Source organism: Argiope bruennichi, chromosome 1 (assembly GCF_947563725.1).
Source record: "Argiope bruennichi chromosome 1, qqArgBrue1.1, whole genome shotgun sequence".
Lineage (NCBI taxonomy): Eukaryota > Metazoa > Arthropoda > Arachnida > Araneae > Araneidae > Argiope > Argiope bruennichi.
Window position 1 is genome coordinate 11064768 of NC_079151.1, and position 144179 is coordinate 11208946.

At 29.2% G+C, this 144179-nt stretch overlaps 2 protein-coding genes and 1 long non-coding RNA gene across 5 annotated transcripts; 2 read left to right on the forward strand and 1 right to left on the reverse strand.

The window, feature by feature from the left end:
• The first annotated feature begins 7158 nt into the window (after nt 1-7158).
• Nucleotides 7159-105459, forward strand: LOC129967021 (lysosomal alpha-mannosidase-like). Of its 3 annotated transcripts, none has more exons than XM_056081657.1 (26): nt 7159-7339; nt 66196-66332; nt 73421-73523; nt 75010-75159; nt 75505-75698; nt 75861-75966; nt 76438-76535; nt 78399-78452; nt 78553-78669; nt 81208-81411; nt 83972-84029; nt 84164-84203; nt 84796-84865; nt 86837-86953; nt 87254-87376; nt 88445-88571; nt 89798-89871; nt 91422-91634; nt 93850-93968; nt 95965-96066; nt 96315-96402; nt 97207-97293; nt 98969-99199; nt 100717-100860; nt 102351-102516; nt 105089-105459. In XM_056081657.1, exons 2-26 carry the CDS (start codon nt 66258-66260, stop codon nt 105214-105216), a joined length of 2988 nt encoding a protein of 995 aa, XP_055937632.1. In that variant the 5' UTR covers nt 7159-7339; nt 66196-66257; the 3' UTR covers nt 105217-105459. The 3 variants fall into 3 exon arrangements, with proteins under 3 accessions (XP_055937632.1, XP_055937648.1, XP_055937638.1); XM_056081673.1 differs by lacking the exon at nt 7159-7339 and adding an exon at nt 42636-42764; XM_056081663.1 differs by lacking the exon at nt 7159-7339 and adding an exon at nt 56793-56942.
• LOC129967042 (histone-lysine N-methyltransferase NSD2-like) lies at nt 68417-71293 on the forward strand. The gene has a single exon (XM_056081683.1). The coding sequence runs from the start codon at nt 68622-68624 to the stop codon at nt 70872-70874; it is 2253 nt and encodes a 750-aa protein (XP_055937658.1). The 5' UTR covers nt 68417-68621; the 3' UTR covers nt 70875-71293.
• LOC129967065 (uncharacterized) lies at nt 99692-118233 on the reverse strand. The gene is made up of 3 exons (XR_008784346.1): nt 118122-118233; nt 103532-103665; nt 99692-99790 (listed from the first exon to the last, which is right to left on the reverse strand). It is a non-coding gene; the product is annotated as an uncharacterized LOC129967065 (long non-coding RNA).
• Nucleotides 118234-144179: the final 25946 nt, after the last annotated feature.

Genomic DNA, 144179 nt, shown 5'->3' on the forward strand with positions numbered 1-144179 from the left:
ATTTTTATTATCATTAATATAATCCTTAATGTAGCTTTCTTACTGTCGAATCTTATCAGCAACGAGATTGAATGGTTTCCCCGAAGCTCTCCCAAATAAATGCGTTTCTATATTATTAATCGCAAATAGAGAGATAAATAAAAATGTGCCATGTGATTTCTTGGCGATTTTTTTTACAATTTATTTCTGGGAATCGGTTAGCAATAAAAAGACGAACATGTATTTTGGATGCCTTACTTAGACCGATTAAAAACAACCATTAGATACAAAACTGCAATTGTAATTTCAAAATCGCAAGCCAAATTTCATATATTTAAGACAATGACAAACATTTTGGAGTTGTCTGTTTATATATTTGTGAAAGAACAGATCGATAAATGTTCAATCCCTTGTTGAATCCACCTTAATAGATGTCTACAATATAGATGTGAAATCTGTGTACCGAATTGATATATCCTGCTTTTTTCGTTTTGTAGTTATCATGTTCAGACAACCGGACAGACATATTTCCCGCAAATATATTTTATTCAACATTTGACTGAAATCTACGAATCTGAAGTAGAGATCTTTTCCCAAATGTCAGCTGTGCGAAGCGTTTTGAGTTAATCACATTCACAGGCAGTAATAAACCCAAATTTGAGTAGAAGGTCTAAAGGCAGGTCTGAAGTGTGGAGATTCTTGTCTAGAGTTCGAATTTTTCAACGATCACGATACTTTCTATTTGCATACGAGAACGTAAGTTATGTAGTCAGCCTGAGTAGTTAATAACACCCATGTTTATTTTAGGCACCTGTAGCAACTTTTCGTGATGGAATGAATGATACTAGCTAGATTAAACTTTTCTTGTTTCTATCCAAACATTTCGTTAAGATAAACCACACAAATTTGTGTATAAAATTAATATTATTTAGTAAATAAAACCTTATCATACAGGAAAATTTTTAAGGATAAACAATTCATTTCTCAAAAAATATTGCATCAAAAACTGCTATTGATTTGTAAATCTTATCCCAAACAGTAAATGTGAAAAATAGAAGTTTTAACAATATTCGAAAGAGAAAGAAATTTTATGAATATGAATTTTTAAATCACGAAAAAAATTCTTTTACTGTTCAAGAGGGTTTAATAAAAATTGCATTCGTTTCAGAAACGTTTCAATAGGAAAAAAATAGTAATATGTGGATAGCAGCAAAAGATACCATCATTCACTCATTCATCGATATTTAAAAAATTATGATCGACTTATCTAAAACTACCTTTCTCTAAAGTTTGACTGAGAGTTTGGTTCCAGTGAAAGAAATAAAAATATCCATTATCAAAATGCGTTAGTTCAATGAAATTATGAAGGGAATTCTTTCATTTAGCATATTTATAAAATAATGTGGTTTGAAGACATGGATATTCATTTTAATTCATTTATGCCTTGTTTAATAAGCAATTAAAACAATAGATATTCATTTAACAAAATATATTTTAAAAGCAAGTTTAATTGGAGTGTTTTTTCAGAGTCCACCTCCCCTTCGTTACTTTTTATTTTATTTTATTTTTTCCCTTTTTTGTGTACGAAATATTGAGAAAGTATTATTATCCTCAAAAAATTCGAAATCTAGATTTTGATAAATCTCCACGCTTTCGTACCTCCATGTTCGAATAACATATTTTTAAAAATGCCCTTCTATCTATCTGTCTGTGACAAAGATAACCATAAAGTACTTTGAGATAAATGGATGAAATTTGCTATTTGATTTTTACATCAAATCTGCAGATTTCTATTAAATTTTGAGCAAAATGTATTCAGAGGAAATCTGTTTGTCCGAATGCTCGAATATAATAACACGATAACTACAAAGCAAAGAGAACTAGATATATAAAATTCGGTGCACAGATTTAACATCAATATTGTAGACACCTATCAAATTTTGAACCAAATCCTGCAAGTGGTTGACCATCTGTCGGTCTGCATCTTCAGAAGCATATAAACTCGATAACTTAAATGCATCAAATTTGGCATAAAATTTTGTGATTACAATTGTAGCTCTTTGTCAAAATTTTATTTCATTCGGTAGCGGAAAAAACGCGTCTGAATCACAAATTCTGTTTTCGGATACTTTTGATTGCATGCCAAGGATTAATCGCCAAAAAAAAAAAAAAAAACTCGCCAACGATCACACGATAAATTTAGTAAGAATGCTAAAATCCCAACAAAGGTTGATATTTCGCCACTAATGTACGCCAATTCATACAAGGGGCTCTTTGAGAAAACACTTTTATTACAAATTATTGAGAAAAGTTTAGGAGACTAATCCCGCTGATTTAAAAGTAAATATAATACCATATTTACCAAGTTCAGTGTATGGCACTAGAATACTTGATATTTTTTTACTTCCAATTCTAATGTGATAGTAAGGTTTTCAGTTATAGCAACCTTAGTTATAAAATTGCCTCATTCCATTTTTATATGTTATAAATAGAACGTGTTCTTCATCAAGAGAAGGAAATCTAAACATAGAGGGGCTTTCTTAAGGTTCGCGTATGTTAAATATCCCGTAATAAGATAACAAGAAAAGAGAATCATTGAATTACATAGGCACTGAATTAAGAAAGCTTCCCTTCATATCCTCAACAATTTATTTCATTTTTTTGCAAAACTAATATGGATAAACATTGTGCTTTCAATTGTTTTATTCTTTTCTTGATGTGCTTTAAAATTTAAGGAAAACGATTTTTCTATTTCATTTCTCTGCACATTTTTAATAAGATAATTTTTTTTTTTTTTTTTTCTCATTCGCATCTGGAGGCCAGTTGGTTCGCCAGGAAAATTGGTTATATTTGTTTTCAGATAAATCGTTTAGATATAATTTATTTTAATCGTCTTATTTTTCTGTTTATTGTGTACTGGAGCCTTTTTAATGGAGACGGTATCTTAGCATCATAGCGCTGTTAAACACGTAACTGTGCGGCGGTTCATCCATCTTCTAAATTTCGCGAAATTATAATGTTACTTTTTTTTATTTGTCTTCTAAACTACATAGATATTTAACAAGCCCTCTTTAGATTTCAATAATAAAAGAAAAAATCACGTACTTAAATATTTGATGAAACAATGAAAAATGCTTCAATTTCTCGGTAGTATTATTGGAAATTAGACAAAAAACGTTGTTATAAAAAATTGCCAAAATTCAACAAAAATTACAATAATATAATTAAAAAGACAATTTCAATATTTTAAAACGCATACGAATTCATTTTTGTACAGTTATATATTCGGAAAGTATTACGAATGGATGGCCATGTCATGACCTCAGTATACATTACAAAAGTTAGTTTAGTTACATTAACGTTCCGTTTTAAAGCAACATTAAGGCTATTTTGGGACGGATTTCGTCCTTTTGATCCGGGTTCAGAGAACGAGGACGGCACCTTAACTAGCAACCCCTCTCCAAACTTCCACACCACACCAGCGAGAGGGCGTTTGACCCCGATGCCTTTAACGTGCACCAGACTCGTTTATAAGACGGTTCTTCGGTGGAATCGGGTCGCTCATCTGAAATCTGGTTTCGAAGTCGAGAACCTTACAACCAGGCTACCGCGGTCTCTTTAAAAAGTTAGAAATATATTGGGTCTGTTTCCAATTGACGTGCTATTAAACGTTTTTAATTTTACGACTAGGGGGACTTAGGTAAGTAATCACAAATGTGACATTTTTTACAGATCATATATTGACATTTTTGAAAAAATAAAATGAAGTTCCATATTTATTAATGACATTTAACTCAATCTATACTTAAGGGGAAAGAATTGTCGATTTGTTTTGAATGCGGGTATCCCGAGAAATGAGATGATGGATCAATACGCCATATTCACTACAATGGAAGGAGACTTATGTGCGATTCCTGTCCTTTATTCGTATTTAAAGCAGCAATGAAAGACTTCAGTTTTGGATGAATGACGACGATATTGGATGGGTTCTAACAAAAGTGTCTTAGTCAGAGATTATATTTCTAGAATGGATTTTAGAAAATATATTGATAAATAACAAGTACTTATAATATTTTCTTCCCGAGCAAGGTCTTTTTCTCTTTTCATTAGTTTCTCGTATAAGAAGTAAAAAGAAAATATTGTCATCGCCAAAAAATTCCAAAACGATTTAGACGAATCTCGGTCATTCAGACCTTTCTGAGTTCGAAAAACACATTTTTTGAAAATGTATGTCTGGGACAAATATCACGCTCTTAGAGCTAGACAAATGAAATTTGGTACCGAATCTTTCTATCCATTTTGAGCATTCCGTTCAGAGGAAGTCTGTCTGCCCGTCTGTTCGAATACTTGTGAGCACTATAACTTCAAAACAAAGAGAGCAAGATGGATAAGATTTGGTATACAGATTTAAAATCTATAGTGTGAACATCTGTCAAACTTTGAACAAAATCCAAGAAACAGTTGAGCGTCTGTTGGTCTATACTTTCAGAGGCATATATATATGCGATAGTTAAAAAACGCAGCGACTTAAATATATCAAATTTGATATATGATTTTTGATTGCAATTGTAGTATTGTGTCAGAATTTGGTTCCATTTTGTTGGAAAAAAGCATTTGAAGCACAAATTCATGAATAAATGAACCGCATGCCAGTGTGAATGCCAAACAATTCGACAAGTACCACACGATAGGTTCAGTAAAGATGCTGTTAATATTCTGTAATTATTGTATGCCAGTGCCATGTAAGGCGTTCTCTGCATTTATCTAAGGTTCACAATTTTTTGTGAAAGGTAGACGATCATTCATCTATTTCAAGTCTTCTGATAGACACTTACCATTTCGTTTTCAAATGTATCTCATTCCTATCACCTAGAAGAATTTATTTCAACTTCATCTTCCCTAAGCGTACTCAGGAATGAGAAATTCCTGAATAAGGCAAGATAAATTTGTGAAATTTTATGAGGTAGTTATTTGTATAAAGAAATGCTGGGAAGTAAGTTCTTGTTTCGAAAGGTTTGCTTGTTTTGTCTGCAGCTTTCCTTTTTTTTCTGCTGTCTCGGCTTTGGATGGTCTTTTGTAAAGAGATTTAATGTTATTAAAGGGAACTGGCAGCTTTCGTAGTTTCAAAAAATTATGTTTCCATTTTAGTCTAACAAAACAGGGACATTTCCTGACTATAGAAATGTATCATTTGTATAGGGTCGAAGAGGCGAAAGTTTATAAATTATTTTTTAATAATGCGTTCCTATAATAGATAGTTTTTCCCTTTTTCTCGAAACAAACTTTCTTTCAAATTTCGGTACACACAGAATGTATTCTATTTATTACAATCATATGAAATTTTATACAACGATATTTACAAGATTATGAATCTATTAAACATATTTTTGTTTCTTTCTACGCAATAGTCTACGTATTAGTCTTTAGAATTTATTTATCATGTATAAAATGAAGTAATTTTTTAAAAATTTCAAATGACACGAAAATCATTATTTTTTTAAATTTTTTTATTATTAATATATTTAAGTAAAAGTAAGTTCACTATGATTATTAAATTTATGCTCATATATTCTGCTAATTTTGGAGCGATTTAAATCAGAGACTTTTTTCTGACCGTATAATTTTGTGGCTAGAAAATTATCGCATCACAACACTCATTTGCCAGTAAAACAACAAATAGTTTAAAAAGAAATTATTTGTCTGCTGTTTTATAACTAAAACAAATCATTCGTTCTAAAATATCCCAGTTCTCTTAAAATAATAATAATAATAATGTTTATTGCATTGGTTTCTTATTGTTCTGGATTTTGGTAATTTTTTTCTTCCTTATTCGCAAAGAAAAAGTTTTAAGTTAAATTTCTGTTATAATGGAATTTTAATGAATTTAACTGCTGCTATCTTAAGATCGGTTTTTGGTATGACTTTTGTTTATAAGTTAACTCTTAAATGTTAACGAAGTTTCATACAACTAGTATTGATGACTATCTGTTTTAGGGAGCTCATGCTGTCTTTTTTTCATTTTATTTATTTCGTTTTATTTGATTGCATTTACGTATCTATTGTTTCGGGTTTGGTATTGCTACATGATGCCATGTATTTTCCGCTCCATACAATGTTAAAATATGCTCTTGAGTTTGCATATATTTAATTCGGTTTAATCTAAAGTAAATTATGTTCCAAATTACATGAGTTATATTTCTTCAGCAAAAAAGACCATATCGTATGCTGATAATTATTACCTACATGAGCTGCAATGACATAAGTATTTTATTAAGGCAGCATTTCACCCAGGATATCCTTAACAAAAACTTTTCCATTTCCAAAATTTTCAAAATATAGTAAAAGCAAATGAATTTTTTTTTTGTAAAGATTTAAAATTTAAGGGAAAATTAATTCAAAGACGTAATAAAAATGACTCTTTTATGAAATATCCATCGAGATATAATAAAAGAAAAACAAACAATGAAAATTTAACATTTTCCATTTTTTCGCTCCAAAATCTTTAAAGGAAATCCATAAAAATTATCTGCTACATATCAGTCTAAAAGATACATAAAACAAAATACTATTAAAATATTATTTCTAAAATCTGATATATTCTTAAAATTATATACCTGCTTTGAAATATTTCCAAAATTTATAACTAAACTTTACTAGTTATATGTGAACTAGAATACAAATTTCAAAAATTTTCTTTCTGTGTAGAAGCTACATGTTAAGCAGATATTCCTTTGAAGAAACTTGCTTTGTGCAGAAAATAACCCAAACATATTTACGTTGCTAAATACAAATGTCGTTTTAAATCACTTTCCGACATTAAAAACCGTACCAGCCAGTTAAAACACGGTACGGTTGTTTTTCATGTTCCACATATTTCATGAAATATGTCCCTTTAATGTTTTTGCCATTGATGCAAACAATAGGAAATTATACCCATCCGTCAGTTGTTTGCTATTTAAAATTTCCTACGTTGGCTTTTTCCGAAAATGAGCGAACTTCGCCTTGTTTCTGGTCGTGGAATTCATCTCTCCTCCATGTTTTCCTGTTCCTTTTATGAAGAGGTGTTTTTCCTTAAATTTTTTATTGTGTCGTCCTTGGAGATTTATTCCGTGATCAATGACAGATGCGTGGCGCATGCGCGTTGCATCGCACAGTGTCGGACCATCAAATGAAGCGCACGCTTTTTCCTGACTTTTCCCGCTGCGGGTTGTGTTTTGTTTGGTTTCCGTTTGTTTGGTTGTTTGACTAAGAGGTGGAAATTCGGATAAGTTAAGTTCTCTTATAACTCGAGGCGAAAAGGGATATGTAACTGTTCTCTCGTGACTTTTTCATCAAGTTGATGCTGTTTCTTTTGTTCTGTGTAAGTTAGTTTGCTTTCCTTTTGTTATATAATTTAAGGTGAAAGGGTTAAATCTGTTTACATTATAAATATAGATTAAGTGCAAATATACATTTTCAAGTGAATTAATTTAAAAAAAAAACAAGCGTTAGGTGAAAAATTTCATACTGTGCATCTTGATATAAAAAAATTAAAAAAAAATCTAGTAGTTATAGCACAATGTTCTTTACCTGGTTTTACTGCTTTAATAATCTGCTTTCATTTATTTTTTCTTAAACCCGCAGTTAACTGACATCTGTTCAGTATCAGTTCCTGAAGCAACGCAGATGAAATATTTCTATTAAATAAGACTTTGATTATTTTGCTCAGTAATTAAGATCAATATATCTAAGAGAAAATTTTGAGTTGGAATGATTAAGGTAAAAAAAAAAAAAATACTTTGTATTTTCCTTGAAAAGAATATTTTGTATGTTTTTAATAATTTTATTTCAAAATTTTCTTTTTATTTTTAATTAATTATAAATTTTTAAACTGTTCTTGTGCATGATTTATGATTTCATGACAGATTATTGCTGTTGTCAAGTTATTCGTAAATTTTAGCTTTCGTAGTGGTATCAAGGCATTTAACCTCAGTGTTCCCATTTCTTTTTGACAACAAAGAAATTCTTATTTATTTTCAATGATATATGAAACTTCAGTTCAGCTTATATTTCTGGAAATATTTGTTATTTAGTTTCCTTACGGACTTGATTTGGATGATATTAAAACTAACGTAATAAGTAAACATAAGGACGCTGTTATCTGATTGCATATTGTTTTACGCCATGTCACTGCATAAGACGAGCAACAAATTTCCGAATTAAAATAGCTTTACAGATTTGAGTGGGTGTTGTTTCTTCACTGACACATTTCAGCACCTGGTAATTTACTATTTACGAAAAAGTAATTCCAGTTGCAAAAATTGCAAATACAGTTTTGTATAAGAAAATAATGATGAATTTTTAAGAACCCGTTTACATTGTGATAATAAACCAATATGTTTAACCCGGAAAACATGTACCTAAAATATAGACTATTAAAGAGAAGAGAAATTAAAATAAAAGGGCAGATTTATATAATAACAGCCACCATTGGAGACAAATTGGTTCAATGATTCCTAAAAATTAAGTGCTTCTCAGCATAATACTTTTTTAACTTAAAATTTTAATATTCATATAATTTACATTATTTCAAAAACCTTACATCTACCTGTTCATTGTTCTTTGAATTTCCCTAATTTTCTGTCTACATCTTTATGCAAATGATTATATCACAGGAAAAAGTAACATGATACTAAAATTAAGTAATTTTTAAGTTTTTTCCGCCTTTGCGTGATTTTGAAACCTTAAATTGAAGTACAACAAAATATCAAAAAAATTATTAAAAATATGCTCTAGTCAGGATACAATATTAATAACAACAATGCGAACAGTTTGAATTTCATTTCGACAATGAAATATATTGATATAAAATACTCATATGTAAAATACTCATATTGTAAAAATAATTTTTCTACTGCAATATTTTCGAAAGTTAGTGGCAAAAATGCCAAAATGTTGATTAATTTTTAATTAAAATTCTAAATAAAATTTCAAAACAATCGCTGAGACGTACACATTTTTACCTTCCAAAGTATATATCTGTCACTTTTAGTAGTTCTACATCAAACGGTCTGACCTGTAAAGCACCAACACGCACACGCTTTCATCTTTATTAATAGTAGAGATGAAGACAGAATCATTAGATCATATGAACCAAGGAATCATTCATTCTAAGTAAGCATCATTGAAGTTTTATATTCTAGAGAGTTTATATTCTATAAGGTTTTATATTCTATTTCAACCAAACATTTCCAAATTAAGCGAAACTTGGTGCTTGTACAAACAATGGCTTGATTTTGTCGTGTTTATTTCTATCCGGAAAAGAAATTCGCTCAGAAGGAACCGACAAAAAATCATAGCGAGATCTGTTTTACAGTTTCATTCTCAGTTTGAAAGCAAGAACTGGTTAGCCAAAGATCGTTTCTTTTTTTCAAATTCTTCATTTCTTCTTTCAAGTTCTATGATTATCTAGTATTTCTGGCTAGATTTAGCATTCGACGGTAGAATGTTATCTGAGATTTGCAATGTTGAACACGTTAACAAGCATTGTTTCCAGCCATGTTCAGTTCAGCACTTACAGCGGATCAATCACATTGTACAGGTAAAAATGAACTGGGATATTTTGATTGTCTTTTTTTTGTGTGTGTTTCTTTTCCACTCTTCTTTGAATTTAATAGACAGAAATAATAATATTTTAGCAATGAGAAAATTTGCCTTTTAGAAGCACTTCTTTTAAAAATTTAATTTGGTTTATTAGAAACTTGCATTTTAAAACAATACGCGATTTAAATATCAATACAGATTTGAGATTCTTTTTGATCTTTGTATGAACATCTCATAAAACAAATAATATTGTTCTTTGCATTTTTCGTTACAGAATAAATGGATACAGCAATGCAGTGGCGTAGGAACGGGGCTCAGTTGAGGTATAGATGCAAAGAGGGCCGGTCTTATCAGTCAAAATTTTAATGCGTTGGCGTATTTTTAAAAAAATTAAATACAACAATGGGGCAAAAAAAATACAACATTCTGGTCATCATTAACCATTGTTAATCCACTGAAGACGACAAACAGTGAAAAAATAATACTTTCTTCGTTATACTCTGGGAATCATACTCTTGCTTCGCCGCTGAAACAATATTTCAAAATTTAATCCTTTTCGCACAAATGTCATCTTTCCAGCGCCCTTCAAAATGGTGCATTATTTTGACCTTATCATTTATTTATTTTTTAAGAACATGAAAATTAATATATATATATATATATATATATATATATATATATATATATATATATATATATATATATATATATATATATATTATAATGATATTTTAAAATCTAATTTAAACTTAATTACTTTTCTAATTTCTTAGCTTAATTTAGTCCATATTCATTCTAAATATTCTCTTATTTTCTGATCCCATTCCACTTTTTCTATTTAGTTAATTCAACTGAAGCTCTGTAAAAATATTTAGGTCGGCGGTTTCCACACTCCGAGTGAAAGGATGAAAAACTGTCAGCCAAGCGAATTCTTTTTAAAAGATCTCTATGATTTTTTTTTTATCTAGGTCGATACGTGTAAAGAAATCCCTATCCAAATCTAATCTCACAGTATATAAGCACTGGGGAAAATATCCCCCCCCCCTCTTTTATGCTGTCTTTCGTTTTTATGCCACTCTGTGAGCGGACGTGTTTTGCCCGCGCTGCTTGAACATAAATCATGCTTCCCGGGATTGAATAAAACGAAGTAAATATATATATGTAATGATATTTTAAAATATAATTTAAACTTAATTACTTTCCTATTTTTTTTAGTTTAATTTCGCCCATATTAACTTCATTCTAATATATATATATATATATATATATATATATATATATATATATATATATATATATATATTCGGGGTAATAAACAAGTCTTTATATTAGGTGAATAATTATGCATTTAATTACTTATCCGAAGACACAGGGTGAATAAAAGGCTGTTACAAGCAGCATTTGCAAAACAAGTAATATGAAGTTCCGACAAATGAATGGATGAGACATGAGTTGTAGAGAAGAAGCCTTCAGTTGTGCAATCTTCTTCAGTAAAATTGGATTCTATTTTTGCTTTCACATATAAAAAATACAAAAAGAATCACGGTCGTGAAAAAAAAAATTTCCCTTTACGTTTTGAGTGAATTTTCAAGAATTATTTACTAGGATCTCGAAAATTTCACGTGTTTAAAGAAAATTTAATCCGTCTGTCTGTCTATCTGTGAATACGATACTTTGAACTTTTAGGTACTTGGCTAAAAAATTTGGTACTTCCTTCCTGGTACTTTACACCAAAATTGTAAATTTCTATAAATTTTTTAACGAAATAATGCAATATATAAATGAATAGGTCTCATACACGATTGATTAATAATTTATCTCCGATGATTCATGATTATTCATTTTCAAAACCTTATTTGAAATAATCTTCAATCGAAAACATTTTTTCGTGTATTCAAAACATAAAAAGTAAAATTCTTTTGGGGTCAATCGATTATCGAGATCAAAGCAAAATGAAACAATTTTTGGTTTAATTTTTGATTTTCCTCTCATTTTGCGAGACCATTCTTATTATTAACCCTGAAAATGAAACAATTAGCCCTAAAGGGATGAATTAAAATGTGAATCTCTGGATGGTGCAAACATGAAATCGTGTTGATGTGGTGACTTTCACCAGGAGTGTTGAGAGAATATTAGAGACAGATTGAATCCAGAATATGCTGAAAATGCAATTAAAATCCTTTTATTTATTTCCCTTCATTTATTTTAATATTATAATTTTCCTTTTCTCAGGTGCGAAATATAAAAATGGAAAGAAATAATCATTATAAAATTTCATCATTAAACATTGATGGATTTCCACATTTCAGACATCTCTAAACAATAATGCCTATAAATATTTGTCTGCCTATCTGTCTGTCTGTGAACCAGATAATTTAAAAAGCTGAAGAATTATCATGATGTTCTTCACTCTGCAGGTCTATATTTCTACAAATTCTTCAACGAAGTCTGTCTTCCATTCACGAGAAGGTGAAAGTTTGTGGTCAATAAAGAATGAAACATGTTGAAGAAAAATGAATTTAAAAAAAAAAATCCTTTGATGTTATAACTGAGTTTGTATCGAATTTTTGATGAAATCTTTATACTACGATATGATGCAACATAACTTACAATGAATTACTTATCCCCCATGTAATGTATCTGTATCGGAAGCTGGGCGCCAGAATACTTTTGTTAGTCTTTATTAGTGCTTCCCAATTGATAAATTGTTCCACAAGGTCAAATCAGATGGATATTACCATATTTTCCTGGATCAAATCAATTCCCAAATTCATCGTCAAATAAAAAAATTTTATAATTATACAAATATCTCTTACATGAGTACTTTCAACAAATTACAGTAAACCGATTTCATTCTTTTTTTAAATGAACAATACAAAGAGAAAGTATAGTAATCGTCAAAAAATTTGAAGACGAGATTTGGGCCATCTCGGCTTTAAAGACTTGCCTGAGCATGCAAAACAAATTTTTAGTTTTATATTCATCTGTTCGTTTTTTGAATGCGATTACTTAAAAACACTTTAGACCAGGTGGATGAAATTTGTTTTATGGGCTTTACGATACATATATAGATTTCTATCAAATTTTGAACGAGGTCTATTATTGGGAAATCTATGTCCCACAGTCTGAGTGCTGAAAACTAAAACTACAAAACGTAAAGAGGTAGACAGATAAAATTGGATGCACGGATTTAGCAGAATTAATGCAGATTTGTACTAGATTTTAAATCAAATCCGTCAAGGATTTGATTTAAAGTCCATCTGCATTTAATAAAGCAATGATTTCAATAATTGAAATTTAGTATGTCATCTTATGACTGCAGTCGTCATTCTATGTCAACTATTAGTTTTGGTTTAAATCGGTTGAAAAATATCCAAGATGCATATTTTAATTTCGGGTACTTGTGTATGAACCGCATGTCAAGGATCAATTGCCAGAATATTACACTCCAGAGTAAGTAAAAGTTCCAGATTCACTCCAAAGATTTATAATTCGTAGCTATTATTCACCAATGCCAAGCAAAGCTTTCTAAGTGGGGATACATTTATTAGAGAAAAGTTAGAGACCCTTCCTGCCGGTTTAATAAAGTAAATTCTTTTGTTAATGAAATCTTTTATTAAATCAAAACTAATTTTTTCCTTAGCACAACCATAATATCGGAAGTTTCGTGTTTAGTCTCGTAGTACAGCAATGCGAATCAAGAAAGCTCTTTAGGAACAAGTCGTATCCCGTTTCATATGCTTCAACTAAAACTCTATCCAAATCCACAATTTTAATGTGAGAACCGTATGACAATTTCATTTGTTGCGATTTTGAGCCATCGATTTCAGAAACATAAGAATAGGCAGGCCAACAAGAAGCCAAACTTATTACAAATTTGATCTAAAATTTGAACCAGTCTTGAATTCAACTGATGAAAGCCTATATCGATTTTCATCTCAATCATTGCGTTTTTACTTTTTCGTATACGAAGTGTGGAGAAAGTACTGTAATCGTCAAAAAATTCGAATGTTTTGACGAATCTCTACTTGTCAGACCTCCTTCATATCGAAAAAGCATTTTAAAAAATGTCTTTCGATCTCTGCAAAAAGGTACATAAACATGCTTTGAGATACATGGATAAACTTTGGTATAGAGCCTTTACACAAAATTTGTACATTTCTGTCAAATTTTGAGCAAAATTCGTACAGGGGAAACCTCTCTGTCCGTCTGTTAGAATATAAATTAATAGGATAACTACAAAACGAAAAGCTAGATAGATAAAATTTAGCAAGCGGATTTAATATGTTTACCTCTTATCAAATTTTGAGCCAAATCCAACAAGGGGTTAAACGTTTGTCGGTCTGTGCCTTCAGAAGCATTATTGTTAGTGTGTTCAAGAGTTCTATTATTGTTAGTGTGTTCAAGAAAATGCGGACCTTGTTTTTTACAGGATTTGGAAAATCCAAAACCTTAATGCTCCTAACATTTTTTGGTGATTGCAATACTTTCTTTTTACATATTTCGCATGCGAGAATGTGGAAATAATTCTCAATAGAACAGCTGCGATCAAAGGAAAAGCATTTAACTGTCCGCAAAGCTTTGAAAAAAAAACAACAAAAAAGCTGAATAGTTTTCGTATTTTGAAAAGATGTTAAAGCATCTGTTCCATGAAGCATGTTATTTCATAGCAATGACAGTCAACTAAAATTCCAGTGAATACCACTTATTTATCTATGAAACATCTGTGCATGTTTAATGACTTCGTGTGCGTCTTTCAATTGCCTGCAGATTCTGAAAGGACTAAAAGAGCATTAGAATGCAATACACAGAAGACAAAATTAAATTTTAGTGAAATTCTGTAGTAAAGCATACTCTGTAGATACCTCGGGATGTGTTATCATTTCGTAATTAATAACAAACTTGTTCTAATTAAAAGTGATAATTAGTAACAATTATTACATCAAATATGTTCAATTGTAATGTTAAGAGTTTTACTTTCATGTATTATTTTTTATGATTAGAAATGCTTCTTGAAAATGAATTATTACTTTTTTCATGTACAAATAGATAGTATATTGATCTTAATCAGCGGGAGCAGTATCCCGAAAACTTTCTAGCCTATTCTCTAATAAAAGTATTATACCCAATTCCCGCAAAATCTGCAGAGAACGCCTTGCGTGGCATTGGTGTACAATAATTATGAAATATTACCTTCTGCCGTGAAATAAGCATTTTTACTGAATCTATCCTCTGTGATTCTTGGCGATGAATCCCTGGCAAGCGGTTAATTATATTCGAAAATCGAATGTCTGTTTGAGACGAGTTTTTTTCAACCTTTTGAAATTAAAACTTGACAACGTTATAATAACAAAATGACTTAAGTTATAATAACAAAATTATATTCCAAATCTGATACATTTAAGTCATAGTGTGTTTCAGTTGTTTCAGTTATCGCGTTTGCATGCTTTTGAAGATACAAATATCAAACCTTTGTTGAATTTGGCTCAAACATTCAAAGGTATCTACACCATAGATGTTCTATATATGTTTGGAATTTTATCCATCTAGCTCGTTTCGCTTTGTAGTTATCATGTTAGCTTATATACGAGTAGTCGGACAGACTCTGAATGGTTTTTGCTCAAAATCTGATAGAAAATTTTATGTAAAGATCATATACTAAATTTCATCCATTTGAGTTATCTTAGTCGAATATGTATTTTTCGAACCCAGAGAGTTCTGGGAGGGGAGTTGCGCCAAAATCACTAATTAATAGTATTTGATTATTGAAATAATTTCGCTATACTTTGTCAATGAGAAAGTAAAAAAGTATAAATAAGAATTTGTTGTAATCAGATTATTCATAAAAAATAAAAATATGGCATTAATACTTGTGCTTCTGTATACGTGTTTGTACGAATTGAGATGAGAGTATATATTATTCTGATCCCCTGTTGCAATCTCGTCTAATTTAACTAGAGCAAGGATACGGGTCAGCAGTGTGCTATTTTTACGATAAGTTATTGTTTCCTGAAAATATTTTTGCCCTTTTTGAAAGACTTATCACAATTATTTTTATGCAAGTGCTGATAATAATAATTAATAATTATGTGTTCATTTCCCTCACTAATTCTTAATGATAATTAAAACCATGAGAAATACAGATCATTGCTAATTTACCTTGCTATAGATTCTCAATCCTATTCACTTCGTGATTTTATATCATTTCTTCAATTGACAGTTACAAATATTTAGCTAATTATATATTGATAGATTGCGTATTCTCTACAATTCGGTCAGTGATGCCGTCAAGTCTTGATAAGTCAAATGAAGTTTAGATTATCTTATAATCTACGAATCAGTCAAAAAGGTTCGATGAGTTGTGTCCTGAAATGACAACCATACAAAGACCATTGATATTATTTATCCGGCAGATATATATTTTTTTTTCAATTAGAGGAAAGTTTTATAAATAGGCAAAGATTTGCAGCTACTTAACATTTTGCTAATGGATTCAGATAATCCATGAATACCAGTTATTGGTCTGCCAAAACTCTCTATTAAACGCCCAAGTGAAATGTGAAAGGACATTGGCAAAGCATCCACTGCAAGAATTTTTAAATCTTCTTTCCGAGAAGGAATATAATGATACTGATGTATGAACAGCAATATCATCACATCCAACCACTACAAGTTTAGATGTTTTGATAGGAGGAGAAATTCAATGACGCTGTTTTGATAATCTGTTCTGATTTTAAAAATGTTACCTCTCTACCAGGTTCTTTTTTGTAAAAATATTTTTCGTTATTCCTCACTCAGGCAAATACTTCTTAGCATAGAAACGTCCATGCATTTCCACGTTACAATGTCTGAAAGTTTGGAATTTATTTTATAAATCAGCAGAATAAATTTTGCCGGGGATAGAATAAATAATTTTTACCGGGGATTTTATAAAATAGCAGAATAATTTATAGATTTCTGCCAAATTTTGAGACTCCTTTCAGTGGAAGTCAGCCTATCTGGTTGTTCGAACATAAGCTTGCTCAATAACAACAAAAAAAGAAGAGAGCTAGGTGAATGAAAGTCGGTACACATATTTAACATCTATAGTGTAGGCGCCTATCAAATTTTTAGCCAAATTCAATAATAGGTTGGCCGCCTGTACTTTCAGAACATATAAACGCGATTACTCAAAACCGAAATGCCTTAAAAATATCAAATTTGGTACATGATTTTGTCACAACAAGTTTAGTTTTTTAGTCTTTATTATATAATCTTTTGTGTTTCAGACACATTTTTTTTCAATTCAATCTGTTTGGAAAAAATGCAAATCAATTGAAAAAATTCTGATACAAAATTCGATTTTCAGATACTATTAACCGCATATAAGGGATTCATTGCCAAAAGGATCCTTATGAATGGCACGATAGATTCAGTAAAAATGCTAAGTTCACTTCCAAAGTTAATATTTCAGAAAGGTTAACATTCGTTTAACTTTTGTACGTCAATACTATGTAAGGCATATTCTGCCAAGGTCCACAATTTTTTGCGGAAGGTGGGGGAAAATTCTCTTATTAGAGAGTATGCGAGAAAATGTTGGAGAGACCACTCCCCTTGATTTATTAAAATATTTATTTGTACATAATGAAGAACTAGAGATGAATATTTATAAAGAATTTCTTTAATCTCAATGGCGATCTTAAATTAAAATCTTTTTTTGTTTGGAAACTCTCTGTTCCCTGCATAATCTAATTGTAATAGCTCAATAGAACTCTCCAAGTGCTGATTGAATAATGCAACTGAGCTCATTTTGGCTATCTTTATTGAAATGTCTAATTTCTAGTCTAAATTATAATTCCTACTCCTAAATAAATTTGTGTAATAACTAAATAATAATGTAAGTTGATTATTCAAAAACTAAAAAATATATTAAAAGCTTAAACATACAAGAAATGAAAATTGTAATGAAAAGCGCGCATTGAACATCTAGTTTCATCTAATGCACATTCAGTCTAAGAAGTCGCCAAGAAACTTTCCCGCCAAAACTTTCCGAATCCATGCTATTCTTGTTGTCTCTTGACACATTTTACGTTCTAATCGATTTAGCAAAATCATTTTAATTTGAAAAAAAATGCTACTGTCCAAACCATAATGATTAAGAACATAACATTTTTATGATGTCTTTATCTTGGCATCTAATGTGATTTGATAGGACAACTTTTAATTGTTCAATCTCCCTAAAATACAAAGTGTTGAAAAAGCTAATTACTTCCGAGTCATGCTAGTAAAGACAATAAATTTAATCTTTTGGGAACTTTTCATTTCAAAACTGATAATGCTATCATAAGTAATTCTAAAATCAATCTGTAAATGCAACCCCAAAAAAATGAAAATTCCCTACTGATCATTTGCTAACTATTTGGCGCAGTATGACCAAATATGGCTCTTACGCCAATAAAACACACAAACCAAAACCATTTGATAACTATTTAATTCCTATTCCCGACGTCGCCTCGAGGCAAGATGAAGCGAGCAATATTTTGGTTTGGTTATAAACGTCCTATTTTAAAGCAACACTGGGGCTATTTTGGGACGGACCTCGTAACTTTGAACCTCGATCAGATGACGAGGTCGATACCTGAGTTGGTATCCCCTCTCCAAGCTTCTACCCCACACCAGCTGGAGGACGCTTGGCTCCGGCGAATTTACCCGTTTACACAACGTTTCGTCGGTGGAATCGAGTCCTGAATCTAAAACCATCCGCTTCTGCAGACGACACCTTATCACCAGGCCGCCATCGCGATGCGAAATGTTTTAACGGCTTTATTAAATAATTCTGTGGGCTTATAACATCTGAAGGAATGAGCAAAATTCAATAAATGCATCTTTTTATAGAAAAACACATTTTTTTAATGTTTTTAATATGTGTATTTTTAGTAAATTTCATTTAATTATCTTGTTTAACTTCTTTTAGAGCAACTCAAAATAAAATTATTTGCTATTTTGGTGCAACAAGTAGGCTTATATTTTATTCTGTTAAAATTTGTTTTTAAAAAAACCCAAATTTAGTTTTATAAAATTTTAATTTTACGTATTTTGAATAAAAAACTTTAACGATAATCTTACAATAATTGTTTTTTTTTTTTTTTCAAAATAACATTTGTCTTTTTGAGGAATGAATATCTTTTAATTTATCGAGAGTTAGTTAAAAAAAAGTATTTGGATTTTTTTGGGGGGGGAGGGGGACATTTTAAAATAAGCAAAACCTTCTTGTTATATTGTTTCATTCATTAACCATCCCTGCAAGAACAGAAATATATCACTGGAAAAGATTTGCCACATTTGAAGTTCCCGCTTACAAAGGAGCCGCGGTGGCATGGAGGGTTTCAGGTACGAGACTCGATTTCACCAAAGAATCGTCGTGTAAGCGGGTCTGGTGCACGTTAAACTTGCCGGGAGCACTGGTGTAGCGTGGAAGTTTGTAGAGGTTGTGACAGCTCTGACGACATCTTCGTCATCTGGCCGCAGTTCAAAATAGCCCCAGTGTTACTTTAAAACGGGGCATTAATATAACTAAACTAAGCTATTTGTTTACAAAGGCAAGGATCCCATTCATCTATATTCCCGAAGAAATTACATTCTAACACTATTGAGCAATATATATATATAACGATTATAATTCAATGGTAGAAATTATTATTAATGTTTAAGTTTTTATTTTAGCTTTTGCTGTGTTTGCTTATCACCCAAAAATATTACTGTCATCTAACTATTTCTTCAAAATAATACTTCGCGTCAAAACAATATTTGTAAGCAGGACGCGAAACATCCTATTCCCAGAATAATCTATCGATTAACAGACATTTTAGATAATCCTTGCTGAATCATTGATTTGGATGATTCGAATCTCGCCGCAACATAAACATCCAGAAGGAAATCGCCCCTAGAGAAAGGCTATCGATTCAATCGTTGAGACATGACATGACGCCCTACTTCGTTTTTTGCAATGGATTCCCGACACAAATTATATCAGTGCATCTGGGTTAGATAAATATATTTAATATCAATTACCGGACCTGTAAAGACTAAATTTCGCAAAATAAAAATGTCAAATTCAAATGGCTTCATCTTAAAACATATTTACGTTTGCTTCGATATTTAATAACTATAGGAAATTCGGTGATTAAATTTCAAAGTATATACTCTTTCCTATTAATTTAATAGTATTTTAATGTCATAATGCTTCTAAGTTGACATACCATCTGCAAATAGCACAATACAACATGTCGAATTAGAATCCTGCAAAACGTTTTATAAAATAGAACGTTGGATCTGGAGCTACCGCATTACCATATTTCCCATTTCAGACCAGCTCAGTTTTCTGGTGTCATTGCAATTAATTTTTAAAAATATTTTTAAAACATCAGTTTTTATTGTTTTAACTTAATGCATTTAAACATATGCATATTTCGATAATATTAAAAGTGGTTTTTTTCAGCCCACTTTATCGCCGCATTTAAATTAGAGTAAATTCTAAAACAAAAATAAGAAACTCAAAGCATTTCATAAAACAATATTTCAAACTACAGGTTTGAATCTTTTATTTATTTTTTTGAGAAAATCGATTATTTTCAGGATTTAATTTCACGCTCATTTGAACTAAGCAAAATTTATTTGTTCACATCTTAATAAGTGAGCTTTTATTCCTAATGCAGCTCAAATAAAAAATATTTTATTAAAATTGTGAGTTCTGCATATTCAATGAATTCTGCAATACTATGAATTCTACACATTCTGACTATTACTACTACTATTCTAATTATTAGAAAATTAAAAACTAATACAAGCTTTTTAAATAGCATTATTCATTCATAAAAAAAACAAAAAAAAACTGTTTTTTGCATTCATTTCAATTATTTGGATGTAGTCATGCAAAGGGGAACCAGCCATAAAATGCAAGTCGAGTTACGGCTGTTTTCGCTACACGTGTTACAGGTCAGTGGCGGGAAACAAAATGTAATAATAATAGTAACAATAATACAGAATTTTTCGAAATTTGATTAATACATCGTAAATCGTTCATTATGCAATAGGTTGAGATTGGTTCAACTTCACAAAAACAAATTGCATACATTTTAAATGATAAGTTCGGAAATCTATAAAACGGTTATTAGTTTCTCAAGCAAATTTTATTAATTTTATCTATAGCTCTTTCATTTAAATCCAATCATATTAAGTAAATAAGAAGAATAAAGAATTAATTGTTGTTTTTTTCTTCCTAAAATATATATGGAGGAAATGTGATACTTCGGTAATTTTAAAATATCGCATTGTTAAATAAATAGAGCGAATACTTCATTTGATTTAATGGCTTAGGTTAAATGTATATGATAGTAACAATAGTATCAAGTAGCATGACAGAGGGGAAAAAATAACAAATATCAGAACACACGTGTCCACGCAGACATGTGTGTTGATGGTGCAAGAGGAAAAATTTTGAAAAACATTCTAGTAAAAGACATTAGTTTCACAGATTAGAATTACAGCACGCTAGTATGTATGTTATTTAAACACCCATCTCGAAATAGAATTTTTGCCTAGTGAATTGATTGCTGCTGCATACCGTTATAATAAATGAATATTTATCTTAATTGCCGTCGGCCGGTCAAGGTTACTGGAACGATTGCCCAGAAAGCTCATTGCAATGCTGGGCTGGCCATAACACGCCCATTGGAAATTCATTTAAAAATGATCACGGTGACACAATGACGGTGACGGCACGTGTAGACAATTATTTTAAATGAGACATCGGTAAAGATGTATTCATTAAAGCAATCACAGAAAGAACAGGACAATTTTAAACTAGATTTAGAATTCGGTTTGAAATGATTCTAGAATTCAGTTTCGTAGATGCATTTTTAAAAATTATTTGTTTCATTATATTCATTACATTACTGAATCATTTGACATTTTTTCATTACTTAAGAGACCTACTACAACAGAAAAAGAAGAAACAAATGAATCATCCTGTCTCAACCACTAGTCTGATTTCGTTTTTTTTTTTTTTTTTTTTTTTTTTTTTAAGATTGTGAAGAATCTCTACATCTTCGAGAGCACACATTTTTGTCATTATGTCTGTCCGTCTGTCTGTGACAAGACAGCTTACAAAAGCTTTGAGCTAGATGAATAAAATTTAGTATATTTTCTTTACACCAAATTATTGATTTCTGCAAAATTCTGAGTATAATCTGTTCAGAGGAAGTCCATCTGTCCGGCTTTTCGAATATAAATTAACACGATAACTTCAAAACGAACAGAGCTAGATGGATAAAATTCGGTACTCAGATTTAATATGTATAGTGTAGATAGATAACAAATTTTGAACCGAATCGTACAAGAGGTCAGGAGCATGTGAGCGCGATAGCTCAAAAGCGTAATGACTTAAACATATAAAATTTGGTTTTGGGTTTTTTTTGTATTGCACTCGTGATTTTGCATCAAATTTTGGTTTCAATCAATTGGGGAAAAAAGTGTCTACAGCGCAAATTCGTTTTCATATGTTTTCAGATATTACTAATCGCGCGCGAATTGACAATCGCCAAATACCTCGCCAAGGATCACACAATAGATTCAGTAAAAATTCTCCGCACAGGTTAATATTTCGTAATTATTGTATACCAATGTCATATAAGGTGTTCTCTGCCTTTCTCAAGGTCTACAATTTTTTGCGGGGATTGAGGGGGTAACACCTTTCTTAGAAAGTATGCGAGAACGTTTTTGAGAGACAGCATCCGATGGTTCCATGTAAAATGCCATGAGCTCTAGAAATTTCATCGAAGGTCACCTGCCATGCATTATTCCCTATTTTTGAAAGAAATCACAAAAGCATTATTGCACTGTATATTGTCTATGGAAAAAATAATTACAACCGAGTTCCAATTACACACCAATTTTGCCATTTCTTGATATAAATATGTGAGCTTATAAGCGTCATCAATGTTCAAATGCTTCTTACAATACTATAATATGTAATAATATAACTATAGAAAAAGGACTCCCCACCTGTGTAAATTGTACCAATTTTTCCAATTTTGTTCAACAAATTAATGTCATAATTTTGGAAGCATAGTTAACCAACCATGTTCTATGTTTGTTGTTCAGATGTAATTTAAAATGGCATTTTCATTTTATGAGGTAGTTCATGAAAATTGAGCACGAATATTATATTTATTGTCTGTATAATTTTCATGCATAATATAAAGAGACATCACAGTAACAGGAAAATTAGAAGGTAGATGAACCAGACATTTATATTTTTAATAGTACTATGATGTTATGGGATTTGATTCCTTTAGGATAAATTATGAACAAAATGCAGATGTAAGACAATTAAAATATTGATTGATTGATTTTTTCTGGCGCAGAACCAAGCTGTGCCAAACTCGTTTTAACATAAAATACAAAAAATAAATAAATACTAATTAAAAACAGTAATTAGATGCAAAGTTAAAACAACAAAGTGAAAAAACGAATTAAATATTACGCATGAAATTGATGTCAAGTAAAAATGAAAACACATTAACATGGTAAAACTCGGAATTATATCTTTATTCATGTAATTATTTCTTATTATTTGTTAAAATAACAGGATTTTAATGTCAACGTTAGTTTGTTGCCTAATAGGTTTTTGTTGACTGAATCATAAAAAGGAATTTTTATATAAAAAAAATTGAATTGGAAATAAACAAATGGAAAATTGATAAATAATATTAACGCTAATGAGTTAGTCGTTAAGGGCAGCTAGTTTCTAAAAATATCTGGAATACCAATGAAATATTTTGTTGGCTGATTATATTTGACTTTAAAATGAGAAGAATTTCTACGAAACATCAAACGCAAAAAGTTTCAATTATTACAATTTACATTTTTAAGACTTCGTACTAAATGTTGCATTCCTTATTAAGACATTTATTGAAAATTCATTATGAATTTAAACCAGCGTAAATGGATTTTCCACACAACTTTTTCCCATACTCTCTAATAAAAGTGCAATCATAGAGAACGCTTTGCATACCATTGGCATATAATGGTTACGAAATATTAAACTTTGGCGTGAATTCAACATTATTTGAATTCATCGTGTCATCCTTGGCGAGATTTTTGGCGATTAGTCTCTGGTATATGGTTACTAGTAAGCGGAAATCGAATTTGTATTTTTGTTGCGTTTTTATTAACTAATTAAAACAAAAGTTTGGCACAAAACTTCATTTGTAGACACAAAATCCATACTAAATTTGAATATTGAGGTCACTGCGTTTCTGAATTATTGCGTTTACATGCTTCTGAAGATATAAATGTGCAGACGTTCAACCCCTTGCTTTATTTGGCACAAAATTTGATGGTGTCTTCAATATCGAAGTTAAATATGTGTGCTGAATTTGAGCCATATAGCTGTATTCGTTTTTTCTAGTTAGTGTGTTAACTGATTTTCGAATAGACAGACAGTCAGACTTCCTCTGAACGAATTTTGCTCAAAATTTGATAGAAATCTATAAATTTGATGTAAAGATCGCATACCAAATTTCATTCATCTATCTCAAAGCACTTTTGTGTTATTTTTGACACAGATAGATAGATGAACAGACACAATGCTAAAAATGTATTTTTCGAACTCATAGAAATCTAAAAGGGCGAAACTCGTCAAAATTTCGAGTTCGAATTTTTTTGGCGATTACAATATTTTCTCTATATTTCATATAAATAAAGTAAAAGTAACTAAATAAATTCTTGAAGAATGGAAATTTTTATCATTAATTTAATCTTTATTTAGCCTTAAGTCCATTTCCAAGCAATAAAAGTCTAATTCTGACATAAAATCCTCCAAATGATCGTTAAGAACTAGAACTGAATAGAAGAAATGTCCCATGGATTCTTGCACATTAATGGATATTTTTACACGAACATAACAGTTATCACCCGGCATACTTTTTTTTTTCAGGAGCACAAAAGCAGCCGCATTGTGATGCATTTTATGCAGCAATGAGCATGTGACAAAATCAAGAGAAAGCATGTAAAGAGAAGGTACTTTCAGTAGCATCCTGTAGAACACAGAAATGTCGCTTTTCAAGCTTATTTGACCTAAACTGGGAACCAAGTGACGAAATAAATAATAATAACAATTGTTTAGTAGATCAAGGCAGTTTTTACTTCCCATTTAAAGCGAGTACTCTCAGTCCTATTCATAAAAAAAGTCAAATGCTGATGCTTTACCAGAAATATCCGACTATTATTGTTATTTTTTCAAGTTTGCCCAAAAGGTAAGATTTTTTTTTACATTTTCAATCCGTTTGAAAGCTACAGTACGTTTCAACACTTCATAAAATTTTCACATCATAAAATTTTTACAGGATGATATTGTGGTCTCGAGTTTCGATACGCAATACATTTTGATTTAGTTCAAGCCATATAAGGTTGCCGATGAAAAAAAGTGGTTGAAATGTGTTTTTGGAGATCGATATCTGACAACAGTTTACTCATTTTTCCTATCAATCACCACTTAACTTCGAAATGAGATATAATTTATATTTAAGTCAAGTTTATCTTTGACATTTATCAATTTATAAATCAATTTCTAGCTGTAAAACGCTACCTGTTGTGGATAATCCGACAATTGTAAAAAGTATAAAGAAAAAAATAAAAGATGAAATATGAATATAAAATATTCCTTGTTAAATCTATAAAGAACTACAATTTTTACAAAAATAGTAAACACATGATCGAAATTTATATTTGTGAAAAAGTTTTCCATCAATTAAAAAAACTGTTTTTAAAAAACAATTTCTGAAGCTTTTTTTTTTTTTGCTTTAATATTGCGGAATATTTATTCAATTTTTTTTCATTGGAAGCTCAAATTTCAGAATGCAGTAAGAAATGTTAAAAGGCGTTGAATTATCTTTACGTTATTTCAAAGACATCTGACAGAAAACAGGGTGGTTGCAAAATCATGGGATAATTCGTAAGTTAAGTCAGGGATACGGAAACAAATTATTTTTACATTGTAATAAGAAATTCCAAACATAAAGCGGAACATCTACAGATGGCCTTTGGCCATAGAATTAAGAAAAAAAGTGGATACGAAAAGGAACCAATTCACTTTATCAAGTGCGCTGCACAAGATTAATAAAATACAAATTTACCATAGTCCATCAACAAAGTTGTATGAATATCTGCTGTTGTATGAATTTTGTATACTTGCAAAACAAGTATTTTGTAGACTTCATCTTTGGTATTTTGATTTAAAATGACTAAAATTTTGAAATATAGACTCACGATTTAACTTTCATCACATTCTATAATATTTTATTGGAATTATATATATATTAAAGTCAATTAATTTTTAAATATATATATTTTTTTAAATCTATTGAATACTAAGAGCAACAAGTCTGATGATGGCAGCTAATTAAAATTTAGATTAGAAAATGCCATCTGTCATTTAAGTACTTATTTCTACATTTAAAGTTATAATAAGAACTTAAACTTCGTAACTATTTTTATGCTTCATAATAAAATTAATCTGTTTGATGAAACTGTCATATATTTTTGAAAAACCTGTGAAATTGCTTTTTTGCGTTAAAAACTAACGAAAACAATCTTAAGAGAAAAAGAATTTTCAAAAATTAAATATTATACTTTCAATACTACAGCAAACTTTACGAATGTACTTTCCATATATGATTCGTTATTTATATATATGGATTATAGAGCAATATATTCCAAACTTCGTTGTAGAAGAACAGCAATATGGCTTCCAGAACTTGAGAATAAGTTGGTATTTCATTCAAAAATATTGGAAAATAAATGTGGTAATGATCTTACAGTTGATATTTTCTAGCAATGTACTTAACAATAAAAAGAAAACTCTACAAGCTCTTGTAGTAAGGAATAGTAATCATTAAACACAAAAGGAATATGTGCTAAAAAACGAAACTCTAGTAAAGCAAAATGTGGAAATTATCAACTGCCATATTAAAAGCCATGTATGATATTAGCAGACTATAGAAACAATGAACTCTGTTTTAAAAGCTAGGCTGTAAATTATTAAAATTATTTTTGCCGCCTTTTCCCACCATCTACAAATTTAAAATGATTAGCAAAACTATATTGCCACTCCCCCAGGCATAACCATAGAAACCGATTTCCCCAGTTTTCATTTCTAATAGCATCTTAAAATGAATGGTGATAACCAAGATAATCTTTATTGACCAGCCTTCATTTTTATGGGAAATCTCAAAACCACTACTCTGTTTTGCATCCGCTGTGGGGAAATAACCTTTTTGGATTATCCCACACACATTACTAAATAAAATATATAATTTACGATTTCCTGCTTTTTATATTTCAAATGAATTCTCATGATTCTTAGATGCATAGTCAGAAATCGTCTGGCCTTCCGGCTTAATAAGACCTTTTAATTCAACTTTCGGAAAGATATAAAATAATATTTAAAGGTCCTTATCAAATTGATGAATTTCGCCGATTGCCATCACCAAATAATTTCGTCTCTTCGAACACGCAGCTAAGAAATTAAAATATTTATTATTATGCCATTATAATTTTAAATATTACTCTGATTTACTTTGATAATATATATTTTATTAAAAGTATTAACTACCATTAATTTACGTCATAGAAGCTGACTAGTATCCATAGAATTAATTTAACATCAAATAAATTTGATGAATTACATTTCATCACTATAAAACTATTATAAAATTGTGGTTGCAACAATATAAGTAAAAATCGTATAATAATGATAAAGCTGATTCGTTAGTCTTACTTTAAAATGGCGAAAAGGGCAAACTGGCGACGAAAATTGGCGAAATCAAATCTATTAATGAGGTCAAAACTTGTTTTGCAATATCTCTCGAAATGTAGAGGAAATGGTACATGATCATTGATAACATATCGACCATACTAGTCACCATAACTAATAACTAATCATATGAAATAGAAATTTTCGAAATTGATCCAGTAGTTGGGTCTGGCAAATTCTGCAACGGAGTTTCCCCTAGACACTATGCATTGACATAATATTTTTTTTTTTTGATTGCTCTCAAAACTGAATATTGCAAGAAGGCCGATAACCATTAATGATATATCTATAAGTCACAAGTTTCCTATGAAATTAAAAAAGAATTGTATCATGAAACCGTGTCAAGATTTCTCTACAAAAAATGTATTGTGAAACCGTCCGTTTAAAGTTTTTCTCATAAATGTAGGGGGTGGGGGGGGTCAAGCGATCCTTGATTTTATATCTAGCGATCGTGATGCCTTATATGAAATAAATATTATCAAGATTCTTTCAGTGTATGTGGCAGGCGAATTTTATTGCCTGATTTTCTGATAGTGAACGCATTGTGAGAATAATGGGTTTTTTTTATTACTCAAGAAAATAGAGGATGGAGAAAGGTAGGCGGCCATTAATGATATATCTAGTGGTTATGAGGTTTCGTCAGAAATTTAAAAATGTTTTTAATTAGTTGATTGGTAATTTAGGGGAAGACTTCTCCATAGAAAATGTATCATATGATTTCGTTTCTCCCGAAAGTACTGAATGTAGGAAAGCGTGAAGCCATTTTTGTAGTTCATGGGCTGTATAGAAGATTAAAAATTTTGAAAACGATTCAGTGGTCTTGGCTAAGAACTCCGTCGCAGGACTTCCATATAAAAAATGCATTATGAGACAGCATTTTTAAATTTCTCTCGAAAATTAGAAAATGCAAAAAATCAGATGGCTCATGATGACGTATCTAGAAGTCATTAGCTGTAATATGAAATGAAATTCATCAAAACTAATTCAGGTTCTTTTTTTTTTTTTTTTTTTTTTTTGGCTGGCGAGTTTTGTTTTAGGATTTTACCACAGAGAAAATTTTATGTGTTTTCTAATTTCTCTATAAAGCTGAAAGGAGAACAGGAGACCGTTGAAGAACTATCTAACTCTTACAAGGTTCCATATGAAATAGCTGAAATCGGTTCAATTGTTGAGGCTCGGGGACTGGCTCATGAACTTCCTTTATTATTTTAAATATGCAAATTGGATCTACAGTTTTCTAAAGGATTTAAGTTAAAAAATTTCTAACAGGCAAGTTTCAAGCATTCTGCAATGTAAAGAAGAATGATTATCATCGTGTTTATTCTGTTTCGGTTAGTTTAGGATTGAAAAATTGTTTATTCTGCAAAATTTGATAAAAAAAAAACTATCCAATGTCTAATTTTTCGCCAAAAAGTCTGTTAGACGGGTACAGAGGACTATTTAAACTAAAAGAAAGGTCAAGGTATATTTATACAATAAAAATGTTTCTAAAGTACACAGGAAAGGTCTCTCAGAAGTATTGTTCTTTTAAAGGAAGTCAGTTCACGCTTGAATGAAATTGCACTGTTGAAAACTATCAAAGAGCGAAATAAATAGAAATAAATAAAAAATACTTTTCATACCTTTTTTCAAGCAGTTTGTCGTGAACTATACCGGATTCTGCAATGACGGAAAAACTGAAGTCACTATCCCCTTGCATAGTTTTCAGCTCATACTTCTTCACTACCATGCAAAAATGGATAATTCATAGAGAAAAACGTTCACCATAACCTTATAAAGATGATGCACAGTGCCTTGGGAAAATGTAAAATATTTTAGGAAGGAATCTGTAGATGACAGATAAATCGCAAAAATAGATGTAATATTTCGCAATCTTTATACCTTTATATTTCTTAGGTCAACAGAAAACAAATAAATAGTGCAAAACTGAATTCAATCTTAAAAGTGCGTGAAAAGTCAAAATTCATAAAAATAAACAGTCATTTATTGTTGCCAAGCAGGATATTAATGTAATACGAAATACAAAATGAATATTTACTACCTGGATTACCTTTACCTTTAACATACTTAGATATATGAGATACTAAATGAAATATTCTGGCTTTAATATCACAGAAAAAAAATTCTTTTGAACTATTATTCTTCATATTATGCAATTTACATTCGGCAAAGTTTATTTCTACATATATAAAAACGTGCTGAATTGTGTATAGCAAAAAAAAAAAAAAAAAAAAATAAATAAAAAAAATCCACATGAAAATTCAGTTTTTTGATCAACTATAAATTTAAAATGATTGGTGGCAGAACTAAAGGGCCATTTCTCCAAACACAGCCATTGAAATTGACTTTTCCAATTTTTACTTCTTTTGAAAAATAATGGTGCCAAGATGCATCTTGAATGATCTCCTACTCTCAACCAGCCTTCATTTTTATGAGAAATCTCAAGAACACTACTTCATTTTGCATCTTCTGAGGGGAAAGAACCTTAATAGAATATTCCAGTCACAGCACTAAATAAAATATATAATTTACGATTTCCTCCTTTTTTTTATTTCATATGAAATCTCATGATTCTTAGATGCATCTTCAGAAATCATCTGGGCTTTCAACCTCCAATTTCAAAAGATATCATAAAATAATATTTAGATAGATCAGCCCTTACCAACTGGATGGATTTTGCCAATTTCCTTCATCAAATAATTTCGCCATTTCGAACACACAGCTAAGCAATCAAAATGCTCTATAATGATTATGTAATTATAATTCTAAACAGTACTCTAATTTGTTTTAATAACATGCACTTAATCAAAATTTGCCGCCTTCGCCATATTAATATTGCTACAAATCTATAATGTTAATTCTTAGCACAATTAATTATATGGTAGGGAAAACAGTTTTACAGGTTACTTTGATGGATGCTTATTGGAATTCAGGTCGATGACACCAAGGCTTGCAAATAAAGTTTGCAATCATTTGTTGACTTGGCAATGAATTTGACTACTTTGATGACAAAATATGATTCCAGAAATAACAAAAATCTCGGCGATAGATCTATTAAAAGACTTATTAAGATTTTTCCAGAAATTTCTAGGCTTTGATTTTGATGAACTACAAATGTGACGAACTTCATCTTATCACACCATTATATCACAAAATTATAGTTACAATAATATAAATAACAATTGCATAATGGTAGTGAAGCTTACAGGTTGGTTAGGTTTACCTTTTTTGTGATATCCTTTTATTTAATGAGCCTGAGGTATGTGACAAAATTTTATTTTGTAATATCGCTCGAAAGGCAGAGGAGAGGGAATATGATCATTAATTACATATCGGGAGATTATGAACAATCATATGAAATAAAAACTGTAGAAATTGATCCAGTGGTCAGGGCTTTTAAACTCTGTCGTGAATTTCCCTTTAGGACAGTTTCGATTTTTCTTAAAAGTGGGTGGTGCCAGAGGGTAGATGATGACTTTACCGCAAGGTGATTTTTTTTAATTGTATTAAAAATGGAGAATGCAGAGAGTCAGGTGACCATAATGGCATATGTAGAAGTCATTAATTTTCAGACGAAATTAAAGCTTTCAAAATCAATCCAATGGTTATGGCTGTTGAACTCAGTCACAAGATTTTCAATTAATGATGTGTTGTGAGATACTGTTTTTTTAAATTTCTCTCGAAAATGGAAAAGAAAGGAGGTAAAGTAGTCATATCTAGTAACATATCTAGAGGTGACATGATATTTCACGTGAAAACAGATTATCGAATGGTGAAAGGTTCTCATGTGTGTCAAACGAAGAAAATTGTATCGGATTTGGAGAAAAATATAGCGATGGTTAATTTGTAAAAAACTTTACTCAGAAAGTTAAATATAATTAAGGGTGCGCTATGAAACAAATAGCCTCTCAAAAATTGTGATTACAGGAAAGTGAAATAAAAAATAACGATTACGTAAAAGGTTCTTAAAGCTATCTTGCATTTTTTTCAATTTAGTTGTATTTTAATTTTTATAAAGAAAATATAATAATAGCATATAAAAAGTTCCTTTAAACTTAAAAAAAACTTTATTCCAATCCATTTTAGACGTTGATAATATTAGGTGCATATTATTCAAGATATCAGGAACACTTTTTTTATAGGAAAAATAATGTGACAGCAAAAACATTTTTTTGCATGTTTAATATTATACGCTACAGTTCTGATGCTGTTTAGTTTTAGATGATAGATTAGCAACAAATAGTGCCTAAATTAATCCCCTGATTAAAATAAAGTATTAAGTGTAAGATATTAATGATATTGAACACATAATTCTCTCTTGCAAAAAGTATACATATTTTAGAGACAAATTGTGGACTTTTCTACAGTTAGATAAACAAGATATCTCCTTCAAAAATGTTCTGGGTAAAATAACTGCAAACAAGACCAATCTACAAGTTTCTCTTCAAGCGATAAAGCCTTTCAATATCTACTAACTTTATTGACTACATTCTGTTGAGACAATTTTTTTGAGACTTTTATCACCATTCCGTGTTGCGGGAACTGTCTGCCTTTTTGTATCTCTTCTTTTCACTGGAACACTAGAATCACGAATATGAACTAAATCACATCATCGGAACTGCTTTGTACCTGTTAACCGACTGAAACTTCATCTGTAAAAAGGGGATAACAGCCATTGTTGCTATTGTGGTGAACCTTATAAGCCAGATAACAGCTACGCTACTCGAGCAATTGCTTTTGTATCGTGGTCATGTTACTGGACTGCTAACTCCAAGGTCCCAGGCTCTATCCTAGCGCATCTGAATTCGCCACACTATAAATCCCAATCTCCTACTTCTTTCAAGTTCAAGTGTAAGATACTTAGACTCTAAATATCTGAAGGGGGCTTACATATCCATAAATAAAACAGGCTGAATCGTACTTTTTAATTTTTTTATTTAATTCCTTTGCAAGAGTTGTAAATTTCTTAATAAATTAAAAATTTCACGATTGTTAATTTAGAAGAATTGTCTTAAGTTTTTGTCCTCTGTTTAAATTTAAATTTATCTGAATTATTTTCGAGTCGAAATCTTGCAATATTTCGTATAACTTGGCAAATTAAATTAGTGTGAAATGGCTAAAAAAATAAACAGAAATTTATACAGAATAAACTAGTGTGAGGAGTCTCCCCAAAACTTTCTCGCGTATTCTCTAATAAAGGTGTAATATCAGAGAACTCCTTGCATGGCATTGGCGTACAATAGCTAAAAATACTAACTTTTGCTTGGAATTTAGCACTTTTTCTGATTGTGTCATCCGATCCTTGGCGAGGTTTTTGGTGATTATTTCCTGGTATGCGGTTAATAGTATACGAAAATCGAATTTTTATTTTAGGCACGTTTTTCTAACCGATTGAAACAAGAATTTAATATAGAATTACAATTGTATTCACAAAATCCTGTAGGAAGTTTCATATTTATTTAAGACAATGCATTTTATGTTAACACGTTTACATGCGTTCCAAAATACAGATTTTGAACGTCTTGTTGGATTTGGCTCAAAATTTGATGGCTATAGATTTTAAATATACAATAAATTTTAAATCTGTTTACCGCATTTTATTATCTAACTCTCTTTGTTTAGTAATTATATTCGAACAGTCGGACAAATTACGTCTGAACAGAGTTCGCTAAAAATTTGAAAGAAATCTACAAATTTGATATAAAGACCTTGTGCGAAATGTCATTTGTTTAGCTCAAGTCGTTTTTAAGTTATCTTTGTCACAGAAAGAGGGAGAGAGAAACATTTTCCATAAATGTATTTTTCTTACTCATTATGGTCTGCGATTAATTAGGTAGAGGAGGTAGGTATATAATAAATTCTCCATATTTCGTATGCGAGGAACTAAAAAAGTAAAAACTTGCTACGGTTAGATGGATAAAGTTGGAAATAATAGGTCATTTATTTAAATTAAGGTGAACGTTTGTTCATAAAGCACATAAAAGTAGAGTTTCAAAATATATTGTAGCTGTCAAGACTCCGTAAATCTTTCATCCTGAATGGCTGTTAAGTCTGTTTTATAATTAGCTCTAATGAGACAAGAGTCATTTTTCAGCAGATTTTTTCTAGAAATAAATGACCAAAATTTCTTGTCATAATTTGACTCATTCTTCAGTCACCGAGATAAGAAATAAGAAGAAGGAAAAGCAAGCAGACAAATTTGTGAGTGAAAATAATTTGCATTTTAAAACTGATGAAAGCCGATTTTTAATTTCGTTTTGCTTGGAGATAATGCCTGCAATGAGTACAATTAAAGAAGTTGAAGACTACATGTGTTAAAAATACGAGTTATCAAAAAAATTATTATGTCAGGATATTTGAAAAGAAAACAAAGTCTCTGTACTAATGAAAATATTAGAAAATTTAATAACAAAATGCATCTATTGTTTTTAATTTTTGTAAAAGTAAGTTACTAATTCCTAATATTTGTTTTAACGCTTTGTCAAAAATATGTTATTATTAATGGTGTTTTAACTGAATTTAAATAAGTAGAGCTTATTCGTCTGAAACATTTTCTTATTTCATAATAAATTATGTTGATAAAGAATAATTTCACCCTATACCTTCAGCAATTACAGTAATAAATAAGTGGTGAATTAAATTAATTAGCAAAAGAACAAACTAAGTGGTCTGCCAGAAAACAAACACATGTAGATCAAAACGTGAGCAATTGCGACAGAAATAAATTATTTTAATGCAGGAAGCGATAATTGTCATTTTTTTTAATCTAAGGGTGAAACTTAAAATATTTTTACTATATAATATATTGTCGCTTTTTGACGATCAGTTGGTTCACCGGTATTAATAGATTAAATCGGTGAACCAACAGGTTGCCAATTAAAACTTTCTTTTAAATAGTTTGTGTAATTATGACTTTCTGTGCAAAATATTTTGAAGCTTCAAATTTTGATAGGCATAGAGCTCATGCTATTAAAAAGTCCCACGCCGTTGTATTCATTGTGCTAAGCCTTTCCCTAATCTTCTCTTTGTATGTTTATATATCCAATTACATCACAGAAGAGAGCAGCCGCATTAAAAACTTATAAAACATTTTTCACTATTAATTGATTCTGAAATTAAACTTCAATTGTAAGTGTTAAGGTTATCGATAAATTCTGGTAAAAACAAAAAGCAATTAAGTACAAATAAAAGAAACAAAATGCATACTGGGAGCTAGCAACGCAACCGTTTTTTTTATTACCGAATTCTACAAAGTTAAAAGTTCTTGGGTAAACATGAGTTGAGTTGTTGCTTGTCTGAGCTAAAGTTTAGTTGTTACAATACTTCCTCCACAAGCCACAACTTATTTAAGATTAAATTAACATTCATTCAAAAGACTATTAAATGAAAACAGTCCTAACAAGGTACGCAATTCTTTGAACCTAACACTAGGCAATGGTTTAGTCATGATGTCTGCTAATTGCATTTCACCAGGAACATGCTTGATGAACAGTTCACCATCAATGAATTTTTCTCGCACAAAGTGATAACGGACATCTATGTGCTTGGACCGTTTATGGTATTCGGGATTCTTTGCGAGTTTCACAGCACTAGCATTATCTACCAGAAGAGAGGGAGTTTCGAGATTTGTTATGTCACTGAGCAGATGTTTCAGCCAGATTAGTTCTTTAGCACTCTCACTCGCAGCAACATATTCGGCCTCTGTAGTAGATAACACCACACTCTTCTGCTTTTGGCTCATCCACGAGAGGGCTCCACATGAAAATTTAGAGACCATTCCAGTTCTTGAGCGTCTTGTTTTTAAATCACCTGCATAATCAGCATCGCTGTACACTTCAAGGTTATTGGGATGACACTTTGCTTGATATAACAAGCCAAAATCTACAGTTCCTCTTAGATATTTAAAAATTCGCTTTACAGCACACCAATCTGAGGTCCTGGGATTTTCAAGATTTTCAGAAACAATGCTTATAGCATAAGCTAAATCAGGTCTTGTAGCAGTTGCAAGGTACATGAGACTGCCAACCGCCTGGCGATAAGGGACTTCTTTCCCTATCAGTTTGTTTTCTGTGTCATCAAAAACAAAGCTTTTGTCACTTGGAGTTGACACTGAATTGGCGGAGTCCATATGAAATTTTGAGAGAACTTTTTTCAGATAGGCACACTGATTCACAAAAATTGAACCATCATTCAATCTTGTTATGTTCATACCCAGAAACTGGTTCAATGAACCCCTTGTGATCTGAAAGGAATGACCAAGTTGACTCATGAACTCCTCCACTTCAACTCTGTCTGTCCCAGCAGCAAGGCCATCATCTACATAGATAACAACAAGGAGTTTCTTGTCATTTTTGTGTCTGATAAACAAGCAGGGATCAGCTGTACTGACTTTCAGTTCCTGATCTTTCATAAAATTCACAAAACACTGATTCCAGCAACGTGGTGCTTGTTTGAGTCCATATAAACTTTTATGCAATTTACAGACTCTCCCACTATTATCATTGAAGCCTTCTGGTTGCGTCATGAACACTTCCTCCTTAAGGGTTCCATACAAGAATGCAGTCTTTACATCAAACTGCTGCAAGTACAAATTTTCTTTTGCCGCCACAGCAAGAACAGCTCTCACAGTGTCATATCTTGCAACAGGGCTGAATGTCTCGTCGTAATCAAAGCCTGCTTTTTGGGCATAACCCTTGGCTACAAGACGAGCTTTGTGTCGTTCCACAGTACCATCTGAATTATATTTCTTCCTCAGCACCCATCGACAGTTGATAACTTTGGAACCTTTGGGTCTCTCAACAAGTTCCCATGTTTCATTTTCATGAAGGGCTTTTATTTCTTCCTTCATTGCTTCTAGCCACAGGTCACTTTCACTTGACGAAAGAGCTTCAGAATATGTGGATGGATTTTCACTGTTTTCAAATTCTTCTACTGCAGCTATGTTTGCCATCAGATATTCTCCGGATTTCATCCATGCAGGAGAGCTTCGGATTCTTCCAGATTTTCTAACAGGCTCTTGTCCTTCGGATAGATTACTTTCTTCACTCCGAGTTTCTTCATACCTTTCATTTAAGTCTTCCTCCACCTCCACTGTCACAGGAGTGGTGCACAAACGTTCTGGTTTGAAGTCAACATCTCGAGATTTTATGATTTTCTTCCGAGAAGGCAGATAGATCTTATAACCATCTTTCTTGTTTACATACCCCACAAAATGACCATGAACACTTTTGTCTTCAAACTTACTTCTGAAGATCTTTGGTATATGTGCATAGCATTCGGTTCCAAATACTTTCAGGTGGTCAAGTTTAGTTTTTGGCTCACCAGTCCAAAGCTCATGAGGACTTTTGCTTTCATCTGGGGATAAACCAGTGTGATTTAGTAGATACACTGCGGTGTAACATGCGTTAGCCCAAAGTGACCGAGGCAATGCACTTGCTGCAAGCATAGAACGAGCCAGTTCAACAATTGTTCGGTTTTCCCTCTCTGCTGCACCATTTTGCTCTGGCGTGTATGGTACACTAAGAGTTAGTGCTATACCTTTTTCAGCAAGTATCTTTTGAACTTCACCACAGTCAAATTCTGCTCCTCCATCACAACGTAAACTTTTCACAACATGGCCAAGATTAGTCGCTTCATTGAGAAACGTACGTAGACAACAACTAACATCACTTTTCTTTTTCAAAAAGAAGATTCTACGATATTTGCTATAGTCATCTTTAAAGCAAACATAATATCTTGCACCACTAAAAGAGTCCACAGACATAGGGCCATTAACATCAGCATTAATGATTTCCCCAATTGACATCGCTCTATAGGGACGCGACTTGAAGGGTTTTCGATGAGCTTTTCCAAGAGCACATCCATCACAAAATTCACTTGTCGCTGCATGACTTACAGATATGCCCATATCAGTTAGCAGCTTTCGAACATGCCGCTTATTTTGGTGACCAAGGCGTTCATGCCATAGCTGCAAAGATTCAGTCTCTGTAGCAATACTTATCTCAGCTGGACTTGCTGGGATAACAACCCTCATAGACATAATGTATGTGCCATCTCTCCAGGATCCAACTGCAACAAGTTCTTCATTACGAAAAAATTCAGCATACCTTTTGGTCATTTTTACTTCAACTCCATGCTTGGTAGCCTGTTGTACAGAGAAGAGATGCCGTTTCACATCAGGGACATACCAGACATTTTCCATGTGAGCATCATACCATTTACCTTGAATACAAACTTCAATGTTTATTCTGCCAGATCCATATGCATAGATCTTGTTATTATCAGCAAGTGATACCTCAATGGGCACAGGAAAATGTTTGTACGAAGTAAAGTACTGTTTGTTAGCAGTCATGTGATGTGAAGCACCAGAATCACAGACCCAAACATCAGGATGTGTACTGTCTGCAGTAGCAGCAAATGCACCTTTATTATGCTTTGAGACATTTGACCTTCTCTTAGGGCAGTCCTTACAAAGATGTGTATTCGAACCACACTTAAAACAGTTCTTTTGCTTGAAATTACTAGATTTATTACCTACAGGAGTACTTTCAGGAAGTCTTTCCCCATTTTTCACAGGTTTTTGCTTAAAACCAGGCACACGAGCTGCAAATGCGCCATAATCCACAGCAGCGTTAGATTTAACACGTTGTTCAATTGTACACAATTTTTCAACAAGATTCTTCGTTGTTCGTTTATCAGAGTCTAGAGACTCCCAAACATTGCTGAATTCTTGGAATTCTGGACCCACAGTAAGCAATATTTTGCCATGCAATAATTCTTCTGGAATATTACTTGATCCAATACGATTTAATTCACCGTTCATATCCGTGTAGATTCTTTCAACTTTAGCTGCATGTGTAGCAACATTGTCATTAGGATCTCTACCAACTTGAAAAAATTGTGTCATCAATAAATTAAGTCTCTGAATACTGCTTTGTTCAAAAACACTAATTAATTTGTCCCAAATGTCCTTTGCATTCGAGTACGTCATCACTAAATCGGCTACAGAAGCGCTCAACGTACTTGCAATAAGCGCGGCTGCCTTAGCGTTATCACGCCGCCATTCAGCCACCTTCTTTACGTGCTCATCCGCACTAACATCGCCGTTTACAGCGACCGGACAAATTTTAGTTCCATCAATAATTGATGTGAGGTCATATTGTTCAAAGTGCATTTTCATTTGCCACTTCCACTTGCTCCAATTTTCCGCACTTTCTAGTTTGTCGATTTGTACTTTCAAATCCATAGCGTCTCGCTGTTAGGCCTAGCACGCAGTTCACTTCGCTTTTCAAAAATTTTAGCAGATATTAAATTCACGCAGATTTAAACACGCTGAGCCCATAACCTGTTAAGGTTATCGATAAATTCTGGTAAAAACAAAAAGCAATTAATTAAGTACAAATAAAAGAAACAAAATGCATACTGGGAGCTAGCAACGCAACCGTTTTTTTTTATTACCGAATTCTACAAAGTTAAAAGTTCTTGGGTAAACATGAGTTGAGTTGTTGCTTGTCTGAGCTAAAGTTTAGTTGTTACAATAGTAAGTACAATAAAATTTCAAAAATTTTATTAAAAATCTATCTCATTAAAAACCTAATCAACAAGAAAGTATATGTTCACTCTTATAAATGCGTCATATTTGGTGTGAAACGGCCTATCTGTACACAAAGACTCTTTGCTGTTGATTGTAGAGATAGATATCTTAATCATTTTACAGCCAGAAGTAGCCTGATTTTGAAAAAAAAATGGACCACAATAATTTTTTATATCATTGCAATCTCTATCAATAATAAAGAATAGTGTAAGTTTTGTCTATGTACAGGACACATCGTTAAATATAGAACTACTAAATTTGGCTCAGACATTCTTTGGAGAGGAGAATGCACATCTCGGAGCAATGTCTTTGCTAGAAGTTTTAATTAGGATTAAGTATAGATTAATCTACATTTTGGTGTTTTCCGCAATAATTTCTACAAATATTGTAGCAAAAAAATAAATATTACACTTAAAATTTACTCTTACACTTAATTTTTAAAATTTCAAAAAAATTGTATTTTCGATGATACCAGTTTAGATCTCATAAATAACATTTTCTAGATTTTATTAGCATTTAAAGATCTTTTTGAATATGTTTTATAATATATTCATTGTTATTAAGGACACATAAATCGCATTCATTTTGATAGTAATATATTCACCGAGCTTCTCATTTGATACTAATACATCATTTAGGTTTCTTCTTCCATTGTTGATGATCAAAATAGGAACATTCGGTTTATTTTTCTACAATAAATAAGTTCATGTTTAAAGCCCTTTTATAAACGTTTTAATACTGTGGCAATTACAGCTAATGCTTGGCTTTTGAAATGAGCCTTGGGGAAAAAAATTTTAAGTTTTCATTTATAAATACTTTTATAGTATTGAATCAAAATTTTTGAATAATCTTCTAATGTATTACGTAATTCATGAAATATATTTTGTTGAACATAAAAAATTTAACTGATCGAATGTTAAAATTTATATGTTGATTAATTCTTCTTTCTGTCCATGTATTTTTTTTATTGACTGTTTCTATTTAGCAAGCATGTGATTGCATTAAGTTTTATTATTTCCAATTTAAAATTCAATTTCAAATTTTGGTTGAAATGACAAGAAATTAGAAAGGTATTCAGTACAATGAACATAACTGTACAAGGGCTCTAAAGTAGTATGAGTGGACGACAACTGAAATTTGTAGTTTAGATATACTTTGCAGAGGAAAGGATTTAGACTGTCACATATAAAAGATTCATTTGAAATTTTACATAATCAATATTCTTGACCATTTAGTTGCCAAAGACAGCTAGTTTTCAGTTAAAAAAATATCTTCATAAAGCTTCCTCGTATGCTGATTTATAAATATATTTTTTCACGTTTGTTAGATTATTGGCGTGATTTATCTATTTAAAATTGATTCGGATAATTTGAAAACGTATTGAGACTTCAAATTTCACTCTTAAAAGATTTGAATTACCTTACTAAATCATGGAGAATTTCGCATTAATAATTAGGCCCATTAGTGTTTATTAAGAAATAATTATGGTATTTTAATATTTTATTTCCTTGACGGAAGTTTTCATGCTTTTTGTTCTTACCTATACATCGCATAAAACGAAGTCTCTTGAAAGCGTCTGTATGTTTGAAACAGATAAACTCGAAAAATATTTAACTGATATTTATATGTTTGTACCCTTTTGTAAAGCATTTATTAGGGAAGGTTTTAGTATATTAAAGTCATATCAAAATAAAAAATGGAGTTTTATAATTGTGATTTTAATTGTTTTCCTACTACGATTCGCGCAAGCTAAAACAGCAGTATTTGCACTTTGCATTTATCCGTGCATGTGCGAAAACCTTAAACAGCGCATTCGCAAATACTGTGGTATGCATATGCGATACATTTCTTTGTTTACGTCTGATTTTAAACAGCGATTCAAAACTCAATATGCCCAAAAACTGGAAATCCAACCTTTGCTGGAACACATTAATTGCCAACTTGCTTCATTTGTTGAGCAATAACGAAAATGTAACGGAAAGAAACGTTTGGTTAGTGAATATCAGAGAAAGAATTTCCACACTTAGAAAAGGAGGGTTTTCTGTTGAGCGAAGTAATCGTCTCTCTTTAAATCGAACGAAAGGAATAACAGAGACAGAATGGATCTCATGAAGATGGAAGTGTTCGCCTAGCCAATATAGTTTACAAAGAAATATTATGAAGCAAGCTGTATTTTATTTTCAGATCAGGTTATACAGAGTTGACAAACAAGTGTGGAACAGTTTGTACAATGACTTATTTGTATAATTTTAATTTTAAAACAGCTTTCCTATTTTATATTTTAAGTGAATTGTTTTGTCTATGAAAATATCACATTTTTACCTTTTTAACAGTTTAAATATTTCTGAATGTGTGCTATAAAAATTGTTTTGTAGTTATTTTTGATGATTTCTGAATGTTTTTTTTTTTCTTCTTCTTTATGTTGCGTGGCATGCCCATGTCATATTGGATTGAGGTTAGACTTAAGTTTAAAGTTAATTTTTGCTCTTGGCCGTGCGGGTACTGCTAGTAACGATATCTTCAGAAAGTTTAAAATCTATTAGTTGGCCATCCAAATATTTTGTTTATTTAATACATCTGCAGCATTAATAGAGAATATCGCCAATTTTTAGTTAATGTGACGTCTCGTGTATTTACGCCATTTAGAGCATATATGCGATTGTAAATATTAACAACTCTAAATTCATTCCTGTATTAGCATTCAGAATATATATGCAGTTGGTAGATATGAACAACACTAAATTAAGCCCGAAAGAAGTCCTCAAATTAAGCAAGAGTCGGAGGTTCATCTACCAAAATCAGACAATTTTTCTACATTTTAATTTAATTCTTTATATAAGAAAATTTTATGTAAAAAATTTAATAATAAATCGAGATAACAAAATATTTAACTACAGATCATATTATTTTCAAAAACGTGGGTTTTAGTTTATCGTGCGTGAAAAAAAAAAAAAAATCTTTAAATTTAAAGTTAAGAGAGAAATTTTTAAAAGGGTAAAAAAAATTTTTTTTTTTCACTTTCTAATGCTATCTAAATAGATTAAAACATAAAATTATCTTGGAAAAATATCACAAAAGGAAGAAAAAAATTATTGAGTCTTCGTGTCTCTAGGCAGCAACTTATTTGATAATCCTAAAAGTGAACCTAATAAAACGTAACCGATTCATTTACGTAGATTCATATTTAACAAATTGGTTCTATTTTTCAAGCCATTTAAGGAATTCCACCCCCACCGCACTCAACGGAACGTCGGCTTGCAAATATCACCTTCAAGCAGTCAGAGTGTCAAGCATCTGCGTGATACTTAAAAGCAGGAAGCCTACATTTAGCGCAAAGAAAAATACGTGTTGCTTAACAAAGCGAGAAAGACATCATCTTAATTTCACGCCACCCTCAACCGGTCGTTAGCTATTTGACGCAAAGCGACGTTAACACCCCCGCATGTATCTCCCGCTTCCTCCTTTTTCTACATCAATAAACCGAAATGAAACTTCGTAATTGTTGCTGGACACGTGTTTTGTCCTCCCCTTCTCAGATTCATCTTCTCCCCCACCCTAGTTCTTATCACCGTGACTGCAGATTTTATGCACGTATGATACCATCACATAAAGATCTGTATCGGGCCTTGCAAAAAATTTTCATCGCCTTTTATTTTCGAATTGGTTTCTAATTTAGTGGCGAAAAAATTCCATCCCTGTCATTCATGATTTGACTTCTGGGACCATATATCATTTTATGTCAGCTTCTCTTATCAGGTATGAAATAAAATTATTTATAATTTTTTTTTTTTTTTTTTTACTTCTGCACATTTTTTTTCCTTGCTTTTCTGTCTTACATATTAACAATAAATTTTCTGTTTCATATATTGGTTTTAAGAAATTAACCAGAGATGTCAGTTTATATAAGACAGTCCCGAATTTTTATTGGTTTCGGATTGAAAAAAATGTTCCGGAATTATCTCGCTTCAAATTAAATGTCTCCAATAGTTAAATATTTTACTTTATTTTGTAAACCCCCAGATTTTTTTTTAAAAAAAAATGTTGGCGAAAAATATTTAACTTTTGTTATAAAAAATAATTTTTTAAGAATTTGATATTTAAGAATTCCAATTCTCATTTTTATCTACATTAACTTGTTGCCTTTTAATTAACATCCCAAATAACGGGAGGGCCATTTTTACATGTGCCCATCGTCTTTAACTATGTTCACAGACGAGGATGACCCTGGAAACATCTCCTCCCTCACCTAAATTCCCCGGAAGTCGCGGCGGTCTTCTGGTAAGGTCTTGGCTTCAGAGAGCTCTGGGTTCGAAACCACCGAAGTTCCTTCATGTAAGCGAATATAGTGCACACTAAATACTTCGGGGCCAAATCTCCTTCCTCTGGGGTCGTACAGAATTTTGAAAAAACGAAACCAAGCTTTCACGGCGTATAGAGAGCGACGTGAGACTTTTTGTACACCACCCAGACTCAACAGCTAGATTGATTTTCCCACTTTGAAAGCACAGCAAACCAATCAGAATGCTCTATATCTATTATACAAATATCTTTTAATAAAGTGCTTTTTATGTTGTGATAATATTTAGCTCATCAAAAGTAGTTGGCATGTCAAAATTATTTCTGTTTATATGAAGGTTGAATGTATATAAAAAAAAGATGAAACAAAATTGAAATCTGCTATCGCAAATTTCAAGTTATCATGTGAGAACATTTTTTTCGATGAATTGCTTAGAGCTAGAAAGCGATATTTGAAACTCAGGATCGAAACGGAGACGTTTTGCGTTGAATGTTGACGGTCGTGATTCAGAATCCAAATGGACACGTTCTGTGTTTGAAGTTGAGTGTTGCGATTGAGAATCTGCAACATACTGAATATGTTTACGCTTTCTTCGTTCCCGCTGTAAAGCTATTTTACATTCATGTTGATTGAAGGTTTTGTCTTTGAAGGTTTTGTTCCGGCCTCTGTTTGCCCTTTCGTTCCCTTTCTTTTTTTCTTTGCAATGCTTCATCGGGAGAAAGTTTGGGACGCCCCATTTATGATTTATTCATTGCCTACAATTTCGAGCTTCAACCCCCCCCCCAACCAAAACAACATCATGCTCTTTTTTCGTTCTCATTTCCGTTTCTCGGCTCCTATTAAGTAAGCGACGTAAATGTGGTATCGTTCGATAGAGGATATCGAGTAGAGTGTATCGATGCCAGTCGTAAAGAGAGTTTTTGCTAAAACGAGATCGAAAACCTCGTTCGGAAATTCAAATATTTACAACTTTGAGAGCCCGTAATTCGCGAATCACTCGGAGTAGCAACGTGAAACTCGTATCGTTACGTGCATTTTGGCGAGATCTGTCAATGATATGAGCAAATGCAATGTGACTCAAATTTGTAAATTTCGAGATCCGAGTTTCGGTAAAAATTTCATTCGACTCTACTCATCGAGACGAGTGTTTAGAGGGGTAGCACTCATCTCTATGTTGCATAGAAGCCGAGATATGACAACTTCCGGTCTGACCAGAAGTTGAAGTCATCGACATCTCGAAACCCATAGGAACTCTATGGTATCGATCTGACATTGATTTGACCAATATTAAACAAAACTGTACTGCGCATGCGCAATGGATTCAAAATTTTAGGGCTTAGAAGATTCCCGGGGCTACTTCTAAGTGAAAACCCCATGTCTCTAACATATGTAGTTTACGAGATATAACGGAAATTATCTGCGCTTGCGCAGTAGGGGACTCCATGGGGAGTCTTCTTTTACCCCGTAGGATTACTATGATGAAAAGTCGTTATCTCTATGTAGTTTACGAGATACAACGAAAACCATCTGCGCATGCGCAGTAGATAACTCCATGGGGGTGTCTTCTATAATCCCGTGGGATTACTATGGTGGAAACCCCATGTCCCTAACAGCAGGTCAACCTTTTAAAAACGCATCTGCTTTCAAAGAAGCATACTCAATAGTAATGCGATACTGGTAAAAGCAAGTGAAGCAGATGAAGATGAATATTGCCATTTATGCTTTATTCATTGCCTACGCGATTTCGAGCTTCATTTATCCGTTGCCTTCAATTATTCAAACCCGTAACGAAAACAACATCATGTTCTCACATGATATAAATAAATGATAATGAATTAAAAATAGATAATATATAAAAATATCTAAATATACCACTGCAGCCAACTCCTGATTTTGATATAGAATTGTGAAATATACATGTTAAACATTAAAACGTCGCAAATAAAAATTTAAAAAAAAAGTTTTTTAGAAAGAAACTTCTTATGATTCATTAAAAATAACTTTTTATCAAATATTTTAAACAAAAATATAATAAAAAGGGGAGGCAATTAAAACAATACGAAAAAGAAAGTAAACTACAAAGAAAGAGCTCATAAAAAATTAAAATATTTCATGAATGTCATTAAAATTTTAATTTGCTAAGAGTTTTTCATTTGGCCTTTTATGATTTTTCGGTTTTGATTCGAGCCTCAAGTTTTTGATAAAAAAACATAAAAATAAAAAATAAAATCTTTTTTTGTATGTGCGTGTGTGAATAAATAAGCTTTCTTTTCCTTTTTTTTTTTAGCAAAATCAATTAAAATAAGACGAAGCATTGTTGAATCTATGGAACAATAAAATGCAGTTTTGCAAAAAAAAAAAAAAAAAGTGTCAAAAAAAAGCATTTTAGGTAAGCAGGTATTAAAGCAGTTATCAAAGCAGGTATTAAATAACATATATTCGTTGCCATACAGCAAAATCGTTTTAGGTAATGAAATATTTTAATTTAATTAATAATCAAGAACTTTATGTTCGTCATATGTAAGTCATAAGTCTCAGTTAATTTTCTTACAGCCAATTTGGCTAAGTAATATTTAAAAACCTAATAGTTATCTTCCACCTGCAAATAAAATTTGGATTATATTTTCACCTACTTAAAAAACATTTTTAAATATATTTCAATGAATTTTATCAATTATTAATGTTAAAAAAAGATCATTTATTAAAAAAAAATAACTCCTTTCTACCAACTGCACTTTATTTAATGAGAATTTTCATTTCTGAATATTGCAGAACACAAGAGAGTTCCGACTCTTTAATAAAGAAAAAAAAAATTGTTTTAATTCCGTCGTGTATTCCCTGAGCGATTACATTCCCCGAAACTGCTTTTTTTCCCCCTTCCTAACTTAGATTTTGTTCTTCAGAAACGTGTTTTCGTGGTTAACTGTCATTGAAAATGATTATTGCTCAAACTTCCGATGAAAAGGTTCATCATGCGTGATGAGAATCTTTCTTTTGTTCATCACATATGACTTTATGGGCAGCGAGTCGGCGTAATGGCCCTGGGTTCTAATGAAACTTGCCCAATTCACGTGATTTTATTTTTGACGTTGTTTTTCCCCCCAACTTTCTCGTTTGCGAAGTAGAAAGAGAGTATTGTAATAACTAAAAAATTCGAACTTGATATTTTGTCGCATCTCCATGTTTCGGATCACCCTGAATTCGAAAAACACATTTTTGGCATTATATCTGTGAGTCTGTCTGTCTGTGACGAAGAAAACACAAAACTTCTTTCAGATAGATGGATGAAATTTGGCATACTGTCTTTATATTAAATTTGTAGTCTTCAATCAAGTTTTGAGCAGAAATTGCTGACTTCTTTCAAATTTTGAGTCGTATTTCAGTTTGTCCGGCTGAATATAAATCCGGCAGTTCGAATATAAATTAACACGATAATTACAAAACGAAGAGAGCTAAATGGATAAAATTCTGTACACGGATTTAATATCTATAATATAGTTTCAAATTTTAAACGTCTAACGAGGGGGTAACCTTCGGTCTTTTAGAAACATGTGAAGGCAGTAATCCAAAAACGCAATGACTTAAATATATCACATCTGGTATGTGATTTTGTGATTACAAGTGTAACTGTGTATCAAATTTTAGTTTTAGTCGGTTGGGAAAAACATGTGTAAAACACAAATTCTATTTTTGGATACTATTAATTGCATGCTATGGTTTGTAATCGTAAGCGTCACAATACAGATTTTGTAAAAATGCTAAATTCACGCCAAAGGTTAATATTTCGTTAGTATTGTACACCAGAGCCGTGCAGGGCGTTCTCTGGAATAACACTTTTACTTGAGAGTATGTGAGAAATGTTTCCGGAGACCACTTTTGGTGTTTTAAATATCCATGTTTTAAAAGTGCCATTATTAATAGGTTTTAACATCATCCTTGTAATTTCTTTAAATCTCAACGAAAAGTCTGTTGATAATGTAAATAACAGACGGATAATTTTAAAAAAAAGCATTGAAAATTATTTTTTTTAATTATACATTTATAAAAAGTATTTTATCTATAATCTAGTTTCACGAATTTTCAAATGAAAATCTTTGCTAGTCTTGAAAATTATTCATCATATAAAAGCACAAAATCGTATATATAGCATTTCTTTATATTTTTGAAATTCTAGAAAGTTTTTTTTTATCCTCCTTTGATCGTCTTTAATTCACCAATTCAATATATAAAGATTCCCCGATATTTCCATTTTGTTTAGGATTACTGAATAATCCTTTCAAATATATCTTCTAGGACCTGAATTTTCTTCTTACTTTTTCAAAAACGTAGTTTCAGAATTAATTTTTTGTTCTTTTCTTGCAATTTGAGCAGATGCATTTACGCAATTGGGAACAAGCTAAAAAATACCAGCTTAGAGACATTGCTGTTTTTGCTGAGTACTAAAGAAAAAAATTTAATGTTGCATTGTTCACATTTAATTAACCCTTAACTGAGGAGATGCGTAATCTCATACCGCTAAACATGGACTTTCGATCACCCCTATTCTATTTTTAGCTCTATCACATGGATTGACCCCTGTAGCTTCTTGTTTCGTGACCTTCACTACACGTGAAATTTTTCAACCGTTTCAAATGATGCTGTTTGAAATATTTCAGCTATTTCTTTGCGCGACATCTGTGAGACCGTACCTCCCTTTTAGTGTTCCACTATTATACAAGGCTTAGCAGATAGCTCTAAATTTGGTCCTGAAAATATGTTTCAACCTACTGATCCCCTTATAAAGCAGAGTTCCAAAAACTTTTAAATGAAGCAGAAAATGATTTTTAGTGATGAGGATAATTGTACAGAAAAATTTTTCGATGAATGTTCACATTCGACTGATTCTGATGTATATGTTCAAATATAAATAATTTTTCTAGTGATAATGCATTTTGAAAAACTTCTAAAATATATTAATATACTAAGAAAAATATCTGTAAAATTTATAGGCTGCTTTTTATATTAGTACTTAACTTGTATGTTTAAAATGCCCTCGAAAATCGATCTACGAATATTCACAGATCTCTGTGTAGAAATGATGCCAATAAAAAAAAGGGGTCATTTTTACCCATTGCCGTTTTCTTATTTTTTATTTTTCATATAATTGTTAAATTTCCCATAATATTATTTTCTATATATCTTTGTATACTAAAAAAATAAATAGGGTTTAAAAAGTAAAAAGTCATATGTGTTTTCAAGAATATTATTTGTTGTAATATGCAATTTGAGAAGAAATTGTATGTTCAAGCGCAGTTGGCTTTTTCAATGCTAATATAATTTGAAAAATTTCTAAAACATATTTATATATCAAGTGAAATATCTGCAGAATATATTGGCTGATTTTCATACTAATACTTTCATCAGAAAATTTAATTTGAATGTAAAGAAAATGCGGTCTCGTAGACCGCAACTTCTCAGTTAAGTTCTAAATTTTCATCTCTACTATTAAGGGTTAATGTAATATAATCACAATTCGATGAATTTAGAGTTCGTTTAGTACTGCACATATAACTTCACGTACTTTTTCCAAATCCAAAAATCTATTAAATGGAGCTTTGTTCCAGTTTGCACTCTGCATCCCATTGTCGCAGCACAAGACAATCTTTATTATAATCGTTAGAAAACCATGATATAAGTAGGAGATACTTTCATCGCTAATGTGTCGATTTTTTTTTTTACCTTAAAACCTGGCATATTGTACCGTTATTGTGATTGTTTTCATTACGAATTCATTTGGTTAAATTTATTAAGAACAGCACGTGGAACTTTATTGCATTCAGACAAATAAGAAAAAGTTCCTTATATTAAGGATGTATATTGTAGAATTTTTTAAAATCTTTACAATCTTATCTGCATTCCTGTCTCATATGTTTAAAAATGCATTCGTTTTTTAAAAAACTTAATTCATTGGCACTGTTTGTTGATGAAATTAAATTTAATATCAGATAAATAAGCTTTGATTTCATTTAAAAAAATAAAACCATTTAGTAAAATTAAATAAAAATAAAATTATAATAAACAACAAAAAAAAATTGAAGTTCCCAAAAAGTCAAAAAACAATGGACCAAATTCTATTTTCCCCAAAACTAAGATTAAAAAATTTACGAAATTTAAAAATACATTGATGACACTTCTATTAGCATAATGAAATGAAGTAGAAAAATCACATTCGAAAAAAAAAATGATTAATGCCGTATAATGCATTCATTTGCATTTTACTCAAGTCACAACAAAAAAAATATCTGGAAGTGGTAAAGGCACTCAAGGGCGAGCAAGCAAATATGATCTGATGATTTAGATAAAAATAAAAAAAAGCATTAGAGAGGGAAATTTTATCCATATGCTGACTTCTATATTTTTTTTTATTTAAGATGATTCACAGATTCATGATGAAATTCTTGGAGGAATAATAATGCAAATATAAATAAAGAAAAATCCTGATGGCAGCCCCTTTAAGATCCCTCAACAAATTGTAAGATAACATAATGGAAACATTGCAAATCGGTCATCGGAGTGCTCAAGCAAAAAGAAATTCTTAAATATTATTTTATAATAATTGATTTCAATAAATTGCTCTTAAATAAGATTCACTATTTATTTAAATATAGGATTGAAATAAAATTTAATTTAGAGAATTCGTAATTCCAGAATCTTTTATTTTACTTAAAATTAATTGTGGTAAATTTGGTAATATTAACGTCTTGTTTTAAAGCAACACAAGGGCAATTTTTGGGACGGACGTCGTCATTTTGAGGCGGGGCCATATGGCAAGGTTGATGTCTGGGCTGGTGCCACCGTCTCTAAGGTTCCGCGCCCTGCTATCGGGAGGGCGTTTGGCCCCCACGGATTTAGCATGCAACAGGCCGTATTTTATTAACCGCATCTCAGGGATTCATTGCCAAAAAATTCGCCAAGGATGACAGGATAGAATTCTGTAAAAATGGTCATTTCACGCCAAATGTTAATATTTCTTAGCGACTGTACCCCATATGCATGAAAGATGTTCTTTGTCTTACCCAAATTCAACAATTTTATGGTTGTGGTTGAGGATAACACCCTTTATTAAAGAATATGTGACAAAGTTTTGGGGTACTTCTCCCGGTGGTTATCAAAACTGGCCTTCATTTCCTAATTAAAAAAAAAAAATGATATGTCCGAATTCTAAGTAGTTGGTGTTCTGAATCATGCATGTGAGTCGCTGTTTTCTAAACAATCCCACACACAATGACAACTTATGTTTACCTTATAAAGAAAGTCTTGTGTCCCGTTTAATGGGTGAATGATTAAACAGTGTCTATTCACAATCAAGGACCTTGAAGGATTTGCGTGAAACAAATTAATTTAAATAATAAACACATGTTTGTTGGAGTATTAAATGCTACTGTCTAAAGATAAATTCTGTTCACAACTTTTTAAAGAATCTATATAATCAAAACTTTTTACATAAAATGTATGGCATTAAACATATTTAATAGTATTTTTAAATGCATTTATACTCAAGATTATCTAGCTGAAGTAATTGAATTCCTTTTTTTGAATTGTTTATTTGAGATGCCACTGACTGTAGTTGAAAATGCGACAGGACAGAAACCAAAAATCTTTTGCGAGACGCTACAAACATCTCTTTTACAGGCCTGAGCACATCGATATTTCGATACTAAAAGTAAAGTATTAATGATTTGTAAACTGGATTACTTACATTAACGCCCCGTTTTCAAAGTAATATTAGGACAATTTATTGACAGACTTCATCATTCTGAATTGTGGTCAGATAACAAGGTTGACATCTGTGCAAGTAACCTCAATCTAAACTTCCTCACCACACCAAAGGGAGGACATTTGGCCCCGAAGGATTAAAAGAGCGCCACACCTGTTTGCATTGCGCGCTATTACGGAATACGGCATCGAGCTTGGAACCCTTCACTCCTGCAACCGTGACTTTTTTACTAGACCACCGGGCTCATAAGAGTTCGTAAAATTTTAGAATTAAATGGGCTCGAATAACCATGTAATTTATCATATAGAAGCTCGATACAATTTTTATATAGGTTTATTACAATAATGAATTTATTTCACTAAAATACAAGTTAACCTTAATATCGTCATTCCTTATTAAAGGATAAAAAAATACATAGCATTCCTGTTTAAATTATGTTTTAATAATGAATGATGATATTAATTAGCATTAATGATTAGTATTTGATTATGAAATATTTTTACGCAAATGCTCTTTTGTTACTAACTATAGAACTTCTAAATTTGCGACTTTATTTTGTAATACAGATGATTAAACTTTTGAATTTTGCAAAATACTAAAACTCTTCGATAAAAAAAATTGGTATGCTTATAAAAACGAAGAATGCCTTAAATAAATTAGATTAAACTATTTTTACAACGGACGTAACCAACAATTCTCAACCAATGGAGAATGTTTTGAAAGCATCAAAATATATAAGTGAATAAGATTAAGCAACCTTGCAATGTATATTCTATTTTTGGTTATTGGATTTACAATCTAAAATTAGACGGTGCTTTTCCTCTTAAAATTCCAGCCTTTATTTCAATTTCAAAAAAATAATAATTCGTGTAAAGTTACATACAAATTGATTTTTTTTTTGTAAAGCATTTTTAAACAAAATTAACAAAAATATTCCTCAGCATGGAAAGCAGAAATATGTTTTCATGCTAAAAACTTTCTTTGCGACTTTTTATTTTATCCATATTCGACGAGAGAGAGAGACAGAAATAATCAACATTCTTTAGAAGTTAAAAAACAGAAGTTGTACTTTAATTTGCAAATAATCCCTTTGAAACGTATCTCAATAGCGTACATTCCTTCGTTTTCCTGATAGAGACCTTTTGATTCAGAAATATTAACAATGCACCGCGATTTGGCAGATAAATGATTTGTTGAAGCCAATTACAAGAAGCTTCTTATTTTTTAACGAAGGACAGAAGGAACGTCTTTACTCAGCGCGTGATTTTTTTTATTGCATTGTGGCCTTCATTCTTAAATCGCCGGCGTAATCTTCTTCTGCCACATTTAAGTAATGGCCACAACCAAAAAATTCAGATGATATTTTTCAAACAACCATAACCCATTTTTGACCACTGTGGAGATTCGATACAGCGCATGATGCATTGTTCAATAAAAATTAAATTTTATTCAATCTCTTGCTCTTGATGCATTGCATCTTAAACATTGTTATTTAATTGTTATAAGTCGTTCATTCTTAAATGGAGAGAAACCACACAACCCTCTTTAACGGTTTTCAGTCTAAAACTGTAAAAAAATAGAGGAACAATGAAAGATGAAAATCGTGGGAAATTACTTGTATTCATTATTATTCAAACTTAATCTGAGGGAACAAATAAATAATGTTGTAAGAACATAACACCGAGATAATTTTGTATTTATATATATTTTTTTAAAATGCAGATAATTTGGTCCGAAACATACATTTTCAACAAACTGTTTAATATTTTAATTGTATATATTAGATTTTAAAATTGTATGGAATATTTGTTTTCCAGTTTATATTTATTTATTTAATATTTATATTTTACATCCCCAAGATTGGTATAGTATGAATCGACTTCAGGGTCGAAAGCGTGAAATTTTATTCTGCCAAGGAAGCACCGCATCAGCGAGTCTGATGCACACCGAATCCTCTGCTTCTAGCATCCTCCCGCTATTTTTAGAAAAGGGTAGGGTACCTGCTCAGGTATCTCCATAAACTTGAAATGGTCAACTCTATTTATATCTCAGATCTATGGGTGTCACCCCCATCTGTTATCATAGTTCAGCATCATGAGATCCATCCTGAAATACCCTTTTGTTGCTTCATAACTAAATACAAATATTACATTAAGTAAAATTTCAATAATAACATTCTTTTACAACTCGCACCAACAAAAAAAATTTATTCAAAAAATGAAGCTTGTGCTAAGATAATATCCACATGTTTATTTATTTAGCTTATAATATAATGAACCTTTTAAAAATGTAAGTTATTTTGATTAAAATGTAAGATTTATATAACGAATGATTTATTTCAATTTTAAAAGCATAGAAAAATATTTGTTTCTTAAAGCATTATTTTTAACTGCAAATCGTATAAGTGCTGTGATGCGATCATTTTCAAGTTCATAGCCACAAATCGGTACTCTCAAAAAAATGACAGAAATTTTTCCGATGATAATAAATGAGTATAAGTTTAATTTTAATGAGAGTAATAAGTGTAACGAGTAAAAAAAATTATAAATGAGTATAAGTTATAATCAACATAATGAGTATAATTTTAATTATTGCAATTAAATTATTTTTATTTAAATATGCTAATAATAAAAATTAAAGAAATAATAAATCTCGTGTAACTTGAAAGTCTAAACACTACATCATATTTTGAATAATAAATTTGCCTCCACAGTTTAATACTATAGCGCAGAAAAAAATAAAATTATGTTTAACAGAAGTGTTAATTAATGTTAGTGAATAATTTTGTATGATACTTAATACGATTGTAATGAATAAAGGGCTTGTTATGCGTGCTGAAATTAATATATATATATATTTCAAGAATAAGAAAATTCTATCTTTCTATCCTATGATCTCAGATTCATTGTTACAGTATAATTTCTAAACTTTCGATTTTCCAAAGCTATACAAAACATACATTTCTGTAATTGGCGAAATGCATCCTATTTTATTAGGCTAAAATTGAAAAATCAAATTTTTTGAAGGTACAAATGTTCCCAATTCTAATGATTAGTTTCTTTTAGTATAAATCAAAAAGAAGATTTTATCCTTTTACTTTTCAACGGAGGAGGAAATTTCCAAAAGTAAATTTATCTTTTTTGCTGATAAATAACAGTTCTTCTTTTACTGACAGATTGAGACAATTAAATTTCAGAATACAAAGAAGGATTCCATTTCAAAGGAGAAACGAACCATTTGAGTTAAAGATGCTAATCTCTTTGCATGCAAATTAGAACTTTTTTTTTACCTATTTCCTTTAAGTAAGTGATCTCAACAACTTCTACAGAATATGAATGATAATTAAAGCAGATATTTAAGGATAGTTTAATAATTATAAAAATCAAACTAAGACAACAGGTGGCTGCTTTTAAATGCTTTAATCTGAATTTCTTTCTTCTTCTTTTATCGAATTTTAAAATATTTATTCAAATATCTAATAATAAATTATCATTAATTTTTTTTCATTTTATTCCATTTTTCATTTTTTTTTTCAAACTAAATATTGTTGAAATAAAAACTTTGAATTTTGCAAACCTTTACAGAGATTGTCAGCTCAAATTGTTTGGTTGATAAAAACTAAGAGCTGTATCTCTGCTTTGAGTTGAAAAACGCCTTAAAATGATCTTAATGCATTTAAACGTAATTGTCATACAGGGTGATACAAAAGTTCGGAGCAGTTGCAAACTCAAATTCAATAATTTATAAACACGCGAAGATGGATCTTTTGGGATAGAGAGTTGGAAACGTAACCGATTATTTTTTTTTTGTCATGAAGTTAAAATTTATTTGTGTAAATATTACGACTGAAACTACAGAAGGGTTTTGCAGTTATTATTTAATATTATTCCTAGATATCAAATAATATTTGTAAAATCTTTTCGAAAGTTATCGATATTGATCTTAAAAATAATCGATATTTTTATAATATATATATATATATTAATCTTTCTGCTTTATAGAACAAAGAAGTAAAACTTTGATTGTGTTCAGCATTCTAATTTTTTTTCTCCCAATATTAGTTTCAATTCATTTGTTTCTTTGGCAAACCTTTCATTTCACTGGGGTCAAGTTCATGTCAAAATGGCAGCCAAGTGACAAACGCATCATCTAATAATTAACTTCGCTTTATCTTGCGTTAGATTATAATGTCCTTTTTACTTATTTCAAAACACACACTAGGTACCGTAACTAAATTGGCGCTGAGCGTTTGGTATGTTCGTACTTTTCAACCATAGTCAAACGATGAGCATGAGACCTGAACCGGTATTACCGTCGTCGAATTTTACCTTGGAAAAAGTAGGAATATATTTCATCTTAATGAATTGAATGTGCGCTGGATTCGCGTATATTTGTAGAATTGTGTCTCGAATCCGTGATCGTTCAATGGCGAATTCTTCCAAAGAAATTCACCCTAAATAAAATTGAAAATCATTTTTTAAGGTAATTGTGAAAAGGTGACACGTCTTTAAACTGGTGTCAGTAAATATATGACTTCCTTAAATTAAAATTCAATTGACAAAAGAGCTTTTTCTTTGGCTGAACAATGTCATTTTCGCATTATCAGGATTCCCCCCTCCCTACTCTCCGTGGGGCTTTTTCTCCCAAACGGCCAACCAGCAACAGATTCAGTACGTGCAAGGGATTTGTAGTTATTGCTAACTGATTCAATACTTTTCACCTTAGAAAGTTTATTATACATTTAAGTAACATTAACATTTAGAAGTTCACAGCTTTTCAGAGTCAAACAGGAAAAAATATGACATTTGCTTATTAATTTCTAACAAATATCCTTAGAAATTTCTCGAATTTCTTTCGCTCAAATAAATTGCAGATAGTTTCAATTTATTAAAATAGGTTGCTCTCAGTTCAAGAATTCCAGTACACTCGTTTGATTAAATGTGAATTTAATGAAATAACTTCATGATCTAGAGTTTTAGAATATTGGCATGCTTGATATAGTATGGCATTCTTCATACTCAGATGCATAACAACAGTGCGGCACGCTTGGAGATGTTTTTTCGGTTCCTTTCAATCAGAAAAAGTAAAACAAATGCACTTTCTCTTATAAAAATTCGGTTCGATTCAGAATGAATTTAATACAAATTCAAGTCACGAATTCGAAATTATTATTCAATTAATTAATTCCTATAATTGCACTCAATAAAATAAATTCCTTGCATCGATAGAGCTTTAACCGCAGAATTTTAAAGCACTTTTGAATACGGAATTTTTTTTTCGTTCATATTTCTTAGTGGATCATCAACTCTTTTTAAGACAGTTTTCTGTTAAATATAATGAAATTTTTATTGCTTAATCTTCTCACAGAAATTGCATTTTAATATAATAATTCAATAAACAAGCTTGCGACATTTATTTTCTCGGAAAGAGTAGATTTGACACACTAAAACGATTCTAGTATTATCAATTTTTTTAATCTCTCCGAAACTTATTATGTAACAGTGACGAATTTCCGTGCGCCACGTAGGAACAGTCATCAAAAAATTAATAAATAAACGCATGTCAGTGGTCACATCGGCGATTCTCACAGCTTATACACAAATCCACTTGCGCAATGACTCGAATTCGACGAAATCTCTAAAACTGATGACAATCAGCGCGACGATTTGCTTAATATAAACTTTGAACTTTCCTGGCCCTGTCCGTCTCTCAACACTCTGATAAACACAACCCTGGACGCGCCGCCACGGAACCTCCAATTACTCCTTCCGAACTGATACACTCAATCAGGAGGATCACGAAAGCTCCTCGTCTTCCTCTTTGTTTTTGTTTGAAACCCAATGTGAGTCAATGAGTCTTGCAAGGATCACGAATTAAAAAAGTAAGTCTTTTTTTCCTCAGCTCTGCTGAATGTCTTGTGCTCTGTCGTCATCGATTGTTCTGTTGCGCTCTCTCACATGCAAAGAGAAAGAGTAGAAATCATTGAAAAATTTGATGGGAGATGTTAATGAATCACCATGTTTTGATTTCACTCAGTCCAAAAAAGTTCATATCCGATTACTTGTGAACATGATATCCTCAAAAGGAATAGAATTTGTGTTTTAGACATGTTTTTCCCTACAGAATAAAACCAAAATTTGACACAGAAATACAATTAAAATCATAAATACACGTCCCAAATTTGATATTTTCATTGCTTTACTGAGATATCAATTTACATGCTTCTGAAGTTATAGACCGACAGGTGCTCAACCCCTTATTGGAGTTGGCTCACAATTTGATAATGTCAGTGACTATACTATTATAGATATTAAATCTGTGTATCGAATAGTATCGATGTAACTCTCTTCATTTTGTAATTATCGTGCTAACTTATATTCGAATAATCGGATATCCAGCCATCTGAATAGATTTTGTTCAAAATTCGATGGAAATCCACTTATATGGTAGAAAGACCATATACCAAATGTCAACTGTCTAGCTCAAAGCATTTTTGCGTTAGCTTTGTCTCACATAGAGATACATGATGGCAAAAAAAGTGTTTTTAGTTCTCAATGCGTTCTGAAATGTGAAGATTCGTCAAAATCTCGAGTACGAAATTTTTGACAATTCAAAACTTTCTTCTAATCTTTATATATGAAAAGATAAAAAAAGCATCTAATCTTTTAGGGGCAGTTTTGCATATCTTTTTATCATTCAAATAATAGATCTAAAATATTAAAAAGTTGGCCCGAAATCATAAAAAGTACGAATGTCTGTTGATATGTAAATCCGCCAATATATGAACGAAATAATTCCAAATAAAGAACGACTTAAAAATTGAATTTCACTATATGACAGTTAAATCAAAGATATGGATCTTCATCGATTTTTAAGTTAAATCCGTCGATGTAGTGGGCTGCTTGTTCGTCCGTGTGTATGTGAACATGAAAATTCAAAAACACAATCATGAAAATGAAAGAAATTTGAAGTTACCCAAATGACTGATACGTATCGAATTTTTTGTCATTGGGATGGAGTACTCGATTCTCTTTACTTTATTACGAAGCTAAAACCAAAACTTGCAGAAATATACAGAAATAAAATAAATAGAAATGAGGAAAAGCGCTCCATCATTTTTAAAAATCAGTATCTTTGTGGGAAGAGCAATTCAACATATCTAACTTTTTTAAACCACTGATTGTTTGTTTTGTCCCTTGTGAAATTTCGTGAATAGTATTTTACATATTTTCTCCATTTAACCTATCTTCTAAAACTCGAGTTTGTTTTCTATGAAGCTGCCATGTTTCACCTAAATGGCGTTTTAAATTTTACTAATTACCTTTTTATTTTTATGATATGCTTGACACAACATGGGTAAACATATGACCTTTGTACCATGAAACTCGATTTAATCAAACAATCGATTTGTTCTTTTCTTCATGTTATATTACCTCAACTGCTTGACGTAATTTCAAGTTTTCATTTTTGCTTTTAATATTTTATAAGTTTGTTCTTCTGTTTTCTATTCAAACGATACCTTCTATTATGGAAATAGGTCACTGATTTAGTTGAGAATTCATGGAATATTTAAAATTAAAATTCCATTCCAAAAATGATTTTTATGCCATAAACTTAATCTAATCAAATAATCGATTCGTTCTTTTCTTCATGTTACGTAACCTCAATTGTTTCAAATAATTTAAAGTTTTCATTTTTGCTTTTAATACTTTTATTCATTCATTTTTTCTGTTTTCTATTAAAACGATATTGTCTATTATGGAAATATGCAACATTGATTCAACTAAGAACCCTCGAATACTAAAATTTTTTTAGAATTTCAAGTAGTTTTATAGAACTATAAAGTTTACGAATGATTAATTTTAGTTTTTATAAGTTTAAAAATAGGATAATCTGTTGCATAGGTCAATTTCTATCGCATTGTCTTTTCAGCGATTACTCTCGAGTTTTATTCCTTTTCATTTTACAAATATTTTGATGCTTTACATCCGCTCAATTTCTGCATTTTATATCCAACTATCCATATCATATTTTATGTTTTTAATCTTAATATTTAAATATTTTTGTCCGTTTTCTAATGAAATTGTGGAATTATTTTATAGATGAAATTGTTATAATATTGCTGCAAAAACAAACATAAAATTAGTAAATTGACTGCTTTGTCTTTAAGATTCATTTGGTAACGGTAAATTTAAAAGATCTATAAAAAGCATTTCTTTTAAACTGATAATTTTAACTGATAATGAATTCCCGTAATGAATTCGAAGATGATGAAAAGGAGCGTTGAAAGAAACGCTTTACTTGTCTCTACTAATAACAATGATGATCATGTATATGTCATTTTATTTTTGTATTGCTGAGCTACAGATCAGACCATTTGACCTAAAGCTACCAAACTCGTCATATATATATAATTCAGAGGGTGGGAATATACATCTTGGTGCGAGTTTTTTTTTTCTTCTTAACTTTTAATTATTTAAAATTAAATGGCATTTTGATATATTTTCTGCGACAACTTCCGACAGTATAACAGCACAAAAAAGAGTTTACATCATATTTAAATTCAAAGAATAATCATTTCAATTATACCAATTTTTTACCATAATTTTTTTCTTCTTTTAACTAAATTTAAAAAAATAACTCGAAAAGTGAAACTCAAACATTTTTTTATTGTTTTCATTAATATTTTATCTTCGCTGTTTTTACATTTTTAATGTCATGATATAAAGATTCGACTCAGCTTTCCATAAAGAATAGGTTTCAGCTTAAGGTATCCCTTTAATAAAATTTTTGAAATTCTGTTGTATTTACGATTAAGGTTTAACTGCAAAATCTATCAATGGTGGAATATTTTTAAAGTGGTTCTATTTTGTAACACTTCTGCTTTTTCTTGCCTAGTAATCCTTCTAAAATAGGGTATATAAATATAGGGTGCCTTATATATAGGATGTAAGTGTAGATCGAAAATTAAAGAAATACATGACACAATAAACAGAAAAGTGTAAGACTTTTAAACTCCGAGTTAAATGTTTTTCAAAATTTAGAGTTTAAGAAGTATTTTAAAAAAGGAAGGCATTAAGAACCTAGTTATGTACAAAAAATTCAAATAAAAATTTTAACAAACATTAATGCTGGCGAATCAACTGGTAACCAAAGGCCACCAATTTTTATTAAAGATAGTAATTTTAGTGACGCAAAATACTTCGAATAAAATTTAAAAGTAAACATAGATAACGTGATTTATCTACGTCAACAACGATTGCAAAGTTTTTTTTTTTTTTTTTTCTTTTTGGTATATTGAAATATGTAATGCCGAATGCTTAGAAAACCCTTCAATAAGAGCTTATTTGTGTAGAAAACAAAAGACAGATAGTCAAAAATTATCTCGATGCATTTGACAAGGCTTTAACATGAGACATGCTCACTGCAGTTTTTCTCTCCTTATCACGTCATGCATGTTGCAAATAAAATGATTACGTTTCCTAAGCTCAGTCCGAAGCGTTCAAGAATCAAGTGTGCAACAAGATATGCTGGTGAAGGGAGAAAGAGTGCTGTTTCATAAAATGAAAAAACTTTGCTATTGGCTTTACTACCTTTTTTTTCCGTCATCAAAGTTATTCATCCACGTTTATCATATTGGTTTGGTCATATTCTATATGCTACGGTTACAAAATGTTACAAAGATATAAGAATTTTTCAGGAAAAGCTAATTTTTTTACTAATTAAATCCGGTTATTCTTTTGATTAATAAGAACTGTGAGTAAAATTTGAGATATTTTAGTACATTTAAATTTAAATTTGGAACAAATCCGGAAGACACTTTCGATTCAGATCTACTTCGCATGATGGCTGGTCACTTTTGTTGTAATGAAAAATATATATTAATTCTCTTGAACTTATCAAATTACTCTTATACGGTTACATATTGTGCATGAAATCTGTCATTGATTTCTCCGTTCAGGAGCTTACACTTATATAAGTTACTTGTATCGGCGTGGAGTTCAATTTATCAATATTATTTGAGAGAACAAAACTCCCGTCATCCAATTCTGGTGCAAACTTTACATCTGAGACTTTTTATAAGAGATTTCAAATTTTTTATATGTGATGAATTAGTAAAAATCACTCAAACATTTTCTTTTGGACTATGAACACTGGACTACAAAATAAATAAAAATGGACGAAAATATGAAAGTTTTTTTCATTGCTTCATCACTAAAATATAAGTTGATATTCAACTAAAATAGATTTATAAAATGTTTTGATCAATAAAATAAACGTTTGAAGGGAACAAAGAAAAAATAAGTATATTTTAATGACTTTTCTCGAAATAATGTTCTAATTATATTGCAATATTTCCGAAATATCCCGCGTCTTAATTTTTGAGGAAATTAAATAAAATGGACATAGAAGATTTCGATTAAGCATTAAAAGAAAACTATGCATGCATTTTATATTTCGAATTGTTTTAGATTGCTAAAAATCACTTTTAGTTCAGAAAGACATAAAATTCTTCTAAAATTCCAGTACTTATGCATAAAAATATTTCTAAAACATTAACTTTTTATTGGAATTAGAAAATCATATTCGTTTTTGTTCCCAAATAATTTTATATAGAATAGTAAGGTAAAAATGATAGAAAATTAAAAATTAAATCGCTTGTAATATTTTGAAATTTTCAAAAATTATAGATATATTTTTAATTTTTTTTAAATAATATAATTCGTGTTAAAAAGTTTTTTTTATAGATATTTGCTTATTTTTAATTCATATGAATAAAAAAAATTTCATCACCTTAAATGAATAATTCGCTAAAGTGCCTAATAGAGTCAACCGCCCCTTAACATCATTTGAATTAAGTATCTTCATTATTATTTGTTCTGAAATTCTTTAAAAGCGCTTACACTAGAGCATATATTGTTTTCTATGTTATTGCAATGAAAATACATTTCTCAATTCTCTGGTTAATACTTAATCTTCAATGGTTTTTCTGTCTGTTCCTTCAGAAAATAGTTGCAGTATCATTGGAATATTGCAACAGGAAAAAAACCGGCAATAACGTAAGTAGGGAAAAAAATATTTTCACATCGTAGTTTGGTTTAAGAAGAAATTAATCAATTTAGTATAAAGAAAGGAAAAAATAAATAAAGAAGAAACGTCAGCTATTGTAAGTTTTCATAATACTTTTTGTGTCACATTTTTCCTTACAATTATTAAATTATTAGTTAGAGAAAACCCATGTAAATATTTATCACAAGATCAAACTTGAATCTGATATGGTATTTGATATCATTGTGTGCCATTTTTTTCTCCTATTCATAACAGAAGAGGAAAAATACTTTATTCTTCTCTTTTTCATTGATGAATCATTATTTTAAGAACTATAAATTATCCTACAAATTAATTGAATTATTATGAATTTAATTAGCTGTTGATTTTGTAATTTTTGCCTATTTACACAATCGTCATTTGAATATAAGAAATCATACGAGTATTTTAAAAATGATTTGCTGCCAAATATTCTTAGTGCTTGTCAAAATCATAAATAAAAGTCTTCGCGTATTTGAAAGAGATAGAGAACTTTTCAAGACAATATTTTATAATAAATGAAGCATTCACTTTAATCATATCCCAAGAAATAATTTCTTAACCATTAAAAGTACAATAAAGAAAATAATTTAACTGAAGCAAAGAACTATTTTTAAGCTGTCTGAATCAATAAATAGGGTGATAAAAGTGCGATATTTAAATTTTTATTCAGTACTATAATTTAATATTTAAGTAATATAGTCTTTATACTCTAATGAAAAGTAATAAGTCAAAAATTAAATAATAAAAATTAATATAAATAATAAAAAAAATTTAATAAAAAATAAAATAGTAACAATAAAATGAAAAATTTAATAAAAAATAAAATAGTAACAATAAAATGAAAAATTTAATAAAAAATTAAATAAGTAAAAAAATAAATAAAATGAAATACATTCGCTTTTCCACAACCCCAAACTGATCAACTTGTAAAGCTTTACATTTCACTTTTATTATTGACACATTTCTACTAAAGAGGAATCGGTTTTTATTTTCTTAGTTAAAATTATTTTCTTATTTATTGAAGATTATGAAAGAAAAAAAAAGTTTAAAAAGGCTTGATCTGAGACAAAAGTTGCGATCATTTCATATTCGAAACAGTATGGAGCCAAGGAAAAAACGAAACTATATTGATTTGTCAAATATTTTGCTAATACTCTTTAAATTTGAATACATGTGCTATTCATTTCAAGGTTCATACAATGACTTTTCTTTTAATAAATGAAAATAATTATTTAGATTTGTTTGTAAAAATATAATAGATTAATTTATTAATTTAAAGAAAAATTTATGCTTTAAATATTTCTGCAAATGATCAAAATCTGAATGTATAATTTGCAAGAAAAGCAAAAAATAATACATAAGAAAAAACAATCTTTTAACCATAAGTTTATTACCAAATTTAAAACTTTTTTTTCTGATATTATCATGAAATGAAATTTGCAAAAATCAAGGCATTAAATAAGTAATAAGATAGAAAACACATAAATGCAAACAACTAAATAATCTGAGTTTCTAATCAATTTAACCTGGATTTGTTGTTATTGCTAAGCGACGTAACAACAAGTTCCAAACAAATAAACTACAGAAGGACAGTTTCAAGAAGAAAATCAATTTTCTCCCTTCTTACTTTTTTTGTCTCTTACTCTTTATTGATTAAAGGCTAATTCTTTAAAAATCCCTGAAGAGAGCCATCATTATTCAACAATGACAGCTAATTATTCAAATACTAAACAGTTATTAGTCAGCAAATTATTTGAGCATTGAAAAAGCACCTTGGTTTCGTGTCAACATTGACTTACGCAATAATATATCTTTAAAAAAATGCTGTCGATAAGATAGTCTTAAATATTCAGTTTGCTAATAAAGATGAACGTGTCATACATATCAGAAGTTTAATAAGAAGAAGTGCTTACCATGGGGTGGGTGTATAGCAAAAGAGGAGGGAATATGAATGTATGAGTTTGTGCGTGGAGGGGATTAGCAAATAATGCAAATACCATCCACAATCGCTGGACGTATTCTTGTTAAATTACAAATTTTCCATTAAATTTTTTCCTCTTCAATGACAAATTATATGACTTGTGAGAACAATTCTTTTAGAAAAATCTGAAACTGTATTACTAATCTGATTTTTTTGTTTTTGTTTTGTATTGTTGGCATTTTTTTCGCACTATTTTTCCCCTGAAGGCTTTATGAAATAAAATTTGTCATCTAATAACAAGTAGATATGAAAAATAGATTTTGTTTTTGTTTATATATAAGATGAGACTTTTTTAAGACGAGTCACTGTATTTAAAATAGAAACGAATGAAAGAAAAGAGGCAAATAAAAGTGTTCCTCATAGAGTTAAAATGACACAAAAGTATACTCATTGGATTTATATATTTCACTATGTTTTTGTTGATAAAAATCATTCGCATGTTATTCATTAACATCGTTATGAAAAATGTTTGTTTAAAATTTCATTAAGTTGATTTTACCATGTGTTTTTTTAATATGGTGATTAAATTACTGCTGAAAAGTTTATTTGAAAAATTAATTATCAATGAAAAAATTATATAGAAGAATATAATGCAGAACTACTCTGTTTTCCATTTAAAAAGTTTCCGTTTTAAGGGGAAAACAACGAGAAACTTGCTCTCACATTCTGACATATGTTTGCTCCTAAAAAAAATTTAGCGTATTTTCAACTTGCCGAAAAATTGATTGCAGTTGAACCTCTGATTTTCATATTCTTTACTACTGCTTTCATATATGAACTTCTGTAGCTACTCATTTTTTCCCAAAAGGCAGATAGTATGTGAAAAATATTTCAAACCATTTTTACTTGGCCAACAAGACTGCTTTCATGCTTGAGTATTATTCAATCCTTTTATATCCGGAATTAAATACCATTCGTCATGTTAGTCAGTAATGCGCAACAATTGTTAATTTTAGGAAAGTAAAGGCTTTCGGATTTGCAGGCATTTTGTTCAATAGACTTTTGTGCCTGTATGTAGAATTCTAAGTATTTATTTATTGTCAAAACAAATATGAAAAGAAAACAAATCTGTTCGCTTATTTTGTGTGTATTAAAAGAAATGTGACTTATTGTTTACTGGTGATGGCAATGTATAAAAGCTTATGGGATTGGAAATTTCTAGATTTCTACTATATTAATCCATTAAAACTTATAAAAAACTCAGGCTTTGATTTCAATTTCAATAAATAGTAAAACATACTACATCTGATTTCGGAATGATGATAATAAAATTTGACTTAAATTGCGAAATATTTATCACATCCCAAGTAACACATCCTGTTACGCAATATTATACAATATTGTGTAATATTATATTACATAATTAATTATTTAACAATATTATACAATATTGCGAATAATGTTTAATATCATACAATATTGTATAATATAGATGTTCTACTGGGGATTAAAATGATATAAAGCAATAATTTTTATACTGAAGTGAGTAACTGATGTAAAAAAAAACTAATGTGACTTAATCCAGAATAAATAAAGAATGGCTTGACTTTTTTTTCACCAGGTCGGAATTTAAATGCAATATGTTAAATTGTTTCACTTTTGAATTTACAAGAAATATTTTAAAAGTATTATCTTCGTTAAATATTTTAAAAGTTTACTCCTGAAATCTCTTTCTCGTCTTTTACTAAATAAACTAGAGAATAAAGTCACTCTAATGATTCAGAGAAAAAATTCATTCTGAATGAAAGATAATAAAATATATTATCTATGCTTCTCTATCTCATCAGAATATTAAAAAAAAAATAATAAATAATTATTTTATTAGTTCTTAATTTTTTTTCATTTATTTCCTATATCCCCCTTTTGCTTTACACAAACTCAGCCTCCATAATCAGCACAACCGGATGATAGAACGTATCTGACAAAAGTTCTGCAAATCTGCACTACACTTTAATTTAAATTCTTTGGATTAAATTAATCTATTACAAAATTTTGTAATTAAAAGAGTAAAAAAAAAAAAAAAAAAAAATGGTGGCTCATATTATTTTCTATTTTCTTCAAGGTTCTTTTGAAAAATCGCCTAACCCAAGAAACGACTTAAAAGATTTGTTCAATATTCTGAAGATGAGAACTCTTTTCTTTGCCTGCTGCATAGTTTTTATGCTATATCAAGCTTCGTCTTCATCATGTGGATATGAAGTAAGTAAAACTAAATATTATTTATTCATTTCTGTCAGTCAAAACACTTTTCAAACTCTGGATGCTACTAAAATTTTTTATTATAGATTAAAGCCGAATATTACATCTGCTTTAATTTCTATATTTGCATGTTTTACTATACTTTGTATACTTCTATTAGAAAAGTTTCTGTTTCTACTTCTATTAGAAAAGTTTCTGTTTCTACTTCTATTAGAAAAGTTTTTCTACTTCTATTAGTAATATGTCTATCTATACATGCACAAACATTTTACTATGTATATATAAGTAAACATACTTTAGTTAAAGTCCAAAGAGATTTAAAAATATTTTTTAAGCTACTGTTTTAATTTCCATCTCAATTTAAACAAAACAGTTTTAGATTAGTTTGACAACAAATATTTCTTGACAGTCAAGAGTGAAGTGAGATTGAAGCGATAATGTGCTCTCTGGACATGGCATTTCCTCACATTCTTGATAAATCTAGCCTTATAAAATTAAATAGACATAGCATTATTTTTTCTGCATAGCATCTTTACACTCTTTGTATCTATAACCCCACGCCCCACCGCTACATCATTGCCAAATGCATCTCTTTGAAAGAGTATTTACCTCTTTTATGATTTTATTCTTTCAAACGATCCATCCCTCTGTTATTTGAAGATGAACAGCTTTGGTGGTATTCTGTAACGGGAGAGTTGAGGAGAAACATGTACCGCTTTATATAAAGAAAGTCTTTTCTCGATTAATTTTTCCTTGATATTATTTCTTAAAGCTTCTTGTAAAACTTTCAAAATATATTATTTACGTTTCTTAAATGAAAATATATATTTACAAGTCACAAAGAGTTCTTACATATAGATGGGTTGAAATTATAATTTAAATTTAATTCTGTTACATTATTATATGTGTGTGTGTGTGTGTGTGTGTGTGTGTGTGTGTGTGTGTGTGTGTGTGTGTGTGTGTGTGTGTGTGTGTGTGTGTGTGTGTGTGTGTGTGTGTGTGTGTGTGTCGTTACTAATTGTTTGTACATAAAAATTTTCATTTAAAAAATAATAGAAAAATTAATAACTTTAAATCACCTTTAGTATGTCACCCTCTCTTTAGTAAATTAGTAAAGTTCATTTTGTGATTCGGAATTTTATTTTAACTGTTAGATCTCCATCGCTGGATTTGGTACAGAATTAAGGACAGGGAGGTGTTCTTCAGTTGTCATCCACACTTGACCACCTTTAAAAATTACGAGCTCTATTTTAAATATTCCGTTTGTTTAAAATGAAACAGAAATACAATTAAATTAATCTAACAGAAAATTATTTAAAACATGTGCTTGCAACAAAATACTTCATTTTTTTATTTTTTTTATTTATTGTAAATTTAGCTGAAGCCTAAATAAAAGCATAACTAAGTTCAGCTGTCAAGTAACTTGTCATTTATTATTTTTTGGGGGATTAAAGTAGAGTTTAATTCACCTACAGTTTAATGCCATGTTTAAGATTATAATAGCTCAACGATAAACTCAAATAAAAAGTTTCATTTTTTCATATAATTGTATATATTCTCCTGAAATGAGAGTGTAGCTCTAATTCCTCGTGAAACGTATTTTTAGATGCTCAGAAATTTAAGAATGAAAGGCAAATGCCAGAAAATAAAATGAGATTCTAACATCATACTACGAATCTTTACATTGAATATTTTTTGTAATTTCTTCAGAATCTTGGAATGACTTAATCATAATTTCTTGCTTTCCCTATTTGTTTATTAAAAATGATTATAGGAAATTATTACAAGATTGATGAAGAGAGTAGTGATTGCCGGATGTCTGATAGATGGCGCCACTGAGCAGTTTAAATTCAGGAAATAAATGCTGATGTATATTAAAAAGAATAACTAGCTCAAAATATTAACTTTCACTTTCAGAAATTTTTTTACTACATTATCTTTCCAGAATCTGAAATTTAAATGCTACTTTGCTACTTTTTTGTCCCCTGTTTTATTCAATAATTTCATCTTATAATAAACCGACTTTGTTTACGAAATAGAATTGAAGTGAATCGATTAAAATATCATAATCGTGTGATGTTAGCCCGCAATTTCCGAAGTGTTTTTATAATAATATTTATAATGCCAAATATCTACTTTTTCTTTCCTTATTTTATATTTATTACATGTTTGAGCAAACATTATAGTGATGGGAAATGCAATGTCTTTGAGTGATGATCGGAGTTGTTTTGTTTGAACTGTTTACTGTAATTTTTTTTATAGTTCTGAAGGTTTGTTATCCTTTGGAAAATGAGCTTAAGTGTAGGCAAACGAAAGGCCGAAGGAAACTGTGATGAAGGCAACTTTAGAAGCAAAAGAATATGTTCAAATTTTGGCGAAGAAAACTCGTCAAATGGCTTAAGTAGCGATGCTGAAATATCGGAAGATAATTCAGATGAGAAGCATAAAAAAGAACGTTGTGAAAATGTTTTCAGTGAAAATGATGATTCTCCACAAAATAAATTCGAGTGTTTCTCATGCAAATTTGAAGGTGGGGATATAATTAAATGTTCTGTGGAATCATGCGATAAATATTACCACCTAAGTTGCCTAAAGGAACTTCCATCTTTAAAAGGCGAAAAGAATGCGTGTCCTCTTCATTTTTGTTTATCATGTTATCTCATAAATCCAAAGAATTCCCAGAATACCAAAGGAGAAATGCATAAATGTTCTCAGTGTCCAATAGCATTTCATACAAAAGAAGAGTGCTATGTCCCAGGTACTGTAATTTCGCATAATAATGTCATCACATGCCATGGACATTTTTCACCTGAGAAACATAGAGAATATCCACGTGTAGCAAATTTATGTTTTTGTATACAGTGTGGTTGTAATGAAGATCTAATGTTTTGTAATTCTTGTCCATGTGCCATTCATGAAAAGTGCTTAAAATCAGAAACTTTTTCCAATGAAGTATTTATCTGTGATAGATGCAATTCAAGAAAAACTATATCTTATAATGATATTGTGTGGGCCAAAGTGTACAATATTCGTTGGTGGCCTGCAAGAGTAATGAATCCTGAAAATGTGCCTGCAAGTGTTAAAAAGATGCGGCATTTTGACGGAGAGTTTCCAGTACAATTTTTTGAAACTGATGAATATTATTGGACTCAAAGTGGACATGTTTATCCTTTTGTTTTGAAACAAGTTGGCATTGAGGATAAAGATCTAAAGCACAATTTTAAGAAGGTTATTTCAGATTGTGTATTTGATAATGCTGTTAAGCTAGCTTGCAAAGCTTTGACAGATAAAAGATGTACACAAGTCACTGAAACAAGTGGCCGAAAAAAATATCCCCCTTATAAGCATATCAAGAGCAATAGACCTGTAGGTGATGTACAATTGTATACAGCTCATGATATTTCTGATTATAATCCATGTGGCTGTAAAGCTCAGGATCCTGATCCTTGTGGTTATGATTCATTGTGTTTGAATCGAAGCATGTGCACTGAATGCTATGCTGAGGTGTGTGAAGCAGGAGATAAATGTCAGAATCAGAAATTCCAAAAGCTACAATATGCAAAGGTTAAACCCTTCTGGACATCAACAAAAGCTTGGGGACTAAAATGCCTTGAAGATATTAAAAAAGGCCATTTTGTAATAGAATACTGTGGTGATTTAATAGATGAAGAGGAATGTGAGCAGCGAATAAAGCAAAAACAAGAAATTGGTGACACAAATTTCTATTTCTGCACTCTTGACTCGAATCGCATTATTGATGCAGGACCAAGGGGGAACTTTTCTCGATTCATGAATCATTCATGTGAGCCTAATTGTGAGACGCAAAAGTGGATTGTTAATGGAGATGCTAGAGTTGGCATCTTTGCCAAAAAAGATATTCCTGCTGGTTCTGAACTAACCTTCGATTATCAGATGGACTTTTCTCACTATAAAAAATTAAAATGTAACTGTGGGTCAAAGAGATGTAGTGGTCTTATTGGTAAAAAGCCACAAAATGGAGTGATGCATTCCGCAGATGATGATGAAAGCTCTGAATCTCTTCCATCCTCATCAGGAACAAAAACAAGTAAGAAAAATATGAAAAAGACCAAAACACCAAAGAAATTAAATGGCTCTGTTTGTAAAATTTTGCCAAATGCTGATGAGGCAAATAAACAGACTAAGATTAAAGGTGAAACTAGTTCTTCAAAATACAGCTTTAAAAAAGTGGTTGATTTGAAGAAAGAATCAGTTAAAAAAACTGATGCGCATAAAAAAGACAAAATTCTATGTTTTAAATGTAAAACAGGTGGTAAACTTCTGCATTGTTCTCTTGAAGAATGTGGAAGATCATTTCATGTCAGATGTTTGAATCCAGGTATGGAGACTTTTCAATCTGATGACTGGGAATGTCCATCGCATTTCTGTAAAAAATGCAAAATGCTTTCATCTTACCACTGTTTTGCATGTCCCACTTCTTATTGCTTTAAACATGTCATAGATATTCCTCAAAGTGGAAAATTTGCATGTCCTAAGCATTTAAATGAAAAACAATTGGTTTAATTTTTATACAACAAAGGATATTTTCTATAAAATTTTTGATAATTCTTTTTTGATATCACTGAACATGTCATTCAATAGCGATTAATATAGTCATAATTACTATTAGTAATTACTTTTTATTGCAACATTTTTCTTATTTTTACTTAAATAATAAGTTTGCAATTGAATTTTGTTATTTCTTTTTATAAAAATTAGACTTCTGTGGTTTTTATTATTATTATTATTTATCTTAACATAGCTATCATCATCATCTTAATAATGAGAGACTGAGTAGTGACTGGGCCATTTTGTGATATAACTATTAATGTTTTGTAAACTTGGCATTTCTTTGCTAACATTTGTTTATTTGAATGAGATTTGTATCAAATTGTGTATTGTAATTCTCTGCATATATTTTGTAATGTCTGATGTGATTTTGTTTTGTCCTTACTTGTTAAATTGTTTTTATATGTTTGATTTTTTTTAATAAAAATATCGTTACCCAGATTTGATTGTTTTTTTAAAATATTTTTAAACTATATATAACTATTTCCAACTAGTTTCAATAGGATAAATTTTATTATGTGATGATTAATAGCTAGGGAACACTTTTTTTTTTGTTTCAAATGGATGAAGTTGTATAAAAAGATTATTTTTATATTAGTAAAAATTTTCATTTATTTTTATTGCAGTACTTAAATGTTAAAATAGAATTTTTCTTTTCTCAACATAGGAAATCTATGAGAAACACTGTTGGTATTTAATATGAGTAACTTAAATGCAAAAATTAAAACCGGTCATGGTTTCTTAAACAGTGTAACCTCAAATGGATCTATCATGTCGATAAATATATGGTCACTAAAACTTCACAATGATTAAAAATGTACATTTTGCATTTTTAAAACTGTATCTTAATTTATCATATGATTATAAATATATTATACAAAATTATAAATATACCATTTTATCAAAAAAAAAAAAAAAAGAAGAAGAAATCTGCAATTGTGTTTGCTTTTTATTTCCTTGGGGCAATTTTATTCTCATTCAATCTTCATACAATGCTGATTGATTGATTAAGGAGAGAAAAAAGTTGATGTATTATAAATATTTGACTGTGATGCTGTTCAAATAAATTATCTAAATTTCATTTTTTTTATTTCTTTAATTTAATTTTAAATAAAACGTGTTACATTTGTTATGATTTAGATAAATTATGATCAGAGCAAGTTTAAATGTCAATTGCAATATGATTAACTAACATATTTATGTTTCAAGATTAAGGATTAAATAATACTATTTTATGCAAATGTTATATAATTTCGGTAATTTAAATAAACATAATTTGCAATCACGACAGTTATAAGTAAATTAAAAAAAAATCCTCAAAGCACACATATTTTAACTAAAAGTACACTATCCTGTTCATATTGACTTTAAAGATTAAGGATTAAATAATACTATTTTATGCAAATGTTATATAATTTTGGTAATTTAAATAATTGAATTTATGAAATAAAATAATACTTGTTACCCAAAACATAATTTGCAATCACGACAGTTATAAGTAAGTCAAAAAAAAAAAAATCCTCAAAGCACACATATTCTAACTAAAAGTACACTATCCTGTTCATATTGACTTTATCAAGACATTTTTTTTTCTTTTGAAAATTTTTTTTGAATAATTATATATATATAAATCAATAGATTAAATTTACAGATTTTCATAAAATTAACTTAATCAGAAATATTCATTTAATAATAAATATGCAGTTATTTTATGTGAAGTCTTGACTCAGACTACTTAAAAAAATTTATGCAGCTTTGTGGATTGCATTTGAAAATTGCTCTAATATCCACGCATTTGCTTCATGTACCAGATGGTATCTAATACAAAATCTTCCAAGTATTTACATTTCATGATAGAAAGTAGCATAAAGTAACCAGTAATAACCTGCTGAAATTAACAGTAAGTTTCCTAGATTTTTTTTTTTTTTTTCCTTCTTCTTTTTGCTGTGTATAATAATTTTCAGTGCCTGTTAAAAAATATGTTTAAATCTTAAGTATGTAAAAAATTTTCATTAAAAAATTTTGTAACAGTATTAAGGCATTTTATATATTATTAAAAATTTATAATTTCTATGTTTTACCTTCTCGGGTTATAAAATTTAAAATGTACTAAACTGTATACCTTTGCTTACTGCTTTGAAAGTAAAAAAGAATTATTTTAATTATTATGTTACTAAGCCAAATTTTCCATTTTTAACTTTGAAACAGATAATTAATATTTATTTGTATATATTATAATTCCACTCATAAAATATTATCAAGATTTTGAGTACTTAATTGAACTTACAATACTATTGATCAGTTTAATACATTTAGATTTTTAATTTAATATATTAATATCAAACTTATATCAAAATTTGAATATTAATATTTAAAGCTGCTCTGTTAGTAAGATTTGATTGGTCCATATTCTTTTCTTATTTGCTTATTTTAAAGTTCCGTTAATTATTTATAATTCATTATGTTAAAAATAAACATATAAATTTTATTTGTATATCTAGGCGTGCCCAGCTGGCAAACTTGATATGTTAAATGTGCATATTATTATGCATACTCATGATGATGTTGGATGGTTGCATACAGTGGATAGTTACTATGAAATGTGTAAGCTTCCTCAATTCAGAATATTTATATGTTATAATGTAATTTTCCTTTCAATTATTTTGATTTAAATTAAGTTACTTCATATATGTTGACTTAACAATCCAAGTGGTTGAGTAGATTTTTTTTTTTTTCATTCTTATTGTCAAAATTATTTGATAATTCAACTCTTAATGTCTCTTTATTTCTCTTTTATTTATGTATCTCATTTAAATAATGCAAGTAAATGTTCCCTTTTACATGAAATTTTATATATTCAATTACATATTTATTCAATTACATTTACATACTGTTTATTTTCATTATATTATTGTTTTACTGATCTAAAAATAATTAGAAATAACAGGTGCTTTCTGGGTAATGAAATTTTATTTTTTATTTATTTATTGATTGATTTTTCTGTTTAGTTCAATACAGCAAAATTTTGCTGTTATGTATTTTTTATATAGTAAATTCCTATTTGTCAACAAATTATATAATTTTTGAAAAGATAATTTCTGAAGATAAAAGATAATTTCTTTTGATAAAATTCTTAAAACTATAATGAATGCATTCACTGGTTGGTGTACTACGAAAAGCAAAGAATAAGTTTCAGCAGGGTACTTGCTAGATTTTTCAGGTTTGAAATCTCAGTATTTATCATATTTTACCGAGAGAAATGAAAAAACAATTTTAGACATTTACTGCATTTTCCATTTTTAGTCTGCACATACCTAATTTGAATAGGAATTTTTTCTGGCTATGGTTATGTGATAAGTATTTTTTTTTTTTTTTTCCCTTCCCAAAACATAATTTTAAACCATTAGTCGCAGTAATTTTTTTAAATACTTTTTATTCTTTGATTTATTCTAAATTTTTTATTATGTTTCTATGAAATTTTCAATAGCTGAATATGAATAGCTACATCATTATCATTATTGATTAAAAAGTTTTCTTTAGTATTTTCTTTTATTATCTGAAGTGAATAAAAATTGTTGACTTACAATTTCTGCTTGCTTATTTATAGAGAGAATATATGTGAGGCTAAATGACAAGGCTTTCATTGTTTTTCTTTTAATTAACAGTAACAAATAATTTGTTTCAATATTTTAAGCGCCATATTGCATTGTTCAAAATGCTTTCTTTAATCTATCAGCTCTCATATGTATTTCTTCCTATCTCTAAGTTCATGGAATCAGTTGAGGCAATGTTGAATAGGTACTTATTTGCATATGTATTTATATAGATCCTAGATCCCCTCCACCCACCCACATCCTTAGATGATCCTTCTTGTGACCATGATCCATATTTTAAAATTTTTTATTGTAAAAAATGAAGTTCCATTTTCATAAATCAGTTTGTGAGACAGTTGGATTGTTGTTTTTTTAAAAGAAATGTTTTGTTATAATTGGTCTTATTAAAGTGCTATTATATTCAATTAAGTTTTACTAGAAATTAAATATGAATTAATATTACTATAGCTCATTTTTTTTTCCCTTCCGTGAAATAGGGGTCCGTGAAATTATAACTTCTGTGGTCCAAACTTTGATGCAGAATGAAAACAGAAGATTTATTTATGTTGAATCAGCATTTTTCACTAGATGGTGGGAAGAGCAGACTGATTTGACTAAAGAAATTGTTAGAAGACTAGTTAATGATGGTAATTGTGCTTACTTGTTTGCTGTATTCGAAATATGTTTTTTTTTTTTTTTAAATTGAAACTGATATTAGTAGATTGATGATATCTTATTATGTCTGTAGGTATGAGATATGATAGCTTCTCACATAAAAAAAGGGTTCAGAATTCTCATTATTTTGATTTTATTTCAATTTGTCTCTTGTATTTTTCAAATTTGTATTGTATCGATTAACCATTATAATGGGAGTATGATAAATAAATATCTTGACCACAACAAAAACATAGTTACTACTTGCTGAATATTTGATTGTTTAATCTTTAGAATTAAACAGACTTTGTGACCATGCTCTAAATGTTTTTTAATAGGACGACTTGAATTTATCAGTGGAGGATGGAGTATGAATGATGAAGCAACTACTCATTATTTAGCTATCATTGATCAAATGACACTTGGATTGCGCTTTTTAAATGAAACTTTTGGAGTTTGTGGAAGGCCAAAAGTTGGGTGGCAAATAGATACATTCGGACACTCTCGAGAACAAGCATCATTGTTTGCTCAAGTTAGTTATTAAAGTTTTCTGTATCCTTTTCTCTCTACATATACTTATTTTTCTTATCTATATATCAGATTAATAGGAATGTAATATTGATTGTAAGTTAGCATATAATACTATAAGAAATTTTTATAAAAATCATGAGAACATTTAAAATGTTTTTTCTAGATGAAATTTGATGGTCTTTTTCTTGGCCGGTTGCATTATCAAGATAAAACATTTAGAGAGAGGACTAAGACTATGGAGTTTATTTGGAAATCTAGTCAAAGCTTAGGTAATTTTAATATTCCGATATTTACATTAATTATATCATAACTTTTCTCTTTTTAAAATAATTCTCACTATTAATAAAATATTATTTCACTAATATTAACTAAATGTAATATTTTTGTTATGATAAGTAAATTTTGAATTGGAAAATTGTTGTTTTTCTTTACAGCAGTATATGAATCTAATTTAAGATCTCTATTTTCTTATGGAAATATTATGCATTACTTTATTTGTTTAAAAAAAATCATTATGTAATAATTTTTTACATCCTCATAGAAATTTAAATTAAATAATAAAAGAAGCAATTCATGTTTCAAATAATTAAATTTGTTTGAATTATGAAAAAAAATTGCTACTTTATTCTTTTATTTTGAGACATTACTAATAATATTTTCCATAACATTCTTAAAAGCTTTAGATTTAATTTTTAAAAAAGAGGAAAAAGAACTTTTTCTGACAAAATAACTTTTTATAGGTGAAAGCAGTGACATATTTACTGGAGTTTTGCCTAATGTATATTGGCCACCAAAAGGATTTTGCTTTGATACCTTCTGTAATGATGAGGAACTTACAGTAAGTAGGTATCTTGTGTTTATAGATTTTCTTATAAATTATTTTATTCAAAAGAATAATTTTTATATAATTGAAAAGCTATAATTAACAAAAGTTTACATCACTTATCAATTTTTTTCTTCCTTACTTTAAGTTTGCAGCACTTGAATTCTAAATCAGTAACATACCAATGAGAATTTCAAGGGAATATAGGTGCTGTAGTTGTTGAATATTTGTTAGCTGGTCTTGGGAATGTATTCATTTCAATTATTATACTTAAATATTATGTAAAGATAAGAGCATGTGAAACTAATACTCAACTTCTAAGATCATTTTTTCTTGTTGTACTGCAGTTGGTAATTTTTCTTAAAATATACTGTTGCCAGAGTGTGGGAATGACTTGGTTGTGTGAATGAAAAAATACTTGTGGTTTTTGTGAACAAATTGTTTAGGCTAATTAAATTATAATCTACATATAAATATATATGTCTGTCAAAGGAATTTTAAAATTAATTCTCTTGTAGGTTAAAATTTATTTCATATCTCTAAGACTTATTGAGGATTATAAATTGAAAATTATTCTCCAAACAAATTGCATTTATTCAGTTTAATGCTGTAATTAGAAGTAATATTTTGCATACTTATAAAATACATATAAAATGATAAATGGGGTTGCTTGTAAAAGACATATAACGATATATGTTCTATATTTAATCTTTTTATTTATTTATTCTTAAATATGACTATTTGTTGACTGAAAAGAAGCATATTAATTGTGTAGCATGCTCAGTATTTAATGTATAAAAAGTAACTATTTATGCAAATTATTATTCAGAATTATAATTTCTGTGTTTTCTTTCATTCATTCATTTTTCTTCTCAAGCTTGGAAGCTCTTAAAGGTTTCATTTCTAGTGTGATAACCATCAAGGGGGGAATATATATGTGTAACATATTTTGGTTGAGGCAGAATGCAGGTTCGAAGACGTTGAAGAGACATGTTATATTTTAAAATTAATTTTAATATCAATTTATTTACAAGCAGATGCAGGCGGTACAAAAGCAGAAGCAAGAAAGAAGGCAAAAAGAACTGAAACAAACGATCACTAGTCTTATATAACATGGGATTTTTGGCCATGTGCCGATGGAATACATATGTTGACCTTGAGAAGGGCCTGAAAGTATCACTTTTATTTGATACATAGTACTGATGGTGCATTATTTTTTACAAAGGAATTAATTGAACCAAAAGTGGAATTGGATCATGAAATAAGAGAATATTTTTAGAATGAAGATACTATGGGCTAAATTAAGATAAAAACTTGGAAATTAATTAAATTGAAATTAGAATTAAAATATCATTTCATACATACATATATATATATTTCTCGAAAATTTACATTTTTGATTTGTATCCGTATGCTTTGAAATTAATCATTTTTTAATAACAGTTTTTTTATCTTTTGAAAAATAATTTCTATAACTATCTGTCTTGTGTTTAATTTGTAGAACAAATATATAAAAGTTAAAGCAGAACATATTTCATACATCAAAGTATCAAGTATTCTTATGTGCTTGAGGTTATATATATTAAAGAACATTGCAATTAGAATTTTCATAAAATATTTTCATTTGCTTTCTTTAAAATTTATGATAATTCTTTAAGATACTAGTAAACTGCTATGTATTGAAGGATTAATATTTACTTTTGTTGTATTGTATTAAATCATTATGTACATAAAGATCATATGCATCCTATTATGTCTGGAGCAATAATAACTGTGATGTTAAATTTCATTCTTTCAATTAGCTTTTAGTTTATTGCTTTCATAAACTTATCAAGAAATATACAATTTTTTAATGTAATAAAATTGCTTTTCCTCCAGGAAGATAATATCAATTATAAAGCTCATAGCTTTATAGCAACTGCACAAGAACAAGTAAGATACATCCTACTTTATATTAAAATTTTTTTTTTATAAAGCTTGCTTTTAAAAGCTTAAAAAATGTTTATATTAAGTTTTTTGTTCTCTTCTTTAGGCTAAACATTATGCCACAAATCATATTGTTATGACTATGGGCATGGATTTTCATTTTAGAGATGCACCTAAATGGTTTCGAAATATGGATTACTTAATTGAATATGTGAATTCTTTGGTAAGTATATTGCTGAATTATTAGATAACTTTTTAGTTGTGTAGGTTTTAATGCGTCTTTGTAGAATAATTGATGAATTTCATATTTTAAATCTGAAAATAGCTGATGCATAAAATTAGGTCGGAGTAAAAGTATGGCATAGTTTTCAATTATATGGCATTCTAATATTATTCGTTCATATTTTTAAACAATTTTTGTTACTAAAGCAAAGGAAAATTGAAGAAAATATTTAATTTAAATTTATGATTTACTGTATCATCTTTGTAATGTTTTCTTCACCCCCCCCCCCTTCTTAAAATTAAAAAAAAAAAAAATCTGAATTTAATTCCTTTTTTTGGGGGAAACAAATGAACAGAGAACAATCTGTTGAGAATTGCTACCAATTTAATTTTTCCTTAGCTTACATCGGAACATTTTATATGGTGAGCAAGATATATTGATGTAAATATTTATCCTTGAATTAATCAAAATTGAACCATAAATATGCATATTAGTTCATACTTTAAATAAAGGTAATCTGGAGAGGGGGACCAATTTATAGAGTCCAGCAATTTATTAAATTATTCTGAAAATCGTTACCAATAAAGTTTTAAAGGTGATTTTTACACCCTCCCCAAAAAACACCCCTCAAATATATTTTTATGAAAGATATATGAAATTTCACATCAGCAAAGTTACTATGGGACTAATATAATTGATCTGTTAATAAAATGGGTAAGATTATTATGGATTATATATTTAATGTGAAATAAAAATTTGGAGTGTGAGGAGATCACCCACACATGCTTGAATTTGAGCTATACCTAAATCATAAATACTTCTGTTTATTGATCAAAGAATTTTTACTGTAAAATGCTATTATATATTATTGATTTTAAACTCTAGAGTAAATAATTATATTTTTACAAAGTATTGATGAACCATTTAATCAATACTGCATCACATATTGGTTAATCATATAAAATTTAAAATTCTAAAGAAAAGTTATTACATGTATAATTTTATCTCTTTTGTTTTAAAATAGTAGTATTTATTAAATTTTATTCAAAATTAATATATTTTGAATAAATTAGTACTGAAATATTATGAATCAAGAAATAAAATTCAATATTAAGATTGTGTAATTATTATATTATTATTGATGAGTAAAATATTAAATGAAAATTATGCACATTTAAGAAGAGATAAACTGTCCAAATATTAAAGAGAAATCCATAACAATTTAATATATAAAAATAACAATATTATATAATATAAAAGGTAGGAAATATGTGATGAATCTATTGAATGCTATTTTAAGAAACACCCATTCCTTCATGATGAAATGATATGAAGTGAAAAAAAAGGAGAGAACTTAATAATGCATTTTATTTTATAAAGAAATTACATATTTTACTCTTATTAGCTTTTAAAAATAAATTTCACTGAAATTTAAATGCAGTTATATTTTTACTCGTTTATTTTAGATTGCATACAGTTTAAATATCTAAATGGGATGAACTCAAATATAACTGAAAAGCTACTTGACCAAATGCTGTTCCAGTGACCACATGAAAGTGGCTAATTTTTTATTTCTTCCTTCATTATGCAAACTTTATATATATATATATATATATATATATATATATATATATATATATATATATATATATATATATATATATATATATATATATATATATCCTTTTTTTTAAGTTTCAGTATCTTAAAATTGTTTATATATTCTTCCACATCTATTTGGCTCATTACTGAATTTGAATCAAATCAAATCAATTCGTATTTGTGCATTCATCTTTGAATATTAGCCATTTAAAAAATAACTGAGACATTATTTGAATTAGGTTGTTTATTAGTGAGATAACGACTTAATACCTAGATAATTAGTGTATCTCATGTGAAACTTTATAATTTTTGAATTTTCAGTCACAATTTCAATTTCTTCTTTCTGTAAAATCATTTACCTTAAATTTAAGGTTATGCAGAAATTCTGATTATTGTTTAATTAAGGCCTTTCTATTTTGGCAAATTTTTTTTCTACACAATACTGTGAACTTTTTAAAAAAAATATTTTTATGTAAATTACTTTATGGTGTGAATGAATTTTGATCGCAATATATAAATTCATAAGAATAAGCTTTTAATGATTTTTAACATTGACATTTTTAATATTGCTAATTTCATTCCAGTTTTTTTTATGTTAGTTTGTTTTTTCTGTGATTGTTATTCTACTGTTTCATGAACTAAACAAAATGACTTTCAATTTACAGTCAAAAAATGCTTCCATTCAGAAGATTTTTAATTTTATTTTGTACCATTTTTTTTATAATCCATGTTTGTGATTTTTGATAAATCTGATCTCTACTGTCAGGCTATATGTGCCTGAAAGTATGTACAGCCTGTGCTATACTGTATTGCCTGAAAGTGCATATACCAGTCTAATAAAACTGTTTTTTCTTAAACTTTTTTTTGTTTGTATGGTGAGTGCTTTTCCCTCAGGAGATTTAATTTTGAGTATTTTTTTTTCTTTCTTAATTTTAGCAAGCTGTTGGGATGAAAGTTAATATGTTCTATTCTACACCAACCTGTTATTTACATAGTCTGCATGAAAGTAATAAAAGTTGGACAAAGCAGCAATCTGATTTTTTCCCATATGCATCAGGTCGACATGAATACTGGACTGGATATTATACTAGCAGACCAGCTCTTAAATATCATGCCCGTCGAGCAAATGCTTTCCTACAGGTATGTGGCATTTTTCTGTTATTTATATATATACTAAAAAAAGTCACATTTGGAATATTTATATTGAATTATTATAATTTGTTTAAGTTTCTTGAAGATCAAGACATTATTTAGACTCAGTTTATTAACACTGTATAATTTTAGATTGAATACTTTTAATCGCTTTTACTGTTTTGGAGTCTAGAAATTCATCTTACTTATATTTAACATAAATTTTTAATTAATATGCTTTCTAATATTTTGTGTAATTATTCCATTAGTGAAGCTAGTTAGTTGAATAACATCAGTAAACTCACTAAGAAGAAATAAATAAAGATAGAAAATAAATAAGAAAAGAAAATAGCTCTACTACTAATAAAGAACATGTATGTGTGGCACTATGTAGGACCAATCATTTGACCAAAGCTAGCAAATTTGGCACAGATATATACTTTGGAAATTAAGAGTGAGTTTGTTTGCATCTGATTTTTTAATTAATTAAATAATTTGAGACTTTTGCATTTTCCCAAGGTAACTCCAAAGGTATTTTTGCACATCAATTAATTTTTGCCCCACTTTAATATTTGAAAAAAAATTATTTTTAATGATGCTGATTTAATTATTATCAAAAATTTCTAGAATTTTGTCAATTTTTTAAAAAAAATGTGCATAATTTTCATCAACAGATTTTTATTGTTGCAATAAAATTCACACAGTTTTCATTGTTTCATCAATTATTTAATTGTGGTTTTACTTCATTTGTTGAAAAGTTAAGGCTGAAAATTTTGCTTATCATTTGCATCTGTTTATATAAGAAGTAAGAAAATGAAATTGCATTACTAACTTGCAATTTGAAATAGAATATCCATGCATTAAATTTTTAATATTATATCATGGGATTTGTCTCTCATTAGGAAGGGTCATATATGCAACAAACAGAGGGCATGTAAGACTACTAAAAAATCATATTTTATTCATGATACGTTTTGATTCTTAAAAATGATTTGATGAGCAAATCATAAACATCAAGTTTGCATAAAAGATTTAGTGAAATTAAGCATACCCAATATTCCTGGTGAATCAGCTGATTGCCACGGTGGCTAATTTTATTAATATAATTCTTGTACTTGTTGTTAATTCACTAATAATACCTTATAATTCACTTATATATTAAAGGCATAGGATTAATTTCATTAATTCTATGCCTTTTAAATTCTAATCTTCATGATTATTATGCATTTCTGTGAAAAAGGTGTTTTCTTTTTTTGATTACAATGCTGAAGATTTGTATAGACACACATATTCTTTGAAATAACATGTTTTTACTACAGAAATTAATTTTTTTTTATTGTAGCTCATCAAAAATAGTTTGTTTGTTTATTCAATTTGTGATAAATTTTTCATGGATTTTTCCATTATTAAATATTCAATTGTTTAGTTTTTTCAATTCAACTCCCTTTTCAATTTTTCACTGCTAAAGCATTATTATTATTTGATTGTACAAATGTCACCTTAAATTTATTCTTATTTTCTTATAGTTCTAAAAATGATCCAGTATTATTAAAAGTTTTACAATTTAGAATTTTTTTACAAAAAATGAAAATTTACAGACCATAAAAGCATGAACTTCATAAGCAACTTGCATTGTCGATGCTTTGATTAATTGTTTCAAATCATGGCTATGTTTTAGCATGACTAAGCTTGTACAAAATATCTAGCATTATTATGGTAAAGATTTGTACTTATGTGCATTCAAAGAAGGTTAAATTAAATGACATAATTTAATTTATGCATTTCATTGTGACACAAACACATATGTATTACTGTTATTCCTTGGAGATATCATAAATACACATTATCTTTTTTATTTTCATTTGGTTGTCTATTTTGTGAATAACAGAAATTCCTTTGTTCATTATTCTGTCCCTTTGTCTATAAATATAGCTCTTATAATTAGTTTTTATAAATCTTAAAAATTGTTTGTGTTCAAGAGAGATTTATATAAATCAGTGCAATTAATCAAATTCAGCAAGAAGATTTTCTCATAATAGCTAAATTTTTACTTTTTTTTTTTACTTGTAAGGGTGTTTTTTTTTTTTTTTTGTTTGATAATTAAGACATTTTATATTGCTACATTCTGATTGCACTTTCATACTACTGATCAGTTTTGATTGTTCTTACTCCACGCAAAACAGTTTTATATGTTTTTTTTTTTGTATGTATTGTTTTAAATCTAGTTTGTGATATTCGAGTTTTGATTTTTGTGAACCCGGCACAAGCTAAGAATCCGTTCAGGAGCATACGCCGGAAAACAAACCTCATTCCTTCCTTTTAAATCTAGTTTTAGGCATAAGTAAATAGTATGCAAGATTAAATTTATTATGTAAAATTAGAAAGTTTTTTAATTAAGCATTTTGACTATGAAATGCATTCCTTTGTGGAAGTAGAAATCTTTGCTCTTTATATTTCAGTTTTTTTTTCAATATTTTGTATTTTAATTAAATGTTTTCAATCATGGCCCAGGCTTTTCATTGAAATATCTGTTCCTATATTTGATCTTCCTGTGTAATTTAAATTTCAGGCTTGCAAGCAGTTGATAGCATTAGCAGATGTGAAAAATGCAGATTCTTTAACACTGAGTAAGTAGTTTATAAGATTTCTTTTTCATTCTCTCATCATTTTGGCAAAAGTTATTTTCATTAATTTAATTTCATTTTACACAAAATTTATTTTTATTAATTTCTAATCCCTCCCCCCTTTTTTTCTATTTTAGAAAAAGCACTTGGTGTTATTCAGCATCATGATGGCATCACGTAAGTTTCACTTCAGCAAATATTAAAATTTTATAGTTTTTGAAATCTGAATTTATTGTTTTTTGATATCTTGAATTTTTTTCAACCATGATTTTTACTTTTGCTCTGAATATTTGGTTTGTTCCTTGTTTAATGGTCACTCTTCAATGTTTGGTTTTATTAATTAAACAAAAAAAAAACCTTAAATATATTCAAACAAATATATATATAAAGAAAGGAATACTGAATTAGATAATATGGGAAAATTGTCTAATTAAAAGTAAACTAGAAGGATAATATAATTAGATAATTAATTTAATAATTGTAAATTTAGAGTTGTGGAAATTTATAAAAATTTTTAAACTTGTGTTTCAAAAGATATATAAAAGGTTGGTGAGATTTAAAATAGGTTGATAATATTGAATCTAATTGAAAATTTTCAATTCTTGAAGAAAAAGGTTTGTTTATTAAAAATTTGTATTTATATTTTTTACCAGTGTTTTTTCTTGATACTTTTCAATTTTATTTGGATTTGCATGTAATAACATTTTTATAATTTGTAAATGTGCAATTCAAACTTATTTTTTTATGTTTTTTCTTAACATTTTTTTAGAGGTACAGAGAAGCAGCATGTTTCTGATGATTACTCAAAAATGTTGTATCAAGGATATGAATTATGTGAGGTTAATATTTTATTGTTTTATATTTTCTGTTTCAGTTTACTTCTTATAAATATTCTTAATTATTTTACATATTCCAACTTTTCTTACATTTTTAACATTATATAATGTAAAATAATAATAATAATAAAAATCTTGGTTTTATTAGTAATGCTTTAAAATTGAGTGTAACTTTCAATGCTATTAGTATATTCTCCCAACTAGTATTTTCAGAAAATTGATATTAAGAGTCAATGCATAAACAGATACTTTTCACTTCTTAAAAAATCTTTTTTATTACTCAAAATTAAATTGAAGGCTATATTTAATTTTTATAATGCAAATTGAATATTTTGTCAATTTCTTTAATTTGATGAAAAGATTTAAAATATTTTTTTAATAAATCTTGATTATGTGTAATGTATATCAATAAATAGGTATCTCTCAGAAGGCAGCATATAAACTGATTCAGTTCTAATATATTTTCTGATTTCAATTTTAACAGAATACCTCCTCTGCAAAGCATATTTGTTTTAGAATTAATTGAACCGAATTTTAATATACAGGTATACAAAAATGCAAGACAATAAAACAAAAAACATTCTTGTTGTTTAACAAAAAACATTCTTGTTGTTTAACAAAAAACATTCTTGTTGTTTAACAAAAAACATCCTTGTTGTTTATTAGAAGTAAATGTCATACAAAAATGTTGTACTTTATTTGATGAGGATTAGCTCCTTCAAATTGATAGCTGAAAATTTGAAGAAATTGATGGTCAAATACAAGAATTGCAAAATAAATAAATAAATAAAGTAATTTTGCTTTGTAATGATTTTTTTTTGTTTGTTTGTTAAATAATCATTAAATAATTTGTATTGGGATAACAAAAATGTTTTGTGTTTTATTTCATCTGAATTCTTAATTTTGTGTGACTTACAATTAAAAAGCATGAGAGGTATCCCACTTCTTAATATATAAATTTTGTTTTGCTAATTTCTAGATAATAAATAAAGAGAAATAGTTTTTTTTATGTAAAATATCAGAATTCTTTTAATATGCTATTATTTCAAATAATGTTATATTATTGCTTCCTTTCCTTGCTTTTTCCACTCCTTGAAATGATATTACATTATCATTAGCACATGAGTGTTACTTTTGCATTTCCTGCTATCTTGAATATTACATACAGGGAAAACAGGTCTTTTTTTTTTTTTTTTTTTCTTCAAACTGTGAGTGGCAATCTTGATTTTTAAGGATTATTAGTTGGTGAAAACAATTATTTATATGGCAAAAATCTATGAAATCATGAATAGATCAGGTTATTGGACGTCTGTTTTCGTGATTCATATTCCATAAGATTGATTCATGTTTGGAATTAATCATATAAATATTAAATTATCATTTGAAAATGACAGTGGGATTTTCTTTAATTTAATTTGACATAAGAGATAAGTATAATAATAATATAAGAGGCTCATAAAATATTTCTGTATTAAAAATTTTATGAGCTTTCAAATCAAATATCATAATATAAAGTTTAATTTGTGCTTTATTTGTAAATAATCATTTCATTTTTGGACAGAGAATTTATTTATCAAAGTCTTCATTTTTGTATTTCATTTTATTCAAAGACAAATAAAGAATGAAAAAAATGAATATTTATCTGATTTAAATTCACAAAAAATTGTCTTTCCAGGAAGTATTCATATAAATTTTAAATTATTGTTTAAGAACATCGATTATGTCTAACTTTTTTTGTGAAAATATGGGCCATAAAATATATAAGAATTATAGTTTTATTTTATAAAGGTAGAAAAAAAAAGAAATGGTGATTTTATTTTGGTGTTTTTTATGTATTGAAATTTATACTGAATTATTGATTCTATAACTCACTTACCGTAAATTGACTTTTTTTTATTATATAAAAGCAATTTTTATATTCAATTATTTAAATAATTTTCAAGCTTTCCTTGTTTTGTTTAATGTATCTTGTAGGATGCTGTTGGGAAAGCCATGCGCTTGCTGTTGTCAAATGATACCATATTGCCTCGACTTGATTTTTGTGAACATCTGAATGTCAGCCAGTGTGTTTTCACAGAGTTAGAAAGACAAGTAAGAAGTATAAGTTTATTGATTTCACAATATTATTTTTACTGTTTCTGTAATTCTTGGTGACTTCAAACAATTATTAAAAAATACCGTCAAATAATAATATTGCTATTCATCTGATTTATGGTTGCTAAAATATTAAAAATATTTCTCATTATATTTTGTTCATAAAAAACCGTTTTTTGGGAGGGGGGTGGGTGGAAAATTAACTTTTTTGTCATGTAATATCTGTTTAAAAAAATCTCATCTTTTGGTTCTAAAACTATTTACTGAATTGTGATTTCCCCTCTTTCATCACCATAGTTTCTAGTTGTGGCCTACAATCCATTAGCCCATCCTGTGAGAACCTATTTAAGATTGCCTGTCATGAGGGAAGGATACTCTGTCAGGCAAGTGAACAAACGCAGACGTTCAGTTCCAGCCCAAGTATGTATCCAATAATTACTTTTTAATTCTTTTAATTTTATTCTCAATGAGATTTATGGTGATGCCTATATCAGTTGGAATTTTATTTGTGATTTTTAATAATTGGAATGAATTTTGGTGTGTAATCAGTTTTTATTGATTTTTCTCTGTCAACATTTTTCAGTATTTAAATGAGGAGAAATTAATTATAATTTTAAATGTTAAAGATAATTGTGCGATTTTCTTTCATACTTGAAATTAAAAATTAAGTATTGTAATTTTACATGCCCTCTTGTTGTTGTATAAGTTGTGTTAATAATATGAAATCAGCACCAAAATATTCATTAGCTTTAAATTCTGATTAATTTTTTAAAGCATGCCAAGAATGGAGGGTTTCTTAAAAAAATAATGGGAAGTTCTGCTTCATTAGTGATAATCACACATTGTGCTACTAAATTATTCAATACTTTTCTGTTATTTGCATTATTTAAAAGTATTTGACGTGCTTATTAATTGAAAATTTGAATTTTGTTAATCATTAATTCAAAAGTAATTTAGGTAGACATATAAAAAATGAATATTTTTATATGAAATAGTTTATTGATTTGTATTAACAAAAAATAAGTATCTTTGCAGGTAAAATAAGTTTTTAGCACTTTTTTAAACACCACTGTGGTCCAAAAAAATGTATTAAAATAAAATATTCTATTTACAGAATTTATAGCAATAACATTGATAAACTCTTAAAAAATTCTCATATTCCTTTATATCTTGCTTTTCTTATAAATAAAAGGAAAAAAATCATTGTCATTTCTTTCTATTGCAGAAAAACATAAAAATTTTCCTTGATTAAATAAGTTCATGATTAAATTGTAAACTACTATATCTGTAAAAAGGGTTCTTTCTTGTGTGTGGAATGAATGTGCTAATTAAAAGTTTTTATGTGAAAAGCTATATGACAATTTTAATTCTTAAAAAAATATTTATTATTTTACAAAATGGCCCTTAAAATATGTTAATTTTATGCAATCATGTAACATGAAATTCCACTTAACCTAACTGCCAGTTTTTAATTAAATTTATGCTTAGGTTCTTCCCATTCCACCATCTGTAATAAGTCTTCCTGAAAGATCTAGTTTAGCTGTGAATGAATTGGTATTCCCAATATCTCTGCCACCTTTGGGATTCTCTGTTTATGGGGTGCAAATCCAGGATGGTAAGTATCCAGTAATATCTAAGATACTTCCAAAATTGTCAGATATTCTTCTTTTGAAAAATTATAAGCATATTCTTCAATTCTTCAGTAACTTCTATAATAATATACTTCTATTCTTCAATGATTTTTAAAATTTGGGTAGTTTTAATTTTTAAAAATTAATTATTATTTAAATAATTGGCTATTATGTTACATACCTAAATTATGCTCTATTTCTGGAAGAAATATGAAAATCAAATAATTTTGAGTAAAACATTATTATTATTATTTTATTCCTGGTGAATTTTTCAGCAATTAAAAAAAAATGATTTGGACATTTGTTGTGAGCTAACAAGTTTGATAAATTTCTCTATTGTACCATAGATTTTGTTCAGGACTATGTAGTTAAAAAGTGTAACTTGTGGGGAAAGTACGCTAGTTTTTTTTTATGTACCATATGTCAAGCTATATTTAATTGCTTCATGTCCATTTTATTTGCGTTTGTATTCATCGATGTTGTGTTTATATTACTCATTGCTATGTGTAAGTATGGAAATTTAACAAGAAAAAGGGTACCAAATTATCATATTAACCAGTCTCTGATACAATGAGATGGTATCAAAAGAACTACTTTTTAATTAATTTTTTTGATGAAAAAAAATTATTATTTTTAATAATATTTTTGTTATGATTGGAATTTTATGATTTTTTTCTGAAATAACATTATATACATATAGTAATCAGGAAACTGATATTATTTGAATTTTGAAGCACTTCAAATAAAATACAAGAGCAATTTAAATATGTGTAATTTTTGGTTATTATTTTTAATGCATGTTCCTTAGTTTCACTTGGACAAATTTATCTTCATACATGGAGAAATTTTTTGATGAAAGTTTTAATTAAAGATTAAATTTTAGTTTTTAATTTCACAGTGGCTAGATAAATAAATTGGGTCTTTCTACCTTGATGGTTTAAAATTAAAAGCCCGAGAAAAGTATAGATTAAAAAAAAAAAATAGTTTTTTTGCTATGATAGTGTAGAGATAAGAACATTTTCAAATTTTGTTCTCAGTTAAGAGGCTGTTTTGACAAATAAAGAAAGAGGATAATGTTTAATAAATATCTTTCTAAAATTTTTTCATTTTAAATTTCATTATATATTACTTTCGTTGAAGTACAGAAAACTTTAAAAACAACAAAATTAAAATTCATTCAAAGTATTTAACTTTACATTATATTTTTTAGATTATGAACCTGAATTAGACATAGAAAGTGAGCGTATGCCGTTTACTGTTCAAGATACTGTTATTCAAAATGAGGTGAATCATTTTCATACTTTTTAAAGCTTCCTTTTATAAATTATTATACCCATATCAATAATTTAAAAATTACACTAATCTGCATATCAAAAATATTTTACTAAGTGTATTTCAATATAGAATTTATTCAAATATTGCTAATTTGAAATCTGCATAATTTTATTTATTTATTCATAGCTCAAAATAGGAGAAAAAAGAACTTTCTGTCTCTTGTGAATAATAATAATAATTACTACCATTTGAAATATATTTTAGATAATTTATAATATATACTGGTATTGCTGTTTTTCTTGAAAGGGAAGTAATTTTGTATCTGTATTCAATTTCTCAAAGCTCTCAAGCTGCTTAACATAGTTGAACTTTTTTTTAAGCATAGTTGGTAATTATCTTTGATGCTCTTCTATTAACTCCACACAATATTAGCAATAATGAAACATGTTTATCAACACTTAACTCTACAAAGCATGATTTTTTTAATTCCATCTGAAAAAAATTTGTTTTGATATGATTTTGCTTGTACCTGCATGGTGTTGCCAGGTGATTACTGATGAACTTCGCTTACTGTGTAATTAACTATGAAATCAAAGAAAACCAAATGCACCAAAAAACAAGATGCAAATAAAATCATATCAAAACAAATTTTTTCAGATGGAAATAAACAATCAATAGGTCTTTTCGTAAAAAATAAATAAATTCAGCATGAAAAATTATTATTTTGGTTACATTTGTCATTTTAATATGATATTTTACATTTGTCATTTTAATATGATATGATAAGGAAACATAATACTTTTAATATCACAGTAAAAAATTTTCTACCTAAGGAATTAAACTGCTTTCTTTTATTGGTAGCAGTTCATTTTGGGACTCTTTTAAATTCAATCTATACTTTAAAATCTAAAATAATTTACAAAGAATTGTACAGCTTGAAATAGTAAAAGATCTTGGATGAAACTAATAAAAAAGTAAGAATTTTCATGATTAATATTACATTTGATAATATATTATTTCAGAGTTTAAAAAATCTCACAAAATAATAAATACTTTGTGAGATTTTTTAAATTATTATCTTTTTTTCATTCTTTCTTTGTTTTCGTGATGTTGTATCTTTATTTTGTTTTACTTTATTTCTTTTTATCTCTTTTCACAAAATTTAATAAATTTTTCATTGTATTATTTTTAAGAATTGTAAATTGTAGTTGAATGAATAGAAATAGACATTTTAGGCATTTGAAAGATTTTTTTGAATACACTTCAGTCAACATAATAAAAACATGAATGATTAAATATATACTTTCTGGTTTAATGCATTATATTTATGTATATGTAAATGATAATCACTACTGAGAAAATTGTGTGTTGTAAGCAGGCTTCTTAATCATCAGCATGATTTGATAATTATGAAGAAACTTACTTCTATTGTCATGAAATGTTTTGAATCTAACTATGGTGAAATGAATAATTTTTTACTGATTTAAAATATTAAATATGTTAGCACTTTTATTAATTTCTTGTCAGGTAGATTTTTATTTATTTATTTATTTTTGTAGAATTTGAAAGTTGTCATTGATGGATTTTCTGGCCTTATGAAAGAAATTATATTTGTACAAAGTAACCAAGGAGTGCCAGTAAAACAATCATTTTATTATTATGAAGGAATGCCAGGCTATAGAATGGAAAGAGCATCTGGGGCTTATGCTTTTAATCCTCAACATGATACAGCATATCCATTAGCTGAGAATATTACTTACAGAGTATTTAAGGTGAATATGTTATTTGCAATAATAAAAATAATTTGTCACTGATTAATTGATTTTTCTTATTTTACGATTTTAAGCATATTTAAAAAACATTTACTTCCTTGTCATATAAGTAAACAGTTAAACATTTTATTCAAGGCAAAATCTCATTTAACAAATTGTTAATATATTATCACCTGGAATGTTTATGTTACCCTTTACTGAAAATATTTCACTAAGATTTTTTTTTTTTTTTTGAAATGTTCACATATTTTCATTTATTAAATGTTAACAAATGTTGCATAAATCACATTTACAATTTAAATTTGAGTACCCATTTGTATTCTTATTTTTTAAAATTACAAATATGAATGACTTTGTTGAATGACATTTTCAGTTATCAAATGTGATTAAGATGGTAATAGAAACTGATCATTTTTAAAACAAAAGTTATCTCAAAATAATTAATTAATAATAAAATTCTTGAAATAAAAATAAGTGTAATTAAATGTCGTATTTTTATTCTATATGTTTTTAAATTCTAAAATTCATTTTCCATTTTTGCTAACATTCACAATTTTCATAAATAATAATTATTTGGTAAAGCAATAAAATATAATATTATGGTAAAGTATGTATGTAAATAAAAAAATAAAATGAAAATCATTGCAATGTTAAAAATTAAATAAATGAAAGAATTCTATGATTTATAAAGAAAAAGGCTTTTTTTAAAAAAATAAAAATATGATATACTCAAACTTTAAAGATTATTTTTTTAAATTTTATTTTTAAATTTTATTACTTCTGCCTTTATAGAAAATGATACTAAGCATAAATTATTTAAATATCTATAAAAGTTTTTGTATTAGAAAGTTATTGATGAGTTTAATCATAAAAAAAACTATAACTTAAATTAATTATCAGGATTTAGTAACTATCCAGTCAAATTTTAATGCTATTTGGCCCAAGGATTGCACTTCCAATGGTTATAGAGATTTCATATTTTCTTTTTCAACACTTTTTTTCTGTGAGAAAAATTTCTGCAACATATGTTGCACCATTTTACTAAAAAATAAATAAATAAATAAAAACTTTAAAAGAAATTGCATTATCCTTAGTAAAATATCAAAAGTCCAAAGAACTGAGAATCGAGTCAAGTTAGAATTACATCATATTGGATAGAAAGGAGAAAAAATTAACTATACACTAGATCCTCTATTGCAAACAATATGTCAACTTGGTTCATAATGTTTTGAAAATTACATGTTGAGTTTTAGAGGGCAGATAATACATGGATGGTCTTATTCCTGAATAACTTCAATGTCTGTAGATAGCATAGTTGAAAGGAGAGGAAGGTTTTTCTGGAAATGGCAGGCTCTTTGTTTGACTGAGAAAAGAAGTCAAAATGACTTCATTTACTGCATTGATGTTAAAGATAAAAGTGGAAAGTTTTATATTATTAGAAAAACTGTAAGAAGTTTTAATGAATAAAATTATATTTTTTAAGCTCAAACGATTTTTCAGGTCTTCATTCCTTCTTCCCATTTCCAGTTTACTATTTTGTTTATAGAATTTTTTAAAGAACCAATTAGTCTGTATGTTTTACATTTTTGCTGTTTATTTATTTCGACTGTCTCTTCTGTTTTAAAATTTTGATGTTGATCATAAAGTCTTCCTTCTTAAGAAATAAATATGTAATCAATAATTAATAGCTGTAGTAAAATTTAAGTCTGTTATTTTATTTAACTATTATTTTATATAATTATTTGGAATGCAAAGAAGTAATTACTTGAATTAACATTATAACTTATTGTGTGTATTTATTATATTAGTATAATACATTAATTGAAAGAATTGATATAATTACTTAAAATCTAGGCATATATTTTTATTGGTGTTTCATGGTTTATTAGGGAAACAAAATGAAACTAAATATATTTCATTTTCTTATGTATATCATATCTTACTGTTGTGGATACTATTTTGTTAAAGTTTCACATGTATTTTGTGTGTAATAAATGTTTGTATATTAAGACAATTGTTTGGAAATATCTTTATATTATGACAATTAATTAAATTACAGAATATCTTTTGAGGCAGTTTTCTAATGTATCTGTATTTTATATTTTCCTATATTTCTAATACATCTTATTTTATATTTTAAGAGTATATTATATTACCTTGCTAACTTCATTTACTAAAAATATTTGATTGACTTTTGTAATCTTTTATATTATAGGGACCACTAGTTGAAGAAGTTCATCAATTTTATGCACCTTGGATAACACAGATAATTCGTTTGTACAAAGGACAAAATCACATTGAATTTGACTGGATTATTGGGCCTATACCTGTTCAGTCAGTATAAATTATAAGCATAATTGTAGTAAACTGAATATTGAGTTGTAATTCATACATATTATAGATTTTTTCAGCATATGCAATTGTTAACTGCTGTTTTCTTAAAATAATGCTTTATGCTTATAATAGGAGCTAAAAGAAAGTTAAATAGCCATGGAATTCATGTGTGGCTTTTCAATTTTTCCCCCTTCTGTTTTGGTAGTATGAATTTTATAACTGTATTTTGATATTGGCATACTGTGGGCTCCATCCACTCTCTTATTTTAGTATTTAAATCCAAAAATTTTAAATTTAAAGAACATTTTGGCATGAAAACAGTTGTAATTGTGTATTGTATGAAATACAAATAAAGAAGAAAAATATACATGTTTTATAATACAGGATGAGTCTGACATAATCTACCAAACAAAGGAGCATGATAGGACAGCCACTGTAGATCTTCAAATCCTGTCCTATCTCTATCTGTTTGCAAGCTATGGTGGATAAAATGAATACACTATCAATCAGGGAAAAAAATCCCAAATAAAAACATTTCTAACAGACTTATCCCTAAATTAAGAACATATTTTGAAGAACAGGGGAAAAAAAACCTGTATGATTTTTATAGGTAACATTTTCATCAGGATTTTCAAATTGAAATCCGAGATTACAAACATACTACCTTAGGGAAATGTAAAATCTTTAATGTTGAATACCACAGATACCGATTCAAAATCAAATAAGAAAAGTAGAACTTTTATTGAATATTTAGCACTGTGGAAATAACTTGTCAGACAACTTCACATCTGTAAGAATTCATATTTGCTGATTTGCATGCATTCAATTTATCCACCATCTTTCTTTTCTTTCTTACTTTTTTTTTTTTTTACTTTTCAATGAATGTCTGTTTTGAAGAATACCAGTTTCTTTCTCGTTTAGCAAATTAGGTCAAACTCATCATTCAATTACGAAAGTTTTGGCATGTATTCCACTTATTGATATATATGTACAACATTTATGATAAACATCAACAAGACTAAGTTATTATTGCATAAAATTAAGAACATGTAACAAATAACAATGAATAGAATATAAAAAACCAATCAACACCCAAATAGAATTAGAATGATATTATTACTATCTATATAATTTTATTGAAAGATTAATAAAATAAATAAGAAAAATAAAACCTTTGTCTTTAACTAAAATATTATTAATTTTCTTTTTAAGAGAACAATATCTATAGTATCACAAAACGTTTTGCTTGATAGACAAGATAGCCAGATCTTTAAGTCTTAAAGTTTTTATTGTTTATCTTATATAATATTTGATTAGCTTTAGTTTTGAAATGCTTCTCTCAAAAATAACTTTGCTTATGGCAGTTGTGAGAAATATTTGGAGCAATATTATATTATTGGGCAGAGTATCTTTTATCTTGCATTTCAAAATAAATTAATATAGTAATCTATGTGGTTCCACTTTAATTAATTTAATTTTGTGGCCTTGTACAGTAATGAAAGCTCATAGTTGAACTAATTTGGGTGTGAAATCTTGTTTGTCGGTTTTGGCAGATATGTAATTTAGATTATATATATTCAATGACCTCCAAATTGAATAATATATATTTTCCCACCAAATTCCATAGTTTCTGAAATCTGACAAATTTCTGCAACTACTTTAGTTCAGGTTACAAGAGTTAATTTTTAATTCAAATTACATTATCATTTATTGTAAAATTTTGAAACTCCATTAAACAACATTTCAGTGATTTGGAATTTTCAAAGTTCTGGATCTTTAAAATGCTTTGAAAAGTCTGAGTGATATAATTTTCTGCAAAACTATAAGTAAAGTGAGGTATTAATCTTTTTATTTTATAAAGGATTTCTTTTTTTTAGGATTATTTTACAATTAAATACTATGAAAATGCTAAATGAATTTTTATTATTTTGCTTGCATTTGCCTCTTAGTAGTTTTTTATGTATTTTATAGTTTAATTATTATTATTTTGTTTTAGTGATCACATTGGAAGAGAAATTATAACTCGTTTTGATACTGATTTAGAAAATAATGGAATATTTTATACTGATAGTAATGCAAGAGAGACTATAAAGCGAGCGTAAGTAGTTGATTGAATTCGTATATGCTTGAAATTATTTTGGGAATTAACAATAATTTAACAATTTTTTAATTTAAATCTGCTTTAATTGCATATTATGTGCAAAATATTTAGGAAATATAGTTTTCAACATTTAGCTGGTAAAAATATAAGCAATGAAGAATTTTTTTAATACCAAAACTTATTCCCTAATTAAAGAAAAGATTGTATATTTTAATCTTAAGAGACTTCTGTTTAACTAATTTCAGTCGAGATCATCAAGAGAATTTCCCTTGGAATATAACTGAAAAAATAGCTGGGAATTATTATCCAGTGACATCATGGATATACATAAGGGTAAGATGTAAAAGTTTTATTATACTAAGAATTGGGAAATTGTAATTTTTTTTCCCCTGATGGTGCAGAAATATCTGCATTTTCAGGTGTTAAAAGTTTATGAAATGTGAGTATTATCTTATAAACTGCTATTTTTTATTTGAAGTTTCTTATTATTTATTTTTTTCTATTTAAAATACTGCTTAAAAAGCTGTTTTTAATGAAATAATGAATCATAGTTTAATTCTTATTTTATTATTCTCATATAAAAGAACATTTTATATTAGAACTAAATAAAGGCATGAAAATAAATTATTATTCTTAGTTTCACATTTAAAATACTAGCAGAACATCAGTTGTGAAGAGATTAAAATTTTTAAGGCATTATGATTGATAAAATCACATTGATACATTGGTGATTTTATCAATATTTTTCTTGGGCTTCTACTGTTAATTTAAAATTGAGCAGTGGAATTTTAAAAACATATTTTTTAAGTCAAATTGCAGTTTTTTTATGAAACTAATAATAATGTCATTTTCTGTCATTCTGAAAATTCTAGCCATTGTATAATATTGAAAATTGCTTCAAATTATTAATTTCTTTAAGTTTTCAAAAAAGAAAAAAGTACAAGAGTAACTTTACTTGTTTTAAACCTAATATTAAATGAATTGTTATTCAATTCATTGAGAGAGATGATGATTATTTTATAAGCTTCTGCTAGTTTTCTGCTCTCCGAACGTGTCGTAAAAATATGTGTATAAATTTTCAAATTAAAAATTTTATAATCATGAAAATAAAATGAATTAAAAATTTATTGCATTTAGGATGAAGCTCGCAATTTGCAATTGTCGCTCCTTACTGATCGATGTGAAGGTGGAGGCAGCATTGTTGATGGTTCCATTGAATTGATGGTAAGATTCATTTCAGTATTATAAAATTTAAGTTTTAATTGCTATTGCTGAATTCTAAATTTAAAAACTAAAATTTATATCATTTATTCTTAGCAACTGTATTGATATTACTTCATTATAAGAAGATTCCTTAGAATCTTTTTGTAAATAATAATAAAAAAAATGAATAAATATGCATACTTTGACAGATTATAACAAAGTTGTTGCTAATGATGTCAGTATTACTTATTATGTAATGTGATGTTAAATGTAACCAACTACAGCAATGTATGTCAGCTCTGCATATAGTTTAATTCTATTTGTCTTCACCTACATACTGATATAAGCAATAATAATAATGTTCTATAATCTATATTTATGATCATATTTTTTCTTTCATACTCATTTACTCATTTTCATATCTTTATTTGTAATTAGCCGCCTTTGGCGACCAGCCGGTTCGAAAATCTTAATGCTCGTTAAAAATTTAATAATTAAATATTTTATGCAATTCCTACTTAAATAGCTTTTTCATTAAAATATTTTAAAACTTCAAATTTTAATTCACTCAGAATATTATGAAGGCCTTCTGTCATAACGTAATCTGTATCTCTCCAATTTTCTGTTAGCTCCTGTAGAATTTATGATTTAATTTAAAGTGGAAAGGATTAATCTGCAATTAATCTAATAATATTTTTTACTGAAACAAAGCATTTTTTTTGTAATATGATTACTGAAAACAGAGTCACTGAGCATTTAAACCTTATGGGCACTAAAGAATATCTTTCTTAATTTATGTAATATCTCAAAAATTTGTCAACAAAATTTTTTCAGATTCATCATGAGTAGGTCTATTAATTAACAATGTTTAATTTTAAATGCATAAAACAGTAAGAAAATAAACAGAATCGTTTGAAATAATCGGCCGAAAAATGTTAACCCTAACCTCATTACTGTTGGGAAAAAAAAAAAAAAAAAAAACTGAAGTTTTACTCATTTGGGGAAAATGGAAGATTTTTTTGGCGGGAAAGTTAGTTTTTATTTAATAATTAAAATTCTAATTAAAAATTCAAAAAAGAGACCCCAGGTGCACATTTCCGACCTCCAAGGTATACATGTACCAAATTTGGTAGCTGTAGGTCAACACACACATGCACATTGAGCTTTATATAAGTATAGATTACTTTCAATGCAAACTAAAGTAAATGTATGCTAAATCAGATATGCTAAAAACAGAAGATACAGTTAAAAATAATTCCAATTTTTTTGAGAAGCAAAGAATAAATTTCAGATCAATTTGTTCAATAGTGCAAACTTTGTGTTCTATTTCCAGTTTTTTTCCATTTTTCTTTTTTCTGTGTAAATGTACTAATAATAATTATTTCTTTATTATGTAATTTAGATTATTTCAAGATACATTTTCTGATGTATTAGATTCACTATAAAAAACTAACATCTGATAAAATGATTATGTCCTCAAGGGAAATAATGACTCTACATTTATGGCATACATGAATGGCTATTTGTCAGGTCATTTATTTTGGTACTTGTAGTATCAAGTATTTAAAAACTTTTTATGTTTTATGATCATTTGCATCATTTCCTAGATTTAAAATCTTGGTCTTTACTATTTTTTTTTTCTTCATTTTCTGCATAGTCTATTTATAGTCTTTAATCTATATTTGTTTATTCATAGTTGCACCGACGACTTCTCTTTGATGATGGTTATGGTGTTAATGAAGCTCTAAATGAACCTGGATTTGACGGAAGAGGCCTTGTTGTCCGTGGATCTCATTATCTTACCCTTGGACCTATAGATGACATGACGCCACTTAACAAACGATTAACTAAAATACGATTTCACACTCCTGTGCTTGGATTTGCAAGGATTCCATATTCAAATCTTTCTCGGTATTCTTTAAATGATGTAAGTTTGTTCTAGATATTTAAATCATAATTTACAATTGAATTCATTCATTTTTTTTCCCCCAATGGAATGTTTATTTGCAATTTTAAAAGAGCAAAAAGTAATTCCTTTATTGGTTTGTCATTTCAATGCATTTTATGTACTTTTTGTTCTAATATTCTTTAAGTAAGAATTACTTACAGAATATTATACTTTTACTTTTATTCTAATATTCTTTTTGTAAAGAAAAATAAAAGTATAAATTTTATATTTGGGAATCAACATACCTTTCTTTTTCTGATGTATTAGATTCTAATGGCTGAATATTGCATTTGACTCCATTAAAATAAGAAACAAAGAATTTAATTTTAATATCTATTTACTAAATAACTTTTAAAATTTTGAAAACATTGGAAACAAACTTGTTTGAGAATTGCAACAACAACAACAACATTCAGTAAATGCAAATAATCCATAAATGGCTCCTTCCAAGATGATTGAATGAAACAGGATTGAGTGACAGCTCCTCTCTGCTTTTATACTGTCAATTCAGTAGTTACTTAGATGGGATAGATGACATCATCATACCTTTCAGCAATCTCTCTCTTAGATCTGTTCATAAAAAACGGCATCAGTTCTTTAATAGAATTGTATATTTAAATATGATTCTTAATCAATTAATGTATTAATAATTATGCAAAGTTTTATTAAAAAATATGAAAACCAAACAGTTATATTTTTGATGATCAGTAAATATATGTATAAGTTGGCATAGGTTGAGTTTTTTTTTTTTTTTTTTTTTTTTTTTTTAGGATACAAATTTTCAATCTACTAGATTTTTAAATGTATATTTCCACTATACAATTCAGGTTGATTCAATTATGTTAATTCTATGTGAATGAAAAATTTTGCACCTTTCAGAATTGGACATTGATATGAGAGAGGCTTTGAATGAATCAGAAAGAAAAATAACTATAAATATAAAATAATTAGACTTAATTAGAACTCTTAATTGTTCTGAGTAAAAATATAACATTGCTGAAAATTAATTTTTCATGAATGCTTTTAATAAAAAAAAACTAAATCTAATTCATAATTTTTAAATTAGGTTAAAAGCTTTATTTACCTGTTTCTGCTTTGTATTTCCAATTGAAATTTATTAAATATTTTTCTAATTATGTAATATTTCTTAAAAGACATTTGTATTTAATAATAACTTTTAACTGTTTGATGCATAATGACTTCGTTTGAGTCCACTTAGCCTTTACTTTTTTCACCTATCTTTGTATGTCACTAAGATTTGCTACTGTAGCTTCAAATGAAGCCATCCTTACCTTGTATGTAAATGTACAAAAAAATTAATAAATTGTCATTTCCTTATTGTATATTTGATTTAATTTAATCAATTTTTACCCGAAATTCAGTAGTTTTATGCTCTGCGCCTCAAAGCGTTAAACTGCAAAATGCCATTTTATATGATATTGAACAACTATTATAAAATTTCAGTTCTAAAATAAAATCTGTTCTACCTTTTTTAGTTCCGTGGCTTAAAACGAAGGCTACCACACAATGTACACCTTTTAACTTTAGAGAAATTAGATGATCATAGGATTCTGTTAAGGTTAGAACATTTTTATGAAGTAACAGATGAACCTGAAAGGACAGTTACTGTTTCTCTCAATGTAGGTATCAAGATATATTTGTTTTTGTATTTTGATATCCATTTCTCCATCTCTTTTTAGTTTTATATGTGCTATAATATATGAAACTCTAATCAAAAGTATAGAGGAACCAGGAACTAATGGGATGCCATTCCAATACTAAATTTTTTAAAAAATTAAATAACATTTACAAGAAAGAAATGTTAATAAAAAATTTTTTATATTTTTTAATCCAATAGTCTTCTATCTTTTTTTCAATCCTTAACTTCTAAAATCAGAATGGATGTTTCATATTTATTACTAAACCTCTGGCAAGTATTGTAAGAAGAGACTAATACTTACGAATACTTAATTTTATGTTTCAATTCTGAAAACCCATTATATTTTCTATACTGCTTATATATGTCAGTATCCAATATTAAAATGATCTAATTTTACTATAATTTCAAATTAGCAAAAAAAAAAAAAAAAAAAAAAAATCCTTTAATATTTTTATCATACCTGAAAACAATGTAAGAAGTATGAAAATAGTATGCACATTATGTAAAATTTCTGCTAATAAAAATGGCAGAAAATGTTAATCTCTACAGTACAAATTGTTTAATCCAGAAGTACTAAATTTGGCATAAATTCATTCAATGTTTATTCAAAAATATTTGCTTTAATTTTTGAAAACTAAGGAAGATTTTTTTACTATTATTATTATCTCCAGAGTTTATCTATGAAATAATAAAGTGAAGCGATTGAATCACGACAGATAATGTGTAATTAAAAGATAGATTATATGGACATTTAAGTTTTTAGTTGCACTATAATATTATGTGACTTGACATTATTTGGAATGTTTGTGTATACATTAAATAGAACAGCTATAAAGCTATTAAAACAATATGTTTTTAATATCTATCAGCTTAAAAATACTCTGATAAGGGAACCATAATCTTCAAATTATGCATAAAAGATTTAATTGAAATTAAATACAACCAATATTCCTGACAATTTGTGAATGGAGATAGTTAGTTTTCAAAATATGTACTATTTCATGTTTTCAATACTTACTTAAAGTACATCGTATTTAAAATTATCTCCCTCCCTCCAATACCACATAGGTTATAGTTTTTAAACTGTATAATTTATTTCTGTATTTTGAGCATTGAAAAACAAGTATATAAAAATTAACACTTTTGCTCTTTTTGAAATGTATAAAAAATATTACCATGTTTTTAAATTTATTTTTGTCTATCTTAATGATTCAAATATAATGTTAAATCTTTTAACTATTCACCCTGTTTTTATTTAGCCCATTTTTTTAATGTAATATTTGCAGTGAAGAGGAATGCTATTTACATGAATTATTATAATTATGTAGCCCATTGAATCATATGAAATAATTATAGAATGATGTTTATATTTTCTGAACTAAAATTTTAAGATAGAATAAAGTTTTACACTTGAAAGTTTCACTAAATGTACTTTACATATTTTTTAACATATTGTTTTCATTTTTTCAGAACCTTTTCAGACCATTTAGAGTAATATATTTTCAAGAAACAACACTTTCAGCAAACAAATATTTATATGAAGTAGAAAAGCTGAAATGGAGATCTCAGGATGATGAAGATGCTGCTTATGAGAATGAGTTACCTCCAACACCTGCAAATAATGAGCTGGCAGATGGTAAATTATAAATAATATTTTATTTTCAATTTTAAGATGATGATAGTTAGAATTGTTTGTTTTTTAAGGTCTAAAATCATATAAATTGCAAATTATTTTGAAAGCTTAAGTTATCCTATTACATCAAATTACTTTTTTATTCCTCCATTATTTCATTGCATACAATGAAAGAAAAGACACCAGATGAGAGGTGAAAAAATTGAGCTTTAAAATTAATGGATGAACTTGTAACTCCAATTGTTTAATTCATATAAATGCTCTTTACAGAAGAGAAGAAAATGTTATTTGCATTTTTGCCAGTAATTTAAAATGCATTTACATTTTCTCAGTTTGTCTTTTCAAGCAGATGTATAACAGGATCTAATTCCACCCTGAATTAGTTGATGAGAAATTTGAAGATGAAAGTTAATAATTTCCTGAAACTAGAAATATAATAAATACTCTTAGTAATTTTTGATAAGTACTTTTTTATTTGTCTGTATGTGTCTCTTCTCTCTTTCTGAATGTGGCACGGTTTGTCATGATTTTATATTGCTAAGTGCTCCAAAATTACAAATATTAACCTTAGTTCATGTAGAATTATTTCAAACTATGCCAATACAAGCCAAGTATGTGGAAACTAAATATCTTGGTTAGGTTACATTATCCTTTTTGGCATGTGTTATAAAAAATGTTGAGAGATAATCAATGACAGAATTGAACAAGATTGTTAATGACATAAATTTTACTGTAAAGAAATTTAATTGCCCTTTGTGAGAAGAAAAGATACACACTCATCTAGAGCAATTGATTTGTCTTATGCCAATAACAGTTATTAATTGTATAAGCATTTTTATTTACATTCTAAGAAATTTGAATCTTTTGAAATAATCTTTATAGAAGATATGTAAACTAAATCTAATATATGCCTATAAAAAAAAATGTAAACTGTAATAAACAAATATACAAAAAATAAGTATTATATATAAATTATAAAAATTCAAAAGGTCTGATAATTTTGAATGAAATTACTCACAATGGTAGCAGTGTTGATTTTTCTTGTACAGAAAGGAATGTAGCATGTTTCTTCAAAGTTGCACTTTTCGCTTTCAGAAGTGAGAAATGTTGCACAGTGAGTAGTGTTCCCATAGAAACATATGAATTATTTACCTGAAGGATATTAAAGCAATATAAGCAAATAAATTTGATGAATAAAGAATTTTTTTAAAAAATCCATTAATTAAAGTCCCATATTTAAAAAAAACCCATTGGAGTAAATGAATCACATAAAGGAAAACATACTCCATCATGCGGTTACCTACATTTCTGAAAGGAATCAAAATATTACTTTTCTGCAATGTTGTCTATTTTTGTAACTATTGCATTGGAAAGGGTTCAAATTTCTAATAAAGGAGGAGATAGATTTTAGTGCCATAATTGAAAACACATAAAATTGTGAAAGTTTTGTTATTAATATGTTTTATTCCAGAAAAATAAGTTAAATGTTATGGTAATTTTATTCATAGCATAAAAATAAATAACATTAACACAATTATAAAGAATTTTCCTGGAAAAGCTTAAATTATTCTAATTTTATTTGAGAATACTATTAGATTTAAAATTGTCTTCAAAGCCTTGCAATTGCTAAAAAATATCCATTGAATTAATAATATAGTATGTACACAAAATCATTATTATTATTTTTATATTATTAGAGACCCCAAACATTTCAGTTTTGGCTGCTTTCAGCAAGCATAATCCACCACTGAGAATAAGAACGTATCTATTCATTAAAAATTTCTGCATTTTTAAGTTATCTCCTCCTTATTAAAATAATAAGTAAGGAAGTTAAATTGAAATGTTTAAGAATTTCATTATTATTAGAACAAGCAATAAAATGTTACTACTGTTACGAAAAGAACGAAAGTATTAAACAGAAACGACAAGATTAGATTCCCAGCTCTGCAACGACATGGAGTTATTGGATTGTATATGTCAATGGGAGTGCCGGCATTTATGCATACCGGTTAAAATAGTGGCAGTGAGCAAATACCCACTTTCTCTTTCGTTGAATTTGACATTTTATTACCAGTTAAAATTGCTATATATGCAAGAGGTTAAATTCAGTTAATTTTTCAATTTCAATTTATGATATCTTGCTGGAAAGATTTCATCAGTTATATCCTCTTTCATCTTCAAAACCTTATGAAATTAAAGACTGAAATAGCAAAGGGAACTGAAATGTTCTCTTCTTTATATTTCCAAACAAAGAGATCCATCTTCTAATTTGCCCAAATCAACTTTTGAATTTTTTATTATTGCAACAAATAGAAAAATCCATAAGTCTATAAACTTGCCTTCTATATTGTAAGCTATTGATTTTCTCTTATCTCTTCAAATATATTCAAGATAGATTCTATTTGTTAAAGGCATTTCATTCTCAGTTTTAATTTCTTTTATAGAATTGTAAATCAGTTGAAACATCTTTTTCAGATAAATAAACTTTTTATTTGCCTAAATTATGTATATACTTCTCTCTCTCTCTCCTTTTTTGCAGAGTAATATGAAATTATAATAATGCTTACTTTTTTAGTTATGGAATCAGAAGCAAATGAAGGCTATATGGTCAATGACAGTGAAGACGACCATCTGAGAATAACATTAAAACCTATGCAAATTCGAACATTCATTTTAAAAATAGATTATAATGCTCATTATTAAAAGAGTATTATTTTGTTTGTGCAATATTTGATGTAAATATGTAGGTTAATTAGGCTGTTATTGAGCTATTCTAGCACACTTTGTTTTAATGCATTATTGTGACGTTGTAGGCACAAAGTGATACATAAAATGCTGTATATTTTTATGTATTAAAATAACTTATTATCACACTGATATTTTGAGAAATGTGATTTATAAATTATTGTGTTTTTGCTGTGGAAAATAAAATTTTATTTTTGAAAAGGATGAACTTTCAATTGTAATTGTTACCTTTTGCTTTTCTTCCCAAAAGGAATGTTTGTTTTGCATTTTTTTATATTATTTTTATTTATATTTATATTTTATATTAACAAGCTGCTGCAAAATAATATTTAAGAACCCTTAGTCCCGTTTTTTAAAATTTTATAATAAAAGCATTATAAATTTTCTTTTTACCTTAGACCAGCTGAATGTAATGGTGAAATTAAATTTATTTCTTTGTAAATTAATTCTTATTACCGAAAAGATTCTTTTAGCATATCATATTTAAAATCAATATTTTTAATTGGAAATTTTTTGAAAGATTTCAAAAGGATAATCATACAAAGGATCTTTGTCTATCTCTATGATACCATTTTTATAATATATTATCTATCTGTATATAAAAAAAGATAATAAATAGGATAAATAAAAAATAAAAAGGACAGCAAAAATTTATATTAATATTTAACAATTTTAATAGATATGATAATAATTCTAATTTTTCAAAATTGCTTCCATTAAATTTGTGATTTTATTAAACAAATGTACTGTTCATTTGAGGTTCCTAAGACTAGCATTTTTGGAAGATTTTACTCCTTGAAGGAGTGATAATATGAACTCACTTTCGGAATTCTTTAAGTCTTGAACTTCTGTCCCATTAATTACATTTTCTTTCATCTTATCCCTATTTTGGCGAAATAAATGTGACTGGGCGCATGCGCAAGAGAAAGGAAATTTTCCGAATCTAAACACTGACTTTAGATTACTTTTGAATGTAACATGTTATAATCATTTAAAATTAAGCGTGCAATTTATATTTGTATATTCGATTAAAAAAGATTTTTAAAAATTTGTGATTTTTTTGATTAAATGTATTTTACAACAGTAAAGTAAATTAAAATTCTTAAAAATATCCCTGAATGGACAAGCTACGGAAATATTTCATTTATAAAACAGTTCTCCCCCCCCCCCCGAAAAAACCCTTTTTACTTTAGATTTCAAATTGATCCAAATAAATTTGAATTAAAGATGATATTTTAAGATTTCCTTAACAGAAAATTAAAGAATTGCTAATACCATCAAAAACACCTGATCACTTCGAGTTTCAGAAATTAGCAATTCACTCAATATCACCTTTAAACCATCTGCACTTTATAAGCGAACCCCGACAACTTGTCAGGCTCTTTACCAAGGCCGTATAAGGTGTGTTGTCACCTTTGTCCACCCCCAACGATTTTGCGATTGACAAGTCGTCAGTCTGATGGCAAATGAGTCCGCCGTAGGTACGCGAACGGGACCACCCAGGAGAAGATAGCTTTATTTTTTCTTCTATTGCCGAACGCATATGTTGACTGGTGTGAACACCAGTGCCATTCAGCGTCTTAGTCTTATTTTCCAATGAACGTTTTTCATTTTTTTTTTAAACCCTCCCCAAAAAGTTTTGCGCAACTTCATATTTGACATAAAAATTGGTTGTACGACCTCAAATATACATCTCTGTTAGGAACCAGGGCATGAAAATGAAATACTTTCAACTAAAAGAGGGTGATATATAAATTTCATGAAATATGTGATGATTGTTTAGGAAATAGGTCCATCGCAGTTTAATCTTTTTTATCAATTTCTCTAAAATCGAACAGATTGTCGCGTCGAAATTTTTGGGACACAGATATATACTTCCTACTATCGTAAGTCCTGATCTATCTTCAAGGCTAGATTTCTGGAAGGGACAATCCAGCCGAAGCCGCACTAGTCGAGGAGCCTGTGTACAAACGAAGCAAAAAATTTATTATTATCGGCATTATTTTAAAAACATCATTTAAAATGCGGTCTTTTACTTTTAGAATGAGTTTTTTATTTATTTTCATTTCGCCGTTACATAATTCGGGCAAACTGCGTGAATAATAATGGAGAATACATTTTTTTTAAATTTTTATTTTGGAATACATTTTTCAAGGCATGGAAAATTCAAAATTTTAATTGCAAATATCCCCGCCAATTTTAGAGATAACGCTATGAAACCTTTTGCTGTGTTTTCATTATGGTATAATGTACATTTTTCTAACTGGACATTTTTAACCGATTTTCTTTATTTATTTGGAGGGTGGGATTTTTTATAATTTCCTTATTTTGCCGCTAGGGGTGATATAACCTGTCACAATAAATTCAGCAAAGTTACTTTACTTACTTCCCTCGCTATTTTACCGATGAAATCTGTATTAATTAGTAAAAACTGTGACTCTCTGGTACATTATTTCATCTTTCGGCAGAAGTGAATTTGAGACTGTCTTAGCCGAACCTAAATATCTGATCGCTTTTTATAATTAATTCAGCCTTGTGATGATTAATCATCAGTGACAGATTTCCAATTAGGAAACTGCCTAGAGACTGCCTCTAACGATTGACCTAGGCAGACTGATGCAAACATTGTTTTTAGCATAGATACAAAAGTAAATTGATAAATTTGTAAAAAAATAAAAGTCCCGTCCATTATAAGATATGAGGATGGCAGAAGCACTTTATAATTGCTCAGGCCCCTTTCTGATGCATTCAGATCACTTTCAGTATTTACAAACAAAAAGTATCCGGTCAATAATAGCGGTTGCTAGGATGATGAATGTAGTGCAAGCACGAGTAATAATAATAAATAGAATAAAACCTACACACTTTTAAAAAGTTATCGCAATAAAAATTAACGTAACATAAATAATAAATACATTGATTAAAATAAAATGTGCAGAAATCTAAATTAAATTAATCGAAAGGAGGCTCTTTATCATTCGTATTGACTAGGGGAACAAAATTCCTAAATGCGCCATTGTTATTTTTCCAAAATCTTACTCAAAAAATAAATAAAGTTAACGAGACAAACATCGCGCGCACGAGAACCACGTGCTGGAACGAGCCGTTTTCGCGCCAAAATTTTCTCATTTCTTATTCTTAATTGACGAATCCGAAACAAGAAGCATCGACTCGTATGACACGCATGAGGCGTTCGGCTTGTGCTCAAGTAATAAATAGCACGAGCCATGTGGCGAGGTGGCACGAGACAGGAGTCGAACGGGGCATCCAAAGCATGACGGTCACGGGTGATTCGAACCGCACCCGAGCCGAACGGAGCACCTGCCCGCGCATCCAACACACTTAAAGGGTTTCTTGTTGTAAGGGGATCCCCGAAATGCACACGTCATCTGGTAATCGGAAGTGTCTGGGGAGGACCATCGAAATCTTCATCTGCATCAGAATATTCTGAATGCTAGTTCCAATATGACAAATTTTTGGGTTTGCAAAATTTAGTTTCGAAGAGAGGGGAGAAAAGTATAAAGCAAGTTGTTGTCTATATACTCCTTTTTTTTTTTTTTTTTTTACTTTTTTATATACGCAGGTATACTGATTTCGAAAAACATTTTTTGGAAAATTTCCTTGTCTATCCGCGATTAAGATAATTTAAAAATGTTTGGAGCTACGCGGGTGAAATTTGGTATACGTTTTTGTAGATTTCTATCAATTTTGAGAAAATCTCTTCAGAGGAAGTCTGTCTGTTCGACTGATTATTCGAATATAAATTAACGCGATAACTACAAAACGAAGAGAGCCAGATAGGTAACATTCGGCACATAGATTTAGTATCTATAAAATAGACACCTACCAAATTTTGAGCCAAATCCAACAAGGGGTTGAGCGTTTGTTGGTCTATGTTTTTAGAAGCATGTTAAAGCGTTTGTTCTCAGATGCAATGGCTTAAATACATCCAGTTTGAAATGTGATTTTGCGATGGCAATTATACTTCTGTGTTAAATTAGAGAAAAAAAACGCGTCTAAAACACAGATTCACCTTTATTAGACAGTTTGAGAGAAAATTTTGCGGAGACCATTCCCGCTGTTTAGAAATACTTATAATCGGGGGCGGCTCAGTGCATACACTCAAACATTTTTTCTTTTTTTCAGTGTATAAAGTTATCTTTAATTTTGCAAGTAATGCTTAAATCCATTAAATATTTTACCTTTGTTTTTAGAGCTTTCAGACTTCACGAAAAAGGAAGGGAAAACTTTCTTTAAACACTATTTTAGACCTGTCTTCTTTACTTCCTGACGCGCATATCAATCACATTCATTGAGAGAAGGGTCTCCCCTAAACTTTCTTGCATATTGTCTAATAAAGTCCAGCATAAAACTGTGGATCTTTGGCAAAGTCATGAACTCCACGAGTGTTCAGATTCTCATTTCCAGAGACCCACACATGAGCGCTTGATGCATCCCGGTATAGTGATGAAAATGGAGTATGCATTTTCGGGCAACTTTTTTATTTATCGATTGTAAGCAAAATATGACACAGAAGTAGAACTATTGTCGCGAGATCATATAATAAATTTCATTTATTAAAATAGTTGGGGTTTTTAGTAGCAGAGTTTACATGCATGTGAAAATATAAACAAACCGAAGATCAACTCCTTGATAGATTTGGTTTAAAATGTGGCGCATCTCTATATTTTAGATGCTAAATCTGTACACTTAATTTCATTCTTCTAGCTCTACAGTTTGTAGTTATCGTACCTAACTTAAATTCTATTATATTCTGTTAGGTTCCTGTGAATGTATTTCATTCAAAATTAGATAGAAATTTACGAAGTGAATGCAGATCCACATACCAAATTGCATCCGTCTAGCTGAAAGTATTTTTGAGTTCACAGACAGACAAAATTCCAAAAATAAGTTCTTCAGACTCGGATAGATCTAAAAAATTGAAATTTCTATAAAATCCCTATCTTTTTATTTATTAACTTTTTTTTTGTACTGTTACAATATTTCTCTTTGTATGCTTCGTTTACGAGAAAGTAAAAAGCAGTGGCAGATGTATTAGAAATTGAGTTTTAAATCTTTTGTTTTCCTTGGAGAATTTCTTTTGTTGCGAGTCCAGAATTCGGAAAACTAAAATACAATGAAGATTAAATTAATTTTAAAAAAGTGCGCTGTTAAATTATTTCGACAAATTTCTTTCTTTCTTTTTTTTTTCTTTTGGGGGGGGGGCAATTTATTATAATACATGTTTTTTTTTTTGTTGTTCGTCCGCATTCGAATAAATTATTTTATATATAAACTAAAGTAAGAATTGCGAAATAAATAAATAATCAGAAAATTTATTAATTATTAGTAATTGTTTAATTATAATTGCTTTATTTGTAATTTATATGCATCAAGTCGAAAAACTGATCATTATTTTTTAAATCTAATCTATAAGTTATTAAAAACTAATTTTTACTAAAAAAGATGAAATTAAAGTTAAAAAAATTGCTTTACTAAATAAGTAAATAAATATATGATGATAAATACAAAATTGTTTAAGTAAATAAGTGAAATCCCCCACACGAAACAATTTTCAAGTGATTTTAATATAAAATTTTTAAAAACCAAAATAGACAATTTATTAATTTTGCTAACCTGAGCTTGGTATCATATTGAAGTGGTGAACATCTTTTCTTTGAAATTCAAAGAGAATAATAATAACCGCATTTATCCGGCAATTGGCTGCAGTGGGGTGGGGTTATAGGGCTATTTTCAAACTTTAGAATATGATGCCTGTCTAAGTTTAACGAAGTCCAGGTTTGTATAAAAGTCTAATCGAATTTCCGTGCAATAAAATGTGGGAAAAACATAACAGCTTCATTTGATTATCCGAAAGGGAATTTTAAGTTTGATTCTCGGCTTTTAGCCAAATAAGTGGTGTTGGGAGGATAGAAACTGAGATACTGATTTTCCTCTTTTATACAAACAGCTATTAATCTTATAGATAAAGTTTAAATTAAAAAAAAGTTTTAGGGGGTTAAAAAGACATATAAAATAAGTTGTCGAAAGAAATAATAATAAAAAAAATTAAAAATTAAATTTGTAATAAACATTTTTTTTTCTCAGTTATTAATCCTGGAAGATTTTTTTTATTGTCATTATGTTGGCATTTACAGTACAGTTTTTTTAAAAATAATTTTTTAGATTTTGAGCTGATGAAAAAAGAATTGTAAACAATACTGTTTTTTTTAAATTATTTTTTTAAACAAATTTAAATTTTCCCCAAAATTTTTTATCGGTTAACCTCTGGTATGTAACATGTATTTAAATGGAATCTGACAAATTGCACTGAAATATATTTCCACATTTGCATTTTTTAAAATTTACTTCTGATTTAATTAAACTATTATTAAAAATTCGGCGTCACATTTTACAGGTCTTGATAACACTGATAATATTCTACTTTAAACTTTTCCTCTCAAATGAACAGCTTTTTAGTTTCAAGTATGTGAAGTATAGAGAAAGCATTATAATCGTCAAAAAATTCATACCCGACATGCTGGTGAATCCTTATGTTATATATTTCCCTGAGTTCGAAAAACACATTTTTGGCATTATATATATATTATATATATATATATATGTGTGTGTGTGTCAAATGTTGAGCAAAATCAATCAGAGAAAATCTGTCTGTCCCTCGGTTCGAACATAAGTTAACAAGATAACTACAAACCGAAGAGAGCTAAATTTGCTATACAGCTTTAACATCTACTACTTATCAAATTTTGAGCCAAATCTTAGAAGGGGTTGACCACCTGTTGGTCTCTATTTTCAGAAACATGGGAACATTCCACTCAAAAACGAAACGACTTAAACACTATATAAAATTTGGTTTGTGATTTTGTGACTACAGTTGTAGTTCTATGTTAAATGTTTGTTTTAATCGGTTGGGGAAAAGCATCTAAAAAACAAATTTGATTTTCGGGTACTATTAACCGTATGTATGAGATTAGTCGCTGAAAAACTCATCAAGGATCACACGATAGATCTAATAAAAATCCTAAATTCGCACGATGGGTAAATATTTCTTAACTATTGCACACCAATGACATGATAGGCCCTCTCTGGGATAACACCTTTATTATTGAGCATGTGAGAAAGTTTTGGGGGAACCACTTTTGCTGGTTGAATAATAGAATCTAAAAGCAGCTGATGCATTGTGAAATTTCTCAGGATTGCCTATTTAAAAGAACACAAGATATAGTTTTCATAAAATCTCCTATTATATATACGAGTCCCTAGTATGACCAATTCAAAACAAAAATTGAAGTCACGTTATTCGTTATCCGCTGAAGATTGCCGAATTTCAAAAGCTTTATAATTGCTGAAAGGAATACTGAACTTGAAAAAAGTCAACAAAAAAGATTTGCTAGAATAAGGTTCAGGAACCAATATTCACTCGATTTTTCTATACATTTATTTGTTTTTCTTAAATATCCATGAAGACAGTGAGAAATACGTTATCTGAACTAAATCTGAAATGCTGAATGTTCAGCTGAAAGTCGATTTGTTAATTTGAGGGGTGGGTCAGTGAGTATGTGAACACGAAGATCTTAACTTCCGGACGTAGTAAATAATAAGAGTACAGTAGACTCCCGATTATCCACTGGCGGGTTATCCGCGCCTGCCACACTAAGGTTTGTTTTTTTTTTTTTTTTTTTGACTGATTTTTTCAAAAAGGTGCAGTTTTACAGTTATGCTTTTGTAATTACATAATACATTACAGTATTAAAACAGTACATATGTATTAATTTTTCTGTGTATCATTGACGCCTCTCGTAAATACAAAGCACTTTTCTGTCTTCATTAACAAAATGCATTTTAGGTTAGTTTTGAGTGATATACTAAAATATTAAGCGTTAGTTAAACATTTCCTGCTGTTTATTTTACGTTTTATTGTACATAAAACGATTTTTCAAAGTTGGAATGACTGTTTTCTTTTTTGCTATACACGTTTTTAGCTTTTTTTCGGATTATCCGCGATTTTTGTTATTCGCGGCGGCCGCGCCACCCAATTCCGCGGATAATCGGGAGTGTAGTGTAGTTGAAATGGAAATGAAATTACTTAACAAGTGGGTTTCACTTGAAAGAATCTACAAACCGATCGAAAAAACGAGATAAACCGAATTCAATATTTTAATTCTATTTAATTTTATTTAGTTTCAAATTCAAATTAACAACAAAGACGAGAGACTCTTGAACAGTGTCATAGCCATTGGCGGGGGGGGGGGGGGAATTATATGGAAATAAAATTAGAAGCAGTGAATTTTTTTTTCAATTTTAATGTGATCTAAAATTTGATTTCATCTATAATATGCTTCATTATTATTGAAGAAACTGACTTGTCTTCTATTCAATTTAACAGGTTATAAAACATTCTAACATTAACACTAGAGGAACAATATTTAATAAATCTGTGCAGATTTGATCTGTGTGACCTGATAACACTTAACCTTCCTTTCTTTGGAAGCTGATTCAAATAAGATGCATCTTGTCATTCACCAGAAATATATATATGACCAGTTTTAATAATCTTTATTTTGAAATAGGTGAATACAAGCTTTAAATTACCAATAACTTATATTTGAATTAAACTGCAATATTTAGTCTCTGAAATAAGCACTGTGAATGACATAACACTAAAGGTTCACAACTGCAAACAGCTTTTTTTTACAACAAAATGATTTAATGTCTAATTTCATCAACAGAAAAACCAAACTACTCATTTACGAAACTTTGATGAGGTTCGTTCTCACATACGCAGCCGAAATATGGGAAATGACTGAGAAAGCCAAGATATTCCTGCAATATTTGAAATAGCAGTTGTAAAAAAAATATTTGGTGGAGTTAAATGTGATAATCTTTGTAAAAGAATCAAACCGTAAATTTGCAAATTATATAAAGAACCAGATATTAAAAAAAAATTATTGCAATGCATAGAATTAAATGGTCAGGAACACTTATAAGATTGGATGATAATTGAAGAACTAAAAAGATCTTTTTGACTAAACCATCTAGTACTCGAAAAAGAGGAAGACCAAAACTTAGATGGACTGACTGCTTGGAAAAAGACTTTGAAAACTGTTGAAGTGACAAACTGGAAAACCTTAGCCAAGAACACGGATTGGTATTTTGAGGAAGGCAGAGCCCATCCGGGGCTGTCGCGCCAATGAAGAAGATTATTATTAATAAAAAAAAACATTAAAAATTTGATGAACGTCAATAAAATTTTTTAATAAGCATCTACTATCCAACAAGTGAATACATGCTAAATTTCATTGCCGAAGTCCAACGACAGAACATTTTGAATGAGGTTTGTAGCTTGTATGTAGAAATTAATAAACAGTATCCAGGCTATTACATAATTAAATTTCAAAAAAAAAAAAAAAACCCTTAGCAAATGTGTTACCTAAAAAAAAAAAAAAAATAGAGCAGTGAGAAACAACAGCCAACATGCTTTTTAGGCAAAGTTTCCTTTTCGGTTGGCAGATGATACATAAATTGACTGAAAATTAACAATTTTTAGATTTTCATTTAGCATTTAATTCCTCAAGTTAATTTCCTTTTTACAGTCGCAAAATTCACATATATACCAGTTATAATTTTAAAAATGATTTTATTGGTTTATAATGACACAATTCATTAAAACTTGAAAGTCCGATTTTTGATGATTAGAATAATTGTTCCAACCATAAAAGAAACAGTAATGAGCCAAATTTCTTTGTAAGCTTATTATAACTTTTCAAAAAGTTTCAAATGATTGTGTTTGGTTAATTTATGCCAAACTTAAGTATGAACGCATGAATTCCTATTTTTTTGAAGATAGCAGAGGAAATAAATTCAATTTAAGGAAACCATTTAAAATTTTGATATTATTTGCTATTTGTAAAGGTTATCATTGAAAAATTTTAGCAATGTAAACATATGCTTTTGCTTTAAACTAAATTGTTAAATTAATTAATTAAATCGCATGGATTTTCTTTTCTTGTTTTTCAATATTTATATCGCGAGTTATCTGGAAAAGGTGCGTTTTCGGATTTTACAATTGTGGTGTATAGAAATTAGTAAACTCCAATGTAACATGTGAATGTCTTTTCGATTTCCAAGCACTTAATTTAGAGCCCAAAATTCAATAAACGTATGCCGTGCATACCAACACATGCAGCATAATAACCTTTTTCTGTTGCATCCCGCATTTTTCGCAGTTTGGATTGTTTATTTTTGCGTTTATAGATTTTTATTTTATCGTATTATTATGTGTAACATATGGTATCCGTTCACTTTCTTTGGAAAGTATTTGAACTTATTTGCAAACATCGCATCTAAATAGTGATTTTAAAGAATTACGCAGTCAGAGGGTTAACTCCGAAGTAGGATTGTTCGAAGACCGATGTCCATTGTTTATGCATTTCTTAATTTGGACGAGCTATAAATTGTTTTGACTTATTCAATTAAATCTTATCAGAATTTGATATGAAATCAGAAAAACAAAAACTATGCATTCCACATTAATATTTTACACCCTAAAAAGTCAATTATCTGGGCAAAGAAGCTGGTCGCGAAAGGCGAATACTTTATGCTAATAAATTAAATGTTAGTGACATTCAAAATTTACCATTGCACATAAATAAATAAATATACTCTGCACGAATCTAGGCAACCCATTCCAACAAACACTGCATTCAAATAAAACTCCGAATCTCCCACGCTCTGAGGCCTGAGAATTTGAGTGCAGCAATGAAATCCCACCGTGGGTATTCCCACTATTAAAAGTTTTGCGATCAAAACCGTCTGTAACAAAATGTTTGTAACGATCTCGGCAATTTGTCATGGGCGCATTTTCATATTTCCTGGACGTCACAATGGGCTGAGGGTGGACAGTCCTCCACGCATGAGTGCTCGGAAGCGTGCACGGGAAACGCACCTGTCGCGGAGGGGGAAATTAAGCCTAATAATCTCTTTTCAATTGCTGATCATTTCTCTCTCTGAGAATATGTAGTTTATATCGCTTCCCAGCTAGAATGCTGTGAAGGCATGCTCTCATGAGAGAGCACTCAACGAAAGAATTGTGCTACCCGCCCCCTTCAGTTAAATAGAAGATTAGTTGTATTTCGGTTTGTTTATAATGAGAAAAGGAAGGGGAGAAAACATACCGTTATTATATAAGTAAATGCTATCAGATTGTTTCATCCCTTTTCTATGAAAGAATATGAAAAAATAAAATTTTATATGGGTCCGGACTCTGAAGCAAAAAATTTTCAATTTTGTCACATATAGCCAAACGCGGCTAGTTTCATCTTTTGCATCACTTCTTCCGTAGAATAGCATACGAAGAAATAAAATTTGATACGGGTGCGGATTCTGCAGAAAAAAATTCTGTCTGTCCTACATCTGTCCAAATTCGGCTAATTTCATCTTTTGCATCATGTCTTCCGTAGAATAAGGTTTGAACTATCCAAAAACTATTGTGGGACGAATCTCGTCAATTTGTGCTTTGTACAGATGATGAGGATAGAACCTGAGACTTTCACTTTGTAAATTTCCAATTCATATCATCGGTAGATATTTAAGTCAGAAAGAGATTTAATGTTTATTATTTCCGTATAAATAGTTGATCGTTGATGGAGGCAAAAATTGATTTTCTATAATAATCCGATTTTGAAATTCGAAAGACTGTCTCCATTTCCTTAATTTAATCATTAAAATGATTGAAAATATAGCTAAATAAAAAATAGGAAAATGTTATGGTGAATCTAGACGAAAAGTGTTTATCAAAACAAAACATTTTTTAGAACATTTTGCAGATTAAAACTCTTTTATACATTCATTTTCGAAGATCTTATATTCCAAAATAAAGTTATATGCTAAAAATTAATTGAGGATTTCATAAAAAGGCTAGTAAGTCTCCATGGCATCTGTAAGAGAATGTGTCAAATTACAACAAAAGTGGTAAAAGATATTATATTTTATTTGTCCCTTTCTTTAGCTAATTGATATACACCAATGTTCAACCTTCCGATAGTTACAATAATTTTTATCCCTAAACGCTACTCGCGGATATAAATCTGCTCTGCCATCAAGTTTTAATAATTTTTCCTTTGTGGCTGTAAGTCCTAATGAGTATTTTGCAAAAAAAAAAAAAAAAAAAATTCAGTTAATAGTGGATTAAAACAGCTAATAAATGTCGATTTATTTATTAGATATTGCGACTAATGGAGTGTTGATAAATTTTCTTTATTTGAAATACATTTTTCTTTTTAGTGTTTTATTATCATCTAAAAAGGTTTTTAATCACCCGGAATAGTAAGAAATTTAGCACACGCATGAAAATGGAAATATAAAAATAAGTTTCAAGCACAGATAAATAAAAGCTATTAAATGTTAATACAATTTTAAATTAAATTAATTTTTAAGTTTATGGATTTTTAGCAAAATATTAATAATCTACAATTTTTGTACAACGCAAATTATTAAATTGAAAACTAAGATTTTTCAACTCCAAAGCTCAACAATTAACCCTTTGCAGTCGGAAAGATAATTCGCTGGATAATTATTCACTTATAATGAATCTACATCATTTTAACATTCTGTAGGTATTTTTAACAATTCAAATGTTGAAATAATGCACCGTCTTGAATGGCGCTGGGAGAAGACTGCAAAGGGTTAATATTTTTTCCTCCTTGAAAAAATTAGGAGTGTTTGTTACTACACAATTCGATGTATCCGATCACTTCCATTTTTAGCTTATTGCTGATTTATTGCCTATTTTTATTTCTTTGGTTAGGAAATCCATGGTTTAAAGGATTTATAAAATAACTTACTTTTTTTTATGAAAACTTCAGATTCACTCGTTTCTTGTACTTCCTATAATTTCAGAGCATTCTTTTTGTATTATGTATACAAAAGTATTCATAAGTATCTACAAATCCTTTTCCGTAAAATTTGAATTATATCACATTTTTTAAATCAGTGACTTCACTTGATATATGAATGTTCGGCTATTAAATCGGGATCGTATTTGATATTGCCTGCCCTGTAGCCTTAGATATTACAGAAATATACCTCATTTCGCTCCAATATAAAATGCCGATATAATAACACTCGAAGTCAATCAATTGGTAAGAATTGACGGACAGAATGCAAATTGGTTAGTCAGTTAATTAGTTAATTGACGTCCCGTTTTAAAGCAACACGAGGACTCTTTTGGAATGGACCTCGTAATTTTAAACCGTGATCAGATGATGAGAATGACACCTGGGCTGGCTCCCCTTCTCCAAACTTAAACATTACACCAGCGGAAGGACGTTTGGCCCCGATGGATTTAATGTGCACCAGACCCTGTTCTTCGGTAGAATCGGATCTCGAACCTGAAACCTTCAGGTTTCGAAGCCGAGACCTTACCACCAGGTCACAGCGGTCGAATGCAAATTGGATTTTAAGATTTTCTCTAAGGGTTTTAAAGATGATAATATGGAAAGGGAAAAAAGCGTTCAATAAAAATACTCAGTTTCCATATATTTTGCACAAAACGGATTTAATTGGTCATCAATGATAATTATAAAACTAATTTAAGGACTCGACTTTCTTTCTAATCAATGCGTTAGATTTTATTATCTTTAAAATTGATATTCCTTTTTTTTAAATGAGCATATATCTGTCAAGCTTGCTATTGTCAATGTCTATTCTTCTGGGTTTGAAGTGTTAACTTTTCTAGTAGCGATTTGTTCAAGCATCGACTGCTAGCTCTTTGCTCAACGAGTCCAAGATGCCATTATTATCAAATTCTGGTTGAATGGTAATTTTGTTTGGTTATATTAACGTCCCGTTTTCAAGTAACACTAGGGCTATTTCGAGACGTAATTTTGAACAGTGGTTAGATGACGACGATGACACTCTAGCTGATATCGCCCTCTTTAAACTTCCGCACCTCACCAACGGGAGGGCATTTGTCCCGACCGATTGGATGTGCACCAAATCCACTTAGACAGTACATCTTCGGTGGAATCGGAACTCGAATCTTGAATCGCTCGGTCCCAAAGCCGAGACCTTACCACCAGGCCACCACCGCCTTCCTGGATGAATGGTAACACCGAGCTCTAATTCGCGAGTCGTAACTTTATGAATTTCTGAATATGCTTCTGGTTCCTTTTAATTTCTGAATTTCCGCTTCGAGTTCGGGAGTCAAGATAGCGTAAATCGGTGTATCATCGTGTTTAGTGCGTAAGGCAGATAGAATTCGATTAATCAGATTTTGATTATCTCGCATCGGAGATCAGAACAATTGAATTGTAATACCCTTTTCCTTGCAGTTGAGTATAAGACGCATTATCTAATAATATGTTGCAGAACTATTTGAAACTTTTATGAATTTATTATCTTTTTAAGATTGTTCCTATCTAAAACTGAACAAGGTACTTAAATATTTTTGCTCGTGTACATTCTGAAACTATGTTTTGGATATGAATGATTATTCCTCTTAATTATCTTTTAATCGTTTCTGTCGCAGCACACCTTTCATGAAAAGGAAAGTGATTTTTGTAAAATCTTCAGACATAACCCAAAACAATATTAGGGGATATGAAATAATTATCATTGAATCTATATCAAGGTATATAATGGTTTTATTTATTTCTACAAAATAGTAAAAACGACAAAGAACAAGAATCTATTGTTAACCCTCCAATTGCTTATCCTGTGAATATCGCGGGTTGGGCGATTTATTCAAGCTAATATATTTAACTATTATAGATTTGAATTACAACATGCTGTTAATGAATATCATTTAATAACAGCTGATTTCTGTTTTAGAAATATTTTAAATTGTTTACAGATACATCTAAATAGCGATTTTAAAAATGGCAATCATATGATTGATGCATCCTGGAAAGCTAAGTTGATTTAATATCTGCTCTATATCTTAATAACTATATCTGTTCAAATCTAATCTTTTTTAATGCAAATAAATTATATTCATGATTAAAGAAATGTCTAAAATAGTGCGATTATAAAAAAAATTTTTTTAAAAAAAACCTGCAAAACTTTTAATTTTAGTATAAAAATATATTTAGCATCACAAGAATTGCCTGTTTTTTTTATGCTCATTTAAGTTTTATTTTTAATTAAAAATGTAAAGGTATCATTAATAATAACGAATTTTTAAAAAGTAGCTTCAGCGGGAAAGACAATGAATCGTAACTAAAGGAAAGCTTTTTTAATCTCGCTCGTACATATTACCCACTGGAACGAATGAAAATGAGAGTAATTTAATATTTCTTTACAAATCCATCTATTTAAATATAAATTAATAGCTTTTGCTAGCAACATTATTAGAATTATATTGCGGGAACGGAAGAAAAATCTTGTTTTGATTTTTATTTCAATAAATATCATTGCAAGGGAAAGGTTAAAACATCGCAATTTATAATATAAATTCTTGAATTCGATTCGGTTGAGATAACACCGAAGATACACTGTATCCAATCCAATACATCCTTCGTGTGTGATCTTGACCATAACAGATCAAAATCAGTAGTTGCCAACACAAAATTATTGTAATAAAAAGACTGGGTGATAATTTTTTCACCCAAAGCTTTGGAAATCTGCCCTTGGCCTCGGACGTTTTGTGCCACCTAAAACTATCCACTTGAATAAGCAAAGTTACTTGCATATCTTTATAGCTATCAAGCTTCCAGAAATTCATAAAAAAAGTTCAATTGTCGAAGTGTAGCAACAATGGAGACCCTATTTCCTTTCTATAAATGAAAAAAGAAACGTGTACTTGAGACGAAACATTTTGGCTAATTATTAGATAAGGATTTTTTTCTCACTCTAGATCAACAATAATAAAAAGGAGCCCTAATTATGTGGGTTGGATTTCAGCGTGATAACGACTGTCATTTCTAGCCTTCAGTGTTTTATATAATCAACCCCTTCACACCGAGTACACGCGACCGAGAAGGGAAATTAAAAAGCGAACGCCTGGAAGAAAAATCCGGTTCTTAGAGTTTCTGTTCTTTATTATTGGAGTTCTCGCTTGGAATCTGATAATGCTATAATGAAATGAATCGAAATTCAATTATATTTGTTACAGTATTTTTTTTATTTATTATAAAGAAAAAATAGAATAATATGATTCAACTGCACCAAATTTTTTGAATGAATTTTGCTAGTGTTATTGTATTAAAAATTTTTTTTGTAATGAATACTGCATAACGTCTCAGATTTTGAAATCGTAATATGCGTGCACAAAAAAAAAAAAAAAAAAAAGCAATAAAATTTTTACAAAAGCTTTTGTTAATGATGAAAATTGTTCTTTTAACCCTTATTTATCGAAAGCACTTTATAAATCCGGTTGACATCTTCACAATATGATTATTTTTTCTAACAGTACATGAAAGAACACGAAGAACGTATTTCGAATGGAAAGCAGTAGATATCAACTAAATATTAGAATTAAAAATCTTTTACTATTAATTTAATTTAAAAAAATTCTTCCTGGGATTATTTTGTACCAAAACTTAACTAATGGCTCAAAAACAAATTTGAAAAATGGACGGTAAAGTAATTCGGTTAATAAAGGGTAAAACCCAAAACAGCTTTGTTTCTTTTCTTTATAATCAGGTAAAAATTGGAATCTTTAGAAGATTTTACAGTTTGCTCGATCCATGAGAAAGAATCTGAGTATCGTGTTATCAGAATGAACTTTGTTATCATGGATTGAAAGCAAAATGTGACACAGCACTACAATTGCAATCTCAAAATCATAAACCATATTCAATTTCATTGCGTTTCTGATAGACAAACCGATGGACAGACGTTCAACCCCAAGTGGATTTGGCTCAAAATTTGACAGAAGTATACAATACAAATATTAGATCTGTGTACCGAATTTTATCCATCTAGCTAATCTTGATTTTGTAGTTATCTTTTATCTTATATTCGAACAGAATAGATTTAATCTAAAATATGGTAAAAATCTACAAATTTGATATACATAACAAATTTTATCTGTCTAGCTCAAAGCGGGGTTGAGTTATTTTTGTCACAGACAGACAGATGAACATAATGCCAAAAGTGTATTCTAAAACATGGAGATTCGTCAGAATAAATTCGAATTTTTTTACCGATTACAATACTTTATACTTTGTATATAAGAAAGTAAAAAAAGATGATGCGTTTGGAATTTGGTATGTGATTTTTGTAACTATTAGTGTAATTCTGTGTTCGGTTGGGAAAAACGCGACTAAAATACAAATTAAACTTTATTAGAGTGTATGCAAGAAAGTTTTATAGAGACCCCTCTCGCTGTTTTTTTTTTTTTTTTTTTGTCGGACAGCACATTATAAGCTACATTGTTTTTATTTTTATGCCACACCGTGAAGATGATAATGTATATTATACATTATTTCCTACTTTATAACAGAATAAAATAGAAGAAATTATGTATGAAACAAAATGAATAAGTTTTATCAAAAAAGAGTAAACGCAGAGGTACGTCCAAAAAGGTTGCTCAGAAATCGAGCATTGTTCTGCAATGAAACGGAAGGAACAAAATGAAAATCTGGTCTCCTCCCTCGAAATAAGGTGCCTTTTTCTGCCGTCTTTCTCAAGACTATTATCACTGGACACTTTCCGAAGGCGGTTAAATCCACGAAGGATGATTATAATCATTTCCAACTTTTAGTTCTTCTCATTTTGATCTTTTTACCTTTATCTTGTCTTCCTGTCGCATGAGAAGGACGCACTTTTTAGAATGACGCATGACTTCCGAAGATGAAATACGAGTTTAACATGTATGGGTTAAAGCTTAAGATTTTTGCGTCATTTTATTTTCTCTGTAATGAAAATTCGACAACGAAATGACGACAAAAATATTGAACTCGAATAAGGGTGATGTACCAACATCCACAGAAGTATATGTGTAACGCAAATCTTATCCGTCATTCAAAATATTATTTCGAAACAAATACAAATTTCTTGTTCGATCTGCTTGAATTAATTGAAATTTGAGAGTGTTATGAAATTGGACACCATGCATTTTGTTAATACATAATATATTATGCTAATATATATTATGTAGCATAATACTTGTGCTTACTCATGAAATTAATTACTTACATTAATAAAACATCAAAATATACGCGATGCAAAACTTTGTGCAGCATTTTCGGAAAGATGATACAAAATACAGTTGAATCTCGCTTAACAAAAGTAATTCGTTTAAGATTCCTACTTGTAATATGAAACAGTTGTTAAGCGATACAATTTTCCCCATAAGATAATTGGAAAATAGGATAATGCTTTCTGCTCCGAAAAAAATACTTAAACAAATTTATAATAATAAAACTTATTTTTCATAATATACACCTACTTACAAGAATATTGTTTAAAGATAACTTAAACATTTTAGCCTTTGTTTTAAAACTTGGCGGAAATGAGACACAGCATCGTCGTTAAATAAATTTTCGGCGTTTATAATTATCATCATATTAGGGTTGATGCTTCTCAACAACACTTTTATGTCTTTGGAAGTTTCAAGCTATACTGCGGCAGTTATATCCTCAACTCTACAACATCTTACTTGTGGCACAGAATGCATTTCCTAGATATACATTTTTTTGTGCTCTTATTTTATTTATTAGAATCCTTAATCAACTGCGTATTTTACAGTTTTTTTAATTAAAAAGCAAATAAGCATTAAACATAGCCGATATATAGGCTAGATTTTGAATGTGGCGTCACGATATCGTCTTATCCGAAATACCACTCTTTAAGGATATCATTTTTTATTTTATTTATTTCTTTATTTTATATTTTGTTTTGGTAGTTGGTAGTAATACTTTACAGACGGTCTGTTTCTTCTCAATTCGGCTCAAAATTGGATGTCTACATTATCAATGTTAAATCTGTTTAAAAATCCGAAATTTATCCATTTCATTCTCTTCGTTTTGTAGCTATCGTTTTAACTTATATCTGAACGGCCGGACAGACAAACTTCCTCCGAATAGATTTTGTTCAAAATTTGATAAAAACCTACAAATCTATTGTAGAGACTTTATATCAATTTTCATCCATCTAACTCAAGGCGTTTTTGAATTATCTGTATTAGGGATAAACATTTTCCAAAAATGTGTTTTTTGAAATCAGAGTCTAGATTCGACAAAACGTCGAGCTCGAATTTTTCGATGTTTACAATACCCACTCTATACTTAATATATGAGAAAGTAAAATGCTGAAAGCTTTTTTAATTTATTGAAGTGGAGAAAGATATGATCATAATGACATTATAATTAGAATACTACACAACATTATGGAGTAGGGCACATTCATTGATTTTAAATGTTCGAATACACGTAAATTATTTTCATCTGATACATAGAAAAATATATACTATACAAGCAAAACTAAAATCATTACTATTCATTAAGTCAATTACGTCGCACTGCAGTAATTGAAAGTAACCAATAAGTAGTACGCAATTATTCGATCACAAATTCTCAATTACTAGAATATTCTTTAAGCTGTTATATGTGTGGTAAAATACAGTAAATATAACGCAACTTAAAAAAAATTAAATTCTAATATTTACAGCATATTTACAGATTCCTTGGGAAACACTTGCAGTTCGTTAGAGTACAGTTACTGTCGTAAAAATGCGGTTATTAAGTATACAAAAAGTCGTTAGAAATAAAACAGAAGTCGCCTATTAAAAGAATTGGAGAATTAAAACAAAGTTCGAAAACACCAGATTATATTTTCGTGATTCTTTCTGGTTTCATGTTAATTAAAAGTAAGAAAACGAACAATAAATTAATCCGCCATCTGAGGGTGACGTCACTTCAGATAAATTTCAAATAAACGCCGCCAGAGCAGTTTTATAATAAATGCGCACAAATGAAATTTAATGCATAGTAAAAATGCTTAAGGCCTATTCATGGTTATTCACAGCAAGCACAAACATTTGTAGATTACATTTCTAGAAAGTTGCCAACTCTGGATTTGAATACCTAGTTCCAGAAACGCGCTAAATCGAATCGGCAAACATATAACGAGCGCCTTTATGCAGTGTTGGAAAAAAAAGCTTATTTTAGTATTAAAAAAAACATTTTACACTTAATTTTTAAAATGGATAAACATTTTGTCCCTTCTTAAAATTTAGAACTCAAAAACATTTATTGAAGAATTATATGCCTATTTATATTGGAAAATGCAGTGCAAGCGAAGCGAAACAATATATAAACATATCTAATACTCAACATATTGCTCAACACTATCATCTTACAATTAAAAATAAAATAATTTACGTATGTAATATGTTAAACATTTGAAAATGTATAGTTAAAGAAAGATATGTTATGTAGAAATATAGATAAGTAATTAATATTTATTTTAATTGTTTATTAACAAAAAATTACACTAATGCACTAAATGCATTTTTCACATTAACTGTATTCGATCATGTTAACATTCATATATTAAACAAATACACTGACACAATTTTAAACAAGACAATTTCAAAATTTGGTAGTAGTTAAATTATAGAAATTGAACTATCCAGGATTTTCTTTTAGCAAATTGATTTATAAGTTAATCAAAATCTATTTTTTTTTAAATATCACATTCAATAGATATAACTGCAAGATTTGCCATTCTCTCTTCTCTCAAAATCTCTGATAAGTTTCAATTATTTTCGGTTTCGAAAACGATCTCTTTGTTCTAATCATGGAGATTGAAGATGTTAAAAAAATAAATAAAGCAATATAAATGTTAAGAGCGGAGTAAGTAAAATTCTTGAAATGATGCAGCTTGGAGCTTCAACTGGCAATATAACAATTTCTCTAAACAAAAACTTCGCGCGTAAATTCCATACTTTTTGTGTATATTTAATTATTATCAGTTAATGCCTCTTCAGTTTGTTGGTATACATTGATTTGAACTTGTTCAGAATATCTCTTAAGTCAGAAATATTTTACAAAAATTTAAAAACTTCTAAATGAGAATATAGGAGATCTTATCTTTCACTTGAAGATAATATCTCAATATCAACATCTAACATTTTTAAGAAACAGCTTACTTCATATTTCTTTGTTCTCTGCAAGTTGATCTTCGCCTTTGTTAGAAAAATGTGTTTTTGATTTTTCAAGGTCTTAATGTTTTTTGAACAGTAAAGATTACAGTTCTCTGCTAACCATGAAATCTTTGTTAGATATATATTTTTTTAGAAAATAGTTTAATTTATATAGAGTTTTAAAGGCCTGAGAAATACCTTTTTTTTTCGTTTGAAGAATATTGCTAATAACATTAACTTTGTTCAGCATATTTTATGCATAAAATTATTGTTCATCTACAATTAAATAAATTTTTTTTCTTATAGATATGGCAAAATTTTGCAGTGTAATAATTTTTTCGGTTATTTCAGAGAAGGCATCAAAGATATTTCTTATTAATAATTTTAAAGGGTTCTTCGCATTTATGCCTATCTGACAAAAATTTCAATATCCGCTTTGAAAATTTTGCAGACAAATATTGCAGAAATTTTTACGATTGCAATAATCAGCCATAAATACAAAATAAGGAAAAAGCAATTTGTTGGTCGTGCCTACCCTCATATCGAGATCGACATCGCATGGTTTCATGTTTAGAATGGCTCGACTAAGAGAAGACTTTTCATGTTTAGACAGACAGCTTGTTTTAATGAGTATTAGGATTTTACTTCCAGCACATATAATGAAAAATACAATTCGTTTTATTTCTAAACGAAATAATTTTTTTCCGTTAGAAATTTTTTTAAATTGTAGCGCTTCGCACCATTTTGATTTACCGCTGTCATGTGAATTGTATTGATGGGGCGGATCTGCCTAGACTGAAACTAGGCAGATCCACCCCATCAATACAGACTCGTTAGATTTATTATTCTGTAAGTATTATTTTGATTGTTAGTATTCATTCTTTGCATAAAATACACTTAATCATAATTGCAGCATTTGCATTGAGAGGTATCGTTCATAAGTATAAATTTGTGAGTATTTAATCTGAGTATGAGTAATCTGAGTGAGTATTTAATCTGCTCGTATATATATATATATATATATATATATATATATATATATATATATAGAGAGAGAGAGAGAGAGAGAGAGAGAGAGAGAAAGAGAGAGTTGCTGAAAAGACTTAATAAAAACTTAATAAGTATGTATTTGATACAGAAAATATTACTAAGCTTAGAATTTTTTTTATTTACTTTATTTCATTCTTAAATGGAATTTTTAAAACATTCACTTACTTTAAAAATATCTAAAAAACATATTTAAAAAATAGTTAAATTATTTTCTTTTATTATAAATATTATGGAAAACTTTGTGGAACAGTGAAATATTTTTTTTCTCATTTTCAATATCAAATGGCGATTAGCTTATGAAATGAGAATTCAATTAACCTGAATTTATTAACTGATAATTATGCTCTGAAAACATAGCATAGTGCCCTATTATCGATAATTCACAAATGTACAAATTTTCGGAAATAGTTTCTCTTTAAGTCAGAGAGAAATCGATTATCTTAGAAGCAAGAAGGAAAACCACTTAGAAAAAGTGTGTAAAGACAGCATCAAGTAGATAGCTAACTCTAATTTTTCACTGAAAAACTAGTTTTCTTTAAGGTATTTCAAAGTCATATTTATTTTTTTTAAATATATAATTAAAGAAATGATCGAAATTTTTTTAAATGTAGTATTTTTCTTAATCAAAATTATTAATTCTTTTTCTACGAAATGCTTCAAGCTTTAAGCTTCAAAATATAATATTAAGTAAATGTCGATAAATCAAGTAAGCTGCAAAGTTTTTTAAAACTGAAATGGTTAGGATTATGGGACTTACAAATCAATTCAAAAGACAAAGTTTTAATGAAAACCTTTAATGTATGGAATCATACGAAAAATTTGGTGAATCTAACGACAAATTGGGTTTTTTTCCCCAGCCCACAAATCATTTTTAAAGCGAAGTAATTATTATTGTTGATCAACATCAAAATTCACAAAAACTCACTCATCTCTGAAATGGAAAAATGTCTTGAAAAACGTGTTGGTTTTTACAATTCTTTTCGAGAGAGAGAGGCACGCAATGCCACGGTGTTTCCCTTGCGATTCTTTTTCGGACAGCTCTGTTTTTCTCATTGTTTCGTTTGGGTCGCAAAGGGTCAAGACCGGCTTCAACAAAAGAACACACTGGGTGTGTCCACAGCAGGCAATTCCTTTTTATTAATTTCTTTTTCTTTTATCAGTTTTTAGCTTCATTTTTACAGAACTTGAAAATATTTTGTCATCATCACCTGATTCATTTTTTTTTTTTTCATTTCCCAATTTTGAGGAAATAAAATAATAACTATTATAGTGAACTAAGAGCGAGCAAAAAGCAGTGATTTGGATAAAAAAAGGGTTTTGTTCACTTTGTAGCATCATGGTGGGTGGCCATCAAACGACGTCTGAACTCTCAAGAAAAATTACAACTTCCCCAGAAAGCTAAAATTGTTAAACTTTAATTTCATTCTTTCTAGCTGCTTTATATTTCCTGCGTAGGGTTAGACTGAGTTGCGAAATGAGCCAGCTTGAAATGTTTATCATCGGTTTGGAATTGGAGAATTTCTTGGGATTATTAATTAAAAACTTTTCCGGAGACAAAGAAACTTATTTAAATCCTTTTAGACTAAAAAAAAAAAAAAAAATAGGATACTGTTTTTATTCTTAATGGTTGTCGATTTGTATTCACTATGCGAATAATTAATTCGAAAACAATATTTTGCGCTATAGCTATCTTCATAAAACAATGCATAGTAAAAATATAATGCTGTTTTACCTCTAAATTAATAACTGCATTATTTGGGGACAATGTATTACTCTTAAGTTTGGTATGATTTACTGCGGTGAATCTGAAACTTATAAAATGGAAAAAAGTTCCTTCTAGCGTAGCTACTTCAAATTCGTTAATGTTTTGTTCAGTGTTTTAATGAATTAACACTTTGATTATCGCGCTGAATTTCTTACAATGTAATTTATATGGTCCCGTCGGTGACACCACCACGGCAGTCAAGATATTAAGAAAGATTTCAGATATTGACTTGATTTCCGAAATAAAATGAAATTTTTTGCGAAATTTTATTACTTTTTGTCTATAGATCTGAACAATTTGAATAAAATATTCCGTTCAAATTTGTATTTTAATGACGTAACAAGAGTATGCGTATCGTTTTTGGTTGCATTTTAAGTAATGAGGCATTTTTTTGCATTTTTTATCAGGAGAGTGGACTTAATAATACGAATATTTTAATCTTTATAATATGATAGTGCATAGAAGAGAAAATTAATTTCTTTTTCCTTCCATTATTAGACGCGTTACAAAGTGCTAACCTAATGTAGAGAATTTCCAATCAACTCAGTAAGCATCCATTGAACACGTTGTAAAAATGTTAAGCGAATACAAGAAGACTGAAACTGAACACCCATCTCGCGGGTGGTAATATTTCTTCTGACGAACAAGATTATTTTGTCATACGCCCTCACTTTTAAGACGAACTCGAAAGCCTCTTCCTGACACTAAGAAGCAAGGAAGTAGAACTATGGAAAAACTAATTGCAACTTCGTTTTGATGATCCTCTATAATTTTGCTAACTAAATATAGATTTGGGTGGGAGCGGGTCTTTTTCTTTACGAAATAAGGGGACTTCTCGATAAGAGATGACATTCGCAGGGGGTGGCATGGCAAATAATAGTTTTTAGGGATTTAATTTGTATCTTGGCATTTGGGTCGTTTGTACGTTCTATTTACCAACGAGGTTATTGAATAATGCAGTTATTTAATTATGTATGTTCTGTGTAATAATCAGGAGGACTCATCGAATTTAGTTGTTGTTAAGAATTGATCTTTTCTCCCCAATTTAACTAAAAACTTTTTTTGCATCATTTGTAGATAATTAAATATATATATATATATATATATATATATGTTTGTTTCATAGATTTTTGCAGTATTATCAGATAAATAATGACTTATGATAATGAAGCCCTCTTAATCCTAGAATATTTTGTGTTATCCTTAATTTTCTAGGTCAACTAGACACGGTTTTTTTTTTTTTTTTTTTTTGTTAAGAAGTAGAATGAAGTAAGAAAAATCTTGTATTGCAATAATAATAATAAATAAATAAGTAAACAGAAATAAAAATAAAGAAGAAATATGTTTATCTTGGTACACGGATAATTTAAATTTCTATTAAGATATTTCTCATAAAATTTCTAAGCAAATGTCATTCATGTCATGCCGTAACGTTTCGTTGATTGTCGATGCGAATGTTAACATTCATGTCGCAGCCAGGTAAGATATAGTAATGGAGTTTGACGTAGCTACACTGTAAAGTTGTCTCCTAAAGCTCCTATCTCCTAAGAAGGGAAGAGCTCGTTGAAATTATTTTTACGATTTTTATTTTCGCGAACTGCAATAAACCATCAGTCATCAGTTGCCAGTACCTGTGTTTAGCGTTACGTTCAAATGCAAGGAAAATGTTCGATTACACGATATCTTTCAAAAATATCGTTTTACAAAGATTATTCTGATAAATTTCAAATAATAAAATATTGTATCAATTTCAAAGTGATCCTTTTTATATTGTAATAATAGATACATTTGTAGATAATAATAATTTTTTTTTTTTGCATTGCTTCATATTTACAAATTAGAAGTTTCATTTTAATTCTATCATCTTTATAATTCGTGTGCCTTCTCTTTTCGGGCATTTTCATTAACAAAAATGAAATTTTCACTCTTCCCAAAATTTATTATCTAGAAAATTCCTCCATTTCTAAATAATATTTTTAATATTTTTTTCAACAATGTTTTGCATATCATAAAAATGCTAGGCTACATATTTTGGTTTACCTAGAAGAAAGAAATACTCATTTTTGAAAATAGGTCAATCATAGTGTCTCTTTTAAAGAAAATGTTCCTGATCTCCTTCAAATTTCTGCACAGAAAAATAAATTAAAGTCTTATAAGACGATCAAATCTCGGTAAGATGCATATGAAAACCTGAAGGAAATGAGCGACACAAAAAGTTCCAAAAGTGAACGATAGAAAAAGGAAGGTGAGAAGTATAGATCGCATTGTCATCTTATAGTATTCACAATTCAATCAGAGTTGCCATGCTTATAAATTAATTATGTCGAGTAGCAAAGGTTTGAAACAGATGATGAAAAGTGCCATATATTTCCAACTGCGAATTTAATTCATTTCATATAAGTCAAAAATATCTAAGATAAAGAAATCGTATCCGAGTATTTCTCTTACTTCATTCATTTCTCTCTTTTTAGCATAGTTCATTTCAGAACAATTAGTTTGAAATTCGTACATCGCGTTTCTATAATTGCTTGTCTTATTCTCTCCCGGGTGCATTGTAAAAGAAAACTTTTACTCTAACCACCGTGCTCAAGTAAACTCTATAATTTGCATCTTTGAATTTTCATCCGCGTCATCTCACGCAGATACAGATTATCAATACCAAAAGATTCGGTTCCTCTCGTGTCGCCACAATCCTTCTCATTACGTATTCCAGTGATTGTTTCGCGGGGCATTCCTCCTCAACAAGAGGCAGGTGATTGCAGTGATGCGAAGTGAATATGCACTTCAATACCTTCCGATGATTCAACCAAGGCCCACAGGTGCCTTTCTGCCTTGACCTAGAGACTTGGGGCGTTCAGGCGCGCGCCCCCAGCTACGGCCTAATGACGGCCTGTGAACGACTAATGAGTTCGTTATACAGGAGACACAAACTTGCCATTTCCCCAATGTTGTGTTTGTTTTTTTCCAGGAAGCAAGCAACCTGCCACTTTCCACCATTGAGGATTTAACTGCAAGGCATTTCTAGGGGAGTTGCGGCTCTTTTTTTTATTTACATTGTACGTATTCAATTTGTATCATTAAACTTGGTGCTGCAAATAAAAAAAAAATTTCCGCATAATTATTTTTGATGAAACTAGTAAAATTTTGCATTCATAAAGCTTTAATTTCAAGCTCATAACCATCCTTCATATATTAAAATCGGAAGAGAAAAGTTGTTAAAAAGCTAGTCATAACAAAATGACATATTGCATATTTCTAGGCATCTTAGGGTTATAAGGTGGTGTCCCCAAGTAATTAAATTACGTTTAAGTCTTTCTTAATGAGAATATGCAAGACTGTTTTTTATATTAAATTATTTTGAAATATATAGATTTTGTTTTAAATACATTAACATTACATTTACGAGTAATTATCATAATATAATGATATAAACATTACTATAAACCTTAGATACATTTATATTATATTGCCAATTTGATTGGCCCGACTTAAAATTTTCATTTTTACTATAAGGTATGCTAAAAATTGCTAGAAATCATTCTTAAGAAATCGTTCCAGATATAGAGATATATGCTTTGTTGAACCATAAGATTTTTATTATGTTTTGGTCAGTAATATTTAGCCAATTTCGATGACTCTTTTCGCACATAAAAACAGAACATTTTCGCTTATAAAACTGTTTATTTGGAGAATAGTTTCTGATATGACAAAATCAGAAAATAGAAGTATATGAAAATAATCATTTTTTATTGAAATATATTAAAGAAACATATTGATGTATCACCAACTTGAGAAAAAAATGTTGAGAAGAGAATTTATTTTATGAGTATAAAAACTTTTCATGATTTGCTATTGACTTTTTTGTATTATTCAATTTTAATCGAATGCTTGATATACAATAAAATATATTTTTTAAATAATTACTAATATTTGTACACATTTAATAATAATATATTTACACTGAATGAAATCCTATGAAATATGTTACTGTAAAAATTTGTCGCAAATGCAATTCTATATTTTTGTGACATTTTTTTTTAATTCTGCATTTTTGCATTGAATTCTTTGGTATAATTTTTAATATCACTGTGGATTTTAATGCGATTAAATATACAATATATCTTTATAATACGCAGGTGAAATAAATTCATTGAAAGTAAAGTAAGAAAAATGTTTGTAGCAAATCTTTATTACTTACAGCAAATCTTTTTGCTCATTTTTTTCTCAGTAATACCAGAAATTTACTAAATAACCGAATTTGATTTGAGGAGTGCGTAATGAGAGTAAATGACATTCGGAACAACAGGGCTCCCCCCCCCTTCCCCAAGGAAGCACTTCGGCCATCAGTATCCTCTCCTCCCCCCTGTTGATTCCTCTTTGTTACACTATAAGATCTGGGGAGTTTGGGCTCCAATAGACACCCACATCATATCAGAATGTCATTACTGTTAAGGATACATTTGATAATCAAAATGTAATTCTTAGATTTCTGAGATTTTGCGACGAATTTTAATAATTCTGCAATGTTATTCTTATGCTGCAAAAATATTTTAATATAATGAATTTGTACCCGTTGAATTTTTCGTATAGCGTGAATAAAATGTATGAAAATGTTGTCAAGCATCTAATTCCTCCCTTTATACGCCTTCGAATATAACAATTTTTTTTCAGATTTTTTTAGAGTAAATATTTTATTTCTACACAACACAGAGTGATTCAAAACAACTGTACCAATAACATTTATCTACAACTTCGCCAAACATAAGTGTGTAAAATAAAAACTTTAACACAGCGCAACTGAAAGTTTTACTGTTTTAAGTCACTTTTTCTCGGTGACCAATCCCACATCCAAGCCACGATAAATATTGCGAATCACGTTAGTGCATTTGATAGTCACGCGCTCTACATGTGATTATCTACTACTTATTAATTCCTTCTTTCTTGCAAAGAGTGAAAGAATTGAAGATAATCAGAGAGCTCAATTTTTTTCATATGGTACTGAAGTGAAATACTGCTTTAATATCATGTATGTGATCGAAGACAGGCACAATGAGCAAATATTACATATGCAAATAAAATTTTAAACTTCATTCTGTATTGTGCACAGTTTTTTTTTTTCTTGTTATTGCTTACAATGAAAAAATTATAGTTATTTGCTATAAATTGTTTTGAATTCTACATGCTTATTTGGCATCGTGGATGTTAACATTTTTTGCTTTAAATTAAAATTACTTGATATTTCTTTCAACATCTGCAATAATAATGCACTAAGTCCTCAATAATAAAAAATAGCAATCATATAATTTAAACATCCATAATATAATATAGGAGAAATCTTTCATAACTATAGTTAATGATATGATGTGCATTGAATATTCTAAGATGTAGATAGTGTTATAAAGTTTTATTTTGAGAAAATATAAAAATTGAACTTGAAATATCTATGTAAGCAGTCCACAATTTTAATAAAGATGCATATATGAAGTAAAGTAATAAAAACAGTAAAAAATTACCGTTTTAAGATAAACCTGGTCGTATGCTTGCAGCATAACTTGAATATTTTTTAACTCACTATTTTGATTAATCGTTCACATTTTTGACCTCTGTTATACATTTAACCTTTTTTTTTTTTTTTTTCATTCCTCACACTTAGCTTAGTGCCATCAGAGGGTTCAAGACAATATAATCAATTTCCACTGAAGCGTTACCATAATAAACAAGCAAGAGAGTTCCCGCCAAAAATGCGCTAAGTTCGGAGCCAGCTGATTTTAAGGTAAGCATGCGTTACTTGTGATTTTGGCGGGAACGGAGTGAGGCAGGTGTCAAAACATTTATACACCTGAGTTTAAGGACGCTTCAAAGGACGTGTTATACGGGTGACTTCACATCAGCACAACTTCCGGTGCTAATTATGGAGTCACTTCTTCTCTTCGCCTTTTATTTGCTTTGGTGACTTCTTCACAAGGAAAAATACTGAAGAAAATGTTGATTCTCAGTTATTTTTTTATTTCAAAAGTACACAATTTTCTTTCGTATAAACCGCGTATTTATGAAAAATTTTTAACAACTCTATTCTTCAGACAAAATCGTTTCAAAAATTAAACAAATCTAATTGGAGTTTTGAAATCTTTATAAATATCGAAATTACAAAAAAAAAAAAAAAAAAAAAAAAAAAAAAAAAAAAAAAAAACTGGTATCCCATAATAAATAAATTTAAAATGTAATTAATATCTCAAATTACTGCTTAGAATACAAAAGTAAAATGTGTTTTCTGAAAAAGCATGGAATACAATCTCAAATTATTAATATTATTGTATATTATTTTGGTAAATTTAACTATATTTCACACAGAACAGTCCAGTTTCGATTTTTTTTTCTTTATTAATTACAAGATTTAAACTACGCATTCTTTGAGAGTGATGATGGAGAAACAATATTTTAATGCTAGGGGTTATTATTTTATAAATTTACAGAATGCACGGCTTGTAAACAAAACCAGACATCCTATTGATTTATTACTATTATATTTTAATTTGGTTATCTAAGAACATTTTAAAATATAGACTAACTAAATTTGTAATTATTCTCTGATGGAAATTTACGCAGCCAATATTGCAAAAATCCGAATCATTTATTTATATCAATACAAACACGAAGATATTACAATAATTAATTAACTAAGGAGAACATGAAGAACGATTAAGAAAAGCATCGGAAAGATTCTCGTTCTTGAAGAATACCTGACGTCAGCTTTGATAGGCTTACATAACGGCAGGTTCTACTTTAGGATGGGGAGGAGTTAAAAAAGGAAAATGAGCATTGATATCTAATGGCCTCATAATATTTTTATACCTCATAATAAGTTTTTTTCTTGATGTCGTCATAACTAAAAAAATAACGTTTCAGAAATGGATAAATTCAATTGGTAAATTGGTAACGATTCCCTCGGTAAATAAATACTACTATGCTTGCAGAAATCATCCGAAATTGGTAAAACAATACATTATTGATACATTATATGCGTTTTGCAGGTGCTGCTAATTTCGATGAGGTAAAAAAAAGAGGAGAAACCATTTCAGGTTATGGTCGAAACTTGAACTTCCCTTTGAAACAAAATAGCATTGATTTTTACCAGAAATCGTATCCGGTTGAAAACGCTCGCATAAATCACGTACTAGATTTCACGAGGGCAAAAAATGATATTGCAGCTAATTCTCGACTGGAGGCGCGTTCGTAGCTAAAGTTTAAAGAATTGCGGGGTTTTTTTTATGTCGATTTTATTACCGAAAGCTAGTTGTTAAACTGCATAGCAAAATGTGCTAAATATTTATATTTAATATCGAATTCCTAATATTGGGAGTAATTATTTTATTTATTTATCAAAAATTTATAAAATACTCAACGTTTTTATGTTTAGTCACAGGAGGAAAGTAGTAGGAAACACAATAGGAATGGTTTAAATATGATTCAAGTTACATTTCATTTAGTTTCATTTTTTTAGAGCTATTTTGGAAAAAAAAAAATCCAGAAAAATCCTCGTACTTGTTTAAAGAGTACAGACATACTTCTATCAAAATCGTAAGATCCAGAACAAATAGAAACGTTTGAACTTTTGGCTATAGGTTATCTAAAACAAATGCAAAATAAATCTAATATACATTTTTGAATAATGTAAAATCTTGAAGAACAGACATTAAATTAACTGGCAATATAGAAATAATAGCATTTTTGAATGTATAAATTTAGAGAAGCTTTGAAGCGCCGACATACACACACGCATAGGTCCTCTTTATTATTAATATTAATGAAATGTTAAATTACGAATGAAATAAATCAAGTGCATGATTTTTATTTCTATTTTTCTGTTAGATATTTTGCATATTATAAGCTTAATTGCTGCAGATAGGTGCCAAAATACGGCTTATGGGCTTTGTTCGTTTCAGTTTTGATTGTCATTAAGTATGAACATTTCAGTTTTAAACACATGTATCGACTTATCTAAAAATTTAATATTCCGGCATTTTCAAGGTTCTGACCTCGCTAGTAAGAATTCTGCAAATCAAAGCTTTCTGTTTTGAGAGATATAAATTTTGAAGTTCTTTAGGAAGGTAAGATTCATATTAACTTTATTAATGATAAAATGCGACTGACTTTCTGACCGAGATATGCTGGTAAAGTTATTCGGTGTTCGATCTCTTGTTTTGAACATTAAAACTTTCATAAAATGCATTTTTAAGAATATTTCTCAAGATGTGAAACAACTAGAATCAACCCCCCCCCCAGAAATTATCATTCGATCAGTCAGACGAGCACGACCTAGGCCCTGTCAAAACACGACGAGGTCATCAGAGGACAAGCCCAGTTTGGTGTTGTTGATCACTGAAATCATATATCTTTTGGAAAACATCTCGTGTACCCAGATACCGGGAGTTGGCTCGCAAAAAAGTGAAATATATCCCACGTTTCATCCGTTTCCTCATACCGTCGACACACCCGTAAGAAAAACAAGAGGATTAGTTACCAAAGATTTTTCAGCGTTTCCACCACGTTCCGATGACTACTGTCGATAAGCTCTTGGGCACCGAATCAGTACAGGTAAAAATGGAGCTTAGGGTCGAGGGTCACTTCAACGCAATTCTGATGAAACAAAGCCGTGTTTACTACATTAGCTAAGGTGCAGGAACCAATAAACTAAGTGTCCATGGTATGCTTCTGTGATGTTTGTAATTGCTATGATTTATATGCATGCTATATAACGTTTTACATGCTTATAAACTTTCATAAGCATGTAGACAAATATTTATAAGCAAAAAGTAAGTTTTTATTAATTTATATCGTATCAATATTAACATGTCACAGGAATTTCTTTAAGATTTTCACTTTGAATACGGTTTTCTTTTTATGAATTTTCGATAAAAAGAGATTATTAGACGTTGATATAATGTGCTTTATTTTGCCGTAATGTGATTACAGAAGATAGTGCAGAGGACAGTAAATTAATGAAATAATTTGATTGAAGATTTTTAGAATAAACTCTTTTACTTACTTAGCAATTCATTTGCCGGTATTTTCTCTGCCAGGAATACTGAATTTCAATTCGAGCGTTCAAAGATTTTTTCCCCTTTATTGAACACTAGTCGCCCATGGCGATTAGATGGTTCGGCGGAGATATTAGTTATACTTATTTTCACTATAGATCGTTTAGATATAACTTATTATCTATGATTTTCCCAATTGTTTGACATTAAAGTCGTGTTATTTTAGGTATCTTATTTTAGTTAGATTCATTGTGTCCATGTACCTTTCTAATGGAGACAGTTCGATAACACCACAGTACGATTAAAAACGTAAATATCCGGACCATCTATTTTCTAAATTTCGAAATATCACAAATTCACTTTTTTTTTATCTGTCTCCATTGGACGACAAACTAAACAGATACTCTTCGTTAGCTTTCAACAATAGGATAAAATAGTATGATTAAGTATTTTTTGAAACAAAGAAAACCATTTGGATTTCAGGACAACTATATAATCTATTGTCACAAAGTAAGCAAAAAAAAAGTGTTACAAATCATTAAAAATTTTTACCTCTACTAAATTGGTATCATTAAAAAAACTTTTTTTAATGTTTTAAAAGGTGTGAAATTCATTTTTATGCAGTGATATTTTCGGAAGGTATTGCCAAAAAATCACCAAAATGAATTTTAATTTACGAATTAAAATTTCAAAAAAGAATTCTTCGAGGTACACATTTTTACCCTCCAAGTTATATATGTTTCAAATTTAATAGATGTAATCTAAACAGATTTGCCTGTAGAGCGCCAACACACACAGACAGAAAGAGAGAGAGAGAGAGACAGAGAGAGAGCAATTTTTAAATATTTATACGGTGAAGGTGAAGGTTTTGAATCAATGTTATTAAAGTATAAAAAAGTATATTTATTTTTAATATATATACAAAATATATTTATATGCATTTTGTATATATATTTAATATATATACAAAATATATTTATTTTAAATTTTTTTTGGTAAAATTTTTGAATGAATTTTTAGCATCTTGAGAATAATTTAATGTAATATTTTATATTAAGATTAAAATATTTATAAGAAATCTTCGCGAGTCTTTTTTTTTTTTTTTTGCATTCAAGTGAATATCTGCAAAAGAGTTTTAGATCTCCTTATCTTAATTTGAAATATTTTAATCGATTTATTCTGGAAAAATTCTATAACTAACTTTTATTCAGCATTTTATTTTCCTCGTAATATTTTTATGAATAAAAAAAATATAGTTTGAAGATTTCAAGACTAGAATACATTTGCTTGCACATTACCTACACAGTATTATTTTCCTTGAAAATTAGGAAATTAAATAACTTAAAAGTCAATTCTTCTGTTGTTGCTTTCAATACCAATTCATTTCAAATAAACAAGCCAATCAAATAGGTCTTGGATGTTTATTTTCTTTTTTAAATAATACTTAAAGCAGTTTGGTGAGATAGAAAAAAAGGCGAAAAAACTGAATATTTTGATGAATTTTGACCCACACCGAAATTACTTTTCCAAAATTCATTCGTTTGTTGATTGATTCGTTCGTATTCATCCGAGAGCCAACTATTTATAAAAATGATCGTTTGCAAAACATTCTTTTAATCAAAAAGCAAATATTTAGATGAGATATAATAAAGAACCGAATGAGGGCTTATCTGTGGATAAAGGGGCTCTTTCGGCTAAATAAAATTCACCCCAAAAATATAAACTACTTTCACTTTGAAATATTCTTTGCACAAATCCGCATTTTTTCTTCCACTGTCCTTATTTTATTCCAATTCCGTTTTAAAGACCAATTGCACCCCCTCCCCGTCTATTCCATTTGACTACTGCAGCTGTGGGCTCTTTCGAAATGAAAAAAGATGTATCAATGCAGAAACTCCTACTTTTAGTAACCGGGTGTCTGCCTTCGACAACTCCACACCTAAAGAGGCGATCATTCTGTACGATTCCTTGCTAAGGTTGTTAGTTTAGGCAAGATAAGGTTCTTTTCAGTTCCAGGGGTTAATTGGAGGCTGGTGGTTTGGCGCGTGCTTAGCATCTGTTTGAAATGACTGCTGTATTTTCGCCGATGGTCGATTAGGATCGGTATGTCAAACTTAAATCTATTGATAGTGTTGAAATCTTCCTTGACATAATAAAGTTCAAATGTTCAGACGTGATATTTTATGATGCAAGCTGACTTTCCATTTCATCTAACTACTGAAGAATGACGTAAATTCTATGAACTAATTTTATCATTAAAATATGTAAAAAAAAATTCTAAATGCCTTGTATTGAATGTTCGATCATTATTGTATTACATTATTGCAACTAAATAAGTCTTAATGTAAATTTTTATATAATCTGTGATTATAATATCTGTGATAATCTGTGTGTGTGTTACTTTAATTGTCTTACGTATGCTATGCTTTTGTGTGTACGAAACTTTTTTTATGGAGATCCATCTTGTGACATCATGACGTTATAAAGAATGTAAATATATACTTTATTCATTTTATAAATTTCGAGGTATTGCAACTTCACTTATGTAGTCTCGTATTCTGCATAAATACCAAACGAAGTCCTTATTCTTTAACTTTCAATAATGGAAGAAAATCACTTGATCAGGTAGTAGAGGAAACAATGAAAACAGGTTGAATTTCAGAACAACAATATAATCTGTTATTAAAAATCAGGTAAAAAAATATTTTTTTAAAAATTATGAAAAATCAGCAAAATTTTTTACGACTATAAATTGGTATCATTAAACATTATTATTATTAAGGTAACGTTAACGATTATCATTATTATCGTTAAATTTTGGAACGGTGTAAAATTTATTTTTGTTCAACATATTCTCGGATATTTTTGTGCAATATGTATGTCGCAGCAAAATGCCAAATTTCGCTTTAATTGTTAATTAATTAAAATTCCAATTAAAAAATTTTAAAAATCGCTCCGAAGTGCACTTTGCCTACTTTCAAAGTACAAATGCACCAAATTTGTTGTCTATAGATCAAATGGTCTGCCCTGTAGAGCGGCAACATAGTAACACATACATTCATCTTTTATTATTATAAGAGATTATATGTCTCTTTTTAAATCGAGATTTGTGTCAATAGGTATCACTGAAATTTGAATTGAATGAAATATTGTAAAATCATAGCATAACATTTTGGCAGAGAAAATATTTCTACAATGTATTAAAATATATTTATATCTTATTTTGAGAACAAAGGTCATACAATGGAAAATGTCCGAAAAAATAAATGAAGGAACATTCAATAAAAGTTGTACTTACATTCTTTTAAAACAAAGATTTTTGAAATATTTGCTCCTCTAACGCCATCTCCAGATCTTTGTTCCTGCAGATACAAACACAAAAATGAAGCATGTAATTCAAGATGCAAAATTATTGTAAATTATTCAAATATTTAATGAGTTTCAATTTATTAAAATATATATTCTTATAAAATATTCATTAACAGAAAAATCCATGATTGTAATGCACCATTGTTCTTCTTAATTTAAATGATATTATATTGCAGAAATGCACTGACAGGAAAATTCGTGACTGCAGTGCATTTATCTTTTTCATAATTTAAACGATATGATATTAGAGGAAAACAATAACGCATTCCTTGTATCAACATCCAAATTAAACAAATACTTTTCTTTAATTTTTAAGATTTAATGTAAGTCTATCAACGATCTAGAAAGGTAAAATCAGGCATGGCGGAGGAATCATATATTGGGTTCTATTTTGTCTGTGTTCTAAGCTAGCATTATTATAAAGTGTGAGATTGAGAGAAAAGTGAGAGACAGTATTATTCGTAGAGAGATGTACATTTAAGCAACAAACTGGAAGTTAATTAGTCTAATTTAGTTATATTAAAGTCCTGTTTTAAAGCAAAACTAGGCTATTTGGGACGGACATCGTAATTTTGAATCGCTGGATGATGATGAGAACAACATCTGAACTGGCACCTACAATCACCACACTTCCGTACCACACCAGCTGAAAAACGTTTGGTCCCAACGGATTTATTGTGCTCCACACCCATTACACAGCGATTTTTCGGCAGAATCGGGTGTCAAGCTTGGAACCCTCCGGTCCCGAAGCTACTTTACCACCTGGCCATTGTAGTCTCTAGACTGAAAGTTAAAGCTTTGCTCCAAATGAAACACATAAATCACAGTTGTTCCCTAAACACCTTTTATGAAGACAATATAACTCAATATATAGGAACCAAAACCGGTCAAGTACTATTTAGGTATCTAAGTCACTTTGATTAACGGCTGTTTCCAAATTCCTTTATCGTGAGCTCTTTGCATACCGATTTGGCCCAGTAAACTCAACAAAATGTGTTTTGTCAAAGGTTAAAAAAAATGTTTTTCTTATTTTTATGGAACATAAAAGCCTTTATGTGAGGATTTGATATCTCTATCTGATTAAAATCAAAAGAATTGGCATACGAATACAAGCTTTTAAAATACAGAATCATAACTGAAGTACTTTTCGTTCATTTAAAAATTGCCATTTGCGACAAATTATGCAATTCTTGAGAAATGCGTCTATCCATTGATGAAGACAGACTTCCGTTAAATGGCGGATAATGATACTCGAGACATCCGTGCAATTTTGTCAAATCGACGTCCTTGCAAACTATCCCTCCTGAAGGAAAACAGAAGTAAAAAGATTATGCGAAAAAAGTTGATTGAGACGCCGTTAACAATAGCTTATATATCTCCTTTAAAAAAAATTCTCAAAAACTCCCACCACCGCACTTACTTTTCATCCCTTTAGCTAAAAGCTAACTTGTCGGAAGTGGCCGAAAAAAGAAAAATATTTTGGCGACGAGTTCTCATCGGTAATTTGTTCCACTAGCCGCTCACCAAAGGGCTTCAAAGAATGATCCGAAGTGAGTCAAAAACAGGTGAAGAAGTATTTTAAGGGCCCGCGTTTAGGATTAATGATAGGTTTTGTCGCAGATCAACGGATGTTCTGGTAAAAATAAATGAAATGCTGAAATAGCAAAGCAGAATAACAAGTTGATAAAAAACGGAGTTTCATCCAGTTTCCCTGCTCTTTAAACGGGGTGGTTCTAATCATACAGTTAAATTATAATAAAAAACGTTTTAGAGGGGGTAGGCGAAAAAAAAAGAATGGAAGTGTTGCAAGCAGAAAAACACAAATTAGTCAGGTGGTCAACACCGGAAGAAATGTAACGGAAAGGTGAGAAAAAGGAAACTTAAATAAAACATTTCTTCGTTTTATTTATTTTTTAACAAAACTCTCTGCGAGTTGATTTTTTTTTCAGTTTTTATGATTATTTTTCACGCTTTGCAAAGCGTTATTAATAATCTTAATTGAATAACAAATTGATTTTTTAATAATTAAATGAATTTTTAAAAACGAGTTTGTTTTACTGAAATTTTTTCGTGCTGAAATAATATCTATTAAATATGTATTCAACTGAGATTCTCTCTCTCTCTCTATATATATATATATAAGTAATATTATTTTGTTTGCAGCAGAAGGCAGGTTTGAAGACATATACGAGACGTTGTATTTTTATTTTCGTTTTACTCTCTCCCAGGAGACAGGCATGATTTATTTACAAGAAGACGCAGCGCGACACAAAAGCAGAAGTAAAAAAGAAAGGGGACGAAACAAATGATCACTAATCTTATATAACATGGAATTTCCGGCCTCGAACCAATTCAATACACGTTTTGATTTTTGGCACCTTGGCAAGGGCACCGAAGGGATCACTTTCTCTTGATACGTAGATGGATTGCGCAGTAATTTTTGCACAACTTCATACGTGGAATGGTATTCGGAAACAAGAGAATACCACTTTAGAATAACCCCGACATGGGCGGAATTAGGCAAAAATTTAGGAAATTAATTTATTTTAAATTAGATATTAAAATATCATTACATATATATATATATATA

Excerpts from the sequence above, each read along its gene's own strand:
- LOC129967021 (XM_056081657.1), top strand. The coding sequence starts at position 66,258 with ATGAGAACTCTTTTCTTTGCCTGCTGCATAGTTTTTATGCTATATCAA. Across the intron at positions 86,954-87,253 it reads TCACAGAGTTAGAAAGACAA|TTTCTAGTTGTGGCCTACAA; the intron begins GTAAGAAGTATA and ends TCATCACCATAG. Across the intron at positions 87,377-88,444 it reads GACGTTCAGTTCCAGCCCAA|GTTCTTCCCATTCCACCATC; the intron begins GTATGTATCCAA and ends ATTTATGCTTAG.
- LOC129967042 (XM_056081683.1), top strand. The coding sequence starts at position 68,622 with ATGAGCTTAAGTGTAGGCAAACGAAAGGCCGAAGGAAACTGTGATGAA.